At 47.8% G+C, this 144,179-nt stretch overlaps 1 protein-coding gene across 1 annotated transcript; it reads right to left on the bottom strand.

Annotated features, from left to right (window-relative positions):
• Window positions 1–39,213: 39,213 nt before the first annotated feature.
• On the bottom strand, window positions 39,214–142,711 carry c17h14orf132 (chromosome 17 C14orf132 homolog). Its single transcript, XM_043696914.2, has 2 exons — window positions 142,329–142,711; window positions 39,214–48,368 (listed from the first exon to the last, which is right to left on the bottom strand). The coding sequence occupies exons 1-2, from the start codon at window positions 142,353–142,355 to the stop codon at window positions 48,144–48,146; spliced, it is 252 nt and encodes an 83-aa protein (XP_043552849.1). The 5' UTR covers window positions 142,356–142,711; the 3' UTR covers window positions 39,214–48,143.
• Between the last annotated feature and the right edge of the window lie 1,468 nt (window positions 142,712–144,179).

Below are 144,179 nucleotides of genomic sequence, written 5' to 3'. Positions count from 1 at the left end.
TAACTGCCAATCCAAACAACATTGAGGAAATAGTAGGAAAAGAGAGACTGTTTGATTGGGTGGGGCAGTTAGGGGTGAGAGACTATGGTATAAAATCTCCAGGAACACATTGAAACACAATGGGCAACCCTGATGGATGATAAAAGGTTTCTGCTTGATTCTTCATCCCACAGTTTCAGGTCTCGGGTCAAATGGCAGCAAGATTGTCTCAAATATCAATTTCTTCTTTAAAGAATGACCTTTCCCTCCTCACCCTTTCTGCCATCCTTCTGTAATTCCCATAATTCAAAACCAATGTGGAGTCAGACAAAGGTGGGAAAAGGTTGGGAGAATTCTCCCTGCACTTTCCCATCCGCCATTATTTCCATTTTCCAATTCTTTGGATACCACCTCCTCCAGCGCCTCACTCTTTCAACCATTGCTCATCATCTTTGACCTTTAGCCTTTTTTCAGTGGATGTCAATCTTAGGCAAGTGTTCCATTTTGGAGGAACGACCTATGATAGCTTCTGCAGTCACCATCACATGAGCAAGGGCAGGCCCCAGCTCAGTCTTGGCCTCTACCCTTCAGGATAGAGCAGCAAGATATGACCAGGGGTTAGAGAGGTAACTGGGTTGTGTTTTAAGGAGCCATTGAGGGCTTTGGGAAGCTGGGTGGCAGAGGACTGCTCATGTTGGGCTCAGAGAAGAACTACACCTCCTGACTCCACCGAGAATAGTTTCTCCCTGTTTACCAACGACAGCTCTCATCATCCCCATGGCATGGGCTGGCCATCCCACTCTGAGGACTTTATGATGAGAGGAAATGCTCAGTTGGCTGGAGAGCTGCAATGCCAACAGTAGGGTTCGGTTCCCACACCGGCTGAGATTACTGTGAAGGATTCTCCTTCTCAACCTCTCCCCTTGCCCAAGGCGTGGTGACCCTCAGGTAAACCACCACCAGTCGCATCTGTCTAATGAGAGAGCAGTGCTATAGTCCTCTGAGACTGGCGGCTTAAGGTGAAAAGAGTTCGCAGAAACATCAGGAAGTGCAATTTACATTCATTAATGAGCCCCATCCTCCAATAAAACTAATGGTGTTTAAACAGAGACACGAGGGAAAGTAACAGCTCCGTGTCCTTACATGAGTAATGGTGTATTTCCAGCTCAATAACAAACACTTCTTCACAACAGTGCCTACTGTGTTGGCTCCTCACAAACACCCTCCCACTGACTCCCTCTAACCCTGTGAAGAACATACTCTTTCTCCCGTGTGTGTGAGGCGAACTGCCCAGTGAAGTGTCCAATTGATTTGCCTCAATTATTCCACGGAGTAGTGCGTTCCACAATCCACTCTCGGGAAAAGAAGCGTGGTCTAAATTTCTTATTGGAGTTATTCGTGACCATCTTCTATTTGCGGCCCATGGTTTGAGATTGAGAATTACGAATCCAATGTAAATCAAAGAACTGAGGATTTTAGAGATCTGAAACACAAGCATCTGATGGAGAGAAAGCAGAGCTACCAATGAGACTAGTCACCCTTCTTGGTTATGTTTTTGTGACATACCTAATGCTTGCATTATCTTTGTCTCACAAAACTCCATCCAGAGTCTATCTGGATCACCCATACACATTGTTCTTTCAGCTCATATCCCTCTGTGTCAATGTTTATTTCACAGCTATCCCTTTGTCTGCTCCAACAAAATCCATTGTCTGTCCCATCTGTATCCTTCTGTTTATCCCACAAGTATTTTAATGTCTGTTTCCACCAGTATTTGTTCCATTTGTCTGGCATGATCTTTTCCAAAAACATCCCGCGCTGGATGCTGGAGTCAATTATAAAGGATGAAATTACGACACATCTGGATAGCAGTAACAGGATAGGTCAGAGTCAGCATGGATTTATGAAGGGGAAATCATGCTTGACTAATCTTCTGGAATTTTTGAGGATGTAACTCTGAAGATGGACGAGGGAGATCCAGTGGATGTAGTGTACCTGGACTTTCAGAAAGTCTTTGATAAAGTCCCACATAGGAGGTTCGTGAGCAAAATTAGGGCACATGGTATTAGGGGCAAAATACTGACTTGGATTGAAAATTGGTTGGCTGACAGGAAACAAAGAGTAGTGACAAACGGCTCCCTTTCGGAATGCCAGGCGGTGACCAGCGGGGTAGTGCAGGGATCAGTGCTGGGACCACAGCTTTTTACAATATACATTAATGATATAGATGATGGCATTAAAAGTAATATTAGCAAATTTTCTGATGATACTAAGCTGGGTGGCAGAGTGAAATGTGAGGAGGATATTAGGAGATTACAGGGTGACCTGGGCAGGTTAGGTGAGTGGACAGATGCATGGCAGATGCAGTTTAATGTGGATAAATGTGTGGTTATCCACTTTGGTGGAAAGAACAGGAAGGCAGATTACTACCTAAATGGAGTCAAGTTAGGTAAAGGGGCAGTACAGAGAGATCTAGGTGTTCTTGTACATCAGTTAATGAAAGCGAGCATGCAGGTACAGCAGGTAGTGAAGAAGGCTAATAGCATGCTGGCCTTCATAACAAGAGGGATTGAGTATAGAAGCAAAGAGGTTCTTCTGCAGCTGTACAGGGCCCTGGTGAGACCACACCTGGAATATTGCGTGCAGTTTTGGTCTCCAAATTTGAGGAGAGACATTCTGACTATTGAGGGAGTGTAGCGTAGGTTCATGAGGTCAATTCTCGGAATGGCGGGACTATCTTACATTGAAAGATTGGAGTGACTGGGCTTGTATACCCTTGAGTTTAGAAGACTGAGAGGGGATCTGATTGAGACGTATAAGATTATTAAAGGATTGGACAGTCTGGAGGCAGGAAGCATGTTTCCGCTGATGGGTGAGTCCCGAACCAGAGGACACAGTTTAAAAATAAAGGGTAGGCCATTTAGGACAGAGATGAGGAGAAACTTCTTCACCCAGAGAGTGGTGACTGTGTGGAATGCTCTGCCCCAGAGGGCTTTGGAGGCCAGGTCTCTGGATACTTTCAAGAAAGAGTTGGATAGAGCTCTTAAGGATAGTGGAATCAAGGGTTATGGGGATAAGGCAGGAACAGGATACTGACTGAGGATGGTCAGCCATGATCATAATGAATGGTGGTGCTGGCTCGAGGGGCGGAATGGCCTACTCCTGCATCTATTGTCTTTTGTCTATTGTCTATTGTCTGTCCAAGTCCTTGATCTATTCACATCCCACCAGTTGGCTCCTGACCCATATCCCACCTCTCTCCCCCATCGCCTCGATTCGCAACCTGTCCAATTTCAACTCATTGATTGGCCTCTGCTCCAGCATTTTATTCATTTATAAATATAGAGTCTATTCCTATCCTTGTTGCATTCCCAACTCCATCAATGATCAATTATTCCAATGTTGTCACCAGTTCTATTGGTCTATTCCACCCGATTCCCAACGCTGCCTCACCTGTAGCCCAATCCCTCGTCCTATTCCAATCCCACTACCTTCTCCCCGGCCTTACCCACTGTCTGATTCTAGAGCTGGCATCCTCTAGAATGCTAAAGTTCTGGCATTGCAACTATGCCATATGACCCAGTGAGTGCCTCCAAATGCCCCTCTCCCACTCAGTTGAGTCTGAGCCAGGGAAAGTCAGTTTTGTTTTGTTCGGATGGACCCGGGTTATCTTGACCAAGGAGCTAAATGAGGTCTTGGAATTAAACTTGGGAGGCCTGGGCTGGAGATCTAGGAAAAGGAATCGTGTGAGATTTATCTTTCAGACCACTTTCCCGTCAAGGAGAGGATAATCCTGTTGGCTTGATTAACACAAACAGCTGGCTGAATAAATTCTCTCTTTCCAAACAGTTTGTGAACATCACACATTGGACTCTGTCTAAATTGCTAAACTATTCCTAAGTTACATTGGCTCCTTCCTGCTTTGTACAGACATGACACACTCCATAAATCTCTATCTTGCTCAACTCAGTTAGCTTTGAAACAGATTCTAAAGAGCTCTGTGCTCCTGACATTTCTTTATTTGGAGTCTAAGTGCTGGAAAACTGATGCGGTACATGGAAAGAGTTCACTTTTCTAAATCACACCTGACCTTACACTGCTGCAAAATAGGACCGAGACTCATCATAAAGTCATCCTGCTCATTTCAACTGACCCCTTGTTATTTCTACATGAATCTTGTACTCACAGGAATCATCCTGTTTTCTAATGTCCTCACAGTTTTACCAGAATGTACATTAGTCAGATTTGGAAGAGTAAGTTTGGCTTAGCGATCACACAAGTGTGGAGGTTTAAGGATACAATCCTTTAAGCTTGATCTTCGAGTCACACTATCTGATAGTAAACTTGTAATCTCCCGTCAAGTACAGATTCTTAAAACATGCACAATTTACAAAGTACAGTTGAAAAGGTAGAGTAAATGACATTTTTCCAAACAGACTTGGATAATTACTCAAAATAGAAACGATACAGGGAATGGGGTCAGTGGGAGTGAGATTAAGTGGGTAATAGGTTCATGCGCTGGCATGGACACATTGGGCTAATGGTTTCTTGCTGTGATTTTGTAGGCTTGCTTCATTTATCTGTGAGTGTCTGTTTATAAAGGCTTATTCATCCCGGTCATATGTCAAGTGTCGGGATGGAGTCAGAAACTTTCAAAGTTTAAATTGGTTGAAGATCAGTGGATGAAAGATTAAAGTAAGAACTTGCATTGATATAGCATCCTTCCAAATCTCACGATTGTTGTGTGCCTGACATGGTCCAGCATGGATGAAGATTGTCACTTTTTGGGTTTAAATAGAAGATTCTTGTTGAATAACAGAAGGAAGTTTATTGCATTAATGTAATTGTTTACTGATTGGGTGAATATAATGTAAGGTGTCACAGAGACAGTGAAGAAAACGCCAAGGTGCAGGTCTGTTCTCAATAATCTCCTTCTTTACTCTGATCAAGTCCTCATGATGCTGTCATAGATTGTAATGCTTGCTGCACACAATCAGGTATTAATCTTTAGACCCATACAGAGATATCCCAAAGCACTTTTGAAATATAGTCACTGTTGGAACATTAGAAAAAGCAATACATACAGTAGACAGCAAACTCCCACAATGTGATAATGCCGATATAATCTGATTTCCAGGATGTTGGTCAGGGGATAACTGTCAAATCATATCATTCTTTAAATACGAAAATGGCAGGTTAGGTTTAGACTTAAAAATTCTTTAAAAAACCGTGTCCTCTGATCGGGCATGCTTCCCAGTACAATACTGGGAGAATGTGTTCAAGGCTCGAAACTTGGGTTTGAACTGACAACATATTAAGAAGGAGGGAGTGTTGGGTGTCTCGAAAAGCATTAAGTCCCCAGGGCCTAATGGAATCCATCCCAGCATACTGAGGGAGGAGATGGTTGGGGGCTTTGTCAAAGATCTTTGTGATAGCTTTAGCCACAGTTGACGTCCCAGAGATGGATGAATGGCCAACATTATTCAAGAAGGGCATTAGGGATAATCCAAGAATTTATAGGCCAGCGAGCCTTATATAAGCTCTACATCAGCTCGAAATGTTGACTCTCCTGCTCCTCGGATGCTGGCTGGCCAGCTGTGTTTTTGCAGCACCACACTTATTGTCTACACTGACTTTACTAAAGCATTTGACAAGGTCCTTTATGGTTAGTCCAGAACATTAAGTCACATGGGATCCACAATGAGTTGAGAAGTTGCAGACATAATTGGCTTTGTCATAGGAGAGAGGGTAGTTGTGGAGGGGTGTTTTTCTGACTGTGATCAGTGGTGATCTATGAGGATCTGCAGTTTGTATGATATAAAAATTACTTGGATGAAAATGTCGGTGTCCTGATTAGTAAGTTTGCAGATGAAAATTGGGAGAGCTGTGTAAAGACATTCACTCACAACAGTCATCTATGAGTTGGGGGTAAGTGTTTCTAGCATCATGTCGTTATTTTGGAAGTTTGACTCACTTGATCCTACCATTGAAGATGGCCCAGTATGTGGAAAGAATGTGTTATCTCTTTTGGACAAATGACATTAGGATAGATGTAAAGAGTAGTTCTCCAGACAGCTTGTGGACATGTAGCTTTTTAAGTTATTAGGAGCCTGACTTTCCCTGAGGTACCAAATACTGAAACCTTTCAAGAGGTGACGGATTTATTTAAGGAATATTACGACTCCAAACATCCTCTAATTCTGAGATGCTATCGGTTTTACTCAGCAATTCGAGAACCAAGGGAATCCATACCAGGATTTTTGATGAGGTTAAAATAGAGGCATGCAACTTTGGCTTAACCCATAATGTGATGCTAGGAGACTGTTTGGTGGGATTAATGATGTAACCATACAAAAGCACCCAGTAGCTGAAGCCCTACTGGACTTCAAACAGACACCATGGCATTACCATTGGAAACTGCAAGTGGAGCATGTGAGTTTCCAATGTTAAGTGTACACTCTTGCCGGTCTGACTGTTCCCTGGGGGACATATACTGAGCACAGGGACTCTAGGTCAGCCCACGGCAAACCCCAAAACAAAGCCAAGCCTCGGCCAAACGGTTAATATTTTCTTCAAGATCCAGACTAGCACGCCATGATAGTTGCTGCTGGAATGTGGACTCAAGACAGCAAAATAATCCCACTAGACTTAAATGGAGTAAGGGGACTCATAGGACTCAGGAGACTGCACACTGGAAAGCCCACCTACATCTGGTTTGGAACAATTAAGTTGCTTAGTAACACTCAAATCGGAACCAGTCAAAATAAACATCTGGTTAAATGGCCACCTGGTTCTAATGGAGGTCGATACTTGTGGCCGTTTCAATGATTGCAGGAACTGTCTTTAACAAAATTCACTCTGCACTCTAACACTTGGATTTGTGTAAGACCTCTGCCGGACTGAGAACCTATGTTGGGGCAATTTTACACATTAAGGGTTTTGCTTCAGGTTCCAGTCCCTTATGAGAAGCAGCTGGTTCATTTACCACTGTTTGTAGTAAAGCTATTGGGCCCAAGCTTGATGGGGCAAAGCTGATTGGGAAAGGTTCACCTTGATTGGTTCATTGTTTTTCCATTAGAAAATGGCTGCCCGAGTGAAGTCCTAATTAAATATCCAGATGTTTTTCAGGAAGGTCCAGGGACTATCAAAGGAGCCAAGGCCACCATGTTGACCTGACATGTTGACCTTGAATGTTGACCAGGAAGTAATTCCCTGATTCTGCAAGGCCATTTGTCTTATGAACAAAAGTAGAGGCAGAAATCAGGAGGCTGGGAAGTTAAAGGACCATCAAACCTGTCTAGTTTATGGAATGGGCTGCACCGGTCTCACTGATTGTGAAGCCCTACAGGTCGGTGTACCTTTATGGAGATTTTAAACAAATGTTAAACCACTTTTCACAGCTGGATAAATACCCAATCCCTCTCATTGAGGATTTACACCCAGAGCTGGCAGGGGGCTGTCCTTCAGGGAGCTGGATATAAGCCATGTGTTTTTGCAACTGCGGTTAGATGAGGATTCCCAGGAGTATGCTACAGTTAATACCCTAGGGTTTGGACAAAAGACAAGACTTCCATCTGTGGTATCATCAGCCTGTGTCATTTTTCAGTGGACGAGAGAGAACATTTTACAAGGTCTACCCCAGGTTGCCATTTCTTGAGTGAATGTGCTAATGACAGGGAAGAGCTTGGACATAGTGTTCAAATGTTTCCCCAAGGTAGGCATACACCTTAGGAGGGAAAAAGATGTGTGTTCCGGGCACCCTGGGTGACCTTCTTGGGCGACAGAGTGAGCACAGCCTGGTTACACTACTGGAAGATAATGTGAGGGCAAACAAAGATGCCCCAGCTCCCACTAGCTGAGGACTTCCCATGAGCTGGTGAATTATTTTGGAAAGTTCATCTGTAACCTGGCCTCCATCCTGGCACCTTGGCATCAACTTTTACAAAAGGGTCAGCCTTGGAAAGGGTAGCCAAGCCACAACTGGCGTGTCAGAGACTGAGGGGTGGCCTTACAGAGGTTTATAAAATCATGCGGCGCATGGGTAGAGTAACCAAATAACGGCTTTTCCCTTGGGTGCGGGAGTCCAAAACTAGAGGGCATAGGTTTAGGGTGAGAGGGGAAAGGTTTAAAAGGGACCTAAGGGGCAACTTTTTCTTGCAGAGGGTGGTGTATATGGAATGAGCTGCCAGAGGAAGTGGTGGAGGCTGGTACAATTACAACATTTAAGAGGCATCTGGATGGGTATATGAATAGGAAGGGTTTGGAGGGATATGGGCCAAATACTGGCAAATGGGACCAGATTAGGTTAAGATATCTGGTCGGCATGGACGGGTTGAACAAAGGGTCTGTTTCTGTGTTGCACAACCCCATGAACTCTATGATTCTGTTGTCACAAAGCTAGTCCCTCATTTACTAAAAGGTGTTTCTTGGCTCAAGGAGACTCTGTCCTTGATTTGTTTCAGAGGGGCAATAAACTGGGCCAGTCTCCGATCAGTCTGGTTTGGTACAGAGATGAAAAGGATTTTGAGAGGCCTTTTGTTTATATGTAAATAGATGAGACTTCAGGCCAAAGTGGTCATGCTTTGCAAGTGAAAATGTGTTGCTGGAAAAGCGCAGCAGGTCAGGCAGCATCCAAGGAACAGGAGAATCGACGTTTCGGGCATAAGCCCTTCTTCAGGAATGCTTATGCCCGAAACGTCAATTCTCCTGTCCCTTGGATGCTGCCTGACCTGCTGTGCTTTTCCAGCAACACATTTTCAGCTCTGATCTCCAGCATCTGCAGCCCTCACTTTCTCCTCGATGCTTTAGAAGTGACCTGTACAATGAAAGGGGAGTGGTCAGTTCTCTAGCTGAGCAGTTTTAGTTCACTCTTGAACTGGTATGGAGTTCAACAGGGAGCTGTGTGGAAACTCTCTCTCTTTTCTACTCTCCAACTTCAACCTGTAAGCATGTGTTCCATTTATACTGGTTTTTAAAGGGAATTTGCTTATTGGGACTGTTGTGTATGTTTAAGTCTTGTTTGGATAGACTGAGTACTGTAGGGGTTATTTATTCTGTTCTTTGCGTTTCATTGTGTAATTTTGTAAATAAATTTCTGTCTGTTTTAAAACCTACTAGTCAACCTGGCTAACTTCCTCTGGGTAATTTTCACTGTATACTTACTGAAACAAATTGCAGAGTTATGGTCTGAGCTGCCTGCTTAAGAATGTTTTGAGTGGTCTGGCTTAGTCCATGACAGATTGGGGACTCTTTGCAGGATTTTAAACAGTGCGTGGGAGGTGTTAGTGTCTTTATTCTGGGTATTGGTTTGGTTGGGTAGACAAAGTTTGGGATAAGAATGGCTCTTTCAGTCACCAAAAGTTTTCTGGAAGTGAATGCAGTGACTTTGGAAGGTTTTGCAAAAAGTGAATAAGATCAAGCTGCAGGAATTAGCAGAGAAGCTGGAATTGGACCGGCCTGCTTCTGTGAGTAAGGGAGAGATAATTCCAGCAGTAATTCTCAGCATTTAAACTTGCTGGAGAAGCCATCAGAACCTCTCGAGATGGCAAGAATTCAATTGCAAATGAAGCAGCTCAAGTTAGAGGTGAGAGGTATGGAAAGGGCAGTAGAAATGAAACAGTTTGAATTATAACTAGAAACAGCAGAGAGGGGAAAAGAGAGCAGAGAAAGAAAAAGTGAGGGCATTTGAACTTCAAAACCTGACACTTAAAAAGGGAAGTCAGCTGAAAAGGCTGGAGATAAAGGCTGAGGGGAGGCTCAGTGAGGAAGAGAGTGAGGTTGAACAAGCCCCTGGTAATCAGAAGCCTAGTGAGGAACTGTTTAAGTAGGTTCAAGCATTGTCTAAATCGGGTGAGAAGGATGTGGAAAGGTGGCTAAACATTTGAAAGGTCACTAAACAAATGCAGTGGCCAGTGGCAATGTGGGTTTTGTTGCTCCAAATGAAACTTGTAAGTAGGGCTAGTGAGGTATTCGCATCCCTATCAGAGGAGGTATCTGGGGAGTATGAGGGGGTGAAAAAGCCATTTTAATTGCCTATGAACTTGTACCGAAGCCCATAGACAACATTTCAGGAATCTAAGGAGGGACCCAGGCCAAACCTACATTGAGTTTGAAAAGATCCAACAGAGTAATGTTGATTGATGGATAAGAGCTTTAAAAATCGAGCAAACCCTTAGACATGTAATTATTTTGGAGGAATTCAAAAATTCACTGCCTGAAGTAGTGCAAACTCATGTGGAAGAGCAGAGAGTTAAAACAGCGAGGTTAGCAGCTGGAGGGGCTGATGGTTATGAGCAAGTCCATAAAACACGGTTTGGCTTCCAGAATCAATTTGAGTCCATGAGGGATAGAAACTGGGGCAAAGAGATACCCTCACGTGGAAAGGGAAAGGTAGATCTCAGTGAAGATCACAAAGAGAACTTACCACAGGGTGAAAAAGAAACCCCTGAGGGGGACAAAGAAGTTAAAAAGCTCCAGTGTTTCATTGTAATAAAGTGGGCGACACAAAATCACAGTGTTGGTGGGCTAGGAGAAAGGCAGATGTAGGAAAACTGAACAAACCTGGGAGTTTTGTTGGACTAGTAACAAAAAGCACAAGGGAGGTTAGACAACTGCCCCAGAGTGTTCAAGATGATCAGAGATCGATTAAGGAGGAAGTGCCAGATCTGCTTAAAAAAAATACGTGCCAGGGTAAAGTTTATTCACATAGGCCAGGAGTAACAGGTAAAGAGGTTACAGTATTAAAGGGGCACAGGATCCTCTCAGTCTGTATTGCTGAAGGATGAGGAGATATGTACTCCTGAGGGACTACTGCCAGAAAAGATGCTGGTAACAGGAATTCATGATGAGACAAAAAGTGCTCAGTTACATAAAGTGAGGCTGAAGAGTCTAGAGAAGAGTGGGGAATTTGTGGTAGGAGTACTGGACACGGGGCGGCACGGTGGCCCAGTGGTTAGCACTGCTGCCTCACAGCGCCAGAGACCCGGGTTCAATTCCCGCCTCAGGAAACTGTCTGTGTGGAGTTTGCACGTTCTCCCTGGGTCTGCGTGGGTTTCCTCCGGGTGATCCGGTTTCCTCCCACAGTCCAAAGATGTGCAGGTCAGGTGAATTGGCCATGCTAAATTGCCCGTAGTGTTAGGTAAAAGGGGTAAATGTAGGGGCATGGGTGGGTTACGCTTCGGCGGGTCGGTTTCCACACTGTAAGTAATCTAATCTAATCTAATCTAATCACTCTCAGCTCCAGGGCAGACAGAATACAATGTGCCCTTGTAAATGATATAGCTGATTCACCGGTAGGTGTGCTGCCCACTCTAATCGAAAAGCCAATAGAGATACAGGCAACTGAAGAAATCAAGGATCTTTATTCAGGAATTTTCCCTGATTGTGTGATCACAAGATCACAGAGGAACAAGCTGAAGCAGGAGAGATCAAAAGGGACAGATAAGGAAGCTGACATAGTGTTATCCGAGATGTTTTTCAATCAGTTAAGGAACAGAGAAGGAGCAAATAGGTAAACATGCAAACATCTTTAGCTCTGCTAAGCTGATTGAATTACAGCAGAAAGATGAGGAGTTAAGACAGTTATATCAAAAGGCATTTACAAAGAAAGAAAGTGAATGCATCTGTGTGTGTTATTACTTAACAAATGATACCTTAATGAGGAAATGGAGACCATCACATATTGAAGCAGATGAGAAATGGGCAGAGATTCATCAAATTGTTTTGCCAGTAGGGTACAGAAAGGAAGTGGTGCGACTGGTGCATGAGCTACGACTTGGAGGTCATTTAGGGGTGAGGAAAACACAGGCTAAAATATAAAGACATTTTTACTGGCCTGGACTGCACAAAGATGTAGTTGAATTTTGCCAGATATGTCACACATGTCAGCCAATCGGAAAACCACAGGCAGTAATAAAACCTGTACCTTTAATACCTATTCCAGCATTTGAGGAACCTTTCACAAGAGTCTTGAGTGATTTCAAAGGTCCCCTACCTCAAACAAAAAGTGGGAATAAGAATTTATTAACAATAATGGATGGGTCGCCTAGATTTCCAGAGGCAATCCCTTTTCGCAACATCACAGCTAAAAGGGTTTTAGAAGAATTACTTAAATTTTTTACTAGATACAGACTACCAATAGAGATCCAGTCAGATCAAGGATAAAATTTCAAACTATTCAAGGAGGTTATGGATAACTTGGGAATAAAACAATTCAAATCTATGCGTACCATTCGGAATTGCAGGGAGATGGCATCAAACACTAAAGAGCATGTTGAGGGCTTATGGTCAGGATTATCCAGATGATTGGGATAACGGAATTCCATTTGTACATTTTGCGATCAGAGATGCACCAAATGAATTGACCAAATTCAGTCCATTTGAATTAATTTTTGGGCATGTAGTAAGATGTCCGTTAAAACTGATTCAGGAGAAATTAATAAGTCAGAGTTCAGAGACCACCCATTTTGACAATGTGTCACATTTTAGAGAATGATTAAATAGAGCTGGAGAGTTGGCTAGACAGCATACAGTGAAACAGGAAGTGGGTAAGAAATTGCAAATTCACAATTTTGCAATTGGGGATAATGTATTGATGTTACTCCCAATAACAGGTGAGCCTTTAAAAGCAAGGTTAGTGGACCTTATCAAATTGAGAGGAAATTGAGTGAGGTGAACTACTTGATAAGGACTCCAGACAGGAAGAAATCTCACAGAGTGTGTCATGTGAATATGTTCAAAGGGTATTTTGATAGGGAAGGAAAGCAAGAGGAGACGGTGATAATGATTACAGCACAGACGGAAGAACCAAGTTCAGAGGATTCTGAATTGAACATTCCTCAAATCAAATTGGACAATGGGAAAGTTGTCAAAAATTGGGATAAATTGAGTTAGCTTCCATAAAAAATTGAAATGACCTGAAAGAGTTATTATCACATGGGGAGATATTCAGAAATAAACTGGGAATTACTAACCTAATTGTGTATGATGTAGATAGAGGGGATGCTGTTCCAATTAAGCAACATCCTTATAGGCATAACCCTCTAAAGTTGGCACAGGTTCAGTAGGAGATAGAGTGCATGCTCCAAAATGGCATAATCAAAGTGAGTTACAGTGACTGGAAATCACCCATAGTCATGGTGCCAAAGGCAGATGGTACCCGTCTATCGCAAAGTCAACGCCGTTACAAAGACTGATACATATCCAATTCCATGATTGGAGGACTGTGTTGAAAAAGTGGGACAAGCAACTTACATTTCTAAGTTGGACTTGCTCAGAGATGACTTGCATGTATCTCTGTCAGAGAGAGCAAAAGCAATTCCGGCTTTCATAACGACAAATGGACTATATCAGTTCAAAGCCATGCCATTTGGTATGAAAAATGCTCCAGCCACATTTCAGAGACTAATAAGGTCATTGCCAGATTACCCAATTGTGAGGTGTATATTGATGACCTGGTGATTGTTAGTCACTCATGGAAGGAACATTTACAGCATTTATCAAACTTGCTCAATCATCTTCGGAAGGCAGGCTTGGTGGTTAAACTGAGCTAAAAGTGAATTTGTCAAAGCCCAAGTCCCCTTTCTGGGCCATGTTATTGGACATAGACAAGTAGCCCCACGAGATGCAAGAACAAAAGTAATTGGTAAATTTTCCACACCGTCGGCAAAACAAAGCAGTACTCCGGTTCCTGGGGTTGAGTGGATTTTACTGAAAACTTGTACCAAACTTTAGCAGTGTGGCTGCTCCACTCACCAAATTGTTAAAAAAAGGGCAAGAAGTTTCAGTGGACAGCGGACTGTCAAAAGGCATTTGACACTGAACACTGTGTTAACCACTGCCCCAGTATTAGCCACAGCAGATTACACAAAGCCTTTCAAGGTGGCTATCGATGCCAGTGATCTTTGACAAGATTTGCAGCTCAGGTTAAGGTTCTGGATGTAGGTTTGCTCGCTGAGCTGGGAGGTTTTGCCACCCTACTAGGTAACATGTTTAGTGGGCCTCAGGTGAAGCAGTGTCCATGATTCATGGTTCCTATTTATATGCTTGTCCTAAGATGGATGTGTTGTCCCAGTTGAAGTGGTGTCTTTCCTTATCTGTATGTAAGGTGAGAGAGAGAGGGTCACATCGTTTTGTGGCTAGTTGATGTTCATGTATCCTGGTGGCTAGTTTTCTGCCTGTTTGTCCAATGTAGTGTTTATTACAGTTCTTGCACGGTATTTTGTAAATGACATTAGTTTTGCTTGTTGTCTGAATCGGGTCTTTCAAGTTCATTAGCTGCTGTTTTAGTGTGTTGGTGGGTTTGTGGGCTACCATGATGCCAAGGGGTCTGAGTAGTCTGGCAGTCATTTCAGAGATGTCTTTGATGTAGGGGAAAGTGGCTAGGGTTTCTAGATGTGTGTTGTCTACTTGTTTGGGTTTGTTGCTGAGAAATCTGCGGACTGTGTTCATTGGGTACTCGTTCTTTTTGAATATACTATATGGGTGATTTTCCTCTGCTCTGCGTAGTTCCTCTGTGCTGCAGTGTGCGGTGGCTCATTGGAATAATGTTCTGATGCAGCTTCGTTTGTGGATGTTGGGGTGATTGCTTCTGTAGCTGAATATTTGGTCTGTGTGTTTTCTGTAGACGCAGGTTTGAAGTTCCCCATTGGCTGTTCACTCTACTGTGACATCGAGGAATGGCAGTTTGTTGTTGTTTTCCTCCTCTTCAGTAAATTTTATGCCAATAAGAATATTATTGATGGTCTTGAAGATTTCCTCTAATTTGTTTCGGTTAATGATGACAAAAGTGTTATCCACGTAGTGGACCCAAAGTTTGGATTGGATGGTTGGTAGAACTGTTTGTTGGAGTCTCTGCATTACTGTCTCTGCTAAGAACCCTGACATTGGAGATCCCATGGGTGTTCCGTTGGTTTGTCTGTAGGTTTTTGTTGTTGAAGGTGAAGTGGGTGGTAAGGCATAGCTCCACTAGCTTGTCGATACTGTCCTTGTTGACGAAGTTAGTGGTGTTTGGTGTATGTGTCTTTGGGTCTTCTAATAGTGTAGTCAGTGTTTCCTTGGCCAGGTTAATGTTGATTGATGTAAATAGTGCTGTTACATCAAAGGAGACCATTAATTCATCCTCTTCTATCTTTGATGGTCTTTGGGAATTCTTGGATGGAGTAGATGGAGTGGTGTGAGCCTTCTAAAGTGTTTTAGTCTTTGGTGTAGCTCCCTGGCCAGTCGGTAAGTTGGTGTTCCAGGTAGCAAGACTATGGGTTTGAGGGGGGCTCCTGGTTTGTGAATTTTGGGTAATCCGTAGAAGCGTGGTGTGTTGGATCCATCTGGTCATTTTTTGGAAGTTGGTCTTATTTATTTCTCCAGATTTCTGAAGTTTTTTTGAATAGGGCTGTGATTTAGTTCTCTAGTTGTGGGGTTGGGTCTATCACCACTTGTTGCTAAGTGTTGGTATCCGCAAGTAGTGCGTTTACTTTTACAATGTAATCTATTCGATTTAGAATGACTGTCAAGCGTCCTTTGTCTGCAGGGAGGATAACAATGTTTTTATCTTTTTTTAGTCTTTCCAATGCTTTCCTTTCTTGTGTATTGAGTGTTTCTCCTTCCTTTTTTCTGCTTAATGTTGGTGCGACTACCTGTCTGATGGTTTGTTGGGTTTCTTCTATGAGTTGGTTGTCGTTTAGTGTTGTGTCTAATGCTGCTAAGAAATCTTTCTTGTCCACAACCTGGCAGTTGCAATTTAATCCTCCTACTAAGACAGCTTTTTCAGTGTCTGTTAAGGGTTGGTCAGATAAGTTTTATATCCATGCTTCTGTGTTGTCTGTGTTGTTACTTTGTGTAAGTTTGTCTAGTTTTTACTGCAGGTCTAGTTTTTTTTTCCATTTTCTATGTTTGTCGCTGTCTAATATCTGTGGCTTGTTGTACTGTGTCTGTCCATTTATGGTCTGTTGCATGAGTGAGTAAAGATTTTAGATGTAAAATTTCCCAGTTGTATTTACAGAGTCTGTTGTGGGCATCATTAATAATTTCTCTAAGCATTCTGCAGCCGTTTTGCTGTGCTATTCTTGTGGCTAGTGAGGTGTTAAGGGGAGATTTGCCTTGAAGACATTTAGGTAGTACCTGTTTCCTTAGGCATTCATGCAGGAGGTACTGCTGTCATGGGTGGCATTCTGTCAGATGGCATTAGATTCCCATTTTTGGGCCATTTTTAGGGTAATGCGCCCATAAGTCTTAGCAACTCAACAAACACATCGAGTTAGACCCCATTTACCACCCCCTGAGAAAAAGAATAGGAAGTGACTTCATGACTTCATCACAGGAAATAACGTCACCACAGGAAATGACATCACCAACCTAAAGAAACCCACTCATATAAATAGAAAGCAGGAATCACGTACACTACTTTGCCTGAGGCCCACTGAAGATGTTATCCAGTAGGGTGACGAAACGTCTGGAAATGAACCTCCCAGCTCAGCGAGCAAACCCAATCCATGCCAGCGATGTGGGTGTCGATGCAGTGCTCCTGCAGAAGGATGACGAGGGAATAGAAAGGCCCATCAGGTATTTTTCCAGGAAGTTGAATGTTCATCAACAGAAATACTTTACAGTGGAGCAAGAGGCTTTAAGCTTGGTGCTGGCATTACAACATTTCAGTGTTTATATTACCAGCAACGCATCTGAGACAATCGTATACACTGATCACAACCCATTGACATTTGTGGAAAAATTTTAAGGACAAAAAATGCCAGCCTGTTTAGATGGAGCGTGTTGTTACAGCCAGTCAATGTGACAATTGTGCCTGTGGCAGGTCACAAAAACGTGATAGCCGATGCGTTATCGAGACTCGAATGAGATACGGAGGCGTTCGGTGGTCGGTGTACCGTGGCCTGAATTTGCATGTGGTTGTGCATGTTTGCATGTTTATAGTTAGCATAGTGTATCAGTATGTTTAGACTACTAACCGCATTTTGAAGGGTTAAATGTGAAGCCATCTTTTGGTATTGATGATTCACTTTTTAAGGGGGGAGGTGTCACAAAGCTAGTCCCTTTTTATCTAAAAGCTGGTCCTTGGCTCAAGGAGACTCTGTCATTGTTTTTTCTCAGAGGGGAAATAAACTGGGCCGGGCTCTGATCAGTCTGGTTTGGTACAGAGATGAAAAGGATTTTGAGAGGCCTTCTGTTTATATGCAAACAGATGAGACTTCAGGCCAAAGTGGTCATGCTTTAGAAGTGACCTGTATAAAGCAAGGGGAGTGGTCATCTCTCTAGCTGAGCTGAGCTGAGCTGAGCAGATTTTAGTTCAGTCTTGAACTGCGAAGTTCAACAGGGAGCTGTTTGGAAATGCTCTTTTCTGCCCTTCAACTTCAACCTGTAAGCATGTGTTCTATTTATACTGGTTTTTAAAGGGAGTTTGCTAATTGAGACTGTTGTGTGTATTCAGAACAGCATAATTACATTTGGTTTGGATAGACTGAGTTCTGTAGGGGTTATTTATTCTGTTTTTTGTGTTTCATTGTGTAATTTTGTGAATAAAAACCAAATGACATTCAACATATAAGGACAGCTCCATACCATCCATTATCCAATGGTCTGACAGAAAGAGCAGTCCAAACTTTGACGGCAGGCTGAATGAAACAACCGACAGTTTCGCCAGATACCAAATTATCCTGGTTGGTTTTTGATTATACGACCACTCTTCGTGTAATCACTGGGATAAATCCAGCAGAGTTGCTAATGGGGAGAAGACTCTGCACCAGGTTAAGTCTGATCTTCCTGGTCCTGGGTGGGGGTGGTGAAAAGGCATCGGGAACACCAATGCCACTCTCTGCTACGCAAGAGAGACAGTTTACTTCAGGCAATACAGTTCATCATATGAACCATGGGAACGGATTATAATGAAGTCAAGCAGGTAGACCTCAGAGAATACAAGTTCCATAACTGGGGCTGTTAATCTAGTCCAATCAGGATGCCCTGGCTGACAGATAGAAACAGGAGTGTCCACCTTATGTCTTTCACTGTCTCACACCTGCACACACACAACATGGGTACTGGGGAAAATAAGCACTACCGCAGTTAGGTGATAGTGTGGGGATTATGAAAAAGGAAAAAAAGAGAAAAAAATTAACTCTGTGGAGTTACTTCATTGTGGATAGTGAGGAAGGTCATCAAAGGATACAGCAGGATGTAGAGCAGTTGGAAAGTCAGGCAGAGAAATGACAGATGGAGCTTAACCTAGACAAATGTGACATGATGCATTGTGGGAGGTCAAATGCAAGAGGGAAGTGTACAGTAAGTGACAGGACCCTTAGGAACATTGATATACAGAGGGATCTTGGGGTACAAGTCCACAGCTCCCTGAAAGTGGCAACATGAGTGGATAAGGTGGTAAAGAAGGCAAATGGCATGCTTACCTTCATCGGACAGGGCACTGAACGTAAAGGTTGGCAAAGTGATGTTGCAGCTGTATAAGACTTTAGTGAGGCCACATATGGGAATACTGTGTGCAGTTCTGGTCCCAACACTATAGAAAGGACGTGGAGGCTTTGCAGAGGCCACAGAAGAGGTTTATCAGGATTTGCTAGAAGGACAGGTTGGAAATACTTGGATTGCTTTCAAGAGAACATCAGAGGCTGAGGTGCAACCTGATCGAAGTGTATAAAATTATGAGAGGCATAGATAGGGTGGGCTGTCAGAGTCTTTTTCCCGGAGTGGAAATATCAAATACTAGAGGGTATAGACAAACATAGAAATCTGAGGAAGGGTCACTGGACCCGAAACATTAACTCTGATTTCTCTCCATAGATGCTGCCAGACCTGCTGAGCTTTTCCAGCGATTTCTGTTTTTGTCTCTGATTTACAGCATCCGCAGTTCTTTACTAGAGGGCCTCCTTCAGGCCTGAAACATCGATTCTCCTGCTCCTTGGATGCTGCCTGACCTGCTGTGCTTTTCCAGCAACACATTTTCAGCTCTGATCTCCAGCATCTGCAGTCCTCACCTTCTCCATGTATCTACTGCCCTTGTCCTTCTAGATGGAAGTGGTTGTAGGTTTGGAAGATTCTGTCTAAGGATCTTTGGTGAATTTCTGCAGCACATCTTGTAGATGGTACACACTGCTGCTACTGAGTGTCGGTGGTGGAGGGAGTGGGTGTTTGTGAATGTGGTGCCAATCAAACGGCTGCTTTGTCCTGGATGGTGTCAAGCTTCTTGAGTGTTGTTGGAGCTGCCCCCATCCAGGGCAAGTGGGGAGTATTCCATCACACTCCTGACTTGTGTCTTGTAGATGGTGGGCAGGCTTTGGGGAGTCAGGAGGTGAGTTACCCACTGCAGTATCCGTAACCTCTGACCTGATCACATAGCCACTGTGTTTATGTGGATAATCCAGTTCAATTTCTGGTCAATGTTAACTGCCAGGATGGTTATAGTGGAGAATTCAGCAACGATAATGGGGACGCTTAGATTGTCTCTTATTGGAGATGGTCATTGCTTGGCACTTGGGAAATGTATTTGTCACTTGTCAGCCCAAGCCTGGATATTGTCCGGATCCTGTTGCATTTGGACACGGACTGCTTCAGTATCTGAGGAGTCCGAATGGTGCTGAACACTGTGCTGTCATCAGTGAACCTCCCCACTTCTGACCTTATGATGGAGGGAAGGTCATTGATGAAGCAGCTGAAGGTGGTTGGGCTCAGGACACTCCCCTGAGGAACTCCTGCAGAGATGTCCTGGAGCTGAGATAATTGATCTCCAACAACCACAACCATTTTCCTACGTGTCAGGTATGACTCCAACCAGCGGGAGTTTGCCCGCATCCCCCCTGCCCCTGATTCTCAGTTTTGCCAGGGCTCCTTGATGCCACACTCAGTCAAATGCAGCCTTGATGTCAAGGGCTGTCCCTTTCCCCTCCCCTCTGGAATTCCACTCTTTTGTCCATGTTTGAACCAAGGCTGTAATGAGGTCAGGAGCTGAGTGGCCCTGGGGGAACCCAAACTGGGCGTCACTGAGCAGGTTATTGCTGAGCAGGTGCTGCTTGATAGCACTGTTGGTGACACCTTCCATCACTTTACTGATGGTGGAGAGTAGACTGATGGGGGTGTAATTGGCCGGGTTGGAATTGTCCTGCTTTTTGTGTATGGGACATACCTGGGCAATTTCCCACTTTGTCGGGTTGATGCCAGTGTTGTAACTGGAAGAGCTTGGCAAGGGGAGAGGCAAGTTCTGGAGCACAAGTCTTCAGTATGGAATATTGTTGGGGCCCATAAATTTTGCAGTATCCAATGCCTCTAGCTGTTCCTTGCTATCACATGGAGCGAATCGAATTGGCTGGAGCCTGGTATCTGTAACTCTCGGAACCACTGGAGGAGGCCGAGATAGGTCACCCACTCAGCTCTTAGAGTCATGGAGTCATAGAGATGTACAGCACGGAGACACACCCTTCGGTGAGACTCACCCACACCAACCATTCCCAATCTGATCTAGTCCCATTTACCAGCATTTGGCCCATATCTCTCTAAGTTGAAACTTTATTGCTGGAACAGCACAGCAGGTCAGGCAGCATCCAGGGAAGAGGAGATTCGACGTTTCGGGCACAGGCCCTTCTTCAGTCATTCCTGAAGAAGGGCCTGTGCCCGAAACGTCGAATCTCCTGTTCCCTGGATGCTGCCTGACCTGCTGTGCTGTTCCAGCAATAAAGTTTCAACTTTGATCTCCAGCATCTGCAGACCTCACTTTCTCCCCATATCTCTCTAAACCCTTCCTACTTAGATACTTATTCCTGATGCCTTTTAAATGTTGCAACTGTACCAGTCTCCACCACTTCCTCTGACAGCTCAGTCCATACGCACACCACCCTCTGGGTGAAAAAGTTAGCCCTCAGCTCCCTTTTAAATCTTTGCCCTCGCGCCTTAAACCTATTATCTGATTACACTCCAGGTACCCTCATCATCTGTTGCCCTCACTCTCACTCCTCCAGTTGAAGATGGAGGTGAAGCTTGGAGCTTCATCAGGTTGACACCTCATTGTTTCTCAATATACTTGGGGATGCTCCTGGGTTGCTTTCCTGCCCTCCTCATCATGCATTGACATTATGAGTGGATTTGGTCAGCACAACATTGAGGGCTGAAGGGCCTGTACCGCGGTTACAGTTCTACATTGGCATCTCCATGTCATCGGTTCTATCTCCAGTAACAACCTGCGACCTGTGGCCTACAGTGATGTAGTAGTGAGGAAATTACTGCCCTTGGGCAGGCAGATGGCTCATTGCAGAGAAATAATATTTATTTTCCACTGCGCCATAAACTGTCCTCTCTGTGAAATCTCATTTATATTTTATGATGCCATTCCCCTCCGTGCAGTGGGAGTGTGTTTTTTCAAAGGTCAGTTTTAAGAGAATATTTGAAAGTGTAAATAATCATACCGCAGCCATGACATAAGCTCTCAAATATGCCACGCTATTGCTGGTTTGCTTACAAACTCTCTCCCCTCACCCATGGGGGTGAGGGTCTGAAATCTGTTCCTGGGATTGGGCCCAATTAAACAAAATGCTTGATGGACAGTTTTATGAGAACTTACAGAAGTAAGATGATTAGCTTTTGAGCCACTTTGTCTCACTGATGTTTCTGAGACTCTGCAGCATTCGACACACTGTGGTTGGTGTGGCGTTGATGTGATTGACACTGCTCCCTACTCTGGGATCTTTCTTTACTCACCTCACACACAGCAGCTCTGATATTAGCATCCTGCCATCACTCACCTGTCATTGGTCACTCAGTGTGTCTACTTCCCGCACCCCCACCTTCCCCCCCCCCCCCCCCCCCCCACACTTCACCACCTTTTCAAACCAATTGGAAAGCCAATTTTTCATTACCACACTGGATGACAAGGAACATAGGGACAAGAGCATGCTATTCAGCCATCGGGCCTACTCTGTCAGACATCTACTTCAAAGCCACCCTCCTCTGCTATCTTCATATCACTTTATTTTTTTGATTTTGACCTTCATTATTCCACACCATCCCCAATAATTGTTAAATGTCAGCTTTGGTTTTTATCAAGCCTGGTAATCGAGAACCCGCAGGTTCATGTTCCAGGGAAATGGGTTTGATTCCCACCATGGCAGATGCTGGAAGTTGAATTCAATCAAAAAGAAAATTCTGGAATTAAAAGGCCAGGCTTATGGGAACCGTGGAACCATCGCCAATTGTGATATAGACCCATCGGGTTCACTAATGTCCTTCAGGGAAGGAAATCTGCTGTCCCTACCTACTCTGGCCTACTTGTGAGTCCAGACCTCATTGTCTCATTGCTGCCCTCTGAGTAATTAAGGATGGGCAGTAAACATTGGCCCACATCCTGCAAATGAATGAAAAAAGACTCCTAGGCTATTCTGGAGAATTATAAGCCAGCCATTTTCCTAAGTTAATTACTGCTAGGAAAGATTACAGAAGCGCTTCACAGGAGGCTCCCAAGCACTGAGGATGTCACCTAGACAGGGGACGAAACGTCTGCAACACAAATTCCCAGCTCGGCGAACAGAACCACAACAAAAATGAATACAATGTGGGAAAGTGTGAGGTCATGCACTTTGGTAGGAAGAATAGAGGCATGGAGTATTTTCTAAATGGGGAGAAAATTCAGAAGTCTGAAGTGCAAAGAGACTTGGGAGTTCTAGTCCAGGATTCTCTCATGGTAAACTTGCAGGTTGAGTTGGTAATCAGGAAGGCAAATGTAATGCTAGCATTTATTTTGAGAGGAATTGAAAATAAAAGCAGGGACATACTTCTGAGACTCTATAAGGCCCTGGTCAGACCACATTTGAGTATTGTGTGCAGTTTTGGGCCCTATATCTCAGGAAGGATGTACTGGCCCAGGAGTGTGTTCAGAGGTGGTTCACGAGAATGGCCCCAGGAATGAAAAGCTTACTCAATGGGGTGAATGGCCTGGACAGAGTGGATGTTGGGAAGATGTTTCCATTGGTAGGAGAGATTAGGACCCGAGAGCACAGCCTTAGAGTAAAGGGAAGACCTTTTAGAATGGAGAAAAGGAGAAATGTCTTCAGCCAGAGAGTGGGGAATATATGGAATTCATTGCCACCAAAGGCTGTGGAGGCCAGGTCATTGAGTGTATTTAAGACTGAGACAGATAGTTTCTTGAGTATCAAGGAGATCAAGGGTTATGGGGAGACAACAGGAGAATGGGGTTGAGAAACTTATCAGAGCTGAAAATGTGTTGCTGGAAAAGCACAGCCGGTCAGGCAGCATTCAAGGAACAGGAGAATCGACGTTTCGGACATAAGCCCTTCTTCAGGAATGAGGAAAGTGTGCCCAGCAGGCTAAGATAAAAGGTAGGGAGGAGGGACTTGGGGGAGGGGCATTGGAAATGCAACAGATGGAAGGAGGTTAAGGTGAGGGTGATAGGCCGGAGTGGGGGTCGGGGCGGAGAGGTCAGGAAGAAGATTGCAGGTTAGGAAGGCGGTGCTGAATTCGAGGGATTTGACTGAGACAAGGTAGGGGGAGGGGAAATGAGGAAACTGGAGAAATCTGAGTCCATCCCTTGTGGTTGGAGGGTTCCTAGGTGGAAGATGAGGCTCTCTTCCTCAAGCCGTCGTGTTGCTATGGTCTGGCAATGGAGGAGTCCAAGGACCTGCATGTCCTTGGTGGAGTGGGAGGGGGAGTTGAAGTGTTGAGTCACGGGGTGGTTGGGTTGGTTGGTCCGGGTGTCCCAGAGGTGTTCTCTGAAATGTTCCGCAAGTAGGCAGCCTGTCTCCCCAATATAGAGGAGGCCACATCAGGTGCAGCGGATGCAGTAAATGATGTGTGTGGAGGTGCAGGTGAATTTGTGGCGGATATGGAAGGACCCCTTGGGGCCTTGGAGGGAGGTGAGGGGGGAGGTGTGGGCGCAAGTGTTGCACCTCCTGCGGTTGCAGGGGAAGGTGCTGGGAGTGGAGGTTGGGTTGGTGGGGGGTGTGGACCTGACGAGGAAGTCACGGAGGGAGTGGTCTTTTCGGAACGCTGATAGGGGAGGGGAGGGAAATATATCCTTGGTGGTGGGGTCCGTTTGGAGGTGGCGGAAATGACGACGGATGATACGATGTATATAGAGGTTGGTGGGGTAGTAGGTGAGGACCAGTGGGGTTCTGTCCTGGTGGCGGTTGGAGGGGCGGGGCTCAAGGACGGAGGAGCAGGAAGTGGAGGAGATGCGGTGGAGGGCATCGTCGATCACGTCTGGGGGGGAAATTGCGGTCTTTGAAGAAGGAGGCCATCTGGGTTGTACGGTTTTGGAACTGGACCTCCTGGGAGCAGATGCGGCGGAGACGAAGGAATTGGGAATATGGGATGGCGTTTTTACAGGGGGCAGGGTGGGAGGAGGTGTAGTCTAGGTAGCTGTGGGAGTCAACCTCAAATTTACCTGGACCGTCTCAGACCCCTACCTCCTCTTCCTAGACCTCTCCATTTCTATCTCGGGCGACCGAATCAACACGGACATTTACTATAAACCGACTGACTCCCACAGGAGGTGATTGTACACATTGGTACCAACAACGTAGGAAGGGAAAAGGATGAGATTCTGAAGAGAGATTACAGAGAGTTAGGCAGGAGGTCCTCGAGGGTAATAATATCTGGATTACACCCGGTGCTACGAGGGTAGGAGGGTAGGAATAGGAGGATAGAGCAGATGAATGCATGGCTGAGGAGCTGGTGTATGGGAAAAGGGTTCATATTTTTGGATCATTGGAGTCTCTTCTGGGGTAGAAGAAGGACAGATTGCACTTGTATTGGAAGGGAACTAAGAAACTGGCAGGGCTGCTCAGGAGGATTTAAACTAGTAAGGTGGAGGCGGTGTGTGTGTGTGTGTGTGTGTGTGGTGGGACCCAGAGGGATAGTGAAGAAAGAGATCAATCTGAGCCTGGTACACTTGAGAACAGAAGTGAGTCAAACAGTCAGGGCAGGCAGGGATAAAGCAGAGAACAAGGTAGGACTGATAAATTAAACTGCATTTATTTCAATGCAAGAGGTCTAACAGGGAAGGCAGATGAACTCAGGGCGTGGTTAGGAACATGGGACTGGGATATCATAGCAATTACAGAAACGTGGCTCAGGGATGGACAGGATTGGCAGCTTAATGTTCCAGGATACAAATGCTATAGGAAGGATAGAAAGGGAGGCAAGAGAGGAGGGGGAGTGGCATTTTTGATAAGGGATAGCATAAGGGATAGCTGTGCTGAGGGAGGATATTCCCGGAAATACGTCCAAGGAAGTTACTTGGGTGGAACTGAGAAATAAGAAAGGGATGATCACCTTATTGGGATTGTATTATAGACCCCCCCCAATAGTCAGAGGGAAATTGAGAAACAAATTTGTAAGGAGATTTCAGTTACCTGTAAAAATAATAGAGTGGTTATGATAGGGGATTTTAGCTTTCCAAACATATACTAGGACTGCCATAAAGTTAAGGATTCAGATGGAGACGAGTTTGTTAAGTGTGTACAAGACAATTTTCTGATTCAGTATGTGGATGTACCTACTAGAGAAGGTGCAAAACTTGACCCACTCTTGGGAAAGCTGATTGGGGGCAGATGTTCACAGGTAAAGGGATGGCTGGAAAATGAGAAGCCTTTTTTGAAGAAGTAACGAAGAGGATTGATGACGACAGAGCAGTGAACGTGATCTACGTGGACTTAGTAAGGCTTTGACAAGGCTCCTTATGGTAGACTGGTTATGAAGGTTAGATCTCATGGAATACAGGGAGAACGAGCCATTTGAATACAGAACTGGCTCAAAGGTAGAAGATGGAGGGTGGTGATGGAGGGTTGTTTTTCAGATTGGAGGCCTGTGATCTGTGGTGTACCACAGGGTTCAGTGCTGGGTCCACTGCTTTTTGTCATTTACATAAATGATTTGGATGTGAACATAGGAGGTACAGTTAGTAAGTTTGCTGATGACACCAAAATTGGAGGTGTAGTGGACAGCAAAGAAGATTACCTCACAGTACAACGGAGTCTTAATCAGATGGTTAATGGGCTAAGGAGTGGCAGATGGAGTTTAATTCAGATAAATGCGAGGTGCAGCATTTTGGAAAGGCAAATCTTAGCAGGACTTATTCACTTAATGTTAAGGTCCTGGGGAGTGTTGCTGAACAAAGAGACCTTGGAGTGCAGGTTCATAGCTCCTTGAAAGTGGAATTGCTGGTAGATAGGATAGTGAAGAAGGTGTTTGGTAAATTTTCCTTTATTAGTCAGAGTATTGAGTACAGGAGTTATGTTGTGGCTGTACAGGACATTGGTTAGGCTACTGTTGGAATATTGCGTGCAATTCTGGTCTCCTTCCTATCGGAAAGATGTTGTGAAACTTGAAAGGGTTCAGAAATGTTGCCAGGGGCTGTTTTCCCTGGGGCTTCGGAGGTTGAGGGTTGACCTTATAGAGGTTTATAAAATCATGAGGGGCATGGATAGGGTAAAAAGACAAAGATTCTTCCCTGGGGTGGGGGAGTCCAGAACTAGAGGGCATACATTTAAGGTGAGAGAGGAAAAATTTAAAAGGGACCTAAGGGGCAACTTTTTCACACAGAGGGTGGTGCGTGTATGGAATGAGCTGCCAGAGGATGTGGTGGAAGGTAGTACAATTACAACATTTAAAAGGTATCTGGATGGGTATGTGTATAGGAAGCATTTATAGGGAAAGTGCTGGCAAATGGGACTAGATTGCGTTGGGATATCTGCTCGACATGGATGAGTTGGACTGAAGGGTCTGTTTCCCATGCTGTACATCTCTATGAGTCTAAGAAGCATCTGGGTAAGTACTTACAATGCAAGGGCAATTGGCTATGGATCAAATGCTGCTAAATGGATTAGTGTAGTCGGTTAGCATAAACATGGTGGGCCGAAGGGCCTGTTTCTATGCTGTATGACTCTATTACTCTATGAGAAACCAATCTGGACTTGTCACATAAACACAGTGGTTACCAGAGCAGGTCAGAGGCTGGGAATAATGTAGTGAGTAACTCTCCTCCTGACTCCCCAAAGCCTGTCCACCATCTACAAGGCACAGGTCAGGAGTGTGATGGAATACTCCCCACTTGCCGTGGATGGGGGCAGCTCCAACATCACTCAAGAAGCTTGTCACCATCCAGGACAAAGCAGCCGCTTGATTGGCCCCACATCCACAAACACCCACTCCCTCCACCATCAACACTCAGGGTCTACCATCTACAAGATGCACTGCAGAAATTCACCAAAGATTCTCAGACAGCACCTTCCAAGCTTCCAGGCAAAAGTGAGGACTGCAGATGCTGGAAACCAGAGTTTAGATCAGAGTGGTGCTGGAAAAGCACAGCAGGTCAGGCAGCATCCAAGGAGCAGGGAAATCGACGTTTCGGGTAAAAGCACTCCAAACTATCGACAACTTCCATCTAGAAGGATAATGGCAGCAAATACATGGGAACTGCTCACCCTGCAAATTTCCCCATGACCCTTGATTCCTTTATTGATTAAAAATCTGTCTCTCTGGACTCGGCAAGGTGACGGCGTTCTGTAGAACTGCTGTGGACAGCTCTGCCTAACAGCCAAGGCATACTGGTGTTTTTTGGCATCCCTGGCCAACTTATGTGGTGGAATTATTAGTTTAGAACCTTACAGAACACATATTTGTTAATATTTGGGAGTGGGAAGGATGCCAAAGGGAAAAGGATTGAGCAAACAGCAGCAGGGAGGACACTCCCCTGCAGCACCTACCACACCAGAGACTGCAGCAACAGCAGCCTCTCCTGAACCCCCTGGGGACCTGACAGACTCACAGGAATTGGCTGCGGCGATGGAGAGACTTACGTTGAAAGTTGGGGCTGCGATTGGGGAGACCCGTGGGGAGATTCGTGCCCAGGTCCAACCTATCGCATCCATGCTGCAGAAGCACGATCAGGGGATCCAGGGCCTCGGGGAGAGGCTGGAGGAGGTGAAGGGTCGAACTAAGGCCTCGGAAGCTGCGATGGAGTTCTCATCCAGTCGGATCCAGGTGCTGGAGCGAGAGGTGCGGGCCTTGCGAGACCATATCGACAAGCTCGAAAATCGAGGTCAGAGGATAAATCTCCGATTTGTCGGGCTTCCTGAAGGTGAGGAATGTGAGCAGCCAGTCAGCTTCTTTGAAAGCTGGCTGCCGAAGTTTTTGGGCCTTCACATGGAGTCCAGCAGGCTTCAGATTGAAAGGGTTTATCGGGTTACAGTGCACAGGTCAGGCCCGGTGCAGCGCCCCTGCTCTGTCCTAGTGCACTTTCACTCATATAAGGACAAGCAACAAGTCATAGGAGCTTCCAGATCCCTGGGAAAAGATCCGCAGGCACTGCTGTACAAGGGGTCAAAAATCATGTTTTTCCAGGATTTTTCAGCAGCTGTAATCCGAAAGAGGAAGTCCTTCGATGAAGTTAAAAAGAGGCTGAGGAACCTGGGTATCCAATACTCCGTGAGATACCCCGCAGTACTTCGTTCCAGCCACGAGGACTAAGTTTATACATTTGACCCGGCGGATAAGGCTAAAAACTTTGTGGACACTTTAAAATAGACGGATTGGCTTTAAGAATGTGGTTAATGTTTGTGCTCTTTTCTATCTTTTCCCATGTTTTCCCTTCCTTTTTTTTATTCCTTTCTTTCTCCCTAATAATTTCCTTTTTGGAAAGGGGGAAAAAAGACTTTGGAATAAGTTGTTCCTTTTTTTAATAACTGGATTTTCTGACGGGAAATGTTGTGGATGTTCTTTGTTGTCTCTCCCCTTTTTTTTGTTTGTTCTGTTTCTCTTTTAGTCACAAGTCGGGGTGACATGAAGCCAGGGATTGGCAGGGTGCTCATCCTGACTTTGTCTTTTTTTCTGTTGATTTAAGGATCATCTCCTTGTTTTTGTTTTCTGGCCTAAGGCTGGGGCACAGTCCGGGTTTGAAGGAGCTGTGAAGGAGCGGATGGGTGGGGTGAGTGCCCCCTATGGGCAGGGGGAAGAGGCTTCCATTCAAGGTTCTATAGTCGGTTTTCTTTGTAGCTTTTTGGTAGTAATAGTTGTTTATAGTCATGATAGAGTAGTTTTTGTATATATAGTTTTTCAATTCTATGAGTCTTTATTTACTTGTGCTCAGCGCTTTGTAAGCAGGGTTCTCCCTCCCATGGGTTCAAGGGTCTCTGAAAGAGGATATGGCTAAGTGTCTTATTAAATGGTGCACCTGGAACATTAAGGGAAGTCATTCACCTGTTAAAAGGAAAAAAGTGCTTTCTAGCCTTAAGAGGGAAAGGGTTGAGATCGCTTTGTAGCAGGAAACCCATCTTGATGATGGGGAACACCTGAAATTACAACAGGAAGGTTATGACTGGGTATTCTTTTCATCCTTTACTACTAAAAGTAAGGGAATGGTGGTACTCATCCAGAAAAATCTTCTGTTCATATTATTAGAGCAGGTGAAAGATGAGCAGGGACAGTTTGTGATACTTAAAGCCCTGATACATGGGGAGAAATATGGCATTTTAAACATCTACTGTCCTCCGGTGCATCCCCTCAAATTTTTGATTAGTGCTTTCTCTAAGTTGAGTGCTTTTGGAACATGGCACATTATTGTGGGGGGGGGGGGGGATTTTAATTGTCTTTTGGATCCGACAGTGGACAGGATGCCTTGTGGGCCCCTGACTATTTCCTCACAGGCCAAGCAGGTGGTTGACTTATGCGAAGAGTTGGGACTGGTGGATATTTGGAGATGTCTTCGCCTTTTTTTCAAACCCACATAAATGTCACACAAGGATTGACCTCTTTCTGGCTCCCTCAACCGTTCTGGATTCGATTATGGGTTGTAAAATTGGGAATATAGCTATCTCTGATCATGCGGCAGTATATTTGGAGGTTAAGACTAAGAGTGAAGGGCTAGGTTTGCAGCACTGCCATTTGGACCCTTTTCTCCTTAAGGATTCCAAATTTGTGGAATACGTTTTGAAGGAGTTTCAGGAATTCTTGACTATCAACTCAGGCACGGCTAGTAGTCCATCCATGTTATGGGAGACTGCTAAGGCCTTTGCCAGTGGATTAGCTATTTCCTATTCGGCTAGCCAGAAATGACAGAAGGAGGAACAGCAGCGTCTACTTGAGACGCGGTTGAAAGCCGCGGAGGCGGCACATTTTGCGCGGCCTTCGGTGACTAAGCTACAGCGGATCACGGCCCTTCGGGCTGCCTTGAATTCAATACTGACACAAAACGCTAAGAAAGAACTTGCTTTTGCTAGACAGAGGCTGTTCGAATATGGGGATAGGCCAGGGAAGTGTTTAGCATACCTGACTAGGAAAACGCGTGCCCCCCCAACCCATTATTGCAATCAGAGGCAGCGCCAGGGTCCTTACATACGATGCTAAAAAGATTAATGAGGCTTTTTGGAGCTTTTACTCTGAATTGTATCGGTCTGAAGGTTGCGAGGACAGGAGGGCGAAAATGGAGATCTTTTTTAAGAACCTGGACCTCCTAGGGCAACCTTGGAACAGGCCTCTCTCCTTAATGCCCTCTTGACAGTTCAGGAAATACAGGAGGCAGCTAGGCAACTTCAGAGTGGGAAAGCACCTGGCCCTGATGGTCTCCCAGGTGAGTTTTATAAGGAGTTTATAGGGATTCTGTCAGAGCCGATGTTGGAGCTGTACAATCACTCTTATTTACATGAATGCCTACCATCATCTTTGAGAGAAGCTAATATTTCCTTAATTCCTAAGAAGGGGAAGGTTCCTGAGGATTTTGCCTCATACAGGCCCATCTCTCTATTAAATTCAGATTTCAAGATTCTGTCTAAGATCCTGGTGCTGAGATTGGAAAGGGTGTTGCCCCATATTATTAAAGAGGACCAGACAGGCTGTAGGTCCTCCAATAATATTAGAAGGTTGCTGAATGTGGTCCAAGTTTATCAGCAATGATCGATTCAGGGGTTGGTGATTTCCTTAGTTGCAAGGGAAGCATTTGACCGGGTGGAATGGCCGTATCTTTTTTATGTCTTAGAACAGTTCGAGTTGGGTGGGGTTTTTGCGAGGTGGGTAGATGTTTTACATCACCACCCTCTGGCCGCGGTCATCACCAACGGGGTGAAGTCTGGGAATTTTACAATTGGTAGGGGTAGTCGGCAAGACTGCCCCCTCTCACCATTCTTGTTTACGTTGGTAATGGAGCCGCTGGCAGAGGCCAGTCGTCAGAACATCCACATAACCGCTCCGGAAGTGGGATCGAGGGCACATAAGATTTTACTGTATGCAGATGATGTCCTTCTGTTTTTATCAAACCCAATGACCTCCGTACCCCATTTCATACAATGTATCAATTCATTTGGGGCTATTTCAGGATATAAGATTAACTTTGCAAAATCGGAGGCTATGCCTTTGGGGAACCTGAAGGATGTGCCAGAAGTTGAAGGTGGCCCTAAGTTCCCTTTTAAGTGGTCACGGGGAGGGTTCCAATACCTAGGCATTTTTATTACCCCCAAGTTTGATCTGTTATTGCGGACTAATTTTGCTCACTTGCTCGGCAATATTAGGCGAGATCTCCAGAGATGGGAGGCTCTTCCAATTTCGTGGCTGGGCCGAATATCTCTCATTAAGATGAATGTTTTTCCTCGTTTGCTGTATCCCATGCGTATGCTCCCTATAATGTTTCCCAGGTCAATGCTGCGGAAACTTATGGGGTGGTTTGGTTCCTTTGTCTGGCATCGTGGGCGGCCCCTCATCAAACTTACTAAATTGCTGTTGCCTCAAGGAGGGGGAGGAGTTGATTTCCCAGACATCAGGAGGTACAATTGAGTTCCCTGATGTCCTTTGTCTGCGATTGGGTAGGTAACGATCCAAACTCAATATGGCTGGATATTGAAGCCTCCCAAGCAAAGTGCCCTCTTATTAACCTGTTGTTCATGGATAAGATGAGGACAGTTTTGGACCACTGCCGGAACCCCATTGTCATTAGTACAGTCAAGGCATGGAGGGCGATGCATTAGAGTGAGGGTTGTTTATCCAAGACTTCGCCACTTACACCTATAGTTGACATGCCAGGGTTCCCACCAGGGATGATGGACTCAGGGTTCAAACTATGGGCAGCGAGAGGAGTTTCTAGTTTGGGAGACTTGTTTGAGGGGGAGGTTATGATGTCTTTTGAGCAACTGAGCTGCAAATACGCGTTGCCCAGCAGAGATCTTTTCCATTTTTTTCAGGTTAGGGATTTCATCAAGGAGATGACAACACTTCTCACTAAGCCCTATAAGCCCGATACAGAGAGGTTGTTGCTACACTCCACAAGTGGTTAGTGCCCTCTATCGTCTGCTGGGTGGCAGGGCCTGGCAGGATATTAATCGGCTATGTGAGGTCTGGGAGCAAGAGCTGGAAGTGGAGATCTCTTCTGAAACATGGTAGAACATATGGGAGAATACTCGAAAGATCTCAATCTGTAACAGGACATGCACTACGCAGTTGAAAGTTCTGCACAGGGCTCATCTTGCACCAGACCATCTGGTGAAGTTTAAAAAAAGGGCATCTTCAGTGTGTCCCAAATGTAAAATAAGTGTAGGTACTCTTACCCATTGCTTCTGGACATGCCACAGGCTCTGTGTTTACTGGAGCGCTGTGGCAGGAGAGATAGGGAGGGGATTGAGGACTGAAGTCAAAGTAGACCCGATATCTCTCCTCTTAGATCTACCGAATTTACCATCTTTAGACGGGCATGGGAAGAAACTATTTAATATTCTTGCACACTGTGCACGGAAGAATATTCTGATGAACTGGGTGTCTGAGAACCCGCGGGACTTGCTGGGATGGCAGAAATTAATTATGGAGCACATTCCCTTGGACTTTTTTACAAACATGGTGCACCACACAACAGACCGTTTTTATAAGACATGACAGCTCTACTTGAGTTATTTGGAAACAGATTTGTCAGTTGTCTTAACTAGGGCATTTGTTTAACCAGGATGGTTAGATTTGTCAAGCCCTGGGCCCAGGAGGGTGTCTCCTGAGTTAATACAGGTATGTATACAATGCTCCCGTTCCTCTGTTTGGGAGCTTTGCGCCCAGCATAGCTGTTCTGTATTCTGTTTTTTTTGGGTTTTTTTGCTTTTCTTTCTTTTTTTGGTGTTGCTTTGCACAGTGTTAGGGCTTGTTTTGTATTAGAGGGTAGGTTAATAGTTAGACAGTAGTTGTATTGTAATTTGTGCTTCTTTCCTTTTTATTATATTGATATTTGTTATTGATTGTATTTTTAAATAATTTTATATGTTTGTAAAGTTAAAAAAATTTGCTAATAAACATAATTTACAAAAAAAATCTGTCTCTCTCAAACTTGAATATACGGAATGACCCAGCTTCGACAGCCGTCTGTGATAAAGAATTCAACAAATGCATTCCCGCCAAAAGAATTTCCTCCTCATTTCTATGTTAAATGTCCTTTATTCTGAGATTCTGCTGTATGGTGCTAATCTTCCCACAAGGGGAAATAACCCTCCTTTATCTGCCCTGTCAAGTCCTTAAGAATCTTATATGTTTTGATAAGGTCATCTCTCTTCCTTCTAAACTCCAAGGAGTACAGGCCCAACCTACGCAACCTCTCCTCACAAGATAGTCCCTCCATTACTTGGATTAACCGAGTGAATCTCTAAAACCAGTAAATCTTTCTTTGAATAAAGGGGCCAAAGTTGTTCACATATTCCAACTGTTTTCTACTAGTGACTTGTATAGTTTTAGCAAGACTTCCCTAACTTTGTTCTACTCCTTTGAAATAAAGGCCAATATTCCATTTGCCTCTCCGATTACCTGATGAACTTGGATGCTTGCTTCTTGTAATTCGTGAATCAGGACATCCAGATCCCTCTGCGCTGTAACTTTCTGCAGTCTTTCTCCATTTAAACAATATTCAGCTCCTCTATTCTTCCTGCAAAAGTGCATAACCTTATACTTTCTCCACATTATATTCCATTTGGCGTAGTTTAGCCCATTTGTGTAACCTTCGATATCTCTCTGCAGGGACTAGAAGGATTTGGGCGGGTGCGTGTGGGTTAAAGAATCAGATTGGTCTCTGTCTGAGGAAAGGGTCGAATCTGGGGAGAACGGTGGTCAGGGATCTGGGATGGGGGTCAGGGGAAGGTGCATTTGTTGATGGGTCTGTGGTCAGTTTAATAGCTATCCAGTGTTTTGAGTACATTTGTAATCCTCTAACATGTCCTGGGTAACATTAGGTTTGAGTGAGCCCAGAGCCCTCAGAACTGTCGGACTTCCTAATGGATACACAGGAGCTTGCCAGAGGAACATTCACATTCCCAAGCCAGTCCGACACACTCAGTTGTGTCTTGCAATCTGCAGGTCCACGTGGCATAATCCCAGTCTATGGTACTCAGAGCTCGGAATATCAGAACACAACACAGCAGGCAATGATGGTCAGAAACTGAATTGGAATTTTCCAACAGTGCTGCGGAATGAACAGAAACATTAATATTTCATTGCAGACACTTGATGAAGGGGCTTTTGGATGTGGTTTTTGGAGAGCCCTGGGACTGAGAGGTTAGCTGAGGAGGTGGAAGTGATGACATCAGTCAAAGTGGATGCGTTAAGTGGACTTTTCCTGTTGATGAGCATTCTTGCATTCTGAATCATGCATTTTAAAGGACGTTTATTAAATGAAAACAAATTAATTGTTTAAGTTAGCAGCCGATCACCTCATAGTGCTATCACTTGTCAAATGTTGAGCAAGGGTTTTAATAATTTTAGAAATTTTTGAGTCTGTGCAAACTATTTTTATTTCTCTTTGTTGAAATTATGACTCATCAAACTCGTTCTCAATGAATGATCTCAAGCTTAAAGATCATTAGAAATAGGAACGAGAGTAGGCCGTTCGGCCCTCAAGCCTGCTCCGCCATTCAGTAAGATCATGGTTGCTCTTAACATCCCTCATGTCCACTTTCCTGCCTTTTCCCTGTAACCCGTCAATTCCCCAACTGATCAAGGATCTCTATCTCAGCCTTAAATATACACAATGACTGTGCTCCCCATCGGGATGGAGTTTTATAAAGAGAGATTACACCCTCCCACCCCCCCACCCAAATGACACAACCATTAACTCTGTACGGCTTAGACTGGCTCAATGGGAGGAATATTGCCCTCATCGGCTTGCTCAGGGATGTTGTGACACCCCAAGTGGAGCAGGTTGGACTTGAAACCAGACCTCCTGTCTCAGAGGTAGGGGCAATACTGATGTAATGCGAGAGCCCAGTGGGTACACTATACAAACAGGGGCAGCGTTGTCGGAGAGTGTGGGGTTGAGTAGATTGCTGAAGGTTCTGCCTAGTCCAGTGGCTGGTCAGTGCTGAGAGGACCAGGTGGAGCTCTCTGTGCGTGAGCTCTATTCCAGCTGCTCCCAGATACCCCTGCAGCTTACAGGGCCCTGGGCTGTAACTTTGAGTCACAAACCCCTGGGAAAGGGGGCTGTTGGCTGGTCAAAGATGCCTAATGCCTCGAGTCGACCCACCACCAGGAGTGGCCTGACTCCTGTTAACATGATGGTGAATCCTAGAGGATGGATTTCCAGAGTTTGTTCCTGAATCAAAGAGGAGGTTCCAGAGTCCAATCTGGACCAAAGATTTTACATTCAGTCCTGGGTGAAAATTGGGATTCTAGAATTCCATCCTCAATCCAAAGGGGGTTTGAGTGTTCAGGCCGAGATCACAGAAGGCATTCCAGAATTCTTTCCTAGATCAAGTGGGGGAATTTGAGAGTTCAGTGCTGAATGAGAGAGTGATTTTAGAATCTGATCCTGAAGTGGTGGTGAAATTCTGGAAGTCAGTCCAGATCCGGAGACGGGTTTTTGAAATCTTTTAGATCCCAGTCAGATTCAACCAACTCCTGTGATTGAACAGAACGATCCATTAAAACAACAAGCAGCCGATATCAACTGGATGCCTCTCATTTTCACGGAATTTTGAAAACTTTATTGTAAAAAAACTACAGCATTTAAACAAGTACAAGAATGAAACTTTTCATTTCAACAGCGAGAATTATCAAATAACCACGTTGTACAAATACATCGAAAACATGGGGAGATCATTGGTATCTAATACTAAACGGGCAATCATTCGGTGAAATCACTAAATGATCTCTTGACCCTAAACTCTTCAGACAATCAGTCGAGTAATTCAGGTGCTCAAGAGAATGTCGTTCTCTCGGAATAATGTTGCTTCCCTCCACCTAATCCCTAAACTGCCCCTCTCCGATTAAGCAAACTGTGAATTCTCTTGAGTTCCTCCCCTTTCCACCCACTCCCGTACAATTCAGCACACTGCAAATGCAAAAAGAACATTCTAGAAATGGGCAGTTCCCTGCTTCAGGGTTACAGATCTTCAATAGGAGCCGTCTGCGACAGGGAATGCCAAACATTCACAGCTCTCTGACTGATGACATCCTCTATGCCAATCAGGATCCGATTCAAACCCCTGACCCCACAATAGTCACAGATCTGGATTCCTCAGCCTCGGGATACATCCTTCAAGTGTCTACACCATCAAATCCTCAGGGGAGTGGTGTTTCAGTGAGACCACCTCTCATTAACCACATCATTGGGCAGTAAAGATAAAGTCACCAGCGTCTTTCCAGTCTAAGAGCTGCCCTGTCATTAGATATAGGCCAAAACACTCCATGTCTACCTTTGTGTCTGTGGTACTCTCAAGAAACAGAAAGAGATTGAGGCCTTATAATAAACAAGAAGTTACCTCCAACAAAAGATCTTTTTTATTCACTCAGGGGACATGGACACTATTGGTTGGGCCCAGTATTTATTACTCGTCCCTAATTACCTCTTGAGAAGGTGGGGATGATCCAGCTTCTCGAACCGCAACAGTCTATGTGCTGTGGGCTGACTCACAATGCCCTTAGGGAGGGAATTCCAGGATTTTGACCCAGTGACACTGAAGGAATGGTGATATATTTCCAAATCAGGATAGTGAGCTGAGCTCAAGGTCAAGCTCAGACCTTGAAGTTGGGCTGGGGCTGTTTTCCTCAGGGGGAAAGAAGATGGGGGAATTTTCAGTCGGGCTGTACAAGATGATGCCAGGATTGGATCCCATGAAGAAAGAGAAGCTGCTCCCATTTCTATATGGTGCAAGGACTCATGGGACACAGCTTCCAGCGAGGAACATGTTTGTGCTCTGGGTGGTGATGACACGTCCCCTGGAAGTGCTGGACATGGAGCTGCACAATGGTTTCAAAAAGAAATATGAAAGGAACTGAACTTGCAGAGGATTGTATGGGCAGAGTGGGACTGGATCGATGCACAGCGAGCTGATGTGACCACATGGGACAGCTGGCCTGTGTGTGTGTGTGTGTGAGAGAGCGATGTGAATGTGTGTGTGTCTGTGAGTGTGCATGTATTTGTGTGTGTATGTGTTTTTGTGAGTGTGTGTGTCTGTGTCTGTATTTATATGTGTGGAGAGGGGTACGTGCGTCTATGTGTGTGTGTGTGTGTGAGTCTGTAATGATGCTATGAACCTCAGCATGGGTCAGTACACCTTCTAGCCAATCGGGTTTCATTTTATTGAAATGCAGTTCAACACAGGAAATGCTGTTGTCAATGGATGTCCAGCAAAATCCCACAAATGTTAATATGATAAGGAAGAGTGTACACATTCTATGGCGCTGGTTGTGGAGGGATACCCATTGACTCCAGAGACAATGAGAAACCCTCGGTGTTCGTTCAGAGCAACAACACCAGTGAGAACAATAGGGGAACAACAAATGCAGAGTGAGTTACAGAGTAACACAGATTCCCTGAAACAGCTGAAGCAAGTCTGTAAGGGCCAGCAAGTGCAAGGCAGATACAACGAAGGTCTCAGTGACCGTTGTGGAAGTTGGTGGGTACTGTCCAGGGCACTGTTGTTGAAGTACACATAGTTCTGATCTTCTCATTTAAAGAGGGATCTAATTGCAACGGAGGCAATTCAGAGATGGCTGCTGGGATGAAGGAGTTGTCAGAAGAGGATAGGCTGGAGTCTGTGTGAATGAGAGGTGATCTTCCTGAACCAGCTAATGTTCTAAAGGGGATGCTGAGAGAATGACTGCACTCATGGGGAATTGAGAACAAGGAGGCACTGTTTCAGGGTAAAACATTGAACTTCTTCTCTCAGAGAATCAAGAAATTTTGGTCAACTCCAGATGACATCATTGACTGATTATAGCACAGGAAGAAGCCACTAGAGTCTCGCTATACGGTTAGGTCACTGGGTCCCGCTATCATCCCTTTCTCTGCAAGTGATTATCTGTATATTTTTTCAGAAAGTCTCAAAGAATCATACAGTATAAAAGAGACTCTTCAGCCCATCCAGTCTGTCCCACTTAAAAACACTATTACCCACTCCCACCCCACGTTCCCGCATTCGGCCCATAGCCTTGAACTTTACGACATTTCAAATGCTCGTCCAAGTACTTTTTTAAAGGTGTAGGGTTTCCCACCTCAGCTCCCCCTCCCAAACACGGTATTCCTGACCCCCAACGCCCTCTAGGTGCAAAAGGTTTCTCCTCAGATCCCCTCAGAACCTCCTGCGTTTCAATTTAAAATCAATCCCCCCTTGTTATTGTATCAGGGCTGTAGTGACTGAGTTATTGTGTGCATTCAGGGTCAAGATAGGCAGATTTCGGAACCATTGTCAGGGGAGATGGTGGTGATGGGGGATGGTGAGAGGGTGTTGGGGAGGTGAGGGACAGATAGAAAAGTGAGATTGAGGCCAGGATCTGATCAACCATGACCTTATTGAATTGTGCTGGATAGGCTGAATGGCTTAATTCTGTTTCTTCCGGCCTAAGGTTACACAAAGTAAAGGAAATAACACGTTCAGAGTCACTTGAATTCAACAGGTACAGTTCCTGCAGATTAGCTTCAATATAGTGTACATGTGTGTCTGTATGTATGTATATGTGTGTCTATGTCTGTGTGTGCAGTGTGTGTGTATATGCACATATGTGTCCCTGTGTGTCTGTCTGTGTGTGTGTGCATGAGTGTGTGTGCACATGGCATGTGTGTGAGACAGTGTGAGTGTGTGTGATGTGTGTGTGATGTGTGTGTGTGAGTGTGAGTGTGTGTGTGATGAGTTAGTGTGTGTGAGAGAGAGTGCGCGTGTGAGAGTGAGTGAATGTATGCGAGAGAGTGTGTGTGTGCGCGTATATCTGTATGAGAGAGTGTGTGACTGTGTGTCTGTGTGTGAGATTGTGTGTGTGTGACTGAGAGAAAGAGTGTGTGTGTTTGTGTGTGTCTGTGTGAGTGTGTGTGTGTGTGAATGTGTGTGCATGTCATGTCTGTGAGTGTGTGAGAGAGAGTATGTGTGAGTGTGTGTGTTTGTCTGGAGAAACCTGGATTCAGGTTCACACATGCCTGAGTGGATTCCTCCATTGCTCATGATGTTAATAGATTAAAAACCATCGCAATCTGAATACAAATTGCCAAGAGAGAGAACAACGTGATTGAAAACATCTGACTCCAAAGAGGTGTTCCTCAGAACACACTTAATCTGAGTCACATGTAGGTTTTATACTCCTTTGAATTTGTTTGAAAATGATATTTTATAACAACCTTTTCAGACATGTAGGCCTCCTGGCAGAGAGATTGGGCCAAGCCACTGTGCCTCTATCAGCATTCCAGAGACCCAGCACTCTAACAGCTGCCGTTCCTTACCCTGCTTTTGCCACACCCTCAAACCTACTTCCTTTTTCTTGTGTTTCCCTCAGGTTTGTGTTTCCCTCTACACACACCACCCTCTTTTCTCCCTCACTGTGCGTTTGATCTACCTTCCTTTCTGACAGATTATCCCTTCAACTTAAAGCATCCATTTTTGCTTTCAAATCTCTGACTCTCCCACCACTACTATTTCTGTCATCCCCTCCAGCCCCAGACCCCTCTGAGATCTCAGTGTTTCTCTGATCCTGGATTCTTGACCAATCCTGATTTTAATTGCTCTTCTACCCAATTGATGGACTAGGCCTCCCTCCTAAACCTCTCTCCCCTCTGCTTCAAGACAGTTCTCAAAAACTATCCCTTTGACCAAGTCTTCGGTCAATTAATATTGTCTTAACATGTTGCGTTTTGGCTGATAATGTTCCTGTGAAAAGCTTTGAGATATTGTATTGCACTGGAGGTGCTCACTAAATGCAGGTAGTTGTTGCTTCTGTGGCGGCTGGGAGACTGAGAGAGAAGAGAGATTCCTCAGAACCTGCTTCGGATTGCCATCTGCTGACCAAAGCTGGCAATTACAGCTGTGTATTTACTGAGCGAGGAGTGCACTCATTGAACTGTCAGGACTGGAGGAGGTCAAATCAACAGGAGGTTATGAAGATAAACTCTCCATGAGGAACTCTATTGGAAACTTGGGGTGGCTCAGTGGTTAGGAGAAAGTGAGGACTGCAGATGCTGGAGATCAGAGCTGAAAATGTGTTGCTGGAAAAGCGCAGCAGGTCGGGCAGCATCTAGGGAACAGGAGAATCGACGTTTCGGGCATGAGCCCTTCTTCAGGAATGAGGAAAGTGTGTCCAGCAGGCTAAGATAAAAGGTAGGGAGGAGGGACTTGGGGGAGGGGCGTTGGGAATGTGATAGGTGGAAGGAGGTTAAGGTGAGGGTGATAGGCCGGAGTGGGGTGGGGGCGGACAGGTCAGGAAGAAGATTGCAGGTTAGGAAGGCGGTGCTGAGTTCGAGGGATTTGACTGAGACAAGGTGGGGGGAGGGGAAATGAGGAAACTGGAGAAATCTTCCAAGGTGGAAGGTGAGGCGCCCTTCCTCCAACCGTCGTGATGCTATAGTCTGGCGATGGAGGAGTCCAAGGACCTGCATGTCCTTGGTGGAGTGGGAGGGGGAGTTAAAGTGTTGGGCTACGGGGTGGTTGGGTTGGTTGGTCCGGGTGTCCCAGAGGTGTTCTCTGAAATGTTCCGCAAGTAGGCGGCCTGTCTCCCCAATATAGTGGCTCAGCGGTTAGCCCTGATGCCTCATAGAGCCAGGGACATGGGTTCAGTTCCAGCCTCGGGGTGACTGTCTGTGTGGGGTTTGCACATCCTCCCCGTGCCTGCGTGGTTTTCCTCTGGGTGCTCCAGTTTGCTCCCAGCGTGGGAAATGCAGGGTTACAGGGATAAGGCAGTGGGTTGGGTCTGGGTGGGATGCTTTCCAGAGGGTTGCAGTGGACTCAATGGGTCGAATGGTCTGTTTCCACACTGTAGGGATTCTATTCTACGAACTCCCAGTTCACAGGAGGTCTGCACGAGAGCTATTCAGTTAAAGAAATCATTACCCCTTGCAAGAGAGTGGACTGCAGGCATTGACGGGGTGCTAAATGGGTGAATGGTTCGCCTGTCCTCAGTATGTTCCCAGACAGCAGAACCAGAGGTCGCAGTGGAAGAATACAGGGTGGGTCATTTTTTTTTAAGATTACTTACACTGTGGAAACAGGCCCTTCGGCCCAACAAGTCCACACCAATCCTCCGAAGCGCACCCACCCAGACCCATTCCCCTACATTTACCCCTTCACCTAACGCTACGGGTGATTTAGCATGGCCAATTCACCTAACCTGCACATTTTTGGACTGACCGGAGCACTCGGAGGAAACCCACGCAGACACGGGGAGAATGTGCAAACTCCACACAGACAGTCACCCGAGGCGGGAATTGAACCCGGGTCTCTGGCGCTGTGAGGCAGCAGTGCTAACCACTGTGCCACCGTGCCGCCCACTGAGCTGAGGAGAAATGTCTTTGTCCAGTGAGTGGCGAGCCTGTGGGATTCTCTGCCACAGGAAGAGGTTGAGGCCAAACGTTGAATATCCTCAGAGAGGAGTGAGGGGCTAAAGGGAGTAAGTGGGAATAGGGGACTGAGTTGGATGATCAGCCGCGATCATGTTGATTGAAGGAGCCGGTTTGAAGGGCCTGCTCCCAGTTTCTATGAATGGTGTGGGCCAAGTTTGAATCATTAAAGTCCTGTCCCAAGGGAGCACATGAAGGAAGATGGGCCCCACATTAGCGCTGGAGAAGCATGTGAAAAACATCACTCAGCAAAGAGCTGGGACTGAGGGTGAGGAGTGGGTGCACATGACCAGGAAGATTTTCTTACCTGTCTGTGCAGGTTATTTGTTAACTATCTCCAGTTCAACTCTCTCCCCTGACAGCAGAGATCATGTTCACTGTCACACATGAGGTGCTAGTGGAAGGAGGATGAAAGGAACCAGCTGAGGTGTCAGATGCATGTTGGATCCCAGTAGGTAACATCACTGAGTTTCATAGTGATGCTAATCCAGAGAGTGAAAGCTCAGAAACAAGCACAGAGAATGATGGAAAAACTCAGCAGGTCTGGCAGCATCTGCGGAGAGAGAAACAGAGTTAATGAGTCAGGTCCAATGACCTTTCGACAGAACTGGAGTGAAAAGAGTTACAAGGATGTTGAGGGGGTTGGAGGGTTTGAGCTATGGGGAGAGGCTGAATAGGCTTCCATGTTTTCCTTGGAACATCGGAGGCTGAAGGGTGACCTTATCAAGGTTTATAAAATCATGAGGGGCATGGATAGGAGAAATAGACAAGGTTTTTTCCCTGGGGTGAGGGAGTCCAGAACTAGAGGGCATAGATTTAAGGTGATAGGGAAAAGATATAAAAGAGACCTAAGGGGCAACTTTTTCACACAGAGGGTGGTGCATGTCTGGAATGAGCTGCCAAAGGAAGTAGTGGTGGCTGGTACAATTACAGCATTTAAAAGGCATCTGGATGAGTATATAAATAGGAAGGGTTTGGAGGAATATGGGTCAAATACTGGCAAATGGGACTAGATTAAGTTGGGATATCTGGTCAGCATGAACAAGTTAGACCGAAGGGTCTGTTTCCGTGTTGTACCACTCTATGCCTGTGACTCTATGACTCTGCGAGTCTATGAGAGCTCAGGGTCAGCAACAGTTGCAAGACACTGGGTAGCAACCGAATCCTCTGACCCAAAAGGTCTCAGATTCATATCCCATTCCTGACCCTTGAGTCTATAATCTATCTGACCCTCCCAGCGCGGTACTGACAGAGTGCAGCACTGCTCCAGTCCCTGCCTCTCAAACAGAATGGTAACAGGAGCCTGTCAACCTCTTCAGAGAGATGTAAAACATCCCCATTATTTCACAGAGTATTCGCAGGCAAGTTCTTCCCAATGTCCTGGGTCCGTGTATAACCCTCTAGCAGCACCATGAGAAACGGATTATCATGTTGCCTGAACACACGCACCAGCTGTTTATACCTGACTGTTGTTAGAATACTGACTGGACTCACAAACCCTTAACGTTCACCTGTCCCTGTGTTTTTATTTTTGCTGTTTACATGTTATTTACTTATCTATGCTACTTAACTCTGTGATCTGCCCGTATTGCTCACAAAACAAAGCTTTTCACTGTGCCTCGGTACACGGGACAATAAATTCAATTCAATTGAATTCAATTTCAGCAGCTTCATCGAGTGGAAAGTGTTTTGGTATATTCTCAGGCGCAATACAAATCCAAGTTTTTCTTTTAACTACAACAGCAGATTGTGGAATATTATCCACACAGTTTGGCAGAGCAGGGAAGAGAATTCTCAGGAAAGGATTTGTTTAAGGTCACCTCAAGCAGGTGACGGTCTCATGGTATTATTATGGAGCTGCTAATGGAGGCCCAGGTACTGCTCTGATGAAGAATCTCCTGGGAATGAAACGTTAGGCTTGCTCTCTCTCTCTCTCTCTCTCTCCATGGATGCTGTCTGACCCGCTGTGATCTCCAGCATTTGTTGTTTACAGTAATGTCCTGGTCAATTGGGTTTAGATCTTATGTGGGAAATGGTGAAGTTTGAATTCAAAAAGGAAACAGGTTTTTCAGCCAAGTCAGTAAATATGATCCAACAGTCAGCAGTCAATCAGGTTTTTGCCCGAAATGTTGATTTTCCTGCTCCTTGGATGCTGCCTGACCTGCTGTGCTTTTCCAGCACCTCTCTGATCTAGATTCTGATCTCCAGCATCTGCAGTCCTCACCTTCACCTAGTCAACCTCATTGTCAGCTGTTTGGTCTACTTTTGTCTCATCTGCACATTTCCTTAATGATGCCTCCTGTATTGAAGTCTAAGTCATTATAATACATCACAAACAGCAAACACCACAGAAAATATCTGTTTTTTCTCCCCCCGCCCCCACGGTCTGGGTTCTGCCTGTTAACCAGTTCACATTCCAAACCCTATGGTCACTGCCTCACTGTTGCTAACTATTTGCATCAATGATTCAGGAATGTGAATCCGAAATAGCATCTCAAAATTCGCATGTGGAAATGTGCAGGAAAACATCTCTGGGCTTGTAGGCTGGGAATGGTAGATAATCTCTAAAATACTGAGAAATCTCGGTGAGTAAATCCCAGCTGGCATAAAATTCCCCTTGTGTTGAAGTTACTAACCAATGGCAGAAGCCAGGAAACAATGCAGTTTGCCTGGAAACCTGTCACGGTCTGTAGCATGTATCTAAACTGTTCAGCTCCAACAAAACGACACAGTCCTTCATTTAGGATGCTGTCAGGAATGGAGGGGTTGAGTTATCAGGAGAGGCTAGATAGATTAGATTAAATTCCCTACAGTATGGAAACAGGCCCTTCGTCCTAACAAGTCCACACTGACCCTCTGAAGACTAACCCACCCAGACCCATTCCCCTACCCTATATTTACCCCTGAATATTGCACCCAACACTACAGGCAGTCTAGCTCAACCTAACCTGCACATCCTTGGACTGTGGGAAAAAACCCACGCAGACGCAGGCAGAATGTGAAAACTCCACACAGACAGTCACCCGAGGCTGGAATCAAACCCAGGTCCCTGGCACTGTGAGGCAGCACTGAGCCACCATGCCACCCATAGGCTAGAACATTTTCACTGGAGCATAGGAGGTTGAGAAGTGACCTTATAGAAGTTTATAAACTAATGAGGGGCATAGACAAGGCGAATGGTACCTTTCTTCCCCTGGGATGGGAGATTTCAAAACTCGGGAGGCATATTTTTAGGTGAGAGAAGAAAGATTTTAAAAAGACACAAGGGGTCATTTCTTTACACCGAGTGGTTCGTGTGTGGAATGAACAGCCACAGGAAGCAGTGGGTGCGGGTACAGTTATAACATTTAAAAGACGTTTGGATAGGTACACGAGTAGGAAAGGTTTGGAGGGATATGGGCCAGGAGCAGGCAGGTGGGAAGAGTTTTGTTTGGGAACATGGTCGGCATGGACTGGTTGGAGCGAAGGTCGGTTTCCGTGTTGTATGATCCTGTGAGTCAATGATTACGGTTAGATCTGAGCTCACTCCAAACGAAGTGCTGGAAAAGCCATTAACTCATCCCTCCTTGGAACCTATGAGTACAATGAAACTGCTGAGAAAGGGGACAATCGGTCAGTTGGAAAGGAGCTGAAGGTGAGACAGTTTACAAAGCAGTAAAAAGCAGGATAAATACTCAGACTTTCACTGAACAAATGGAAGGAAGATTTTCTTTCCTCCTTTCACACTTTCACATCAGCACGTTGGGATGTATGTTTAATGTTTTTTTTTATCACTGACTGGGCCAGCATTTATTTCCCATCCCTAGATGCCCCTTGAGATAGTGGAGGTGAGCTGCCTTCTTGAACTGCTTTCCTATGCTGTATTTTAAATAGCCCATCTCAGTAGACATTAAAAGTGACCCATTTCCATTGAAGACTCACTAAGCGCTACCTAACCCAAATTTCAAGGTGGTTACCTCATGGGTTTGGCTGTTTGAGAGTTTATTGTTGACATGTTTAAGGGAAAAGTGTTTCTGTCAGAAACTAAGTTTGCAAATGGGCCCTGAGGGTGAAGGATTTGAGAATACCAAGCTGTTTAGTCATTTACATTAGAGACACAAGTCGCTAAAAATAGCAGAGGAGGTTATCAAGGTCATTTTTCAAAAAAAAAAGCAAAACTAATTATTAGGTTCATTAACAGCAGGATGGAAGTGAAGACGTGAGAAGTTATACAACAGATGCTGGCGCGATCTGCCACCAAAACAGAAGGTGCTGGAGAAACTCAGCAGGTCTGGCAGCATCTCTAGAGAGAAAGAAACAGAGTTAACTTTCTTTTCATATTAGAACATAGAACATAGAAACACGTTCAGTGACCTTGCAGAGCTGTGTTGAAGTTGCATTGTTAGCCACACTTAGAGAACTGGACAGTGCCCTGGTCTCTCTAAGCAGGATATGGAGGCATTGGAGCAATACAAGAAACTAGAGCAGAATCAATCTGAGGGGTTACACCAAACAGGGCCAGTGCAGTTGGCTTCTCCAAGAAAGAAGTCTTCAAGATTGTGTAAGTCTTCAGTCTGGGGCAACGTAACACAGTCACTACTAAAGGCAGCAGAGCATTCAGGAGAGAGCAATATTACTCAGAGAGTGGTGAGTAACTCACTACCATAAGTGGTGGCTGAGATAAAATCGGTGTTGGATTAGGAGGAAGTTGGATAAAGGAATAGAAGGAAATGCTGAGGATGTGAGACCAGAGGGTAACAAGGGGCTAGTATGGGGTATTTGAACAGAATGGCCTGTTCTATACTGTAAATGTAAGATTGTTGTAAGAGTAGAAATAGACCATTCAGCCCATCAAGATCTGCTCTGCTGTTGAATGAGATCATAGCTGATCGGATAATTCTCAACTCCACGTCTCGGCCTTTTTCCCATCACCCTCTGTTCTCTTTCTGATTAAAAACCTGACCATCTCAGCCTTGAATGACCCAGCCTTGACAGCCCTCTGTGGTTAAAAAAAAAAATTCCACAGATTTATTCCCCTCTGAAAAGAATTACCTCCTCATCTTTGATTTGAACAGGTGATCAATTCTCTGAGGTGATGCACTCTGATGCTAATCTTTCCTAAAAGGGGAAATAACCCCTCTGCATCTATTCAGTCAACTCCCTAAGAGTCTCATCTGTTTCAATAAGGTCGCCTCACATTTTTCATAACTCCAATGAGTGTCGTCCCCAACCTACTCAAACCCTCCTTGCAAGACAGAAAGCGAATAAGAAATATTTTGCAAGATTATATTTACACTGTTACTTGTTTCTTATTAATTTCACCAGACAAATTTAAAAAAGGCTGCTGATTCCCTATCTAACCCATTTTTAACCCATTGTGTTCCCCGGGCAGTTTTGTCTGTTAAATACATAAATAAACTGCCATTAAAGCACTTGTACTTACAGCTATGAAGAATAGTTTTTACAAATGACAATATTTGAAGTTTCTCACTTATTCATTCCTGCTGGCTATGTCATTTCTTTGGAGTTTTTTTTCACAAATACCCCATATTTTGGACATGACTCACAGAAATTGAAAAATTTTAGTAGTCCACTGTACCAGCATCTGTTGAAGCAGAATTCAGCCACACAACAGGAAGAGGATTTGGAAAGAATGGCACATCGATACTTCCCAGCATGAAACATCCCTGTGTTTTACAGAGATAATCAACGTGACTCAGGGCTAGTGTGTCCCTAAAAACCAGACACCCAAATCCTTGAAACTTCCCTCCCTCCCTCGCCAACCTGACCCTCTTGAGTCTCAACTCGCACAGACAGCGAGGATGAATCTCCTGCAACAACAGCTGAAGAAGATCTCAATAAAAGCCCATCGCCACTACCTGCCCAGGAAGTGACTTCTAACCCATTACATTTCCCTTAAGTCGAGATAACCTGTATTTATAAAAGTATTATATTTCAAAAATAACCCTGACACAGTTTGTATTTAATTCTTAAAGCAAAAACCCAACATTGCCACTAAACTGCATTAACCTATCGGAATGTGCTGAATAATTGGGGTGTGGCGCTGGGCAATTGAAAATTGCACTGCAAATTCCCTCGAAAGAGACTGTGACTGTGTAAATATCGTTGTTGTTAACTTATGCAAGGATCTCGTCATTAAAAGATAGCAGTTTGTGGCTCATTGAATAGGGAATATCAGCTCCCTGTAATTACCAAGTTGAAGAGGCCAATAGGTTTGGAGCCATTGATTGTCCAGTGACCAAAACTGAGTACACATGTGACACAAGGCTACAGGGTACCATTAGAACATGCAGACCCATAAGTGACTGAGTTGGATGACGTATAAAATCCTCCATTGTGGGGACAGACTGTTGGGAGGACAGTCACGTTGAGTTGTCAGGCCCCGAACCACCTAAAAGGTGAACGCATATACAACACCAACCACCACAATGTTCCCAATGGTGGCTATTATCGCAATCCATAACCAGATGGCGTCATTGGAGGAGCGAGCTGGTTCCTCGGGCTGATTTGGGGCTGACAGGGTCTCGTTCATGTTGGTCGATGAGTTGAAGAGTGAGAACTCGGTGTTGCACTCATCGATAGGGGAGTCCATGAAGGCACCCGTCATCACAGGGATCTGTGGGAAAAAGAATAACGTCAAGATATTCAGTGTTACTTTTACAAGTGAGCTCACTCATAACAAACATTGGAACATTGGCATATAAGAAGGACATCCAGGCCTTCCAGCTCGCTCGGCTGTTCAATGACATCGTGCTGGAATTGTCCGGATTCCCACTTAATCTACTTTAGCTGAAAGGACAATCCATGGGTTATAGTACACAACAAGACAGCATCCATCTTAATCTTGAAAATGTCAATTATCCCCCAAAATTCATGACCTTTTAGTGGAGGCAGTTCAGAGAAGGTTCATTAGAATGATCCCTGCTTTGGAGGGATTGCCTTATGAGAAAAGATGAAATAGGTAGGCACTTTGCTCACTAGAGTTGAGAAGAATGAGGGGTGACCTCACTGAACATGTAGGATTCTTAAGGATAAATGCTGAGAGGGGTGTTTCACCTCATGGGAGAGTCTAGGGCCTGAGGCACAGTCTCAGAATAAAGGGGCATCAATTTATGGCTGAGATGAGGAGGAATTTCTTCTCTCAGAGGGTTGTGAGTCTTTGGAATGCCTTGTGGGGGCACAGTCCTTGTGGATAATTAACACTGAGACAGATAGATTCTTGATCAGCCAAGGAAAGGCAGGAAAATAGAAATGAGGAGTGTCAGATTAGTCATGATCCTACTGAAAGATGAAGGGGCTGAATGGCCTACTCCTGTTCCTATTCTGATGGTCTTACGGGGAGCGGTCCAAATTTGTTCTGATTCCCCGCCCCCCCCCATTCAACAGCTTTACGAAGTGGCAGTGCCATTGGGAAGGTAGCACCGGTAACCATGACAACACTCCCCCAAGGCCCAAGGGCCTTGGCCAGAGGCGAGCAATGCAGAGGTCATGGCGATGAGGGTCAGGAGACAAGGGAAGATGCCGGAAAAGGAGAGAGTCAATAAAGTGTGGCTCTGGAAAAGCACAGAGGGTCAGGCAGCATCTGAGGAGCAGGAGAGTCGGCATTTTAGGCTTCTTCATAACCCTTGCTGCCAGGAGAGGAAAACATCTCCTGCTGACCAGGCAGCTCCCACATTGCAAAGTTCAGAATTCTAAAGGAGAATTATACCCAACTTGAAACATTAACTCTGTCTCTCTCTCTCTCTCTCTCTCTCTGTTGCCAGACCTGCTGGGTTTCTCCAGCATTTCTCTGCGTTTATTTCAGATTTCTGGCATCGGCAAGATTTTGCTTTCAGTTCAGACAGAACTTGCATTTCCGTAGCACCGCTCAGGTTGTGTCAAAGGAATGTCTTTTTTGAAATGTTGTCACTGCTCTAAACAACCAATTTACACACAGCAAGCTCACACAAACCCCAGTGAGTTAAAGGATCAGGTTTTGACTGAGAAACACCAGTGGAACTGTCCAGTTCTTTCACAGGTCCAGATGGTGAGTCCATGAAGCAGCTACAACATACAAAACGGAAGCAACAGGAGACCATTCAGCCCCTCCAGCTTGCACCACGGCAGTTCGGATCTGTTTTGAGATCAGCATTCCCCGATAAGCCTTAATTTCTTGACTTAACAATAAACTTACCACCTCTGCCTTAAAAATATTCATTGACCCTGCCTCCATCACCGTCTGAGAAACAGAGCTCCAAAGTCAGACAATCCTTAGTCAGTAACTGGTTCTCCTCATCTCAAAGGATGTCCTAAAGGGGTGACCCTTAATTATTAAGCAATGCCCTCTCGTTCTGGGCCCAGCCACAGCAGGAAACATCCTTTAGACATCCACCTATTCAGAACTGGAATGTCTATACACAGGCATGTTCCCCGTCACTGAGTCACCATTTATTGATACATGGAGAGGCCTTAACGCTGATCTAGCTCCCTCAGAAGCACCTCTTAGAGGAAACAGAAACCTTGACATTTCCGTTTCTGTCTGTCAGCCAGGACTCCCTCATTGGAACAGGTTAACATCCTCAGTCAGGGAGCTCAGATTCGAGGAAGTGCACCTGGCTGACCTTACCACAAGGATCATTCAGGATCTTCTACACTTCAATCAACTCCCCTCTCATTCTTCAGATCTCTCCCTGCCCACTGATCTCCCTGCCCACTGATCTCCCTGCCCACTGATCTCTCTGCCCACTGATCTCCCTGCCCACTGATCTCTCCCTGCCCACTGATCTCTCTCTGCCCACTGACCTCCCTGCCCACTGATCTCTCCCTGCCCACTGATCTCCCTGCCCACTGACCTCCCTGCCCACTGATCCCCCTGCCCACTGATCTCTCTGCCCACTGACCTCCCTGCCCACTGATCTCCCTGCCCACTGATCTCTCCCCGCCCACTGATCTCTCTGCCCACTGATCACCCTGCCCACTGATCTCTCTCTGCCCACTGACCTCCCTGCCCACTGACCTCCCTGCCCACTGATCCCCCTGCCCACTGATCTCCCTGCCCACTGATCCCCCTGCCCACTGACATCCCTGCCCACTGACATCCCTGCCCACTGATCTCTCTGCCCACTGATCTCTCTCTGCCCACTGATCTCTCTGCCCACTGATCTCCCTGCCCACTGATCTCCCTGCCCACTGATCTCTCTGCCCACTGATCTCTCTCTGCCCACTGATCTCTCTGCCCACTGATCTCCCTGCCCACTGACCTCCCTGCCCACTGATCCCCCTGCGCACTGATCCCCCTGCCCACTGATCTCCCTGCCCACTGATGTCTCTGTCTTGATCTCCCTGCCCACTGATCTCTCTGCCCCCTGATCTCTCTGCCCACTGATCCCCCTGCCCACTGATCCCCCTGCCCACTGATCTCCCTACCCACTGATCCCCCTGCCCAGTGATCTCCCTGCCCACTGAACTCCCTGCCCACTGATCTCCCTGCCCACTGATCTCTCTGCCCCCTGATCTCTCTGCCCACTGATCCCCCTGCCCACTGATCCCCCTGCCCAGTGATCTCCCTGCCCACTGATCACCCTGCCCACTGATCCCCCTGCCCACTGATCTCCCTGCCCACTGATCTCCCTGCCCACTGATCCCCCTGCCCACTGATCACCCTGCCCACTGATCACCCTGCCCACTGGCCTCCCTGCCCACTGATCTCCCTGCCCACTGATCCCCCTGCCCACTGATCCCCCTGCCCACTGACCTCCCGGCCCACTGGCCTCCCTGCCCACTGATCTCCCTGCCCACTGATCTCCCTGCCCACTGATCTCTCTGCCTTGATCTCCCTGCCCACTGATCTCTCTGCCCACTGATCTCCCTGCCCACTGATCTCCCTGCCCACTGATCTCTCTGCCCACTGATCTCTCTCTGCCCACTGATCTCTCTGCCCACTGATCTCCCTGCCCACTGACCTCCCTGCCCACTGATCCCCCTGCGCACTGATCCCCCTGCCCACTGATCTCCCTGCCCACTGATGTCTCTGTCTTGATCTCCCTGCCCACTGATCTCTCTGCCCCCTGATCTCTCTACCCACTGATCCCCCTGCCCACTGATCCCCCTGCCCACTGATCTCCCTACCCACTGATCCCCCTGCCCAGTGATCTCCCTGCCCACTGATCTCCCTGCCCACTGATCTCCCTGCCCACTGATCTCTCTGCCCCCTGATCTCTCTGCCCACTGATCCCCCTGCCCACTGATCCCCCTGCCCAGTGATCTCCCTACCCACTGATCACCCTGCCCACTGATCCCCCTGCCCACTGATCTCCCTGCCCACTGATCTCCCTGCCCACTGATCCCCCTGCCCACTGATCACCCTGCCCACTGGCCTCCCTGCCCACTGATCTCCCTGCCCACTGATCCCCCTGCCCACTGATCCCCCTGCCCACTGACCTCCCGGCCCACTGGCCTCCCTGCCCACTGATCTCCCTGCCCACTGATCTCCCTGCCCACTGATCTCTCTGCCTTGATCTCCCTGCCCACTGATCTCCCTGCCCACTGATCTCTCTGCCTTGATCTCCCTGCCCACTGATCCCCCTGCCCACTGATCTTTCTCTGCCCACTGATCTCCCTGCCCACTGATCTCTCTGCCTTGATCTCCCTGCCCACTGATCCCCCTGCCCACTGATCTTTCTCTGCCCACTGATCTCTCTGCCTTGATCTCCCTGCCCACTGATCCCCCTACCCACTGATCTCCCTGCCCACTGATCTTTCTCTGCCCACTGATCTCTCTGCCTTGATCTCCCTGCCCACTGATCCCCCTACCCACTGATCCCCCTGCCCACTGACCTCCCGGCCCACTGATCTCCCTGCCCACTGATCTCCCTGCCCACTGATCTCCCTACCCACTGATCCCCCTGCCCACTGACCTCCCGGCCCACTGATCTCCCTGCCCACTGATCTCCCTGCCCACTGATCTCTCTGCCTTGATCTCCCTGCCCACTGATCTCCCTGCCCACTGATCTCTCTGCCTTGATCTCCCTGCCCACTGATCCCCCTGCCCACTGATCTTTCTCTGCCCACTGATCTCTCTGCCTTGATCTCCCTGCCCACTGATCCCCCTACCCACTGATCTCCCTGCCCACTGATCTCTCTGCCCACTGATCTCTCTCTGCCCACTGATCTCCCTGCCCACTGATCTCTCTGCCTTGATCTCCCTGCCCACTGATCACCCTGCCCACTGATCTCCCTGCCCACTGATCTCCCTGCCCACTGATCTCTCTGCCCACTGATCTCTCTCTGCCCACTGATCTCCCTGCCCACTGATCTCTCTGCCTTGATCTCCCTGCCCACTGATCCCCCTGCCCACTGATCTCTCTGCCCACTGATCTCTCCCTGCCCACTGATCTCTCTGCCCACTGATCTCTCCCTGCCCACTGATCTCTCTGCCCACTGATCCCCCTGCCCACTGATCCCCCTGCCCACTGATCTCCCTGCCCACTGATCTTTCTCTGCCCACTGATCTCTCCCTGCCCACTGATCTCTCTACCTTGATCTCTCTGCCCACTGATCTCTCTGCCCACTGATCTCCCTGCCCACTGATCTCTCTGCCTTGATCTCTCTGCCCACTGATCCCCCTGCCCACTGATCCCCCTGCCCACTGATCTCCCTGCCCACTGATCTCTCTGCCCACTGATCCCCCTGCCCACTGATCTTCCTGCCCACTGATCTCTCTGCCTTGATCTCTCTGCCCACTGATCTCTCTGCCCACTGATCCCCTGCCCACTGATCTCTGTGTCTTGATCTCTCTGCCCACTGATCTCTCTGCCCACTGATCTCTCTGCCCACTGATCTCTCTGCCTTGATCTCCCTGCCCACTGATCTCTCTGCCCACTGATCTCCCTGCCCACTGATCTCCCTGCCTTGATCTCCCTGCCCACTGATCTCTCTGCCCACTGATCCCCCTGCCCACTGATCTCCCTGCCCACTGATCTCCCTGCCCACTGATCTCCCTGCCTTGATCTCTCTGCCCACTGATCTCCCTGCCTTGATCTCTCTGCCCACTGATCTCCCTGCCACTGATCTCTCTGCCTTGATCTCTCAGCCCACTGATCTCCCTGCCTTGATCTCTCTGCCCACTGATCTCCCTGCCCACTGATCTCTCTGCCCACTGATCTCTCTGCCCACTGATCTCCCTGCCCACTGATCTCCCTGCCCACTGATCTCCCTGCCTTGATCTCTCTGCCCACTGATCTCCCTGCCTTGATCTCCCTGCCCACTGATCTCCCTGCCTTGATCTCCCTGCCCACTGATCTCTCTGCCCACTGATCTCCCTGCCCACTGATCTCCCTGCCCACTGATCTCTCTGCCTTGATCTCCCTGCCCACTGATCTCTCTGCCCACTGATCTCCCTGCCCACTGATCTCCCTGCCCACTGATCTCCCTGCCCACTGATCCCCCTGCCCACTGATCTCTCTGCCCACTGATCTCCCTGCCTTGATCTCTCTGCCCACTGATCCCCCTGCCCACTGATCTCCCTGCCCACTGATCTCCCTACCCACTGATCTCTCTGCCCATTGATCTCTCTACCCACTGATCTCTCTGCCCACTGATCTCTCTGCCCACTGATCCTCCTGCCCACTGATCTCTCTACCCACTGATCTCTCTGCCCACTGATCACCCTGCCCACTGATCTCTCTGTCTTGATCTCTCTGCCCACTGATCTCTCTGCCCACTGATCCCCCTGCCCATTGATCTCTCTGCCCACTGATCTCCCTGCCACTGATCTCCCTGCCCACTGATCTCTCTGCCCACTGATCTCTCTGCCCACTGATCTCCCTGCCACTGATCTCCCTGCCCACTGATCTCCCTGCCCACTGATCTCCCTGCCCACTGATCTCTCTGCCCACTGATCTCCCTGCCCACTGATCTCTCTGCCCACTGATCTCCCTGCCCACTGATCTCTCTGCCCACTGATCTCCCTGCCCACTGATCTCTCTGCCTTGATCTCCCTGCCCACTGATCTCTCTGCCCACTGATCTCTCTACCCACTGATCTCCCTGCCCACTGATCTCTCTGCCCACTGATCTCTCGGCCTTGATCTCCCTACCCACTGATCTCTCTGCCCACTGATCTCTCTACCCACTGATCTCCCTGCCCACTGATCTCCCTGCCCACTGATCTCCCTGCCCACTGATCTCCCTGCCTTGATCTCCCTGCCCACTGATCTCTCTGCCCACTGATCTCCCTGCCCACTGATCTCCCTGCCTTGATCTCCCTGCCCACTGATCTCTCTGCCCACTGATCTCTCTGTCTTGATCTCTCTGCCCACTGATCTCCCTGCCCACTGATCTCTCTGCCCACTGATCTCTCTGCCCACTGATCTCTCTGCCTTGATCTCTCTGCCCACTGATCTCCCTGCCCACTGATCTCTCTGCCTTGATTTCCCTGCCCAATGATCTCTCTGCCCAACCCCACAATTCCCAGATCTACCTCCTTCCCAATATCCACAAGCCTGACCACCATGGCCGACCCATTGTCTCAGCATGCTCCTGCCCCACTGAACTCATCTCTACCTACCGCGACACTGTCCTATCTCCCCAGTCCAGGACCTCCCCACATACGTTCGAGACACCACCCACACCCTCCACCTCCTCCAAGACTTCTGTTTCCCCGGCCCCCAACACCTCATGGATATCCAATCCCTCTACACCTCCATCCGCCATGACCAGGGCCTCCAAGCCCTCCGTGTTTTCCTCTCCAGACGTCCCCAACAGTACCCTTCCACCAACACTCTCATTCGTTTGGCCGAACTGGTCCTCACCCTTAACAATTTCTCCTTTGAATACTCCCACTTCCTCCAGACCAAACGGGTAGCCATTGGCACACGTATGGGCCCCAGCTATGCCTGTCTCTTTGTTGGCTACGTAGAGCAGTTGATCTTCTGTAATTACACCGGCACCACTCCCCACCTCTTCCTCCGCTACATTGATGACTGCATTGGCGCCACCTCGTGCTCCCGCGAGGAGGTTGAGCAATTAATCAACTTCACCAACACATTCCACCCTGACCTTAAATTTACCTGGACCATCTCTGACACCTCCCTCCCCTTCCTGGACCTCTCCATCTCCATTAATGACGACCGACTTGACACTGACATTTTTTACAAACCCACCGACTCCCACAGCTACCTGGATTACACCTCTTCCCACCCTATCTCTTGCAAAAATGCCATCCCATATTCCCAATTCCTCCGCCTCCGCCGGATCTGCTCCCAGGAGGACCAGTTCCACCACAGAACACACCAGATGGCCTCCTTCTTTAGAGACCGCAATTTCCCTTCCCACGTGGTTAAAGATGCCCTCCAACGCATCTTATCTACATCCCGCACCTCCGCCCTCAGACCCCACCCCTCCAACCGTAACAAGGACAGAACTCCCCTGGTGCTCACCTTCCACCCTACAAACCTTCGCATAAACCAAATCATCCGCCGACATTTCCGCCACCTCCAAACGGACCCCACCACCAGGGATATATTTCCCTCCCCACCCCTTTCCGCCTTCAGCAAAGACCGTTCCCTCCGTGACTACCTGGTCAGGTCCACGCCCCCCTACAACCCACCCTCCCATCCTGGCACTTTCCCCTGCCACCACAGGAACTGTAAAACCTGCGCCCACTCCTCCTCCCTCACCTCTATACAAGGCCCTAAAGGAGCCTTCCACATCCATCAAAGTTTTACCTGCACATCCACTAATATCATTTATTGTATCCGTTGCTCCCGATGCGGTCTCCTCTACATTGGGGAGACTGGACGCCTCCTCGCAGAGCGCTTTAGGGAACATCTCCGGGATACCCGCACCAATCAACCACACCGCCCTGTGGCCCAACATTTCAACTCCCCCTCCCACTCTGCTGAGGACATGCAAGTCCTGGGCCTCCTTCACCGCCGCTCCCTCACCACCAGACGCCTGGAGGAAGAACGCCTCATCTTCCGCCTCGGAACACTTCAACCCCAGGGCATCAATGTGGACTTCAACAGCTTCCTCATTTCCCCTTCCCCCACCTCACCCTAGTTCTAAACTTCCAGCTCAGCACTGTCCCCATGACTTGTCCGGACTTGTCCTACCTGCCTAGCTCCTTTTCCACCTATCCACTCCACCCTCTCCTCCCTGACCTATCACCTTCATCCCCTCCCCCACTCACCCATTGTACTCTATGCTACTTTCTCCCCATCCCCACCCACCTCTAGTTATCTCTCCACGCTTCAGGCTCTCTGCCTTTATTCCTGATGAAGGGCTTTTGCCCGAAACGTCGATTTCGAAGCTCCTTGGATGCTGCCTGAACTGCTGTGCTCTTCCAGCACCACTAATCCAGAATCTGGTTTCCAGCATCTGCAGTCATTGTTTTTACCACTGATCTCCCTGCCCACTGATCTCCCTGCCCACTGATCTCTCTGCCCACTGATCTCCCTGCCCACTGATCTCTCTGCCCACTGATCTCCCTGCCCACTGATCTCCCTGCCCACTGATCTCTCTGCCCACTGATCTCCCTGCCTTGATCTCCCTGCCCAATGATCTCTCTGCCCACTGATCTCTCTGTCTTGATCTCTCTGCCCACTGATCTCTCTGCCCACTGATCCCCCTGCCCACTGATCTCTCTGCCCACTGATCTCCCTGCCCACTGATCTCCCTGCCCACTGATCTCTCTGCCCACTGATCTCTCTGCCCACTGATCTCTCTGCCCACTGATCTCTCTGTCTTGATCTCTCTGTCTTGATCTCTCTGCCCACTGATCTCCCTGCCCACTGATCTCTCTGCCCACTGATCTCTCTGCCCACTGATCTCTCTGCCTTGATCTCCCTGCCTTGATCTCCCTGCCCACTGATCTCTCTGCCCACTAATCTCTCTGTCTTGATCTCTCTGCCCACTGATCTCTCTGCCCACTGATCCCCCTGCCCATTGATCTCTCTGCCCACTGATCTCCCTGCCCACTGATCTCCCTGCCCACTGATCTCCCTGCCTTGATCTCCCTGCCCACTGATCTCTCTGCCCACTAATCTCTCTGTCTTGATCTCTCTGCCCACTGATCTCTCTGCCTTGATCTCTCTGCCCACTGATCCCATGCCCATTGATCTCTCTGCCCACTGATCTCCCTGCCCACTGATCTCTCTGCCCACTGATCTCTCTGCCTTGATCTCCCTGCCCACTGATCTCTCTGCCCACTGATCTCTCTGCCCACTGATCTCCCTGCCCACTGATCTCTCTGCCTTGATCTCCCTACCCACTGATCTCTCTGCCCACTGATCTCTCTACCCACTGATCTCCCTGCCCACTGATCTCTCTGCCCACTGATCTCTCGGCCTTGATCTCCCTACCCACTGATCTCTCTGCCCACTGATCTCTCTACCCACTGATCTCTCTGCCCTCTGATCTCTCTGCCCACTGATCTCTCTGTCTTGATCTCTCTGCCCACTGATCTCTCTGCCCACTGATCCCCCTGCCCACTGATCTCTCTATCCACTGATCTCTCTGCCCTCTGATCCCCCTGCCCACTGATCTCTCTGCCCACTGATCTCTCTGCCCACTGATCTCCCGGCCCACTGATCCCCCTGCCCACTGATCACCCTGCCCACTGATCTCTCTGCCCACTGATCTCTGTGTCTTGATCTCCCTGCCCACTGATCTCACTACCCACTGATCTCCCTGCCCACTGATCTCCCTGCCCACTGATCTCTGTGTCTTGATCTCTCTGCCCACTGATCCCCCTGCCCACTGATCTCTCTGCCCACTGATCTCTCTGCCTTGTTCTCCCTGCCCACTGATTCCCCCGCCCACTGATGTCTCTGTCTTGATCTCTCTGCCCACTGATCACCCTGCCCACTGATCTCTGTGTCTTGATCTCTCTGCCCACTGATCCCCCTGCCCACTGATCTCTCTGCCTTGATCTCCCTGCCCACTGATCTCTCTGCCCACTGATCCCCCTGCCCACTGATCCCCCTGCCCACTTATCCCCCTGCCCACTGATCTCCCTGCCCACTGATCTCCCTGCCCACTGATCTCTCTGCCTTGATCTCCCTGCCCACTGATCTCTCTGCCCACTGACCTCCCTGCCCACTGATCTCTCTGCCCACTGATCTCTCTGCCTTGATCTCCCTGCCCACTGATCTCTCTGCCCACTGATCTCTCTACCCACTGATCTCCCTGCCCACTGATCTCTCTGCCTTGATCTCCCTGCCCACTGATCTCTCTGCCTTGATCTCCCTACCCACTGATCTCTCTGCCCACTGATCTCTCTGCCCACTGATCTCCCTGCCCACTGATCTCTCTGCCCACTGATCTCCCTGCCCACTGATCTCTCTGCCCACTGATCTCCCTGTCCACTGATCTCTCTGCCTTGATCTCCCTACCCAATGATCTCTCTGCCCACTGATCTCTCTACCCACTGATCTCCCTGCCCACTGATCTCTCTGCCTTGATCTCTCTACCCACTGATCTCCCTGCCCATTGATCTCCCTGCCCACTGATCTCTCTGCCTTGATCTCCCTACCCAATGATCTCTCTGCCCACTGATCTCTCTACCCACTGATCTCCCTGCCCACTGATCTCTCTGCCCACTGATCTCCCTGCCCACTGATCTCTCTGCCTTGATCTCCCTGCCCACTGATCTCTCTGCCCACTGATCTCTCTGCCCACTGATCTCTCTGCCCACTGATCTCTCTGCCCACTGATCTCTCTGCCTTGATCTCCCTACCCACTGATCTCTCTGCCCACTGATCTCTCTACCCACTGATCTCTCTGCCCACTGATCCCCTGCCCACTGATCACCCTGCCCACTGATCACCCTGCCCACTGATCTCTGTGTCTTGATCTCCCTGCCCACTGATGTCTCTGTCTTGATCTCCCTGCCTACTGATCTCACTACCCACTGATCTCTCTGCCCACTGATCTCCCTGCCCACTGATCTCCCTGCCCACTGATCTCTCTGCCCACTGATCGCTCTGCCCACTGATCTCCCTGCCCACTGATCTCCCTACCCACTGATCTCTCTGCCCACTGATCTCTCTGCCTTGATCTCTCTGCCCACTGATCCCCCTGCCCACTGATCTCTCTGCCTTGATCTCCCTGCCCACTGATCTCTCTGCCTTGATCTCTCTGCCCACTGATCTCCCTGCCCACTGATCTCCCTTCCCACTGATCTCCCTGCCCACTGATCTCCCTGCCCACTGATCTCCCTGCCTTGATCTCTCTGCCCACTGATCCCCCTGCCCACTGATCTCTCTGCCTTGATCTCTCTGCCCACTGATCTCTCTGCCCACTGATCTCCCTGCCCACTGATCTCCCTGCCCACTGATCTCTCTGCCCACTGATCTCTCTGCCCACTGATCTCCCTGCCCACTGATCCCCCTGCCCACTGATCTCCCTGCCCTCTGATCTCCCTGCCCTCTGATCTCTCTGCCTTCATCTCCCTGCCCACTGATCTCTCTGCCCACTGATCTCCCTGCCCACTGATCTCCCTGCCCACTGATCTCTCTTCCTTGATCCCCTGCCCACTGATCTCTCTGCCCACTGATCTCTCTGCCCACTGATCTCCCTGCCCACTGATCTCCCTGCCCACTGATCTCTCTTCCTTGATCCCCCTGCCCACTGATCTCTCTGCCCACTGATCCCCCTGCCCACTGATCTCCCTGCCCACTGATCCCCTGCCCACTGATCTCTCTGCCCACTGATCTCTCTGCCCACTGATCCCCTGCCCACTGATCTCTCTACCCACTGATCTCCCTGCCCCCTGATCACCCTGCCCACTGATCCCCCTGCCCACTGATCTCTCTGCCTTGATCTCCCTACCCACTGATCTCCCTACCCACTGATCTCTCTGCCCACTGATCCCCCTGCCCACTGACCTCCCTGCCCACTGACCTCTCTGCCCACTGATCTCCCTGCCCACTGACCTCCCTGCCCACTGACCTCCCTGCCCACTGACCTCCCTGCCCACTGATCTCTCCCCCCACTGATCTCTCTCTGCCCACTGACCTCCCTGCCCACTGACCTCCCTGCCCACTGATCCCCCTGCCCACTGATCCCCCTGCCCACTGATCTCTCTGCCCACTGATCTCTCTGCCTTGATCTCTCTGCCCACTGATCTCCCTGCCCACTGATCTCTCTGCCTTGATTTCCCTGCCCAATGATCTCTCTGCCCAACCCCACAATTCCCAGATCTACCTCCTTCCCAATATCCACAAGCCTGACCACCATGGCCGACCCATTGTCTCAGCATGCTCCTGCCCCACTGAACTCATCTCTACCTACCGCGACACTGTCCTATCTCCCCAGTCCAGGACCTCCCCACATACGTTCGAGACACCACCCACACCCTCCACCTCCTCCAAGACTTCTGTTTCCCCGGCCCCCAACACCTCATGGATATCCAATCCCTCTACACCTCCATCCGCCATGACCAGGGCCTCCAAGCCCTCCGTGTTTTCCTCTCCAGACGTTCCCAACAGTACCCTTCCACCAACACTCTCATTCGTTTGGCCGAACTGGTCCTCACCCTTAACAATTTCTCCTTTGAATACTCCCACTTCCTCCAGACCAAACGGGTAGCCATTGGCACACGTATGGGCCCCAGCTATGCCTGTCTCTTTGTTGGCTACGTAGAGCAGTTGATCTTCTGTAATTACACCGGCACCACTCCCCACCTCTTCCTCCGCTACATTGATGACTGCATTGGCGCCACCTCGTGCTCCCGCGAGGAGGTTGAGCAATTAATCAACTTCACCAACACATTCCACCCTGACCTTAAATTTACCTGGACCATCTCTGACACCTCCCTCCCCTTCCTGGACCTCTCCATCTCCATTAATGACGACCGACTTGACACTGACATTTTTTACAAACCCACCGACTCCCACAGCTACCTGGATTACACCTCTTCCCACTCTATCTCTTGCAAAAATGCCATCCCATATTCCCAATTCCTCCGCCTCCGCCGGATCTGCTCCCAGGAGGACCAGTTCCACCACAGAACACACCAGATGGCCTCCTTCTTTAGAGACCGCAATTTCCCTTCCCACGTGGTTAAAGATGCCCTCCAACGCATCTTATCTACATCCCGCACCTCCGCCCTCAGACTCCACCCCTCCAAGCGTAACAAGGACAGAACGCCCCTGGTGCTCACCTTCCACCCTACAAACCTCCGCATAAACCAAATCATCCGCCGACATTTCCGCCACCTCCAAACAGACCCCACCACCAGGGATATATTTCCCTCCCCACCCCTTTCCGCCTTCAGCAAAGACCGTTCCCTCCGTGACTACCTGGTCAGGTCCACGCCCCCCTACAACCCACCCTCCCATCCTGGCACTTTCCCCTGCCACCACAGGAACTGTAAAACCTGCGCCCACTCCTCCTCCCTCACCTCTATACAAGGCCCTAAAGGAGCCTTCCACATCCATCAAAGTTTTACCTGCACATCCACTAATATCATTTATTGTATCCGTTGCTCCCGATGCGGTCTCCTCTACATTGGGGAGACTGGACGCCTCCTCGCAGAGCGCTTTAGGGAACATCTCCGGGATACCCGCACCAATCAACCACACCGCCCTGTGGCCCAACATTTCAACTCCCCCTCCCACTCTGCTGAGGACATGCAAGTCCTGGGCCTCCTTCACCGCCGCTCCCTCACCACCAGACGCCTGGAGGAAGAACGCCTCATCTTCCGCCTCGGAACACTTCAACCCCAGGGCATCAATGTGGACTTCAACAGCTTCCTCATTTCCCCTTCCCCCACCTCACCCTAGTTCTAAACTTCCAGCTCAGCACTGTCCCCATGACTTGTCCGGACTTGTCCTACCTGCCTAGCTCCTTTTCCACCTATCCACTCCACCCTCTCCTCCCTGACCTATCACCTTCATCCCCTCCCCCACTCACCCATTGTACTCTATGCTACTTTCTCCCCATCCCCACCCTCCTCTAGTTATCTCTCCACGCTTCAGGCTCTCTGCCTTTATTCCTGATGAAGGGCTTTTGCCCGAAACGTCGATTTCGAAGCTCCTTGGATGCTGCCTGAACTGCTGTGCTCTTCCAGCACCACTAATCCAGAATCTGGTTTCCAGCATCTGCAGTCATTGTTTTTACCACTGATCTCCCTGCCCACTGATCTCCCTGCCCACTGATCTCTCTGCCCACTGATCTCCCTGCCCACTGATCTCTCTGCCCACTGATCTCCCTGCCCACTGATCTCCCTGCCCACTGATCTCTCTGCCCACTGATCTCCCTGCCTTGATCTCCCTGCCCAATGATCTCTCTGCCCACTGATCTCTCTGTCTTGATCTCTCTGCCCACTGATCTCTCTGCCCACTGATCCCCCTGCCCACTGATCTCTCTGCCCACTGATCTCCCTGCCCACTGATCTCCCTGCCCACTGATCTCTCTGCCCACTGATCTCTCTGCCCACTGATCTCTCTGCCCACTAATCTCTCTGTCTTGATCTCTCTGTCTTGATCTCTCTGCCCACTGATCTCCCTGCCCACTGATCTCTCTGCCCACTGATCTCTCTGCCCACTGATCTCTCTGCCTTGATCTCCCTGCCTTGATCTCCCTGCCCACTGATCTCTCTGCCCACTAATCTCTCTGTCTTGATCTCTCTGCCCACTGATCTCTCTGCCCACTGATCCCCCTGCCCATTGATCTCTCTGCCCACTGATCTCCCTGCCCACTGATCTCCCTGCCCACTGATCTCCCTGCCTTGATCTCCCTGCCCACTGATCTCTCTGCCCACTAATCTCTCTGTCTTGATCTCTCTGCCCACTGATCTCTCTGCCTTGATCTCTCTGCCCACTGATCCCATGCCCATTGATCTCTCTGCCCACTGATCTCCCTGCCCACTGATCTCTCTGCCCACTGATCTCTCTGCCTTGATCTCCCTGCCCACTGATCTCTCTGCCCACTGATCTCTCTGCCCACTGATCTCCCTGCCCACTGATCTCTCTGCCTTGATCTCCCTACCCACTGATCTCTCTGCCCACTGATCTCTCTACCCACTGATCTCTCTACCCACTGATCTCTCTGCCCACTGATCTCTCGGCCTTGATCTCCCTACCCACTGATCTCTCTGCCCACTGATCTCTCTACCCACTGATCTCTCTGCCCTCTGATCTCTCTGCCCTCTGATCTCTCTGCCCACTGATCTCTCTGTCTTGATCTCTCTGCCCACTGATCTCTCTGCCCACTGATCCCCCTGCCCACTGATCTCTCTATCCACTGATCTCTCTGCCCTCTGATCCCCCTGCCCACTGATCTCTCTGCCCACTGATCTCTCTGCCCACTGATCTCCCGGCCCACTGATCCCCCTGCCCACTGATCACCCTGCCCACTGATCTCTCTGCCCACTGATCTCTGTGTCTTGATCTCCCTGCCCACTGATCTCACTACCCACTGATCTCCCTGCCCACTGATCTCCCTGCCCACTGATCTCTGTGTCTTGATCTCTCTGCCCACTGATCCCCCTGCCCACTGATCTCTCTGCCCACTGATCTCTCTGCCTTGTTCTCCCTGCCCACTGATCCCCCGCCCACTGATGTCTCTGTCTTGATCTCTCTGCCCACTGATCACCCTGCCCACTGATCTCTGTGTCTTGATCTCTCTGCCCACTGATCCCCCTGCCCACTGATCTCTCTGCCTTGATCTCCCTGCCCACTGATCTCTCTGCCCACTGATCCCCCTGCCCACTGATCCCCCTGCCCACTGATCCCCCTGCCCACTGATCTCCCTGCCCACTGATCTCCCTGCCCACTGATCTCTCTGCCTTGATCTCCCTGCCCACTGATCTCTCTGCCCACTGACCTCCCTGCCCACTGATCTCTCTGCCCACTGATCTCTCTGCCTTGATCTCCCTGCCCACTGATCTCTCTGCCCACTGATCTCTCTACCCACTGATCTCCCTGCCCACTGATCTCTCTGCCTTGATCTCCCTGCCCACTGATCTCTCTGCCTTGATCTCCCTACCCACTGATCTCTCTGCCCACTGATCTCTCTGCCCACTGATCTCCCTGCCCACTGATCTCTCTGCCCACTGATCTCCCTGCCCACTGATCTCTCTGCCCACTGATCTCCCTGTCCACTGATCTCTCTGCCTTGATCTCCCTACCCAATGATCTCTCTGCCCACTGATCTCTCTACCCACTGATCTCCCTGCCCACTGATCTCTCTGCCTTGATCTCTCTACCCACTGATCTCCCTGCCCATTGATCTCCCTGCCCACTGATCTCTCTGCCTTGATCTCCCTACCCAATGATCTCTCTGCCCACTGATCTCTCTACCCACTGATCTCCCTGCCCACTGATCTCTCTGCCCACTGATCTCCCTGCCCACTGATCTCTCTGCCTTGATCTCCCTGCCCACTGATCTCTCTGCCCACTGATCTCTCTACCCACTGATCTCTCTGCCCACTGATCTCTCTGCCTTGATCTCCCTACCCACTGATCTCTCTGCCCACTGATCTCTCTACCCACTGATCTCTCTGCCCACTGATCCCCTGCCCACTGATCACCCTGCCCACTGATCACCCTGCCCACTGATCTCTGTGTCTTGATCTCCCTGCCCACTGATGTCTCTGTCTTGATCTCCCTGCCTACTGATCTCACTACCCACTGATCTCTCTGCCCACTGATCTCCCTGCCCACTGATCTCCCTGCCCACTGATCTCTCTGCCCACTGATCGCTCTGCCCACTGATCTCCCTGCCCACTGATCTCCCTACCCACTGATCTCTCTGCCCACTGATCACTCTGCCTTGATCTCTCTGCCCACTGATCCCCCTGCCCACTGATCTCTCTGCCTTGATCTCCCTGCCCACTGATCTCTCTGCCTTGATCTCTCTGCCCACTGATCTCCCTGCCCACTGATCTCCCTTCCCACTGATCTCCCTGCCCACTGATCTCCCTGCCCACTGATCTCCCTGCCTTGATCTCTCTGCCCACTGATCCCCCTGCCCACTGATCTCTCTGCCTTGATCTCTCTGCCCACTGATCTCTCTGCCCACTGATCTCCCTGCCCACTGATCTCCCTGCCCACTGATCTCTCTGCCCACTGATCTCTCTGCCCACTGATCTCCCTGCCCACTGATCCCCCTGCCCACTGATCTCCCTGCCCACTGATCTCCCTGCCCTCTGATCTCTCTGCCTTCATCTCCCTGCCCACTGATCTCTCTGCCCACTGATCTCCCTGCCCACTGATCTCCCTGCCCACTGATCTCTCTTCCTTGATCCCCCTGCCCACTGATCTCTCTGCCCACTGATCTCTCTGCCCACTGATCTCCCTGCCCACTGATCTCCCTGCCCATTGATCTCTCTTCCTTGATCCCCCTGCCCACTGATCTCTCTGCCCACTGATCCCCCTGCCCACTGATCTCCCTGCCCACTGATCCCCTGCCCACTGATCTCTCTGCCCACTGATCTCTCTGCCCACTGATCCCCTGCCCACTGATCTCTCTACCCACTGATCTCCCTGCCCACTGATCACCCTGCCCACTGATCCCCCTGCCCACTGATCTCTCTGCCTTGATCTCCCTACCCACTGATCTCCCTACCCACTGATCTCTCTGCCCACTGATCCCCCTGCCCACTGACCTCCCTGCCCACTGACCTCTCTGCCCACTGATCTCCCTGCCCACTGACCTCCCTGCCCACTGTCCTCCCTGCCCACTGATCTCTCCCCCCACTGATCTCTCTCTGCCCACTGACCTCCCTGCCCACTGACCTCCCTGCCCACTGATCCCCCTGCCCACTGATCCCCCTGCCCACTGATCTCTCTGCCCACTGATCTCTATGCCCACTGATCTCCCTGCCTTGATCTCCCTGCCCACTGATCCCCCTGCCCACTGATCCCCCTGCCCACTGATCTCTCTGCCCACTGATTTCTCTGCCTTGATCTCCCTGCCCACTGATCCCCCTGCCCACTGATCCCCCTGCCCACTGATCTCTCTGCCTTGACCTCTCTGCCCACTGATCTCCCTGCCCACTGATCTCCCTGCCTTGATCTCCCTACCCACTGATCACTCTGCCTTGATCTCCCTGCCCACTGATCTCCCTGCCCACTGATCTCCCTGCCCACTGATCTCTCTGCCCACGGATCTCTCTGCCTTGATTTCCCTGCCCACTGATCTCCCTGCCCACTGATCTCTCTGCCCACTGATCTCCCTGCCTTGATCTCCCTACCCACTGATCACTCTGCCTTGATCTCCCTGCCCACTGATCTCCCTGCCCACTGATCTCCCTGCCCACTGATCTCTCTGCCCACTGATCTCTCTGCCTTGATCTCCCTGCCCACTGATCTCCCTGCCCACTGATCTCCCTGCCCACTGACCTCCCAGCCCACTGACCTCACTGCCCACTGACCTCCCTGCCCACTGACCTCACTGCCCACTGACCTCCCTGCCCACTGACCTCCCTGCCCACTGTCCTCCCTGCCCACCGATCTCTCCCCCCACTGATCTCTCTCTGCCCACTGATCTCTCTCTGCCCACTGATTTCCCTGCTCACTGATCCCCCTGCCCACTGACCTCCCTGCCCACTGTCCTCCCTGCCCACTGATCTCTCCCCCCACTGATCTCTCTCTGCCCACTGATCTCTCTCTGCCCACTGATTTCCCTGCTCACTGATCCCCCTGCCCACTGACCTCCCTGCCCACTGTCCTCCCTGCCCACTGATCTCTCCCCCCACTGATCTCTCTCTGCCCACTGATCTCTCTCTGCCCACTGATCTCTCTGCCCACTGATCTCACTGCCCACTGATCCCCCTGCCCACTGACCTCCCTGCCCACTGACCTCCCTGCCCACTGACCTCCCTGCCCACTGACCTCCCTGCCCACTGATCTCCCTGCCCACTGACCTCCCTGCCCACTGATCTCCCTGCCCACTGACCTCCCTGCGCACTGACCTCCCTGCCCACTGACCTCCCTGCCCACTGATCTCCCTGCCCACTGACCTCCCTGCCCACTGATCTCCCTGCCCACTGACCTCCCTGCCCACTGATCTCCCTGCCCACTGACCTCCCTGCCCACTGATCCCCCTGCCCACTGACCTCCCTGCCCACTGATCCCCCTGCCCACTGAACCCCCTGCCCACTGACCTCCCTGCCCACTGACCTCCCTGCCCACTGACCTCACTGCCCACTGATCTCCCTGCCTATAAACTCTGTGACTGTGTGCTTCTCTCTCACTTCACCTGACGAAGGGGCAGTGCTCTGAAAGATTGTGATTTCATATAAACCTGTTGGACTATAACCTGGCGTAGTGTGACTTCGGACCTTGTCCACATCATTGTTAGCTCCAGTGGAGACAAGTCCAGTCTATTTCACCTTTCCTCATGCGATAACTGACTCACTCCCGGTATTACTCCAGTAAACCCCGCTCTGAACTACATTCAACATATTTACATCCTTTCTTCCAAATAGAAAACCAAACTGCACACAGTACTCAAGATGGGATCTCAAAGAAGCACAATATCCTTACTTTTAGAATATACAACATAGAACATTACAGCACAGTACAGGCCCTTTGGCCCTCAATGTTGTGCTGACCTGTGAAACCAATCTGAATCCAACCTATTCCTTCATATGTCTATCCAATGCCCATTTAAAAACCCTTACATTTGGTGAGTCTCCTCCTGTTGCAGGGAGTGCATTTCACGCTCTTAAGTTCAATTCCTGGTATAATAAATGATAGCAGCACACTAACCTCCTTGGTTATGATCTGTATCTGAATATGAATCTTTTGTGATTCAGACACAAGGATTCCTCATCCAGAATACTCCTGCCAATCTGATTTTTCCCGATTATATGGAGATTAAAGTCACCCATTCCTGCTGCTTCCCTTTATCAGAAGCTCTTAGTATTTTCTCCTGTATATATTGCACCACATTGTAGTTTCTGCACAGGACCCTGCTGGCCACTCTCACCAGAGACTTCTTTTCCTGACTATTCCTTATCTGCAAACCCATTCCACATCCCGATCTCCGGAGCCATGATCATCTCTAACTGCTGCCAGTGTGCACTCTTTGACTGGCAGTGCCACCCTCCACCTTTACCCAGCTTCGTATTCTTCTTCAGTGTCACATATCCATTAACATTCGGCCCTAATCCTAGCCATCCTGCAGCTAGGCCTCTGGAATAGCCACCAGATCATATCCTTTTATTTAACTGTGTCCCATCAATTGGTTTGTGTTTTTGTGAATACTGCACACACTCGGATACAGGGCTTTTCATATTGTCGTTTTGCTATCTTTGTGACATCCGGTCTAAACGATTGGTATATTCTTTAGGTATTTTCCCCCTGCCCTTTCTTTCCATCCTGTTCCTCAATGGCATGGTGGCTCAGTGGTTAGCACTGCTGCCTCACAGCACCAGGGACCCCGGTTCGATTCCGTGCTTTGGTGACTGACTGTGTGGGGTTTGCACATTCTCCCCGTGTCTGCGTGGGTTTCCCCCCACAGTCCAAAGATGTGCAGGTCAGGTAGATTGGCCATGCTAAATTGCCCCTAGTGTAAGATGCATTAGTCAGGGATAAATGTAGTCGGGGAATGGGTCCAGGTGGGTTACTCTTCGGACGGTTGGGCTGAAGGGCCTGTTTCCATACTGTGGGGAATCTAATCTAATCTTCAGTTCCAACATTGCTCGCATCCTTTCTCACTACATCTCTGACATACCACATCCTTCCTTCTTTGATTATGCCTTGCCTCACTCTTCTATTAAAACCCTCTCTACTTTCCGAAATATATCACCTGCACTACGATTCATGTGTAGACCACTCCAATAGTAGTTTCTTTCATACAGGTGTCAGTGACCCACATACCCGGGCCCACTGGCCCAACACCAGTCTCAGAACCATGTAGCGATTTCTCTAAAGTTATATACCCCACCCCAATTTGCACAATCTCAGATAATAATCCAGATTTTGTATCTTTTGAGCTTCCATTCTGTAAGCCAGTGCCTTTCTCCTCATACTCTCTCTGCAGAACCACTTACCTGGTCTATCTGTATCACTGGCATCTACATGGGCAACTGTGTCCTCCCCCTTCCCACTGTAAGAGTTTAACAATTCATTCATTGCTGTCTTGTCCATCCTTAATTGTCCAGGGGACATTCAAGAGTCAACCTCATTGCTGTCGGCCTGGAGTTACATGTAGACCAGACCAGGTAAGGATAGTGAAAGAAAATTAATGAACCAGTCCAGGGTTAGTCAGGCCTGGCCTGGGGTGGACTTGCCTGGTCTGGAAGCCTCAGGTATTAATATACAGGGACTCGTTCTTCCCAGAATCTGGTTTCCAGCATCTGCAGTCAATGCTTTTACCTTATTCTTTGCAGACAGGAAGAACATGTATGTGCACTGCACATGCTTTAACTCAGCAAAATAAGTGACAGCCATTCTCCGATTCATTTCTCAAGGACCAAACGGTCAACTGCCTGGTTAAAAATTTATACAAAAGATTGGCAGTTAACTGTTAGTCCTCATTGACTGTTGCATCCTTGATAGCATTTCCTGAATGAATCACAGTCTGCTTACCACTCAGACAGCACTCTGCTCTCATACAATGTAATTCATCCTACTTTGGAATTCTCTGCCACAGAAAGTAGTTAAGGCCACAACGTTTTAAGAACGATAGATATATTCCTTAGGTCCAAATAGACCAAAGGATATGGGTATGGGAGAAAGTCGGAATGGAGTGCTGAGTTATTGAATTGAATTGAATTGAATTGAACTGAATTTATTGTCCCATGTACCGAGGCACAGTGAAAAGCTTTGTTTTGCGAGCAATACCGGCAGATCACAGTTAAGTAGCGTAGATAGTAAATAATAGGTAAACAGCGTCAAAAACAAAAACACAGGTACGGGCGAATGTTAACTGTTTGTGAGTCCATTCAGTATCTAACAACAGTAGGGTAGAAACTGTTCCGAAACCGGCTGTTGCGTGTGTTCAGGCTTCTGTACCTTCTCCCCGATGGTAGAGGTTGTAGAAAAAAACATTGCCAGGGTGGGATGGATCTTTGAGAATGCTGGCGGTCTTTCCTTGACAGTGGGCCTGGTAGATGGATTCTATAGATGGGAGGTTGACCTTTGTGATTGTCCGGGCCAAGTTCATTGCTCTCTGTAACCGTCTCCAATCTTGAATGGTACAGTTACCATACCAGGTAGTGATACATCCAGACAGAATGCTCTCGGTGCACCTATAAATGTTGGCAAGGGTATTCACCGTCATGCCAAATTTCCTCAGCTGCCTGAGGAAGAAAAGACGTTGCTGGGCCTTTGTAACCAGTGCGTCCACATGAAGAGTCCAAGAAAGCTTGTTGTGGATGAGCACTCCCAGGAGCTTGACACTCTCCACTCGTTCCATCTCTGTGCTGTTAATGTGTAGAGGGGCATGAGTAACATCCCGCCAAAAGTCAATAATGAGGTCTTTGGTTTTGCCAGCATTGAGAGCTAGGTTGTTCTCAGTGCACCATTTTTCCAGGTCTTCCACCTCCCGTCTGTAGTCTGTTTCATCGCCATCTGAGATTCGACCGAGTATGGTGGTGTCATCAGTGAACTTGTAAATGGCATTAGTCTGGTATTTGGCGACACAGTCATGGGTGTACAGTGAGTACAGTAGGGGGCTGAGTACACACCCCTGGGGGGCTCCATGTTGAGTGTTAGTGACGATGAAATATTGTCCCCAATCTTCACTGATTGTGGCCTGTGGGTCAGGAAACTGAGGATCCAGTTGCAGAGAGTGGGGCTTAGTCCGAGATCGCTAAGTTCAGTAATCAGTCTCGAGGGGATAATAGTGTTGAAGGCTGAACTGGAGTCAATGAGTAAGATTCTTACCTAGCTGTTCTTGGTGTCAAGATGTTCTAGGGAGGAGTGAACGGCAAGTGATATGGCATCTGACGTGGATCTGTTGGTCCGATAGGCAAATTAGAGTGGGTCAAGGTTAATGGAGACCTGGAGTTGATTAATGCCATGACCAGCCTTTCAAAGCACTTCATGACCACCGAAGTTAGGGCCACTGGACGGTAGTCATTGAGACATGTTGCATGAGCCTTCTTAGGCACAGGGATGATGATGGCCCTCTTGAAACAGGCAGGGACAGTGGCCTGCTGCAGGGAGAGGTTGAAGGTGTCCGAGAAGACCTCTGCCAGTTGATCTGTGCGTGCCCTGAATGCACGGCTGGTACTCCATCTGTTCCCATCGCTTTCCTTGGATTCACCTGAAGGAAAACTGATCTGACCTCTGATGCAGTGACTGTTGGGATAGGTTCATCAGAATAGGTGTTACCTCTCCACCAAAATTCTGCTCAAAGCGAGCATAGAAGGCGTTGAAATGATCTGGGAGGAATGTGTCATTGTCTGCTATCTTGCTCTGTCTTTTTTTAGAACTTGTGATGTCTTTCAGTCCTTGCCATAATCGCCAGGTGTCTGTTTGGGTTAGATGATCTGCAGTGATCATATTGAATAGTGGAGCAGGTTTGAAGGGCTGAATGGCCTCTTACTTTCTAAGGTTCTATGGATGGGCAGCTTCTAAAGCCTTTCCCATTGGTGTGGACATTCCTGCTGTCTAATGGTAGGTACAGTAGAAAACAAAAACAGAAATTGCTGGAGAAAGTATGGAGGCAAATACGATATTGATGTTTAAGAGACTTTTAGATAAGCACATGAATATGCAACGAATGGAGGAATATGGACCAAGGGCAGGCAGAAGGGATTAGTTTACGTTGGCGTCATGTTTGACACAGCATCATGGGCCGCAGGGCCCGTTCCAGTGCTGTATTGTTCAATGTTCGATGTTCTAACCTCAGCAGGTCTGGCAGCATCTGTGCAGAGAGAAACACAGCTAATATTTTGTGTCCAGTGACCTTTCATCAGAACAGTTTTCTCTCCATAGATACTGCCAGACCTGCCGAGTTTCTCCAACAATTTGTGTTTCTAGTTCAGATCGTCAGCATCTGATGTTTTGATTTATTGTAGTCGTGTGTACCTGAGTACAGTGAAAAGCTTTGTTTTGCGAGCAGTACAGGCAGACCATAGTGAACAAGGACATACAGACCATAGGGTGTTCAAACTGTGCGAGGCGTACAGATGCACAGGAGGGGCTTGGAGCAAGATCAACCTTATTTAAAGTTGGAGAGTCTATCCATCAGTTTAATAGCAGCAGGTAAGAAGCTGTTCCTGAACCTGTTGTAGCGTGTGCTCAAGCTTCTGCATGTTCTACCTGATGGAAGGGGCTGTCAGAGATCATTACCAGGGTGGGAGGGGTCTTTGATGCTGTTGGCAGCCTTTCCATGGCAACGAAAAGTGTAAATGGAGTCCATGGATGGGAGGTTGGCTTCCGGGATGGTCTGGGCTGTGCACACTGCCTTCTGTAGTTCTTACGGCCAGATGGCTGGTTTGCAACGCATTGTGATGCTGATATTGGGGGTTCAATTCCTGCATTGGCTGAGGTCACCATGAAGGCTCCATTTTCTCAGACTTGACCTTTGCTTGAGGTGTGCTGGCCTTTCAAGTTAAATTCACCACCAGTTGCCTCTCTTCAACAAGAGAGCAACGTACAATGAGAGATCAGACAGGGGAAAACACTAGACTTTTTTCACTCACAACTATTTTCAGCCAGAAATATCAAGTGGATGATACCATCCACAATATCAGAATACAGCTGAAGGCTATGGGCCCTGACAACATCCAGACTGCGATATTAATGGCATTGTAGTCCTGAGTCACCCAGACCTAGCCCCATCCCAAGCCACGCTATAATAATATAACTGGAACACCAACATTGATCCAACAATGTGAAAAATTGTCCAGGAATGTTCTGTCCAGAAAAACACAGGGTAAACTCAACCTGGTTAATGACTGTTTGTCAGTCAACCTCGTGACAATCAACAAAGTTACAGAATGGTGTAATTGACAGAATGAACAGCATTTACCGAAAACTCACATTTTGTTGAATAAAGACAAGTGTGAGCAAAGTTTTTCACTTTGCATACATCAGAATGTTTCACAAGTACACAAGCTCAAGGGGAGACACGAGATTTACACTGCATGAGAAAGGAGTGCTGATTTGCGAGCAAATTGACTTTGATTGATAGATGTGTTGCCATGAGACAGCACCAATTCATGCTGATTGACAGATAACAGACAGGCATTGTTCAACCTTAAACCAAGCAGGATGACTCTGACTGATGGCTGGTCAAGGTATTGTCCTAAGGAATGAACCACCAAAATGCTGTTATTTACTCTGTTGAATTGAAACAGGAACTATGTGTACATATTCTTTCTGTCTGAAAAGAATACAGCCTTGTGTGTGGATATGGGGAGCTTCCATACACACGGTGACAACCTGAAATTCGTTATCAGCGTAATTCTTCACACGTTCAGTATTATCCAGTAAATATTGACCAGTTGTAAGATCACATCTCATTGTGGGAACTGTGGTGTGGGGTTTGGAAGTGCAGGCTGTTTAGCTACAATCAGTAACTTGCTTTTTGTGAACAGCCAAAGGGATATATGAAAGGTCAGGTGCTGGAGAAACTCAGCAGGTCTGACAGCATCTGTGGGGAGAACATAGAACATAGAAAAATACAGCGCAGTACAGGCCCTTTGGCCCTCGATGTTGCGCCGATCCAAGCCCACCTAATCTACACTAGCCCACTATCCTCCATATGCCTATCCAATGCCCGTTTAAATGCCCATAAAGAGGGAGAGTCCACCATTGCTACTGGCAGGGCATTCCATGAACTCACGACTCGCTGAGTAAAGAATCTACCCCTAACATCTGTCCTATACCTACCACCCCTTAATTTAAAGAGAGTCTCAAGTCCAATAAGACTCAGGTTGTAAGTTAGCTCGCTGAACTGGTAGGTTTGTTCTCAGATGTTTCGTCACCATGCTGGGTAACATCATCAGTGAGCCTCCGGTGAAACGCTGGTGTTCTGTCCCACTTTCTATTTGTGTGTCTTGGTCTGTTGTGGTGGGTGATATCATTTCCAGTTTTTTTTGAGAGGCTGATAAATGGGGTCCAAATCGATGTGCTTATTGATGGAGTTGTGGCTTGAATGCCAGGCCTCCAGGAATTCCCGTGTGTGTCTCTGTTTAGCCTGGCCAAGAATGGATGGATGTGTTGTCCCAGTCGAACTGTTGTCCCTCTTTGTCTGTGTGTATGGATACTAGTGATAGTTGGTCATGTCGTTTGGTGTTCATGTATCCTGGTGGCTAGTTTCCTGCCCGTCTGTCCGATGCAGTGTTTGTTGCAGTACTTGCTGGGTATTTTGTATATGATGTTCATTCTGCTGGTTGTTGGTACAGGGTCCTTTCGGTTCATCAGGAGCTGTTTCAGTGTGGTGGTAGGTTTGTGGGCTACCATGATGCCTAGGGGCTGCAGTAGTCTGGTCATTATCTCTGTGATGTATTTATGGTATGGCAGGGTGGCTAGAGTCTCTGGGGGTGTTGCGTCTTCTTGTTTTGGTCTGTTGTGTAGGAGAGACTCGCGGTTGGTGTGTTGCCTCCCAGGTGCCAGGGTCCGTGATGTCTCTGATCATGTTTTTGGGATCCTTCAGGGGGAGGGAGAGCAGTCCCAAGTCATGGTCCACATTGACACCAACGACATAGGTCGGAAGAGAGATGGGGATTTAAGGCAGAAATTCAGGGATCTAGGATGGAAGCTTAGAGCGAGGACAAACAGAGTTGTTGTCTCTGGTTTGCTGCCCATGCCATGTGCTAGTGAGGTGAAGAATAGGGAGAGAGAGGAGTTGAACATGTGGCTACAGGGATGGTGCAGGAGTGAGGGTTTTGGGCTTTTGGATAATTGGGGCTCTTTCTGGGGTAGGTGGGACCTCTACAAGCAGGATGGTCTTCATCTAAACCAGAGGGGTACCAATATCCTGGGGGGAAAATTCACTAAAGCTATTAAGGTGGATTTAAACTAATACAGCAGGAGGATGGGAACCAAAATTGTAGGGCAGGTACAGAAGAGGATGAGAGTAGGGAGTTCCCAAATCAAGTATCTGACACTGTCAAGCGAGAACCTGGTTTGAAGTGTGTGTACGTCAACACGAGGAGCATCCGAAATAAAGTGGGTGAACTGGCAGCGTGGGTTGGTACCTGGGACTTCGATGTTGTGGCCATTACGGAGACATGGATAGAGCAGGGACAGGAATGGCTGTTGCAGGTTCTGGGATTCAGATGTTTCAGTAAGAACAGAGAAGATGGTAAAAGAGGTGGGGGTGTGGCATTGTTGGTCAAGGACAGTATTACAGTTGTAGAAAGGATGTTTGGGGACTCGTTAACTGAGGTAGTATGGGCTGAGGTTAGAAACAGGAAAGGAGAAGTCACTATGCTGGGAGTTTTCTATAGGCCACCGAATAGTGCCAGAGATGTAGAGGAAAGGATAGCAAAGATGATTCTCTATAGGAGTGAGAGAGGCAGGATAGTTGTCATGGGGGACTTCAACTATCCAAATATTGACTGGGATCACTACAGTATGAGTACTATAGATAGGTCAGTTTTTGTCCAGTGTGTGCAGGAGGGCTTCCTGACACAGTATGTAGACCGGCCAACAAGGGGCGAGGCCACTTTAGATTTAGTACTGGGTAACGAGCCTGGCCAGGTGTTAGATTTGGAAGTAGGTGAGCACTTTGGAGACAGCGATCCCAATTCTGTCAGGTTTATTTTAGTGATGGAAAGGGATAGGTGTACTCCATCGAGCAAGAGTTACAGCTGGGGGAAGGGAAATTACAATACAATTAGGAAAGATTTAGGAAGCGTAGAATGGGGAAGGAAACTGCAGGGGATGAATACATTAAAAATGTGGAGCTTATTCAAAGAAAAGCTCCTGTGTGTCCTAGATAAGTATGTACCTGTCAGGCAGGGAGGAAGATATAGAACGCGTGAGCTGTGGTTTACTAAGGAAGTGGAATCCCTGGTCAAGAAGAAGAAGGCGGTTTATGTTAGGACAAAATGTGAAAGCTCAGTTAGGGCACTTGAGGGTTACAAGGAAGTCAGGAAAGACCTAAAGAGAGAGCTCAGAAGAGCCAGGAGGAGACATGAGAAGTTGTTGGCGGATAGGATCAGGGTAAACCCTAAGGCTTTCCATAGGTATGTCAGGAATAAAAGAATGACAAGAGTTAAATTAGGGCCAATCAAGGATAATAGTGGGAAGTTGTGTGTGGAGTCAGAGGAGATAGGGGAAGTACTAAATAAATATTTTTCGATAGTGTTCACTATAGAAACTGAAAATTTTGGCGAGGAAGATACAGAGATACTTGCATCTCGACTAGAAGAGGTTCACAAGGAAGAGGTATTAGAAATACTGCAGAGTGTGAAAATAGACAAGTCCCCTGGGCCGGATGGGATCTATCCTAGGATCCTCTGGGAAGCACGGGAAGAGATTGCCGAGCCTTTGGCATTGATCTTCAAATCATCATTGTCTACAGGAACAGTGCCTGAGGACTGGAGGATAGCAAATGTGGTTCCCTTGTTCAAAAAGGGTAGTAGAGACAACCCTGGTAATTATAGACCAGTGAGCCTCACTTCAGTTGTTGGTAAAGTGTTGGAAAAGGTTATAAGAGATAGGATTTATAACCATCTAGAAAAGAATAATCTGATCAAGGACAGTCAGCACGGTTTTGTGAAGGGTGGGTCGTGCCTAACGAATCTTATTGAGTTTTTTGACAAAGTGACCAAACAGGTAGATGAGAGTAAACCGGTTGATGTGGTGTATATGGATTTCAGCAAGGCATTCGATAAGGCTCCCCACAGTAGGCTATTGTACAAAATGCGGAGGAATTGGATTGTGGGAGATATAGCAGCTTGGATCAGTAATTGGCTTGCTGAAAGAAAACAGAGGGTGGTGGTTGATGGGAAATGTTTATCTTGGTGTCCAGTTACTAGCGGCGTACCCGCAAGGGTCGGTATTGGGTCCACTGCTGTCCGTCATTTTTATAAATGACCTGGATGAGGGCTTAGAAGGGTGGGTTAGTAAATTTGTAGACGACACTAAGGTCAGTGGAGTTGTGGATAGTGACGAAGGATGTAGTAGGTTACAGAGAGACATAGGTAGGATGCAGAGCTGGGCTGAGAGGTGGCAAATGGAGTTTAATGCGGACAAGTGTGAGGTGATTCACTTTGGTCGGAGTAATCAGAATGCAAAGTACTGGGCTAATGGTAAGATTCTTGGTAATGTAGATGAGCAGAGAGATCTCGGTGTCCAGGTACACAGATCCCTGAAAGTTGCCACCCAGATTGACAGGGTTGTTAAGAATCTGGATCAATGGTGCTGGAAGAGCACAGCAATTCAGGCAGCATCGAGGAGCTTCAGCAAAATCGACGTTTCGGGCAAAAGCCCTTTTACCAGGGTTGTTAAGAAGGCATACAGTGTTTTAGCTTTTATTGGTAGAGGGATTGAGTTTCGGAGCCATGAGGTTATGCTGCAGCTGTACAAAACTCTAGTGCGGCCGCACTTGGAGTATTGTGTACAGTTCTGGTCACCGCATTATAAGAAGGATGTGGAAGTTTTGGAAAGGGTGCAGAGGAGACTTACTAGGATGTTGCCTGGTATGGAGGGAAGGTCTTACGAGGAAAGGCTGAGGGCCTTGAGGCTGTTCTTGTTAGAGAGAAGAAGGTTAAGAGGTAACTTAATAGAGACACACAAGATAATCAGAGGGTTAGATAAGGTGGACAGGGAGAGCCTTTTTCTAAGTATGGGGATGGCAAGGGGACACAACTTTAAAATGAGGGAAGATAGGTATAAGACAGATGTCAGAGGTAGTTTCTTTACTCAGAGAGTAGTAAGGGTATGGAATGCTTTGCCTGTAATGGTAGGAGATTTGCCAAGTTTAAGTACATTTAAGTCGTCATTGGACAGGCATATGGACGTACATGGAATAGTGTAGGTTAGATGGGCTTCAGATTAGTATGACAGGTCGGCACAACATTGAGGGCCGAAGGGCCTGTACTGTGCTGTAATGTTCTATGTTCTATATTCTAATTGGTGGATTGCGCTTATCGGGTACTCGTTGTTCCTGAATACGTTGTAAAGTGTTTTCCCTCGGCTTCTCATAGTTCCTGGGTGCTGCAGTGTGTAGTGGCTCGTTTAAATAATGTGCTGATGCAGCTCCATTTGTGGGGGTTGGGATGATTGCTCCTGCAGTTGAGTATCTGGTCAGTGTGTGTGGCTCTCCTGTAGACGCTGGTCTGCAGCTCTCCATTGACTTTATATTCCACCATGATGTCCAGGAAGGGGAGTCTGTTATTGTTCTCCTCCTCTTTGGTGAACTGTATGCCGGTAAGGATGTTGTTTATGTGTTTGTGGGTTTCTTCTAATTTGTTGCATCTCGTGATGACAAAGGTGTCATCCACATAGCAGACCCAAAGCTTGAGCTGGATTGTGGGAAGGGCTGTTCATTCTAACCTCTGCATAACTGCTTCTGGTAAGAGTCCTGATTTTGGTGATCCTGTTGATTTGTTTGTAGGTCTTGTTGCACTACAATACGAACCAAGGACACAAACACCAGACAGCACCAACTCCATCAGCAAGGACAGCATCCTCAAACTCGTAGGCCTGTGCCTCACAACCCACTTCACCTTCACCAACAGTTTAGGGAAGGAAACTGCCATCCTTACCTGGTTTGGCCTACATGTGACTCCAGCAATGTGAGTGACTCTTAACTGCCCTCTGAGGAATTAGGGATGGGCAATAAATGCTGGCCTGGTCAGTGACGCCTTCCATCCCATGTATGAATAAATAAATGACAATAATAAATCAAATTGTGTATGGGAGGGGAGAGGGACAGCGTTTGACATCAAGGCTGCATTCAACCAAGTGTAACATCAAGGAGCCCCGGCAAAACTGGAATCTCTGGGCATCAGAGGCCAAACTCTCCACTGGTTGGAGTCATCGCTGGGAGATAGGAAGATGGTTGTGGTTGTGGAGGGTCTGTCACCTCAGCTCCAGGACATCTCTGCAGGAGTTCCTCAGGGTAGTGTCCAACACCCAATCACTTTCAGATGTTTCATCAATTACCTTCCCTCCATCATAATGTTCACCGATGATTGCACAATATTCAGTACCATTCAGATACTGAAGCAGTCCCTGCTCAAATGCAACAAGATCTGGATAATATCCAGGCTGGGGCTGACAAGTGGCAATTAACATGCACGTCACACAAATGCCAGGAAATGACCATCTCCAATAAGAAACAATGTAATCATCACCCCTTGATTACCATCACTGAATCCTCCATTATCATCATCCTGGGGGTTAACCATTGATCAGAAACTCAACTGGACTCAGCACAAAGAATCATAGACTCATAGAGACACACAACATGGAAACAGATCCTCCATGCCGAACAGATATTCCAACCTAATTTGGTCCCGTTTGCCAGCACTTGGCCCATATCTCTCCAAACCCTTCCTATTCATATACCCATCCAGATGCCTTTTAAATGTTGTAATTGTACCAGCCTCCACCACTTCCTCTGGCAGCTCATTCCATACACACACCATCCTCTGTGTGAAATGTTTCTCGTTTAGATCCCAATTAAATCTTTCCCCTCTCACCTTAAAGCTATGCCGTCTAGTTTTAGACAACCCTTCCCTGAGGAAAACACGTTGACTATTTATCCTATCCATGCCCCTCATGATTTTACAAACCTCTATAAGGTCACCCCTCAGACTCTGATGCTCCAGGGAAAACAGCCCCAGACTATTCAACCTCTCCCTGTAGCTCAAACCCCCCCAACCCCGGCAACATCCTTGTAAATCTTTTCTGAACCCTTTCAAATTTCACAACATCTTTCCGATAGGAAGGAAACAGAATTGCATACAATATTCCAAAAGTGGCCTAACCAATGTCCTGTATAGCCACAACATGACCTCCCAATTGAGTACTCCGGTACTCAATACTCTGACCAATAACCCAAGGTCTCTTTGTTCAGCAACACTCCCCAGGACCTTCCCATTAAGTGTATAAGCCCTGACCTGATTTGCCTTTCCAAAATGCAGCACCTCACATTTATCTAGATTAAACTCCATCTGCCACTCCTCGGCCCATTGGCCCATCTGATCAAGATTCTGTTGTAACGTTCTTCGCCATCCACTCACCTCCAATTTTGGTGTCATCTGCAAGCTTACAAGAACAGGTCAGAGGCTGGGAATCCTGCAGCGAGTAACTCCCCTCCTGACTCCCCAAAGCCTGTCCACCATCTCCAAGGCGCAAGTCAGGAGTGTGATGGAATACTCCCCCCTTGCCTGGGTGGGTGTAGCTCCAACAATACACAAGAAGCTCCACATGATCCAGGACAAAGCAGCCATTTGATTGGCACCACATCCACAAACATCCACTCCCTCCGCCACCGACGCTCAGTAGCAGCAGGGTATACCATCTACAAGATGCACTGCAGAAATTCACCAAAGATCATCAGACAGCACCTTCCAAACCCATGGCTCTGCCATCTACAAGGCCAGATACATGGGAACACCACCCCCTACACATTCCCCTCTGGGATATCTTAACTTTAAATTGAATCACCGTACCTTCACCGCTACTCAACTAAAATCCTGCAGATCCTTCCCTCAGGGCGTTGTGGGTCTGCTACACTCTGTGGACTGCAGCGGTTTGAGAAGGCAGCTCAGCCCCACCTTCTGAATGAGCAATTAGGGATGGGCAATAAATGCTTTACCTACAACCGAGAACAGTTAACTAAAAGTGTCGCTCCTAGTTTTTGAATCTCCTACAACCACAAATATCATCTTTACATCTACCCTGGGAAGTCCTTTATCACTTTGAAGAGTGTTCTGCAGCTGCGAGTGAAATCTGAAGGCAGTATAATTAGATCTTAAGTGTGAAACGTTGCCACTGAGTGATGCTGGGGTAGCCAGGATTAGTGCTAGTCCTGACTGATGCCTTGACTGTCAGGGAAACACTGAATGCTGTCATTGTGAATTGGAACATCCTTTAATAAACTTGAACCTTGAAACATCATCGCAAATTAAATTCTTTGTGGTTACAGAGAGAAGGTGTACTTCCATGTCAGAAATGATTTGAGAATTTGGGGTTTGCATTGAATCACATTCTCCCTCAATATCTTGATGACAGATCCCACAAACACCTCGAAGCTATTGTCTGTCAGACTGTATCTCAGCAAACGGAGAGGTGCACAGTGATCTTATTTCGAGTAATCTCTTTACTGGCTTGAAATTATGTTCACTGTTAACGCTCCCAAAGATGGGAGAAGGTTTGTGGAGCGTGGATAACCAGCGGACCGGTTGAGTCAAATGACGTGTTTCTGCATTGAAAACAATCTACATAATCTCCAGAGAGTCAACATTAATAAAGAGAAAATGCGTCTCAAGACTGAAGCAACTGACAATAAAATAGTGATAAAAAAAACTCATTCTTAATGAATAACACAAGCAAACCTTGCAATTGTGGGATAATTTGTTTTGTGTTTGATCATGGGCTCTGGGTGTCACTGGCTGGGCGAGCATTTATTGCCTGTCCCTAATCCCTCTTTGATCTGGGTGGTATAGACCGGAAAGGGGGACAACTGATCATCTTCTCCAAAGGGCATGAGAGAACCCGGTGAGATTCCACAACAAACGACAGATATTAAGGCTAACAATTAATTCTACATTTCTTCCGAATTTCACCATGGATTTGAATCAATGTCCACAAAATGGTAATGTGGGGTTCTGGATCATTATTCCAAAGACATTGCCATGATACTAACACCTTCCTAAATGTAACTTTTGCAGATACACTCCAACAAACTCTGCTGCCTGTATGCTCACTCAAAACAAATCCCAGTCCCGAGTCATCGCCGAGTCACTGGCTAACATTGGCTCCTGCTCAACACCTTAATGGGAAAATTCCCCTCCTCCAGCCCATACACCCCTCCCTCTCTCTCTGTCCCCTCCTCCAGCCTCTACACCCCTCCCTATCTCTGTCACCTCCTCCAGCCCCTATACCCCCTCCCTATTTCTGTAACCTCCTCCAGCCCTATACCACTCCCTATCTCTGTCACCTCCTCCAGCCCCGATACCCCCTCCCTATCTCTGTAACCTCCTCCAGCCCTATACTACTCCCTATCTCTGTAAACTCCTCCAGCCCCTACACCCCCTCCCTATCTCTGTCACCTCCTCCAGCCCCTACAGCCCCTCCCTATCTCTGTCACCTCCTCCAGCCCCTACACCCCCTCCCTATCTCTGTAACCTCCTACAGCCCCTACAGCCCCTCCCTATCTCTGTAACCTCCTCCAGCCCTATACCACTCCCTATCTCTGGCTCCTCCTCCAGCCACTACACCCCTCCCTCTCTCTGTCCCCTCCTCCAGCCTCTTCACCCCTCCCTATCTCTGTCACCTCCTCCAGCCCCTATACCCCCTCCCTATTTCTGTAACCTCCTCCAGCCCTATACCATTCCCTATCTCTGTCACCTCCTCCAGCCCCTACACCCCCTCCCTATCTCTGTAACCCCCTCCAGCCCCTACATCCCCTCCCTATCTCTGTAACCTCCTCCAGCCCCTACACCCCCTCCCTATCTCTGTCCCCTCCTCCAGCCCCTACAGCCCCTCCCTATCTCTGTAACCTCCTCCAGCCCCTACACCCCTCCCTATCTCTGTAACCTCCTCCATCCCTTCCCTATCTCTGTAACCCCCTCCAGCCCCCTCCCTATCTCTGTAACCTCCTCCAGCCCCTACACCCCTCCCTATCTCTGTAACCTCCTCCAGCCCCTCCCTATCTCTGTAACCCCCTCCAGCCCCTCCACCCCCTCCCTATCTCTATAACCTCCTCCAGCCCCTCCACCCCCTCCCTATCTCTGTAACCTCCTCCAGCCCCTCCACCCCCTCCCTATCTCTGTCACCGCCTCTAATCCTAACCTCTTGAACATGCCGAACTGAACCACTCCACCCAGGTGGATCTTGGCACGAAGCTCTGAACTTCTCCCTCAAACCTCTGTCCTTCTCTCTCCCATTCGGCTGTTCCTCAGACACACACCTTATCAGTTAAGCTTCCCATCACTTTAATATCACCTTAGATAGAACATAGAGCATAGAACATAGAGCACGGTACAGGCCCTTCGGATCCCAATGGTGTGCTGACCTTATATCCTACTCTAAGATCAGACTAACCTACATAACCTTCATTTTACTATCATCCATGTGCCCATCCAAGAGTTACTTAAATATCCCTAATGTCTCTGACTCTACTCCCACTGCTGGCAGTGCATTCCACACACCCACCACTGTCTGTGTAAAGAATCTCCCTCTGACATCGCCCCGAAACCTTCCTTCAATCACCTTAAAATTATACCCCCTCATGATAGACATTTCCGCCCTGGGAAAAGGTCTCTGGCTACCCACTCTATCTATGCCTTTCAACATCTCGTACACCTCTATCAAGTCACTTCTCATCCTTCTTCACTCCAATGAGAAAAGCCCTAGCTTCCTCAATCTTTCTTCATTAGACATGCCCTCCAGTCCAGGCAGCATTCTGATAAATCTCCTCTGCACCCTCTCTAAAGCTTCCACATCTTTCTCAAAATGAAGCAACCAGAACTGAACACAATATTCCAAGTGCGGTCTAACCAGGGCTTTATAGAGCTGCAGCATAACCTCATGGAGGTGGACGAGGGGAAAGTGGTAGATGTGGTGTATATGGATTTTAGTAAGGCGTTTGATAAGGTTCCCCATGGTAGACTACTGCAAAAAATAGGGAGATATGGCATTGAGGGTGAGTTGGAGGTTTGGATTAGGAGTTGGCTGGCTGGAAGAAGACAGAGGGTAGTAGTTGATGGTAAAGGTTCATCTTGGAGTGCCGTCACTAGCGGTGTTCCGCAAGGATCTGTTTTGGGACCATTGCTGTTTGTCATTTTTATAAATGACCTGGAGGAGGGGTTAGAAGGTTGGGTGAGCAAGTTTGCGAATGATACGAAAGTCGGACGAGTTGTTGACAGTGAGGAAGGATTTGGCAGGTTACAGCGGGATATAGATAAGCTGCAGAACTGGGCAGAAAGGTGTCAAATGGAGTTCAATGTAGCTAAGTGTGAGGTGATTCACTTTGGTAAGAGTAACAAAAAGATGGGGTACTGGGCTAATGGTCGGATACTTGGTAGTGTGGATGAGCAGAGGGCTCTTGGTGTCCATGTACACAGATCTTTGAAAGTTGCCACCCAGGTAAATAGTGCGGTGAGGAAGGCATATGGCGTACTGGCTTTTATTGGTAGAGGAATTGAGTTCCGGAGTCCTGAGGTCATGTTGCAGTTGTATAAGACTCTGGTACGGCCACATCTGGAGTAATGTGTGCAGTTTTGGTCGCCATACTATAGAAAGGATGTGGAGGCACTGGAACGGGTGCAGAGGAGGTTTACCAGGATGTTGCCTGGTATGGTAGGAAGATCGTATGAGGAAAGGCTGAGGCACTTGGGGTTGTTTTCATTGGAGAAAAGAAGGTTTAGGGGTGACTTGATAGAGGTGTACAAGATGATTAGGGGTTTAGATAGGGTCGACAGTGAGAATCTTTTTCCACGTATGGAGTCAGCTATTACAAGGGGCATAGCTTTAAATTAAGGGGGGGTAGGTATAGGACAGATGTTAGGGGTAGGTTCTTTACTCAGCGAGTCGTGAGTTCATGGAATGCCCTGCCAGTAGCAGTGGTGGACTCTCCCTCTTTATGGGCATTTAAGCGGGCATTGAATAGGCATATGGAGAATAGTGGGTTAGTGTAGTTTAGGTGGGCTTGGATCGGCGCAACATCGAGGGCCGAAGGGCCTGTACTGCGTTGTATTCTTCTATGTTCTATGTTCTAATCTCAATCCCCCTGCTAATGAAAGCCATCATACCACACCCCTTCTTAACAACCCTATCAACCTGGGTGGCAACTTTGAGGGATCTATGGACATGGACCCCAAGATCCCTCGGATCCTCCACACTGCCAAGAATCCTGCCTTTAACCCTGTATTCTGCACTCAAATTTAACCTTCTAAAGTGAATGGCTTCACATGTTTCCAGGTGGAACTCCATCTGCCTGTGTCATTGAGATGTGGTTCTGTGAAGTACTCTGGGGCATTTAATCAGTTTAGGACCTGACATAAACACAAGGTGTTCATTGAGTCATAGTCATAGAGTCATACAGCATGGAAACAGACCCTCAGTCCACACCGACCAGATATCCTAACCTAATCTAGTCCCATTTGCCAGTATTTGGTGCATATCCCTCTAAACCCTTCCTATTCACGTACTCACCCAGATAATGCAATTGTACCAGCATCCACCACTTCCTCTGACAGCTCACTCCACACACGCACCACCCTCTGCGTCAAAAAGTTGCTCCTTAGGTTTGTTTAAACTTTTCCACTCCCAGCTTGGACCTATGCCCTGTAGTTCTGGACTCCCCTACCCTGGGGAAGATACCTGGTTATTCACCCTATCCATGTCCTTCATGATTTTATAAACCTTGCAAGGTCACCCCTCAGCATTGTTATTGGAGCATAAGAGAGTGTGGTGGTCTTATAAATAAATATTTAGTTTCTGTCTTGTTAAAATCAGCAAAGTTAAAAACAAAATCAGAAATTGCCAGAAAAGCTCAGCAGGTCTGGCAGCATCTGTGGAGAGAAACCAGAGTTAACGTTTCAGATCCAGTGACACTTCCACAGAACAGTGAAGTTAGGTTTGGATTTTATGCCTTACAGCAGCCATTGACTCGATGTAACTCTTTCTTCACCATGGCCTAAATTCCAAATCCAGCCCCAAATAGATTCAACCTCCCAGATACATCCATTCTACATCCATTCAACACATCGGGTTAGACACCATCCACCACCCCCTGAGAAAAGGAAGTGACTTCACCACAGGAAGTGACATCACCAACCCAAAGAAACCCAAACATATAAATAAAAAGCAGGAATTTTCAGCATTGCTTTGTCTGAGGCCCACTGAAGATGTTACCCAGTAGGGTGACGAAACGTCTAGAAATGAACCTTCCAGCTCAGTGAGCAAATGTACATCCAGAACCTCAACCTGAGCTACAAATCTTCTCAAAACTCGCTAATATATCTATTCTCTTTATATCCTACAATGTTAGAGTGGTATCACCTCGGTTAGTCAGGAATAGAGATGATCGTTCAGTTAACTAATAGTCGTTAGGCTTCTAACCAGAATGAAACTTCAGCCTTCAAACTGCCTCTTGGGGAAGGGACAGAAAAAGAGAAATCTTCTCTTATCGGGGGTCATGAGGTTTTGGAACTTTCCTTCCCAAAAGGTGCTGGAGTAGAGTGCATGAATATCTTTAAGGCAATGGGGTGTGAAAGGTTGAAACACAAAGAGAAATTGCCGGAAAAACTTCTGAAGGAAGGTCATTGAACTTGAAATGTTAACTCTGTTTCTCTCTCCAAAGATGCTGCCATACCTACTGAGTTTCTCCAGTGATTTCTGATTTTGATTCTGATTTCCAGCATCCACAGTTGCTTGGTTTCCTCGAATATGATCAAGGGTTGGCAGGCCTGGGGAGAGTGAGATGAGCCTGATCCTATTGAATGACAGAGCAGGCACAAAGGGGCTGAACTCTTGCTCCTGTTTTGTATGTTCCTCCACACAAGTCCATGCACCTGCTTCCAACTTCTGGTGAAGTTTTCTAGCCCCAATCCATCACAAGGCTGACGGTACCTTGGAAGATATGAAGCACTTTGGAAATCTGTGTCAATCAGATAACTCCAAACAATGCACCAAATCCGAAGCAAAAGCAGAAATTGCTGGATAAATTCAACAGGTCTGGCAGCATCGGTGGACCGAGATCAGAGGTAAATTTCAGGTCAAGTAACCCTACCTCAGATCTTAGTCATAAAGATGAAGAGCTATCGTTTCCCCTTGAGCTTTTGATTAGAATATGCCCATTGAATGCTGAGTGAGGGATACAATACATTTAAATTCTGGAACAGATTGAATGGAATTGACAAAATAACCAGAGAAGCTAGAAGGAGATTTTTCTAATCTCGGTGAGTTATTACCATTTCCTTTGCATTGTTTGGATAAGTACAGGAAGCAGATTCATAAGGAACTTACAAAAACCAACTGGGTGAATGTTGGAGGAGGAAAAAGACATTGTAGTGCTCTGCAGGAGTGCAAAGCGAGAGGAAAGGCAGCAGAGCTCAAATTGCCTCCCCCTGAGCTCCAGAGATTTACGGGTTAGATCAGGGTGGTTTTTATGGTAATGGTACAGGAACGTTCCCCAAAATCCAACAGGCCATCAAAGAACTTTTTATTTGGTATTTGTTACAGACTCCTCACGATTCACGGCATTTCAACAAATAAGAAGCTCCAATACCTTCATGCAACCACCCACACCCCACCCACACACACCCTCATCCACATACACCCACACCCCACACACACACACAGCCTCATCCATATACACCCACACCCAACACACACCCTCACACACCCCACCCACACACACCCTCATCCACACACACCCTCATCCACACACACCCACACCCCACCCCCACCCACACCCCACCCACACCCCACCCACACACACCCTCATCCACATACACCCACACCCCCCACACACACACCCTCATCCACACACACCCACACCCCACCCCCACCCACACCCCACCCACACCCCACCCACACACACCCTCATCCACATACACCCACACCCCACACACACACACCCTCATCCACATACACCCACACCCCACACTCATCCACATACACCCACACCCCACACTCATCCACATACACCCACACCCCACACTCATCCACATACACCCACACCCCACACACACCCACACACACCCCACCCACACACACCCTCATCCACATACACCCACACCCCACACACCCCACCCACACACACCCTCATCCACATACACCCACACCACACCCCCACCCACACCCCACCCACACACACCCTCATCCACATACACCCACACCCCACCCCCACCCACACCCCACCCACACACACCCTCATCCACATACACCCACACCCCACCCCCACCCACACCCCACCCACACACACCCTCATCCACATACACCCACACACACACACCCTCATCCACATACACCCACACACACCCCCACCCACACCCCACCCACACCCACCCTCATCCACAAACACCCACACCCCACACACACACCCTCATCCACATACACCCACACCCCACACACACCCCACCCACACACACCCCGCCCACACACACCCACACACACCCTCATCCACATACACCCACACCCCACACACACCCACACCCCACCCACACACACCCTCATCCACATACACCCACACCCCACACACACACACCCTCATCCACATACACCCACACCCCACACACACCCACACCCCACACACACCCCACCCACACACACCCTCATCCACATACACCCACACCCCACCCCCACCCACACCCCACCCACACACACCCTCATCCACATACACCCACACCCCACCCACACACACCCTCATCCACATACACCCACACACACCCACACACACCCTCACCCACATACACCCACACCCCACACACACCCCACCCACACACACCCTCATCCACATACACCCACACCCCACCCCCACCCACACCCCACCCACACACACCCTCATCCACATACACCCACACCCCACCCCCACCCACACCCCACCCACACCCCACCCACACACACCCTCATCCACATACACCCTCATCCACATACACCCACACCCCACCCACACACACCCTCATCCACATACACCCACACCCCACCCACACACACCCTCATCCACATACACCCACACACACCCACACACACCCTCATCCACATACACCCACACCCCACACACACCCCACCCACACACACCCTCATCCACATACACCCACACCCCACCCCCACCCACACCCCACCCACACACACCCTCATCCACATACACCCACACCCCACCCCCACCCACACCCCACCCACACCCCACCCCCACCCACACCCCACCCACACACACCCTCATCCACAAACACCCACACCCCACACACACACCCTCATCCACATACACCCACACCCCACACACACCCCACCCACACACACCCCACCCACACACACCCACACACACACACCCCACACACACACCCCACACACACACACCCCACCCACACACACCCCCACCCACCCCCACCCACACCCCACTCACACCCCACCCACACACACCCTCATCCACATACACCCACACCCCACCCACACACACCCTCATCCACATACACCCACACCCCACACTCATCCACATACACCCACACCCCACACACACCCACACACACCCCACCCACACACACCCCCACACCCCACCCACACACACACCCACACCCCACCCACACACACTTACACCCCCACCCACAAACACCCCACCCCCATCCACACACAACCCACCCACATACACCCCCACCCACACACACCCCACCAACACACCACATACACACCCACGCCCACACCCCACACACACACACCCACACCCACACAACCCCACACACCCCACCCACACAAACCCCACCCACACCCACCCCCACCCACACCCGACCCACACCCCACCCACACACATCCACACCCCACCTACACACATCCACACCCCACCCACACACACCCTCATCCACATACACCCACACCCCTTCCCCACCCACACCACACCCACACCCCACCCACACCCACCCTCATCCACATACACCCACACCCCTTCCCCACCCACCCTCATCCACATACACCCACACCCCTTCCCTACCCACACCACACCCACACCCCACCCACACCCACCCTCATCCACATACACCCACACCCCACCCACACCCACCCTCATCCACATACACCCACACCCCACTCACACACACCCTCATCCACATACACCCACACCCCACACACACCCCACCCACACACACCCCACCCCCACCCACACCCCACCCACACCCCACCCACACCCTCATCCACATACACCCACACCCCACACACACCCACACACACCCCACCCACACACACCCTCATCCACATACACCCACACCCCACACACACCCACACCCCACCTACACACATCCACATCCACCCCCACCCACACCCCTACCCACATCCACCCACACCCACCCCCACCCACACACACCCACACACACCCCACCCACACCCCACCCACACAAACCTCACCCACACACATCCCATCCACACACATCCCACCCACACACACCCCACCCACACACACCCTACCCACACACACCACACACACCCCACCCACACACACCCCCACCCACACCCCACCCACACCCCACCCACACACACCCTCATCCACATACACCCACACCCCACACTCATCCACACCCCACCCACATACACCCACACCCCACCCCCACACACCCTCATCCACATACACCCACACCCCACCCCCACCCACACCCCACCCACACACACCCTCATCCACATACACCCACACCCCACCCACACACACCCTCATCCACATACACCCACACCCCACCCACACACACCCTCATCCACATACACCCACACCCCACCCACACACACCCTCATCCACATACACCCACACCCCACACACACACACCCTCATCCACATACACCCACACCCCACACACACCCCACCCACACACACCCTCATCCACATACACCCACACCCCACCCCCACCCACACCCCACCCACACACACCCTCATCCACATACACCCTCATCCACATACACCCACACCCCACACACACCCACACACACCCCACCCACACACACCCCACCCACACACCCACACACACCCCACCCACACACACCCCACCCACACACACCCACACACACCCCACCCACACACACCCCCACCTACACCCCACCCACACACACCCTCATCCACATACACCCACACCCCACACTCATCCACATACACCCACACCCCACACACCCCCACACACACCCCACCCACACACACCCCCACAGACACCCCACCCACACACACCCCCACAGACACCCCACCCACACACACCCCCACACCCCACCCACACACACACCCACACCCCACCCACACACACACCCACACCCCACCCACACACACTTACACCCCCACCCACAAACACCCCACCCCCATCCACACACAACCCACCCACATACACCCCCACCCACACACACCCCACCAACACACCACATACACACCCACGACCACACCTCACACACACACACACCCACACCCACACAACCCCACACACCCCACCCACACAAACCCCACCCACACCCACCCCCACCTACACCCGATCCACACCCCACCTACACACATCCACACCCCACCCACACACACCCTCATCCACATACACCCACACCCCTTCCCCACCCACACCACACCCACACCCACCCTCATCCACATACACCCACACCCCTTCCCCACCCACCCTCATCCACATACACCCACACCCCTTCCCCACCCACACCACACCCACACCCCACCCACACCCACCCTCATCCACATACACCCACACCCCACCCACACCCACCCTCATCCACATACACCCACACCCCACTCACACACACCCTCATCCACATACACCCACACCCCACACACACCCCACCCCCACCCACACCCCACCCACACCCCACCCACACCCTCATCCACATACACCCACACCCCACACACACCCACACACACCCCACCCACACACACCCTCATCCACATACACCCACACCCCACACACACCCACACCCCACCTACACACATCCACATCCACCCCCACCCACACCCCTACCCACATCCACCCACACCCACCCCCACCCACACACACCCACACCCCACCCACACCCCACCCACACAAACCTCACCCACACACATCCCACCCACACACACCCCACCCACACACACCCCACCCACACACACACCCCATCCACACACACACCCCATCCACACACACCCCCACGCACACCCCACCCACACCCCACCCACACACACCCTCATCCACATACACCCACACCCCACACTCATCCACACCCCACCCACACACACCCTCATCCACATACACCCACACCCCACCCCCACCCACACCCCACCCACACACACCCTCATCCACAAACACCCACACCCCACCCCCACCCACACCCCACCCACACGCACCCTCATCCACATACACCCACACCCCACCCACACACACCCTCATCCACAAACACCCACACCCCACCCACACACACCCTCATCCACATACACCCACACCCCACCCACACACACCCTCATCCACATACACCCACACCCCACCCACACACACCCTCATCCACATACACCCACACCCCACACACACACACCCTCATCCACATACACCCACACCCCACACACACCCCACCCACACACACCCCCACACCCCACCCACACACACCCCCACACCCCACCCACACACACACCCACACCCCACCCACACACACACCCACACCCCACCCACACACACTTACACCCCCACCCACAAACACCCCACCCCCATCCACACACAACCCACCCACATACACCCCCACCCACACACACCCCACCAACACACCACATACACACCCACGCCCACACCCCCCACACACACACCCACACCCACACAACCCCACACACCCCACCCACACAAACCCCACCCACACCCACCCCCACCCACACCCGACCCACACCCCACACACACACATCCACACCCCACCTACACACATCCACACCCCACCCACACACACCCTCATCCACATACACCCACACCCCACCCACACCCACCCTCATCCACATACACCCACACCCCTTCCCCACCCACCCTCATCCACATACACCCACACCCCTTCCCCACCCACACCACACCCACACCCCACCCACACCCACCCTCATCCACATACACCCACACCCCACCCACACCACACCCACACCCCACCCACACACACCCTCATCCACATACACCCACACCCCACTCACACACACCCTCATCCACATACACCCACACTCCACACACACCCCACCCACACACACCCCACCCCCACCCACACCCCACCCCCACCCCACCCACACCCTCATCCACATACACCCACACCCCACACACACCCACACACACCCCACCCACACACACCCTCATCCACATACACCCACACCCCACACACACCCACACCCCACCTACACACATCCACATCCACCCCCACCCACACCCCTACCCACATCCACCCACACCCACCCCCACCCACACACACCCACACACACCCCACCCACACCCCACCCACATCCCACCCACACCCCACCCCACCCACACCCCACCCCACCCACACCCCACCCACACACACCCCCACCCACACACACCCCAACACACCACATACACGCCCACGCCCACACCCCCCACACACACACACCCACACCCACACAACCCCACACACCCCACCCACACAAACCCCACCCACACACACCCCACACCCACACACACCCCACCCACACCCACTCACACCCCACCCACACCCCACCCCACACACCCACACCCCACCCACACACCCACCCACACACACCCCACCCACCCACACCCCACCCACACCCCACCCACACCCCACCCACACCCACACACACCCCACCCATACACACCACACACACAACCCACCCACATACACCCCCACCGACACACACCCACACCCACACACACCCACACACAACATACACACCCACACCCCATCCACACATACCCCCACCCACCCACACCCCACCCACACACCCCCACACACCCCACCCCACCCACACACACCCCACCCACACACCCCCACACACCCCACCCAACACCCACCCACACCCCACCCACACCCCACCCACACACCCCCCCACCCACACCCAACCCACCCACATACACCCCCACCCCCACACACTCACCATACCTACACTCACCTCCACTCACACACACTCCCCACACCCACACACACACCCACACACACACCCACACGCGCCCCCCACGCCCACACACCCCACATACACACACACCCCATATCCACATACACACCCACCCACACACACACCCCACACCCACACACACCCCACACCCACAAACACCTCCACCCACACACATCACCACACCTACACATTCCCCATACCCACACACACACCCCATACTCACACACACACCTCATACCCACATCCCACACCCACACACACACACCCACCTACATGCCACACCCACACATACACCCCCAAACACACCCCACACCAACACACATCCACCAACTCACAGCCCACACCCACCTACACCCCACACCCACACCCACACACCCCACACCCACACCCCATATCCACACCCACACCCCATACCCACAGACACCCATCCACACACATCCCCACGCCCACACACAGCCCCACACCATCCACTCAGACACACTCCACACCCACACATACCCCACACCCACACACACAACACACAGTCATAACCCCCACCCCCACCCACCTACACCCCACACCCAAACACACCCCACACCCACACACTCCCCCACACATACCCCATACCCATACACAACCCCCCACACACACCCTACACCCACACACAACCCCCACACACACCCCACACCCACACACAACCCCTACACACACCCCACACCCACAAACACCCCCCACACCCACAAACACCCCCCACACCCACCCCACACCCACAAACAACCCCCACACACACCCCACACCCACACACAACCCCCACACACACACAACCCCCACACCCACCCCACACCCACAAACACCCCCCACACCCACCCCACACCCACAAACACCCCCCACACCCACCCCACACCCACAAACACCCCCCAAACCCACCCCACACCCACAAACACCCCCCACACCCACAAACACCCCTCACACCCACACATACCCCCACCAACACACACCCCACACCCACTGCATAACCACACACACCCCATACTCACACACACCCAAACCCACACACACACCCCTTACCCACACACATTAAATCCACACACACCAACACACAGCCCACACCCACACCCCCACCCACACGCCACACCCATACACTCCCCCACCCACACACCCACCAACACACAGCCCACACCCACACCCACACCCACCCACACATCCACCCAAACACACCCCACACCCAAACACACCCCACACCGACATACACCCACGCTCACACACTCCCCACTCTGCTGTGATAGAGGGAGATCAGTAATTCTCTAAGCAAGACTGACCGTATCAGTGACTGAAACACTATGCTCTCCCCCCACCCCACCTCATGGAAACTTGGAGAATGAGTGCATCTCTATTCTTTGTTATTGCTTCCTGTCCCATTCCTTTGACCGTTGGGTGCTCCATGGTCTTTAATTATAATGTTTAGGGATTTCACAGCTTGAAAAGAAGCCCTTCAGCCCATCATGCTATCACAGTAGCAATGTCCACTGCTGCTTGAGATTGTGTGTGTGTGTGTGTGTGAGTGTGAGAAAGAGAGAGAGAGAGTCAGACAGACAGAGAACCCCATAATTATGGCCTTTTCATACTGATCCAGGTACACCTCATTCTTAAACATTTCTAACTCAGTCATCGCACATTCGGTTGAGAGCAGACTCCAGTTTTGTTTCAGATGTCGATCAGGTGTCATTACACCGCGTCTAATGAGCTCCAGGTGGCAGGTGCAAACTGTTAAACTTCTCTAACTGTCACCCATCACGCTGCCGGACTGGAGTGATTGGAAATCTGTTCTCACATTCAGTCATCCAAACAAAGATGGCACCTCTCAGGTGGAACCCTCCAATGATCACAACTCACCACAGCAAGAACCAGGGCTCCCATCAGCAACATACCAAGCGATGTGGAACATGCTGAACGTGAGCAATGAAATATTGTGAATGACACATTCCAAACTGTTGAGGAAAACAAACACTCGAACTGTGCTTACAACCATTGTGTGTTAGACAGGGTGGGGAATTCGTGTGACAGCTGATGTTTGTTAACCACAGTGTTATCACTGAAATATCACACAAATAAATGTGTTTGAAGGGATGGGGGGCTAGGTTGTGGGTGGGGGGAGTGTGTCGGTTGGGGTGTGTGTGGGTGGGTGTGAATGGGTGGCAGTGTGTGTGGGTGGGGGAGTATGTGTGGGTGGGTTTGTGTGTGGGTGGGTGTGTGTGGGTGGGTGTGTGTGGGTAGGGGAGTGTGTGTGTGGGTAGGGGAGTGTGTGTGGGTGGGTGGGGGGAGAGTGTGTGTGGGTGGGGGGGAGTGTGTGTGGGGAGGGGTCACACAAAATGTGAAACTGGAAGGGTCCTGTGTGTAGTGGGACTCCTCCCATCTGGTAAGTTAAGCACAACACCTTCCCAATGACACCTGATATCACCTGGTTCAACTCCTTGAAATGTGTTGTTCACACTTCAGTCATTACACACCAGATCTTTATCATTGATTGCTCACTGTGGATAGGATAAGATATCTCTTGCCATGAAAGGAGACATAAATGTGAGGTGCTGCGTTTTGGGAAAGGCAAATCTTAGCAGGACTTATACACTTAATGGGAAGGTCCTGGGGAGTGTTGCTGAACAAAGAGACCTTGGAGTGCAGGTTCATCCTCCTTGAAAGTGGAGTCACAGGTAGACAGGATAGTGAAGAAGGCGTTTGGTATGCTTTCCCTTATTTACAGCATTTAAAAGGCATCTGGATGGGTATGTGAATAGGAAGGATTTGGAGGGATATGGGCCAAGTGCTGGCAAATGGGACGAGATTAATTTAGGATATCTGGTCAGCATGGACGATTTGGACCAAAGCGTATGTTTCCATCCTGTACATCTGAATCTAAGACTTTGTGAGCGAAATGTGATGAAGGAGAGACATGGCATCAGGAAGCAGAATTGTCCTTTCATCCTGCCTACATGTGTCCTTGAGCAGGCAGAGCCAATATCTAATGACACAGTGTTATAATTAACCTTGCAGATATTTAATTTGGATCAAAAATCATCTCTTCATTACTGTGTACAGCCACAATGATGAATATGAGATATGAGAGCCATTGACTCTTGTCTGGCCTGACAGAGGTGACCCTTCCCAATCAGCTCAGCTAATACAACGTGGCATTCCTCCAGGAGTCCCATTAGGAATGAGCTCTGACTGACAAACAGACACACTGGTGATGTATCTCCATCATGTGCCAGATCCAAACAACAGAAGGTTTGATCCACTAATCATTAACTCTTCCGTCACATTAGAACTGAAGACCGGTGCTCTAGAACTTGCCGCAGAGCTACAACACTGACATCCACCTTGCAGTATGGAAAATGGCACAGGAATTTCCTGCCCCCCACAGTAACCTGGCCAATTGCCACCCCATCAGTCTATACTAGATCAGCAGCAAAGTGGCAGAGGAGGTGTTGTTAAACAGTACTCGCGAAAAAATGGCCTCTTTACCAACACTCAGTTTGGGATCCACCAACCAGCTCCTGACCTCATTACAGCCTTGGTTCCAACAAGGACAAAAGAGCTGAATTCCAGAGGGGAGGGGAGAGGGACAGCCCTTGACATCAAGGCCGCATTTGACTGGGTGTGGCATCAAGGAGCCCTGGCAAAACTGGAATCACTGGGTATCAGGGGGCAAACTCCCCATTGGTTGGAGTCATACCTGGCATATAGGAATGTGGTTGCGGGGACTGGAGATATATCACCTCAATATCAAGAAAGGAGGTCTTCAGGGTAGTGTCCTCACCCTTGATATTCCCATTGCTGAATCCTTAACATTGAGGGCATTACCTTCGTTAAGAAACTGAATTAGACTAGCCATAGAAATACAGTGGCTACAACAGCAGGTCAGAGGCTGGGAATCCCGAATCAAGTCACTTACCTCCTGATTTTACAACTGAATACTCCCCACTTGCCCTGGATGGGGGCAGCTCCAACAATACTCAAGAAGCTTGACACCATCCAGAACAAAGCAGCCATTTGATTGGCACCACATCCACAAACACCCACTCCCTCCCCCACCGATGCTCAGTAGCAGCAGTGTGTACCATCTACAAGATGCACTGCAGACATTCACCAGAGATCCTCAGGCAGCACCTTCCAAACCCATGACCACTTCCATCTCGAAGGACAAGGGCAGCAGGTACGTGGGAACACCACCCCCTGCAAGTTCCCCTCTGTGACCCTCACCATCCTGACATGGACATACAATGCCATTTCTTCAGTGTCACTGGGACAAAATCCTGGAATTCCCTCTCTAAGGGCACCATGGGTCAAACCACAAAAACAGGTGACTGCAGCGGTTCAAGAAGGCAGCTCACCCCCACCTTCTGAAAGGTCTTCAGGGTTGGGTTAAAAATGCTGACCCCAAGCATTTCATCCCGTGAATGAAAACATTTTACTTTTAAAAATCACTAAATAAATTGCTGAAGGGATATCTGGGAGAGCTGACACAGGCATGTTGGGACAAATGGCCTCCTTAGGACCTTATAATAAGGCTTGGATGTCCAGTAACAGTGGGACCTGATGAGCAAACTTCTCACTCTGTATAGTAAACAGTAGGAGAATCTGAGCCAAGTGGTGAGGGTGTGTGACTCTCCCAGACAGGCCTTATTCAGTGAGGACATGAAACTGCAGCCCCTGGGTTGCAGTGATACTTGCCACAGTGCTCTTTAGATGCAAAGCCTTCCCTGGTTTCCAAATCCAACGTGAACACCTCCATCAACAGACCGTTCAATCGTTTATCTCAATGTTCCCCCGGGATCTTGCTGTGCATAATCTAGTGCTTCGTTTCTCTGTATTATAATCTCTTTGCAAAGTGTGTTGCGGGGCACTGAGTGTGGTAGAAACCCTCTCTCTGGAGGGATTGATCCCAGTCATCCTTCTGACCTCTTCTCCCGTTTAGCTAATAAAACTGCAACAGCGTAACTTGTTTTGTACTCATTTGTGGGAGTTCTCTGGCTAGGCCAACGTTTAATGCCCGTCCCTAATTGCCCAGGGTCAATCACATTGCTATGGGTCTGGAGTCACATGTAGGCCAAACCAGGTAAGGATGGCAGATTTCCTTCCCTGAAGGACATTAGTGACCCAGATGGGTTTTCCTGATAATGGCTGCTAGACCTTTTTGGTCATGATAGGATTTGAACCCAGATCTCCGGAACATTAGCTGGATTGACCTGGATTAATAGTCCAGTGATAATTGGACTAGACCATTGCCTCTACTGATTGTCTTTATTGATAATGATGGCAAGCCATGACTGAGGCTAGAGAGATCTGTTTCCACGGCATTACCAAGTTGCCTCTTGGTGACGTAATCACGGTCTTGGTGAGTCAGACACTTTGTTCAGTTTAGAGATTTTGCGACCCAGTGAACCGTCGGTGAGATTGCTAAAGGCTCTGTACAAATCTAATATAGCGCGCCTCATCAGTGACTGGTTACCACAGCAACAAGATAGAAACCAGAGGAAAAAGTAACCTAACTTCATCAGAGAGAGAGAGACAGACAGACAGACAGAGAGAGAGTGAGAGAGTGAGAAGGGGGGGGGAGAGAGAGAGAGAGAGAGAGAGAGACAGAGACAGACAGACAGACAGACAGATAGAGAGAGAGAGAGAGAGGGGGAGAGAGAGGGAGAAGGAAAATCAAGTTTCAGGGCCAGGTTAATTGCCTGACAATGGCAGTGAAATACAACAAATGGAAATGATTGCATTTACAAAACAGATCATTATTTTGACCTGCACCAACCCCGGGTAAAAAGCACTTAAACAAATTTAATAATCAGCATGACACGGTGGTATTGCTGACCATATCTGGAGGGCCGCCTGACCCTCCTCACAGACTTCACTTGTGCACCAAGGAAAAGAGGAGACTTCACTTCGATAGCACTTCTCAGGGCTTGGGACACCCTGAAACACTTTACAGCCAATCAAGTACTTCTTCAAAATGTATTTGTTCATGGCATGTTGGCATTGCTGTCTGGACCAGTACTTACTGCCCATCCTGAATTGGATTTTACTGTGGGTCGAGAGTCACATGTAGGCTAGACCAGGTAAGGATTGTACATTTCCATCCATACGGTGGCTCAGTGGTTAGCACTGCTGCCTCACAGCACCATGGACCCGGGTTCGATTCCAGCCTCGGGTGACTGTCTCAACGTATGTGTGTGTGAGTTTCCTCCGAGTGGTCCCATTTCCTCCCACAGTTTAAAGACGTGTAGGTTCGGGTGGATTGGCCACGTTAAACTTCCATTAATGTCTGGTGGTGTGTAAAATTAGGTGGATTAGCAATGGGAAATGCAGAATTACAGGGATGGGATAGATCAGGGCGGGATGCTCTTTGGCAGGTCAGTATGGGCTGAATGGCCTGCTCCCACACTGTAGGGATCCTATGATCATGAAGGACAATGGTTGGGGTTTTTCTCAACAATCGTACACAGCAAGCTCCCACAAGCAACAACGAGATAATGGATATGTGACTGTGTCAGTGACAGGAGGGGCCATTGAGCAGACAGCTTCTAATACCTTTAGGAACAGGTGGGCATTGCAGGGGGAGTGTGGGAAAGTAGAGTGCTTTATTTCCCCCTCCAACTCTATTTTGATTTGATCCCGACCCTCCCCCTTACTTTTTCTTCCACACAGGCATTGCCTCTACTGCACTCTGCATGAGGAGAAAGTGAGGACTGCAGATGCTGGAGATCAGAGCTGAAAATGTGTTGCTGGAAAAGCGCAGCAGGTCAGGCAGCATCTAGGGAACAGGAGAATCAACGTTTCGGGCATAAGCCCTTCTTCAGGGCTTATGCCCGAAACGTCGATTCTCCTGTTCCCTGGATGCTGCCTGACCTGCTGCGCTTTTCCAACAACACATTTTCAGCTCTGCACTCTGCATGACACTGGTTCCCTGGCCACATGGGTGTTTTCTCTGGTGGTGGAATATTAAATAAAATTGTTTACAAAGTGATGTTTTCACTGGGCGTTGCACTGGCCCACACACAGCACAGGACTATGGGTAAAAATGAGCATGACCTCTGCAGGGTATAGCATTAGTGTAGGAGTGAAAAGAAAAAGGAGACAGCTTCCATATGTGTCTCCAAACAACTAACAGGGAGATATTTGACTAACTGAGGAAGTATGTGGTGTCTTATCCAAAAGATGCAGCTACCAACAGCTCAGCATTCCCTCAGTACTGCCTCCAATGGCTGGGAGGACCAAGTGCAATCCATTCATGACAGGGTCAGATCGATCAGTAGAAAGCCCCAATGGAGGATCAATGAGCAGGGGAGGGAGACGATGCTGCAATTGGAGGATTGGGGAGTGGTCTGGGACTGAGATGGCACCCCTTTAGTAGGTCCCTGAATTCTTCACTCGCATGGCATGGTGGATTTCTACTCTGGATCTGAACAGCTAGACCCATGTGTACACAAGACAGCGTTTTCACAAAAATATATTAAAAACTCATTCATATACATCTTCATATACTTAATGTGCCATGCATTAATCCTTAATGTGTGAACATTAACAATGATAGATATTTTCCCAATCAACCTGTTCAGGACTTGAAGCCAGGCCTCCAGGGCCAAAGGAAGGGACACTAACACCAGGGCCCCATTAACTCAAATTTCATCAGTGACCACAGTGAGGTTTGAAACCATATCTCCAATTAGTAGTTCAGAGTCATTACCACTCCATCACCTTCTCCCCATTCTTAACCTTTCCATATTGAAGGTTACTGTCCTGTTGGTGCATGGGGTCATATCAAGTTTGAAAAATGGGGGTCACAGTGGGAAAAGAGTTTGGGGATCACTGGACTAATGAAGAAGGACGGGGAAATGTGGAATCAAGAGACAGAATGGATTGCTTACTGAATGCGAGGCAGAGTGTAAATGGGAATTACTCAGAACGGCACTCTGTGGGAAGTGGAGCTCCACGAGGATTGGTGCTTGCATCACTGCTGGTCACAATTTTCATGAAAAACTTTGACATTGCAATCAAAAATATGATTTCTCTAACTGTTTGGCTAACACCAGGTTGAGAGGATAATCAGTTCAGAGAACGATTGCGACAAACTGCAGGAGGACATCGAGAAGTTTACAGAACGAACAAATGACTGCGATGGTCTATCAGCGGAGAGAAATGGGATAAGGTTCATGATGTTAAGAAATAAATCTGGGAAAATAGCAATCTCAGCTCCTGACCTCATTCCTGTTTGCTGCAATTGTACAGAGCATTGGTGAGATCGCACTTGGCGTAATGTGCTGCAGTTTTGGGGTCTCCTTATCTGAGGATGGATATTCTGGTGAAGGAGGGAGTGTAGCAAAGATTTACCAAACTGATTCCTGGGATGGCAGGACAGACATTAGAAGAGAGACTGAATTAGCTAGGAATATATTCACTGGAGTTTAAAAGAACAAAGCAGGGTCTCATATAAACCTATACAATTCTAACAGGACTAGTCATGTAAACGTGGTATACTTCCAATAACTAGGGAGTCCAGAACTAAGGGATACAAGGTGGGCCATTGAGGACTGAGATGAGAAGAGATATCTCCATCCACAGGGAGGGGAGCCTGTGGTATTCTTTGCTTCAGAGAGCAGTTGAGGCCAAAACATTGAATGTTTCCAAGAAGGAGTTAGGTATAGATCCTAGAGGTAAATGGATCAAAGAGTATGGGGAGAAAGGGAAACAGGGGACTGAGTTGGATGCAAAAACAGAAGTTGCTGAAGAAACTCAGCAGGCCTGACAGCATCTGTGGAGAGAAATCAGAGTTAACGTTTCGGGTTCAGTCACCCTTCCTCAATCCTGAAGAAGGGCTTATGCCCGAAACGTCGATTTTCCTGTTCCCTGGATGCTGCCTGACCTGCTGCGCGTTTCCAGCAACACATTTTCAGCTCTGATCTCCAGCATCTGCAGACCTCACTCTCTCCTCAATCCTGAGATAACAAACACTACCTTGGACAAACAGGCAGAAAACTAGCCACCAGGAGACAGGAACACCAACTAGCCACAAAAAGACATGACCCTCTCTCACTAGTATCCTTACATACGGGTGAGGAAGGACACCACTTCGATTGGGACAACACATCTATCCTCGGACAAGTCAAACAAAGACACACGCGAGAATTCCTAGAAGCATGGCATTCCAACCGGAACTCTATCAACAAACACATTGATTTGGATCCGATTTACCATCTCTAAGAAAAAGAACAGGAAATACCATCACCATAGGAAATGACGTCACCAACCTAGGGAAACCTAAGCACATAAATAAAGAGCGGGCCATACCACTAGTGCTTCACCGGAGGCTCACTGATGATGTTACCTCGTATGATAACTAAACATCTGAAAACAAACCTTCCAGCTCAGCGAGCAAACTTACAACCTGAACCTCAAAATGAGCTACAAATCTTCTCAAAACTGTTTTTGTTTCTGATTTACAGCATCCATGGTCATGTTGAATGACAACAGACCAAATAACTTACTCCTGCTCTTATGTTGTTATGTTTCTATTCCAGCTTTGGTTCATTGTGGGCGGCACGGTGGCACAGTGGTTAGCACTGCTGCCTCACAGCGCCAGAGACCCGGGTTCAATTCCCGCTTCAGGCGACTGACTGTGTGGAGTTTGCACGTTCTCCCCGTGTCTGCGTGGGTTTCCTCCGGGTCCTCCGGTTTCCTCCCACAGTCCAAAGATGTGCAGGTTAGGTGAATTGGCCATGCTAAATTGCCTGTAGTGTTAGGTATAGGGGTAAATGTAGGGGTATGGGTGGGTTGCGCTTCGGCGGGTCGGTGTGGACTTGTTGGGCTGAAGGGCCTGTTTCCATACTGTAATGTAATCTAATCTAATCTAATTATTTCCCTAGACCAGAGAAAGCCCCATGTAAACATGGCCTGCTATAATGACATCCTGCTGCCAGAGGTGGTGTTTCAGTGAGTCCACTCAGGGAGGGGTGTGACCAGTTTACATTTGAAATTCCTATTATAACCGCGAATGGAGGAATTTAAAATGAAAAAAAAAACAGAAAGTGCACGCAACTATAGAATTTTATTACATTAATTATGGAGTAGGTTTTAGATGTTTCATTTAGCAATAAATATTTCAGTGATAAATCTATCACCGATGTCCATATGAATTTATTGCTGAGCTATTTGTATTCGCAAGACAGTAATGTCAATGATAACTGTCTCAAGGTGACTGCCTGGCCTCAGGTCGTCTTTTGCAATACCCTCAGCCATACCTTTTCCAGCACCAAATTCCAGTCTCCCACCTACTATCCGAGCTAAGCTTCAGTCCATTTAACCATGAGCAGCCCAATACCTAAATCCCAAGTCCTGTCTGCCCATCACACCTTTGCCACTCATATACATTAAGAACACAAGGAATAGGAGCATCAGTAGACCATTCGGCCCCTTTAGCCTAACCCATCACTCAACAAGATCAACTGCAAGTCTCAGAACCTCTAATCTCTCAACTCCTCAGTATTTTAAAAAATCTATCTACCTCCCCTTTAAGTAGTTTAATTGATCTAGCCTCTGTGGGAAGAGAATTCCAGACCTCCACTAGCTCTGAGAGATGTTCCTTCACATCTCAGTTATAAATGTTTGTCTTTATTCTGTAACAATATCCACTTGTTTGAGAATCCCTCATTAGTTGAAGCATCATTTGAAAAAATCTCCTTGTCAAGGTCCTTCTGAATTGTGCATGTTTAAATAAATATTCTGACCATCACATCTTTAAAAAAGCAATAGAAACACTGCAGAGGTGGATTTTGTTCTTAACCATAATCAAAGCATGATTCAGAAGATGATAAAAATTGAATGGAGCAGGCCATAGTCATAGAGTCATGGAGATGTACAGCATGGAAACAGACCCTTCAGTCCAACCCGTCCATGCCGACCAGATATCCCAACCCAATCTAGTCCCACCTGCCAGCACCCGGCCCATATTCCTCCAAACCCTTCCTATTCATATACCCATCTAGATGCCTTTTAAATGTTGTAATTGTACCGGCCTCCACCACTTCCTCTGGCAGCTCATTCCATACACGTACCACCCTCTGTGTGAAAAAGCTGCCCTTTGGGTCTCTTTTATATCTTTCCCCTCTCACCCTATACCTATGTCCTCCAGTTCTGGACTCTCCCATTCCAGGGTAAAGACTTTGTCTATTTATCCTATCCATGCCCCTCATAATTTTGTAAACCTCTATAAGGTCACCCCTCAGCCTCTGACACTCCAGGAAAAACAGCCTCAACCTATACAACCTCTCCCCATAGCTCAAATCCTCCAACCCTGGCAACATCCTTGTTCATCTTTTCTAAACCCTTTCAAGTTTCACAACATCTTTCCGATAGGAAGGAGACCAGAATTGCACACATTATTCCAACAGTGCCCTAACCAGTGTCCTGTACAGCTGCAACATGACCTCCCAACTCCAGTACTCAATACTCTGACCAATAAAGGAAAGCATACCAAACGCCTTCTTCACTATCCTATCTACCTGCGACTCCACTTTCAAGGAGCTATGAACCTGCACTCCAAGGTCTCTTTGTTCAGCAACACTCCCTAAGCCCTTACCATTAAGTGTATAAGATTTGCTTTCCCAAAATGCAGCACCTCATATTTATCTAAATTAAACTCCTTCTGCCACTTCTCAGCCCATTGGCCCATCTGGTCCAGATCCTGTTGTAATCTGAGGTAACCGTCTTCGCTGTCCACTACACCTCCAATTTTGGTGTCATCTGCAGACTTACTAACTGTACCTCTTATGCTCACATCCAAATCATTTATGTAAATGACAAAAAGTAGAGGGCCCAGCACTGATCCTTGTGGCACTCCACTGGTCACAGGTCTCCAGTCTGAAAAACAACTCTCCACCACCACCCTCTGTCTTCTACCTTTGAGCCAGTTCTGTATCTAAATGGCTAGTTCTCCCTGTATTCCATGAGATCTAACCTTGTTAACCAGTCTCTCATGGGGAACCTTACTCAAGTCCACATAGATCACATCTACTGCTCTGCCCTCACCAATCCTCCTTGTTACTTCTTAAAATAACTCAATCAAGTTTGTGAGACATGATTTCCCACGCACAAAGCCATGTTGACTATCCCTAATCAGTCCTTGCCTTTCCAAATACATGTACATCCTGTCCCTCAGGATTCCCTCCAACAACTTGCCCACATCAGGCTCATTGGTCTATAGATCCCTGGTTTGTCCTTACTATCCTTCTTAAACAGTGGCACCACGTTAGCCAACCTCCAGTCTTCCGGAACCTCCCCTGTGACTGTCAGTGATACAAATATCTCAGCAAGAGGCCCAGCAATCACTTCCCTGCTTTCCACAGAGTTCTGGGGTACACCTGATCAGGTCCTGGGAATTTATCCACTTTTACGCGTTTCAAGACATCCAGCAGTTCCTACTACAGACATTTTTCAAGATGTCACCATTTATTTCCCTACAGTCTATACCTTCCATGTCCTTTTCTACAGTAAATACTGATGCAAAAAACTCATTTATTATCTCCGCCATCTCTTGCAGCTCCACACAAAGGCCGCCTTGCTGATCTTTGAGGGGCCCTATTCTCTCCCTAGTTATCCTTTTGTCCTTAATGTATTTGTAAAGACCCTTTTGATTCTCCTTAATTCTATTTGCCAAAGCTATCTCATGTCCCCGTTTTGCCCTCCTGATTTCCCTCTTAAGTATACTCCTACTTCCTTTATACTCTTCCAAGGGTTCACAAGATCTATCCTGTCTATACCGGACATATGCTTCCTTCTTTTTCTTAACCAAACCCTCAATTTCTTTAGTCATCCAGCATTCCCTATACCTACCAGCCTTCCCTTTCACCCTGACAGGAATATACTTTCTCTGGATTCTCGTTATCTTATTTCTGAAGGCTTCCCATTTTCCAGCTGTCCCTTTACCTGTGAACATCTGCCCCCAATCAGATTTTGGAAGTACTTGCCTAATACCGTCAAAATTGATCTTTCTCCAGTTTAGAACTTCAACTTTTAGATCAGGTCTATCCTTTCCATCACTATTTTAAATCTGATAGAATTATGGTCACTGGCCCCAAAGTGCTCGCCCACTGACACCTGGCCTGCCTTATTTCCCAAGAGTAGATCAAGTTTTGCACCTTCCCTCGTAGGTACATTCAAAGGCTCAGAATCCAGCAGTGAGTAACTCACCTCCTGACTCCTGACTTGGGGAGACTGGACGTCTTCTCGAAAAGCACTTTAGAGAACACCTCCGGGACACCCGCACCAATATTCCCCACCACCTCGTAACCAAACATTTCAATTTCCCCTCTCACTCTACCAAGGACATGCAGGTCCTGGGCCTCCTCCATCGCCACTTCCTCACCACCAGACGCCTGGAGGAAGAACGCCTCATCTTCCGCCTCAGGACCCTTCAACCCCAGGGCATCAATGTGGACTTCACCAGTTTCCTCATTTCCCCTTCCCCCACCTCACCCCAGTTCCAACCTTCCAGCTCAGCACTGCCCTCATGACCTGTCCCACCTGTCCAACTTCCTTCCCACCTATCCACTCCACCCTCCTCTCCGACCTATCACCTTTTCTCCCAGCTCCATCCACCTATTGCACTCTTAGCTACCTTCTCCCCAACCCCCCCCCCCCCTTCCCATTTATCTCTCCACCCCCAGGGTTCCCAGCCTCATTCCTGATGAAGGGCTCCAGCCAAAATGTTGATTCTCCTGCTCCTTGGATGTTGCCTGACCCACTGTGTTTTTCCAGCAACACACTCTCAACTCTGATCTCCAGCATCTGCAGACCTCACTGTCTCCTGACTCCCAAAGCCTGTTCACCATCTACAAGGCACAAGTCAGGAGTGTGATGGAATACACCCCACTTGCCTGAAGGGTGCACCCCCCAACAGCACTCAAGAAGCTGGAGGGGAGGTGAAAGCCTTGTTGTATTATCACTGTCCTCTTAATCCAGAGAGGAGACAGTAAGGACTGCAGATGTTGGAGATCAGAGTCAAGAGTGTGGTGCCGGAAAAGCACAGCAGGTCAGGCAGCATCCGAGGAGCGGGAGAATTGATGTTTCGGGCAAAAGCCCTTCATCATCCTTCCTTATGAAAGGCTTATGCCCGAAATGTCGATTCTCCTGCTCCTCGGATGCTGCCTGACCTGCTGTGCTTTTCCAGCACCACTCTCTTAACTGTTAGTCCAGTTACCCAGGGCATGTTCTGGGGACCCAGGTTTGAATCCTGCCATGGCAGATGGTGGAATTTGAATTAAATTATAAATCTGGAATTAACAATCTAATGATGACCACGAATCCATTGTCAATTGTTGGAAGAACCCATCTGGTTCATTAATGTCCTTCAGGGAAGAAAGCTACCAATGTCACCTGGTCTGCTCTACATGTGACTCCAGACCCACAGCAATATGGCTGACTCTCACCTGCCCTCTGGGCAAGTTAGGGATGAGCAATAAATGCTGGCCCAGCCAGCATTGCCCTCATTCCATAAATGAATTAAAAGTAACATCCAGGGCAAAGCAATCCACTTGATTGGCACCACATCCACTCCCTCCACCACCGGCGCTCAGTAGCAGCAGTGTGTACCATCTACAAGTTGCACTGCAGAAACTCACCAAAAATCCTCAGATAACACCTTCTGAACCCACAACCACTTCCATCTGGAAGGACAAGGGCAGCAGATACACGGGAACACCACCCCCTGCAAGTTCCCCTCCAAGCCCCTCACCATCCTGACTTGGAAATATATCAGAGCTGAAAATGTGTTGCTGGAAAAGCGCAGCAGGTCAGGCAGCATCCAGGGAACATGAGAATCGACGTTTCGGGCATAAGCCCTTCTTCAGGAGAAGGGCTTATGCCCGAAACGTCAATTCTCCTGTTCCCTGGATGCTGCCTGACCTGCTGCGCTTTTCCAGCAACACATTTTCAGCTCTGATCTCCAGCATCTGCAGACCTCACTTTCTCCTTGGAAATATATCACCATTCCTTCAGTGTCGCTGGATCAGAATCCTGGAATTCCCTCCCTCGATGCATTGTGGGTCAACCCACAGCACATGGGCTGCAGCGGTTCAAGAAGGCAGCTCACCCCCGCCTTCTCAAGGGGCACCTTTTAAGGTCCAAGCTTTCTTGGACTCTTCATGTGGACGCACTGGTTACAAAGGCCCAACAACGTCTCTTCTCCCTCATGCAGCTGAGGAAATTTGGCATGACGGTGAATACCCTTGCCAACTTTTATAGGTGCGCCATCGAGAGCATTCTGTCTGGGTGTATCACTACCTGGTATGGCAACTGTACCATTCAAGATTGGAGACGGTTACAGAGAGTGGTGAACTCGGCTCAGACAATCACAAAGGCCAACCTCCCATCTATACAATCCATCTACCAGGGCCACTGTCAAGGAAAGGCCGCCAGCATTCTCAACGATCCATCCCACCCTGGCAATGTTTTTCTACAACCTCTACCATCGGGGAGAAGGTACAGAAGCCTGAATACACGCACCAGCCGGTTTTGTAACAGTTTCTACCCGACTGTTGTTAGATACTGAATGGACTCACAAACTCTTAACATTCGCCTGTACCTGTGTTTTTGTTTTTGCCGCTGTTTACCTATTATTTACTTATCTCTGCTACTTAACTCTAGGATCTGCCTGTATTGCTTGCAAAACAATGCTTTTCACTGTGCCTAGGTACAGAGGACAATAAATTCACCTCAGCTGGGGATGGGTAATATGCTGGGCCGAGCCAGTGTAACCCACATTGCAAAAAAAAGGTTCTTTTTGAAAAAAAATTGAAAGGTGTCTCAGTTGAGCTCTTTAAGATTAGGAAACAGTTTAACAAAAGGTATTCTGACTTATTTGTGACACCAGAAGTAGGATCATAAAAATAAGGAAGTCACCAATGAAAAATGGAATTGTGAATTCCGGAAAAAACAGCCGATGAGTTTTTAAAAAAATTCTATGATGGGATGTGGGCATTGCTGGCAAAGCCAACACGTTTTTGCATCCAAGTCTCATTAGCCCTTGAACTGAATTGTGTACTCAGCCATTTCAGAGGGCATTGAGAGTGAACCACATTGCTGTGGGTCTGGAGTCACATGGAGGCCAGACCAGGTAAGGATGGCAGATACCTCTCCCTAACGGATGTTAGTGAACTGGGTGAGATTTTCCGGCAATTAGAGTCATAGAGTCATGGAGATGTATAGCATGGAAACAGATCCTTCGGTCCAACCCGTCCATGCCGACCAGATATCCCAACCCAATCTAGTCCCACCTGCCCGGCCCATATCCCTCCAAACCCTTCCTATTCATATACCCATCCAAATGCCTCTTAAATGTTGCATTTGTACCAGTCTCCACCACATCCTCTGGCAGCTCATTCCATACCCGTACCACCCTCTGCGTGAAAAGGTTGCTCCTTTGGTCTCTTTCATACCTTTCCCCTCTCACCCTAAACCTACGCCCTCTAATTCTGGACTCCCCAACCCCAGGGAAAAGACCTTGCCTATTTACCCTATCCATGCCCCTCATAATTTTGTAAACCTCTATAAGATCACCCCTCAGCCTCCGACGCTCCAGGGAAAACAGCCCCAGCCTGCGCAGCCTCTCCCTGTAGCTCAAATCCTCCAAACCTGGCAACATCCTTGTAAATCTTTTCTGAACCCTTTCAAGTTTCACAACATTTTTCCGATAGGAAGGAGACCAGAATTGCACGCAATATTCCAACAGTGGCCTAACCAATGTCCTGTACATCCACAACATGACCTCCCAACTCCAGTACTCAATACTCTGACCAACAAAGGAAAGCATACCAAACGCCTTCTTCACTATCCTATCTACTTGCGACTCCACTTTCAAGGAGCTATGAATCTGCACTCCAAGGTCTCTTTGTTCACCACTCTCCCTAGGACCTTACCATTAAGTGTATAAGTACTGCTAAGATTTGCTTCCCCAAAATGCAGCACCTCGCATTTATCTGAATTAAACTCCATCTGCCAGTTCTCAGCCCATTGGCCCATCTGGTCAAGATCCTGTTGTAATCTGAGGTAACCATCTTCGCTGTCCACTACACCTCCAATTTTGGTGTCATCTGCAAACTTACTAACTGTACCTCTTATGCTCACATCCAAATCATTTATATAAATGATGAAAAGTAGAGGGCCCAGCACCAATCCTTGTGGCACTCCACTGGTCACAGGCCTCCAGTCTGAAAAACAACCCTCCACCACCACTCTCTGTCTTCTACCTTTGAGTCAGTTCTGTATCAAAATGGTTAGTTCTCCCTGTATTCTGTGAGACCTAACCTTGCTAATCAGTCTCTCACGGGGAACCTTGTCGAACACCTTACTGAAGTCCATATGGATCACATCTACCACTCTGCCCTCATCAATCCTCTTTGTTACTTCCTCGAAAAACTCAATCAAGTTTGTGAGACATGATTTCCCACGCACAAAGCCATGTTGACTATCCTTAATCAGTCCTTACCTTTCCAAATTGACGATAGTATTCAACTCCACATTCTATGAATGGAATTTAAATTCCACCAGTGACCCTGGTGTGATTTCAACCAATGTCCCAGCCTGGACCTCTGGATTATTGATCCAATGACTAATGGTGGCGAATCTCAAACTCAGCAAGGGGTATAGGTGTAAAAGGATGTTGTGAAACTTGAAAGGGTTCAGAAAAGATTTACAAAAATATTTCCATGGTTGGAGGATTTGGGTTACAGGGAGAAACTGAATAGGCTGGGACTGTTTTCCCTGGAGCATCGGAGGCTGAGAGGTGACCTTATAGACGTTTATAAAATCATGAGGGGCAAAGATAGCATAAATAGACAAGGTCTTTTCCCCATGGTAGGGAGAAATAGATGATTGAAGCTTCAGGTGAGATTGGAAAAGTTTAAAAGGGACCTAAAGTGTAACTTTTTCACACACAGGGTGTGTATGGAATTAGCTGCCAGAGGAATGGTGGAGGCTGGTACAATTAAAGCATTTAAAAGGCATTTGGATGGGTATATGAATAGGAAAGGTTGAGAAGGATAAGGGCCAAGTTCTGGCAAATGGGACTAGATTAATTTAGAATATCTGGTCAGCATGGATGAGTTGGACTAAATTGCTGTACACCTACAGGAGTCTGTGACTGTATGCCAAGAGAGGGTTAGGTATTTTCTAATCAACCTGTTCAGAGATGTTTTGACCCCTCTGCAGAACGTGGAATGTGAACCCAGACCTCTTGTCTCTGAGGTAGGGGCACTGCCACTGCACCGAAGGGCCCTAAGAGAAGTGATATTAGCATGTGAGGGGGAAAGGAAGTGAAGGTGTACTGATAGGGTGAGGTAGTGCCTGGTGGAAACATTGTCTGCAGCGTACACACTGGCACCAATCTGTGAGAGCAATTGGTTTGTGCATGGACTGTAACATCAGCTAAATAACGGCTTCCCAGCCTTCTTGGGTTCAAAGAGCAGTAACAAGGAAGAGAAAGTTCCAGAGTGTGCATGCAGTTGTGTTACAAATTGCTATAGGAATGCAAGGGTTAATCAGCAGAGACCTGATGGAAGGGCAGTTCACATTAAGTCCTGGTCCACTTACAAGAAACAATAGACAATAGACAATAGGTACAGAAATAGGCCATTCTGCCCTTCGAGCCTGCACCGCCATTCAATATGATCATGGCTGATCATCCTTAATCAGTATCCTGTTCCTGCCTTATCTCCATAACCCTTGATTCCACTATCTTTTTCCAAACTCTTTCTTAAATGAATCCAGAGACTGGGCCTCCACTGCCCTCTGGGGCAGAGCATTCCACACAGCCACCACTCTCTGGGTGAAGAAGTTTCTCCTCATCTCTGTCCTAAATGGTCTACCCTGTATTTTTAAGCTGTGTCCTCTGGTTCAGCACTCACCCATCAGCGGAAACATGTTTCCTGCCTCCAGAGTGTCCAACCCTTTAATAATCTTATATGTCTCTATCAGATCCCCTCTCAGTCTTCTAAACTCAAGGGTATACAAGTCCAGTCCCTCCAGTCTTTCAGTGTAAGGTAATCATGCCATTCCAGGAATTGACCTCGTGAACCTACGCTGCACTCCCTCAATAGCCAGAATGTCTTTCCTCAAATTTGGAGACCAGAACTGCACACAGTACTCCAGGTGTGGTCTCACCAGGGCCCTGTACAGCTGCCGAAGAACCTCTTTGCTTCTATACTCAATCCCTCTTCTTAGGAAGGCCAGCCTGCTATTAGCTTTCTTCACTACCTGCTGTACCTGCATGCTTACCTTCAGATCTCTTTGTACTGCCCCTTTACCTAAATTGATTTCATTTAGGTAGTAATCTGCCTTCCTGTTCTTGCCACCAAAGTGGATAACCATACATTTATCCACATTAAACTGCATCTGCCATGCATCTGACCACTCACCTAGCCTGTCCAGGTCACCCTGTAATCTCCTAACATCCTCCTCACATTTCACCCTGCCACCCAGCTTTGTATCATCAGCAAATTTGATAACGTTATTACTAATACCATCTTCTATATCATTAACATATATTATAAAAAGCTGCGGTCCCAGCACTGATCCCTGCGGTACCCCACTGGTCACTGCCTGCCATTCCGAAATGGAGCTGTTTATCACTACTCTTTGTTTCCTATCAGCCAACCAATTTTCAATCCAATCTGGTACTTTGCCCCCAATACCATGCGCCCTAATTTTGCTCACTAACCTCCTATGTGGGACTTTATCAAAAGCTTTCTGAAAGTCCAGGTACACTACATCTATTGGATCTCCCTCGTTCATCTTCAGAGTTACATCCTCAAAAAATTCCAGAAGACTAGTCAAGCATGATTTCCCCTTCATAAATCCATGCTGACTCTGACCTATCCTGTTACTACTATCCAGATGTGTCGTAATTCCATCCTTTATAATAGACTCCAGCATCTTTCCCACCACTGAAGTCAGACTAACTGATCTATAATTTCCTGCTTTCTCTCTCCCACCTTTCTTTAAAAAGTGGTACAACATTAGCCACCCTCCAATCCGCAGGAACTGATCCCGAATCTATCGAACTCTGAAAAATAATCACCTAGGCATCCATAATTTCTCGAGCCACCTCCTTCAGTACCCTGGGATGTAGACCATCAGGCCCCGGGGACTTATCAACCTTCAGACCTAATAGTCTCTCCAACACCAATTCCTGGCAAATATAAATTCCCTTCAGTTCAGGTCCTTCAGCCAATGTTACCTCCGGGAGATTGCTTGTGTCTTCCCCAGTGAACACAGATCTGAAGTACCAATTCAATTCTTCTGCCATTTCTTTGTTCCCTGTAATATATTCCCCGTTTCTGTCTTCAAGGGCCCAATTTTAGTCTTAAGCATTTTTTTCCCTTTCCCATACCTGAAAAAGCTTTTACTATCCTCCTTTATATTATTGGCCAGTTTACCTTCGTACCTCATTTTTTCTCTGCGTATTTCCTTCTTAGTAATCCTCTGTTGTTGTTTAAAAGCTTCCCAGTCCTCCGTTTTCCCACTTATCTTTGCTATATTATACTTTTTCTCTTTTAACTTTATATGTTTCTTAACTTCCCTTGTCAGCCACGGCCACCCATGGCTCTTCCTAGGATCTTTCTTCCTTTTTGGAATGAACTGATCCTGCATCTTCTGCATTATACCCAGAAATATCTGCCATTGTTCCTCCACTGTCATCCCTGCTAAGGTATTGCACCATTGAACTTTGGCCAGCTCCTCCCTCATAGCTCCATAGTTCCCTTTATTCAACTGAAATATTGTCATTACCGATTGTACCCTCTCCCTTTCAAATTGCAGATTGAAGCTTATTGTATTATGGTCATTACCTCCCAATGGCTCCTTCACTTTGAGGTCCCTGACCAATTCTGGTTCGGTGCACAATACCAGATCCAGAATTGCCTTCTCCCTGGTCGGCTCCAGCACCAGCTGTTCTAAGAATCCATCGCGGAGGCACTCCATAAAGTCTCTTTCTTGAGGTCAATACCATCCTGATTCTCACAGTCTACCTGCATGTTGAAATCCCCCATAACAATTGTCGTAACATCTTTGCGACAGGCCAATTCCAGCTCCTGATTCAACTTACATCCGACATCCAGACTACTATTTGGGGGCCAGTAGATAACTCCCAAGAGGGTCTTTTTACCCTAAGTATTTCTCAGCTCTATCCACACTGACTCTACATCCCCTGACTCTCGGTTCCCCCCCGCGCGAGGGACTGAATATCATCCCTTACCAACATGGCCACCCCACCCCCTCTGCCCGTCAGTCTGTCCTTACGATAGCACATATAGCCTTGAATATTCATTTCCCAGGCCCTGTCCACTTGAAGCCACGTCTCAGTTATCCCCACAATATCATATCTGCCAATTTCCAAAAGAGCCTCAAGCTCATCATTCCCCACTCTGTCAAAGACCAGAATACTTGGATCAAAGTTACTTTGGTGAAATTGTTTATCTCCAATGTAAAGGTAAATCCTTCCTTTCCAAACTATCCTCTCCTCAAGACAGTGAGCAGGTTACAGTCAGGAAACAAAACAAGAGAATGGGAAGTAATTTACATGGAATATAAACACCAGCATTGCCGTGCTGGGCTGAATGGCCAGCCTCCCGGGATAATGGGGATACGATAGTGGAGTGGGAACTTGACCTGGTCACTCTGAGGCCAATGGTTACTCAAAGTTACCCAGAATTTCAATTGCTTTGGAAGCACCCGTGGATCCTTACTGAATATCCAGGACCCTTACTGAATATCCAGGACCCTTACTGAATACCCAGGACCCTTACTGAATATCCAGGACCCTTACTGAATATCCAGGATCCTTACTGAATATCCAGGACCCTTACTGAATATCCAGGATCCTTACTGAATATCCAGGACCCTTACTGAATATCCAGGATCCCTTACTGAATATCCAGGACCCTTACTGAATATCCAGGATCCCTTACTGAATATCCAGGGACCATTACTGAATATCCAGGATCCTTACTGAATATCCAGGGACCATTACTGAATATCCAGGATCCCTTACTGAATACCCAGGACCCTTACTGAATATCCAGGGACCATTACTGAATATCCAGGATCCCTTACTGAATATCCAGGACCCTTACTGAATATCCAGGATCCCTTACTGAATATCCAGGGACCATTACTGAATATCCAGGATCCTTACTGAATACCCAGGATCCTTACTGAATATCCAGGATCCTTACTGAATATCCAGGACCCTTACTGAATATTCAAGGACCCTGACTGAATATCCAGGATCCTTACTGAATATCCAGGATCCTTACTGAATACCCAGGATCCTTACTGAATATCCAGGACCCTTACTGAATATCCAGGGACCCTTACTGAATATACAGGATCCTTACTGAATATCCAGGGACCCTTACTGAATATCCAGGATCCGTACTGAATATCCAGGACCCTTACTGAATATCCAGGACCCTTACTGAATATCCAGGATCCTTACTGAATACCCAGGGACCCTTACTGAATACCCAGGACCCTTACTGAATATCCAGGGATCCTTACTGAATATCCAGGATCCTTACTGAATATCCAGGACCCTTATTGAATATCCAGGACCCTTACTGAATATCCAGGACCCTTACTGAATATCCAGGATCCTTACTGAATATCCAGGACCCTTATTGAATATCCAGGATCCTTACTGAATATCCAGGATCCTTACTGAATATCCAGGACCCTTATTGAATATCCAGGACCCTTACTGAATATCCAGGACCCTTACTGAATACCCAGGGACCCTTACTGAAAATCCAGGGACCCTTACTGAATATCCAGGACCCTTACTGAATATCCAGGGACCCTTACTGAATATCCAGGACCCTTATTGAATATCCAGGACCCTTACTGAATACCCAGCGATCCTTGCTGAATACCCAGGGACCCTTACTGAATACCCACGGATCCTTACTAAATACCCAGGGACCCTTACTGAATACCCACGGATCCTTACTAAATACACAGGGAACCTTACTGAATACCCAGGGACCCATACTGAATATCCAGGATCCTTACTGAATATCCAGGACCCTTATTGAATATCCAGGACCCTTACTGAATATCCAGGACCCTTACTGAATACCCAGGGACCCTTACTGAATATCCAGGACCCTTACTGAATATCCAGGGACCCTGACTGAATATCCAGGACCCTTATTGAATATCCAGGACCCTTACTGAATACCCAGCGATCCTTACTAAATACCCAGGGACCCTTACTGAATATCCAGGGACCCTTACTGAATACCCACGGCTCCTTACTAAATACACAGGGAACCTTACTGAATACCCAGGGACCCATACTGAATATCCAGGATCCTTACTGAATATCTAGGGTACCTTACTGAATACCCAGGGACCCTTACTGAATATCCAGGACCCTTACTGAATATCCAGGATCCTTACTGAATATCCAGGGACCCTTACTGAATATCCAGGGACCCTTACTGAATATGCACGATCCTTACTGAATATCCAGGGTTCCTTACTGAATATCCAGGACCCTTACTGAATATCCAGGGATCCTTACTGAATATCCAGGGACCCTTACTGATACCCAGGGACCCTAACTGAATATCCAGGGACCCTTACTGAATATCCAGGGTTCCTTACTGAATACCCAGGACCCTTACTGAATACCCAGGGATCCTTACTAAATACCCAGGGACCCTTACTGAATACCCACGGATCCTTACTGAATACACAGGGAACCTTACTGAATACCCAGGGACCCATACTGAATATCCAGGATCCTTACTGAATATCTAGGGAACCTTACTGAATACCCAGGGACCCTTACTGAATATCCAGGACCCTTACTGAATATCCAGGATCCTTACTGAATATCCAGGACCCTTACTGAATATCAGGGACCCTTACTGAATATCCAGGGACCCTTACTGAATATGCACGATCCTTACTGAATATGCACGATCCTTACTGAATATCCAGGGTTCCTTACTGAATATCCACGACCCTTACTGAATATCCAGGGATCCTTACTGAATATCCAGGGACCCTTACTGAATATCCAGGGACCCTTACTGAATATCCAGGACCCTTACTGACTATCCAGGGATCCTTACTGAATATCCTGAATCCTTACTGAATATCCAGGACCCTTACTGAATATCCAGGACCCTTACTGAATATCCTGAATCCTTACTGAATATCCAGGACCCTTACTAAATATCCAGGGATCCTTACTGAATATCCAGGATCCTTACTGAATATCCAGGACCCTTACTGAATATCCTGAATCCTTACTGAATATCCAGGACCCTTACTAAATATCCAAGGATCCTTACTGAATATCCAGGATCCTTACTGAATATCTAGGGAACCTTACTGAATACCCAGGACCATTACTGAATATCCAGGATCCTCACTGAATATCCAGGGATCCTTACTAAATACCCAGGGACCCTTACAGAATATCCAGGATCCTTACTGAATATCCAGGTATCCTTACTGAATATCCAGGGACCCTTACTGAATACCCAGGATCCTTACTGAATATCCAGGAACCCTTACTGAATATCCAGGACCCTTACTGAATATCCAGGGATCCTTACAGAATATCCAGAGACCCTTACTGAATATCCAGGATCCTTACTGAATATCCAGGGATCCTTACTGAATATCCAGGATCCTTACTGAATATCCAGGATCCTTACTGAATATCCAGGAACCCATACTGAATAACCAGGACCCTTACTGAATTTCCAGGGATCCTTACAGAATATCCAGAGACACTTAGTGAATATCCAGGATCCTTACTGAATATCCAGGATCCTTACTGAATATCCATGAACCCTTACTGAATATCCTGGGATCCTTATTGAATATCCAGGGACCCTTACTGAATACCCAGGACCCTTAGTGAATATCCAGGACCCTTACTGAATACCCAGGGACCCTTACTTAATACCCAGGATCCTTATTGAATATCCAGGACCCTTACTGAATATCCAGGACCCTTACTGAATACCCAGGGATCCTTACTGAATACCCAGGGACCCTTACTGAATACCCAGGGACACTTACTTAATACCTAGGATCCTTATTGAATATCCAGGATCCTTACTGAATATCCAGGACCCTTAATGAATACCCAGGGATCCTTACTGAATACCCAGGGACCCTTACTGAAATACCCAGGGATCCTTACTGAATACCCAGGGATCCTTACTGAATACCCAGGAATCCTTACTGAATATCCAGGACCTTTACTGAATATCCAGGGATCCTTACTGAATATCCAGGACGCTTACTGAATATTCAAGGACCCTTACTGAATATCCAGGGATCCTTACTGAATATCCAGGGATCCTTACTGAATATCCAGGGACCCTTACAGAATATCCAGGATCCTTACTGAATACCCAGGATCCTTACTGAATACCCTGGATCCTTACTGAATATCCAGGATCCTTACTGAATATCCTGGATCCTTACTGAATATCCAGGATCCTTACTGAATACCCAGGATCCTTGCTGAATATCCATGAACCCTGACTGAATATCCACGATCCTTCCTGAATATCCAGGGATCCTTACAGAATATCCAGAGACCCTTACTGAATATCCAGGATCCTTACTGAATATCCAGGATCCTTACTGAATACCCAGAGACCCTTACTGAATACCCAGGACCCTTACTGAATATCCAGGATCCTTACTGAATACCCAGGGACCCTTACTGAATATCCAGGGATCCTTACTGAATGTCCAGGATCCTTACTGAATATCCAGGACCCTTATTGAATATCCAGGACCCTTACTGAATATCCAGGATCCTTACTGAATATCCAGGACCCTTATTGAATATCCAGGATCCTTACTGAATATCCAGGATCCTTACTGAATATCCAGGACCCTTATTGAATATCCAGGACCCTTATTGAATATCCAGGACCCTTACTGAATACCCAGGGACCCTTACTGAATATCCAGGGACCCTTACTGAATATCCAGGACCCTTATTGAATATCCAGGACCCTTACTGAATACCCAGCGATCCTTGCTGAATACCCATGGATCCTTACTAAATACCCAGGGACCCTTACTGAATACCCACGGATCCTTACTAAATACACAGGGAACCTTACTGAATACCCAGGGACCCATACTGAATATCCAGGATCCTTACTGAATATCCAGGACCCTTATTGAATATCCAGGACCCTTATTGAATATTCAGGACCCTTACTGAATATCCAGGACCCTTACTGAATACCCAGGGACCCTTACTGAATATCCAGGACCCTTACTGAATATCCAGGGACCCTTACTGAATATCCAGGACCCTTATTGAATATCCAGGACCCTTACTGAATACCCAGCGATCCTTGATGAATACCCAGGGATCCTTACTAAATACCCAGGGACCCTTACTGAATACCCACGGATCCTTACTAAATACACAGGGAACCTGACTGAATACCCAGGGACCCATAGTGAATATCCAGGACCCTTACTGAATATCCTGAATCATTACTGAATATCCAGGACCCTTACTAAATATCCAGGGATCATTACTGAATATCCAGGATCCTTACTGAATATCCAGGACCCTTACTGAATATCCTGAATCCTTACTGAATACCCAGGACCATTACAGAATATCCAGGATCCTCACTGAATATCCAGGGATCCTGACTAAATACCCAGGGACCCTTACAGAATATCCAGGATCCTTACTGAATATCCAGGTATCCTTACTGAATACCCAGGAACCCTTACTGAATATCCAGGACCCTTACTGAATATCCAGGGATCCTTACAGAATATCCAGAGACCCTTACTGAATATCCAGGATCCTTACTGAATATCCAGGGATCCTTACTGAATATCCAGGACCCTTACTGAATATCCAGGATCCTTACTGAATATCCAGGATCCTTACTGAATACCCAGGAACCCTTACTGAATATCCATGAACCCCTACTGAATATCCTGGGATCCTTACAGAATATCCAGGGACCCTTACTGAATACCCAGGACCCTTAGTGAATATCCAGGACCCTTACTGAATACCCAGGGACACTTACTTAATACCCAGGATCCTTATTGAATATCCAGGACCCTTACTGAATATCCAGGACCCTTAATGAATACCCAGGGATCCTTACTGAATACCCAGGGACCCTTACTGAATACCCAGGGACACTTACTTAATACCTAGGATCCTTATTGAATATCCAGGACCCTTACTGAATATCCAGGACCCTTAATGAATACCCAGGGATCCTTACTGAATACCCAGGGACCCTTACTGAATACCCAGGGATCCTTACTGAATACCCAGGAATCCTTACTGAATATCCAGGACCTTTACTGAATATCCAGGGATCCTTACTGAATATCCAGGACGCTTACTGAATATTCAAGGACCCTTACTGAATATCCAGGGATCCTTACTGAATATTCAGGGACCCTTACAGAATATCCAGGGACCCTTACAGAATATCCAGGGACCCTTACAGAATATCCAGGATCCTTACTGAATACCCAGGATCCTTACTGAATACCCTGGATCCTTACTGAATACCCTGGATCCTTACTGAATATCCAGGGATACTTACTGAATATCCAGGATCCTTACTGAATACCCTGGATCCTTACTGAATACCCTGGATCCTTACTGAATATCCAGGATCCTTACTGAATACCCAGGATCCTTGCTGAATATCCATGAACCCTTACTGAATATCCAGGATCCTTCCTGAATATCCAGGGATCCTTACAGAATATCCAGAGACCCTTACTGAATATCCAGGATCCTTACTGAATATCCAGGATCCTTACTGAATACCCAGAGACCCTTACTGAATACCCAGGACCCTTACTGAATATCCAGGATCCTTACTGAATACCCAGAGACCCTTACTGAATACCCAGGACCCTTACTGAATATCCAGGGATCCTTACTGAATATCCAGGATCCTTACTGAATATCCAGGACCCTTACTGAATATCCAGGATCCTTACTGAATATCCAGGACCCTTACTGAATACCCAGGACCCTTACTGAATATCCAGGGATCCTTACTGAATATCCAGGATCCTTACTGAATATCCAGGACCCTTACTGAATATCCAGGACCCTTACTGAATATCCAGGATCCTTACTGAATATCCAGGACCCTTATTGAATATCCAGGATCCTTACTGAATATCCAGGATCCTTACTGAATATCCAGGACCCTTATTGAATATCCAGGACCCTTATTGAATATCCAGGACCCTTACTGAATACCCAGGGACCCTTACTGAATACCCATGGATCCTTACTAAATACCCAGGGACCCTTACTGAATACCCACGGATCCTTACTAAATACACAGGGAACCTTACTGAATACCCAGGGACCCATACTGAATATCCAGGATCCTTACTGAATATCCAGGATCCTTACTGAATATCTAGGGTACCTTACTGAATACCCAGGGACCCTTACTGAATATCCAGGACCCTTACTGAATATCCAGGATCCTTACTGAATATCCAGGACCCTTACTGAATATCCAGGGACCCTTACTGAATATCCAGGGACCCTTACTGAATATGCACGATCCTTACTGAATATCCAGGGATCCTTACTGAATATCCAGGACCCTTACTGAATATCCAGGGATCCTTACTGAATATCCAGGGACCCTTACTGATACCCAGGGACCCTTACTGAATATCCAGGGACCCTTACTGAATATCCAGGGATCCTTACTGAATATCCTGAATCCTTACTGAATATCCAGGACCCTTACTGAATATCCAGGGATACTTACTGAATATCCAGGATCCTTACTGAATACCCTGGATCCTTACTGAATACCCTGGATCCTTACTGAATATCCAGGATCCTTACTGAATACCCAGGATCCTTGCTGAATATCCATGAACCCTTACTGAATATCCAGGATCCTTCCTGAATATCCAGGGATCCTTACAGAATATCCAGAGACCCTTACTGAATATCCAGGATCCTTACTGAATATCCAGGATCCTTACTGAATACCCAGAGACCCTTACTGAATACCCAGGACCCTTACTGAATATCCAGGATCCTTACTGAATAGCCAGAGACCCTTACTGAATACCCAGGACCCTTACTGAATATCCAGGGATACTTACTGAATATCCAGGATCCTTACTGAATATCCAGGACCCTTATTGAATATCCAGGACCCTTACTGAATATCCAGGACCCTTACTGAATATCCAGGATCCTTACTGAATATCCAGGACCCTTATTGAATATCCAGGATCCTTACTGAATATCCAGGACCCTTACTGAATATCCAGGACCCTTACTGAATATCCAGGACCCTTACTGAATACCCAGGGACCCTTACTGAAAATCCAGGGACCCTTACTGAAAATCCAGGGACCCTTACTGAATATCCAGGACCCTTACTGAATATCCAGGGACCCTTACTGAATATCCAGGACCCTTATTGAATATCCAGGACCCTTACTGAATACCCAGCGATCCTTGCTGAATACCCATGGATCCTTACTAAATACCCAGGGACCCTTACTGAATACCCACGGATCCTTACTAAATACACAGGGAACCTTACTGAATACCCAGGGACCCATACTGAATATCCAGGATCCTTACTGAATATCCAGGACCCTTATTGAATATCCAGGACCCTTATTGAATATCCAGGACCCTTACTGAATATCCAGGACCCTTACTGAATACCCAGGGACCCTTACTGAATATCCAGGACCCTTACTGAATATCCAGGGACCCTTACTGAATATCCAGGATCCTTACTGAATATCTAGGGAACCTTACTGAATACCCAGGGACCATTACTGAATATCCAGGACCCTTACTGAATATCCAGGATCCTTACTGAATATCCAGGGACCCTTACTGAATATCCAGGGACCCTTACTGAATATGCACGATCCTTACTGAATATCCAGGGTTCCTTACTGAATATCCAGGATCCTTACTGAATATCCAGGGATCCTTACTGAATATCCAGGGACCCTTACTGATACCCAGGGACCCTTACTGAATATCTAGGGACCCTTACTGAATATCCAGGGATCCTTACTGAATATCCTGAATCCTTACTGAATATCCAGGACCCTTGCTGAATATCCAGGACCCTTACTGAATATCCTGAATCATTACTGAATATCCAGGACCCTTACTAAATATCCAGGGATCCTTACTGAATATCCAGGATCCTTACTGAATATCCAGGACCCTTACTGAATATCCTGAATCCTTACTGAATATCCAGGACCCTTACTAAATATCCAGGGATCCTTACTGAATATCCAGGACCCTTACTGAATATCCAGGACCCTTACTGAATATCCTGAATCATTACTGAATACCCAGGACCATTACTGAATATCCAGGATCCTCACTGAATATCCAGGGATCCTTACTAAATACCCAGGGACCCTTACTGAATATCCAGGATCCTTACTGAATACCCAGGGAGCCTTACTGAATATCCAGGACCCTTACTGAATATCCAGGATCCTTACTGAATATCCAGGGATCCTTACTGAATATCCAGGGACCCTTACTGAATACCCAGGACCATTACTGAATATCCAGGATCCTCACTGAATATCCAGGGATCCTTACTAAATACCCAGGGATCCTTACTGAATATCCAGGGATCCTTACTGAATAACCAGGACCCTTACTGAATAACCAGGGATCCTTACTGAATATCCAGGACCCTTACTGAATATCCAGGGATTCTTACTGAATATCCAGGACCCTTACTGAATATCCAGGGATTCTTACTGAATATCCAGGATCCTTACTGAATATCTAGGGAACCTTACTGAATACCCAGGGATCCTTACTGAATACCCAGGGACCCTTACTGAAAATCCAGGGACCCTTACTGAATATCCAGGACCCTTACTGAATATCCAGGGATCCTTACTGAATATCCAGGACCCTTACTGAATATCCAGGACCCTTACTGAATATCCTGAATCCTTACTGAATATCCAGGACCCTTACTAGATATCCAGGGATACTTACTGAATATCCAGGATCCTTACTGAATATCTAGGGAACCTTACTGAATACCCAGGACCCTTACTGATTATCCAGGACCCTTACTGAATACCCAGGATCCTTACTGAATACCCAGGACCCTTACTGAATATCCAGGGATACTTACTGAATATCCAGGGACCCTTACTGAATATCCAGGGATCCTTACTGAATATCCTGAATCCTTACTGAATATCCAGGACCCTTACTGAATATCCTGAATCCTTACTGAATATCCAGGACCCTTACTAGATATCCAGGGATACTTACTGAATATCCAGGATCCTTACTGAATACCCTGGATCCTTACTAAATACCCTGGATCCTTACTGAATATCCAGGATCCTTACTGAATACCCAGGATCCTTGCTGAATATCCATGAACCCTTACTGAATATCCAGGATCCTTCCTGAATATCCAGGGATCCTTACAGAATATCCAGAGACCCTTACTGAATATCCAGGATCCTTACTGAATATCCAGGATCCTTACTGAATACCCAGAGACCCTTACTGAATACCCAGGACCCTTACTGAATACCCAGGATCCTTACTGAATAGCCAGAGACCCTTACTGAATACCCAGGACCCTTACTGAATATCCAGGGATCCTTACTGAATATCCAGGATCCTTACTGAATATCCAGGCCCCTTATTGAATATCCAGGACCCTTACTGAATATCCAGGACCCTTACTGAATATCCAGGACCCTTATTGAATATCCAGGATCCTTACTGAATATCCAGGATCCTTACTGAATATCCAGGACCCTTATTGAATATCCAGGACCCTTACTGAATATCCAGGACCCTTACTGAATACCCAGGGACCCTTACTGAAAATCCAGGGACCCTTACTGAATATCCAGGACCCTTACTGAATATCCAGGGACCCTTACTGAATATCCAGGACCCTTATTGAATATCCAGGACCCTTACTGAATACCCAGCGATCCTTGCTGAATACCCATGGATCCTTACTAAATACCCAGGGACCCTTACTGAATACCCACGGATCCTTACTAAATACACAGGGAACCTTACTGAATACCCAGGGACCCATACTGAATATCCAGGATCCTTACTGAATATCCAGGACCCTTATTGAATATCCAGGACCCTTACTGAATATCCAGGACCCTTACTGAATACTCAGGGACCCTTACTGAATATCCAGGACCCTTACTGAATATCCAGGGACCCTTACTGAATATCCAGGAACCTTACTGAATATCTAGGGAACCTTACTGAATACCCAGGGACCCTTACTGAATATCCAGGACCCTTACTGAATATCCAGGATCCTTACTGAATATCCAGGGACCCTTACTGAATATCCAGGGACCCTTACTGAATATGCACGATCCTTACTGAATATCCAGGGTTCCTTACTGAATATCCAGGACCCTTACTGAATATCCAGGGATCCTTACTGAATATCCAGGGACCCTTACTGATACCCAGGGACCCTTACTGAATATCCAGGGACCCTTACTGAATATCCAGGGATCCTTACTGAATATCCTGAATCCTTACTGAATATCCAGGACCCTTACTGAATATCCAGGACCCTTACTGAATATCCTGAATCATTACTGAATATCCAGGACCCTTACTAAATATCCAGGGATCCTTACTGAATATCCAGGATCCTTACTGAATATCCAGGACCCTTACTGAATATCCTGAATCCTTACTGAATATCCAGGACCCTTACTAAATATCCAGGGATCCTTACTGAATATCCAGGACCCTTACTGAATATCCAGGACCCTTACTGAATATCCTGAATCATTACTGAATACCCAGGACCATTACTGAATATCCAGGATCCTCACTGAATATCCAGGGATCCTTACTAAATACCCAGGGACCCTTACTGAATATCCAGGATCCTTACTGAATACCCAGGGAGCCTTACTGAATATCCAGGACCCTTACTGAATATCCAGGATCCTTACTAAATATCCAGGGATCCTTACTGAATATCCAGGGACCCTTACTGAATACCCAGGACCATTACTGAATACCCAGGACCATTACTGAATATCCAGGATCCTCACTGAATATCCAGGGATCCTTACTAAATACCCAGGGATCCTTACTGAATATCCAGGGATCCTTACTGAATAACCAGGACCCTTACTGAATATCCAGGGATCCTTACTAAATACCCAGGGACCCTTACTGAATATCCAGGATCCTTACTGAATACCCAGGGAGCCTTACTGAATATCCAGGATCCTTACTGAATATCCAGGATCCTTACTGAATATCCAGGGACCCTTACTGAATATCCAGGGACCCTTACTGAATACCCAGGACCATTACTGAATATCCAGGATCCTCACTGAATATCCAGGGATCCTTACTAAATACCCAGGGATCCTTACTGAATATCCAGGGATCCTTACTGAATAACCAGGACCCTTACTGAATAACCAGGGATCCTTACTGAATATCCAGGACCCTTACTGAATATCCAGGGATTCTTACTGAATATCCAGGACCCTTACTGAATATCCAGGGATTCTTACTGAATATCCAGGATCCTTACTGAATATCCAGGATCCTTACTGAATATCTAGGGAACCTTACTGAATACCCAGGGATCCTTACTGAATACCCAGGGACCCTTACTGAAAATCCAGGGACCCTTACTGAATATCCAGGACCCTTACTGAATATCCAGGGATCCTTACTGAATATCCAGGACCCTTACTGAATATCCAGGACCCTTACTGAATATCCTGAATCCTTACTGAATATCCAGGACCCTTACTAGATATCCAGGGATACTTACTGAATATCCAGGATCCTTACTGAATATCTAGGGAACCTTACTGAATACCCAGGACCCTTACTGATTATCCAGGACCCTTACTGAATACCCAGGATCCTTACTGAATACCCAGGACCCTTACTGAATATCCAGGGATACTTACTGAATATCCAGGGACCCTTACTGAATATCCAGGGATCCTTACTGAATATCCTGAATCCTTACTGAATATCCAGGACCCTTACTGAATATCCAGGGATACTTACTGAATATCCAGGATCCTTACTGAATACCCTGGATCCTTACTGAATACCCTGGATCCTTACTGAATACCCAGGATCCTTGCTGAATATCCATGAACCCTTACTGAATATCCAGGACCCTTACTGAATATCCAGGATCCTTACTGAATATCCAGGACCCTTATTGAATATCCAGGATCCTTACTGAATATCCAGGACCCTTACTGAATATCCAGGACCCTTACTGAATATCCAGGACCCTTACTGAATACCCAGGGACCCTTACTGAAAATCCAGGGACCCTTACTGAAAATCCAGGGACCCTTACTGAATATCCAGGACCCTTACTGAATATCCAGGGACCCTTACTGAATATCCAGGACCCTTATTGAATATCCAGGACCCTTACTGAATACCCAGCGATCCTTGCTGAATACCCATGGATCCTTACTAAATACCCAGGGACCCTTACTGAATACCCACGGATCCTTACTAAATACACAGGGAACCTTACTGAATACCCAGGGACCCATACTGAATATCCAGGATCCTTACTGAATATCCAGGACCCTTATTGAATATCCAGGACCCTTATTGAATATCCAGGACCCTTACTGAATATCCAGGACCCTTACTGAATACCCAGGGACCCTTACTGAATATCCAGGACCCTTACTGAATATCCAGGGACCCTTACTGAATATCCAGGATCCTTACTGAATATCTAGGGAACCTTACTGAATACCCAGGGACCATTACTGAATATCCAGGACCCTTACTGAATATCCAGGATCCTTACTGAATATCCAGGGACCCTTACTGAATATCCAGGGACCCTTACTGAATATGCACGATCCTTACTGAATATCCAGGGTTCCTTACTGAATATCCAGGATCCTTACTGAATATCCAGGGATCCTTACTGAATATCCAGGGACCCTTACTGATACCCAGGGACCCTTACTGAATATCTAGGGACCCTTACTGAATATCCAGGGATCCTTACTGAATATCCTGAATCCTTACTGAATATCCAGGACCCTTGCTGAATATCCAGGACCCTTACTGAATATCCTGAATCATTACTGAATATCCAGGACCCTTACTAAATATCCAGGGATCCTTACTGAATATCCAGGATCCTTACTGAATATCCAGGACCCTTACTGAATATCCTGAATCCTTACTGAATATCCAGGACCCTTACTAAATATCCAGGGATCCTTACTGAATATCCAGGACCCTTACTGAATATCCAGGACCCTTACTGAATATCCTGAATCATTACTGAATACCCAGGACCATTACTGAATATCCAGGATCCTCACTGAATATCCAGGGATCCTTACTAAATACCCAGGGACCCTTACTGAATATCCAGGATCCTTACTGAATACCCAGGGAGCCTTACTGAATATCCAGGACCCTTACTGAATATCCAGGATCCTTACTGAATATCCAGGGATCCTTACTGAATATCCAGGGACCCTTACTGAATACCCAGGACCATTACTGAATATCCAGGATCCTCACTGAATATCCAGGGATCCTTACTAAATACCCAGGGATCCTTACTGAATATCCAGGGATCCTTACTGAATAACCAGGACCCTTACTGAATAACCAGGGATCCTTACTGAATATCCAGGACCCTTACTGAATATCCAGGGATTCTTACTGAATATCCAGGACCCTTACTGAATATCCAGGGATTCTTACTGAATATCCAGGATCCTTACTGAATATCTAGGGAACCTTACTGAATACCCAGGGATCCTTACTGAATACCCAGGGACCCTTACTGAAAATCCAGGGACCCTTACTGAATATCCAGGACCCTTACTGAATATCCAGGGATCCTTACTGAATATCCAGGACCCTTACTGAATATCCAGGACCCTTACTGAATATCCTGAATCCTTACTGAATATCCAGGACCCTTACTAGATATCCAGGGATACTTACTGAATATCCAGGATCCTTACTGAATATCTAGGGAACCTTACTGAATACCCAGGACCCTTACTGATTATCCAGGACCCTTACTGAATACCCAGGATCCTTACTGAATACCCAGGACCCTTACTGAATATCCAGGGATACTTACTGAATATCCAGGGACCCTTACTGAATATCCAGGGATCCTTACTGAATATCCTGAATCCTTACTGAATATCCAGGACCCTTACTGAATATCCTGAATCCTTACTGAATATCCAGGACCCTTACTAGATATCCAGGGATACTTACTGAATATCCAGGATCCTTACTGAATACCCTGGATCCTTACTAAATACCCTGGATCCTTACTGAATATCCAGGATCCTTACTGAATACCCAGGATCCTTGCTGAATATCCATGAACCCTTACTGAATATCCAGGATCCTTCCTGAATATCCAGGGATCCTTACAGAATATCCAGAGACCCTTACTGAATATCCAGGATCCTTACTGAATATCCAGGATCCTTACTGAATACCCAGAGACCCTTACTGAATACCCAGGACCCTTACTGAATACCCAGGATCCTTACTGAATAGCCAGAGACCCTTACTGAATACCCAGGACCCTTACTGAATATCCAGGGATCCTTACTGAATATCCAGGATCCTTACTGAATATCCAGGCCCCTTATTGAATATCCAGGACCCTTACTGAATATCCAGGACCCTTACTGAATATCCAGGACCCTTATTGAATATCCAGGATCCTTACTGAATATCCAGGATCCTTACTGAATATCCAGGACCCTTATTGAATATCCAGGACCCTTACTGAATATCCAGGACCCTTACTGAATACCCAGGGACCCTTACTGAAAATCCAGGGACCCTTACTGAATATCCAGGACCCTTACTGAATATCCAGGGACCCTTACTGAATATCCAGGACCCTTATTGAATATCCAGGACCCTTACTGAATACCCAGCGATCCTTGCTGAATACCCATGGATCCTTACTAAATACCCAGGGACCCTTACTGAATACCCACGGATCCTTACTAAATACACAGGGAACCTTACTGAATACCCAGGGACCCATACTGAATATCCAGGATCCTTACTGAATATCCAGGACCCTTATTGAATATCCAGGACCCTTACTGAATATCCAGGACCCTTACTGAATACTCAGGGACCCTTACTGAATATCCAGGACCCTTACTGAATATCCAGGGACCCTTACTGAATATCCAGGAACCTTACTGAATATCTAGGGAACCTTACTGAATACCCAGGGACCCTTACTGAATATCCAGGACCCTTACTGAATATCCAGGATCCTTACTGAATATCCAGGGACCCTTACTGAATATCCAGGGACCCTTACTGAATATGCACGATCCTTACTGAATATCCAGGGTTCCTTACTGAATATCCAGGACCCTTACTGAATATCCAGGGATCCTTACTGAATATCCAGGGACCCTTACTGATACCCAGGGACCCTTACTGAATATCCAGGGACCCTTACTGAATATCCAGGGATCCTTACTGAATATCCTGAATCCTTACTGAATATCCAGGACCCTTACTGAATATCCAGGACCCTTACTGAATATCCTGAATCATTACTGAATATCCAGGACCCTTACTAAATATCCAGGGATCCTTACTGAATATCCAGGATCCTTACTGAATATCCAGGACCCTTACTGAATATCCTGAATCCTTACTGAATATCCAGGACCCTTACTAAATATCCAGGGATCCTTACTGAATATCCAGGACCCTTACTGAATATCCAGGACCCTTACTGAATATCCTGAATCATTACTGAATACCCAGGACCATTACTGAATATCCAGGATCCTCACTGAATATCCAGGGATCCTTACTAAATACCCAGGGACCCTTACTGAATATCCAGGATCCTTACTGAATACCCAGGGAGCCTTACTGAATATCCAGGACCCTTACTGAATATCCAGGATCCTTACTGAATATCCAGGGATCCTTACTGAATATCCAGGGACCCTTACTGAATACCCAGGACCATTACTGAATACCCAGGACCATTACTGAATATCCAGGATCCTCACTGAATATCCAGGGATCCTTACTAAATACCCAGGGATCCTTACTGAATATCCAGGGATCCTTACTGAATAACCAGGACCCTTACTGAATATCCAGGGATCCTTACTAAATACCCAGGGACCCTTACTGAATATCCAGGATCCTTACTGAATACCCAGGGAGCCTTACTGAATATCCAGGATCCTTACTGAATATCCAGGATCCTTACTGAATATCCAGGGACCCTTACTGAATATCCAGGGACCCTTACTGAATACCCAGGACCATTACTGAATATCCAGGATCCTCACTGAATATCCAGGGATCCTTACTAAATACCCAGGGATCCTTACTGAATATCCAGGGATCCTTACTGAATAACCAGGACCCTTACTGAATAACCAGGGATCCTTACTGAATATCCAGGACCCTTACTGAATATCCAGGGATTCTTACTGAATATCCAGGACCCTTACTGAATATCCAGGGATTCTTACTGAATATCCAGGATCCTTACTGAATATCCAGGATCCTTACTGAATATCTAGGGAACCTTACTGAATACCCAGGGATCCTTACTGAATACCCAGGGACCCTTACTGAAAATCCAGGGACCCTTACTGAATATCCAGGGACCCTTACTGAATATCCAGGGATCCTTACTGAATATCCAGGACCCTTACTGAATATCCAGGACCCTTACTGAATATCCTGAATCCTTACTGAATATCCAGGACCCTTACTAGATATCCAGGGATACTTACTGAATATCCAGGATCCTTACTGAATATCTAGGGAACCTTACTGAATACCCAGGACCCTTACTGATTATCCAGGACCCTTACTGAATACCCAGGATCCTTACTGAATACCCAGGACCCTTACTGAATATCCAGGGATACTTACTGAATATCCAGGGACCCTTACTGAATATCCAGGGATCCTTACTGAATATCCTGAATCCTTACTGAATATCCAGGACCCTTACTGAATATCCAGGGATACTTACTGAATATCCAGGATCCTTACTGAATACCCTGGATCCTTACTGAATACCCTGGATCCTTACTGAATACCCAGGATCCTTGCTGAATATCCATGAACCCTTACTGAATATCCAGGATCCTTCCTGAATATCCAGGGATCCTTACAGAATATCCAGAGACCCTTACTGAATATCCAGGATCCTTACTGAATATCCAGGATCCTTACTGAATACCCAGAGACCCTTACTGAATACCCAGGACCCTTACAGAATATCCAGGATCCTTACTGAATAGCCAGAGACCCTTACTGAATACCCAGGACCCTTACTGAATATCCAGGGATCCTTACTGAATATCCAGGATCCTTACTGAATATCCAGGACCCTTATTGAATATCCAGGACCCTTACTGAATATCCAGGACCCTTATTGAATATCCAGGATCCTTACTGAATATCCAGGATCCTTACTGAATATCCAGGACCCTTATTGAATATCCAGGACCCTTACTGAATATCCAGGACCCTTACTGAATACCCAGGGACCCTTACTGAAAATCCAGGGACCCTTACTGAATATCCAGGACCCTTACTGAATATCCAGGGACCCTTACTGAATATCCAGGACCCTTATTGAATATCCAGGACCCTTACTGAATACCCAGCGATCCTTGCTGAATACCCATGGATCCTTACTAAATACCCAGGGACCCTTACTGAATACCCACGGATCCTTACTAAATACACAGGGAACCTTACTGAATACCCAGGGACCCATACTGAATATCCAGGATCCTTACTGAATATCCAGGACCCTTATTGAATATCCAGGACCCTTACTGAATATCCAGGACCCTTACTGAATACCCAGGGACCCTTACTGAATATCCAGGACCCTTACTGAATATCCAGGGACCCTTACTGAATATCCAGGATCCTTACTGAATATCTAGGGAACCTTACTGAATACCCAGGGACCCTTACTGAATATCCAGGACCCTTACTGAATATCCAGGATCCTTACTGAATATCCAGGGACCCTTACTGAATATCCAGGGACCCTTACTGAATATCCAGGGACCCTTACTGAATATGCACGATCCTTACTGAATATCCAGGGTTCCTTACTGAATATCCAGGGATCCTTACTGAATATCCTGAATCCTTACTGAATATCCAGGACCCTTACTGAATATCCAGGGATACTTACTGAATATCCAGGATCCTTACTGAATACCCTGGATCCTTACTAAATACCCTGGATCCTTACTGAATATCCAGGATCCTTACTGAATACCCAGGATCCTTGCTGAATATCCATGAACCCTTACTGAATATCCAGGATCCTTCCTGAATATCCAGGGATCCTTACAGAATATCCAGAGACCCTTACTGAATATCCAGGATCCTTACTGAATATCCAGGGACCCTTACTGATACCCAGGGACCCTTACTGAATATCCAGGGACCCTTACTGAATATCCAGGGATCCTTACTGAATATCCTGAATCCTTACTGAATATCCAGGACCCTTACTGAATATCCAGGACCCTTACTGAATATCCTGAATCATTACTGAATATCCAGGACCCTTACTAAATATCCAGGGATCCTTACTGAATATCCAGGATCCTTACTGAATATCCAGGACCCTTACTGAATATCCTGAATCCTTACTGAATATCCAGGACCCTTACTAAATATCCAGGGATCCTTACTGAATATCCAGGACCCTTACTGAATATCCAGGACCCTTACTGAATATCCTGAATCATTACTGAATACCCAGGACCATTACTGAATATCCAGGATCCTCACTGAATATCCAGGGATCCTTACTAAATACCCAGGGACCCTTACTGAATATCCAGGATCCTTACTGAATACCCAGGGAGCCTTACTGAATATCCAGGACCCTTACTGAATATCCAGGATCCTTACTGAATATCCAGGGATCCTTACTGAATATCCAGGGACCCTTACTGAATACCCAGGACCATTACTGAATATCCAGGATCCTCACTGAATATCCAGGGATCCTTACTAAATACCCAGGGATCCTTACTGAATATCCAGGGATCCTTACTGAATAACCAGGACCCTTACTGAATAACCAGGGATCCTTACTGAATATCCAGGACCCTTACTGAATATCCAGGGATTCTTACTGAATATCCAGGACCCTTACTGAATATCCAGGGATTCTTACTGAATATCCAGGATCCTTACTGAATATCTAGGGAACCTTACTGAATACCCAGGGATCCTTACTGAATACCCAGGGACCCTTACTGAAAATCCAGGGACCCTTACTGAAAATCCAGGGACCCTTACTGAATATCCAGGACCCTTACTGAATATCCAGGGATCCTTACTGAATATCCAGGACCCTTACTGAATATCCAGGACCCTTACTGAATATCCTGAATCCTTACTGAATATCCAGGACCCTTACTAGATATCCAGGGATACTTACTGAATATCCAGGATCCTTACTGAATATCTAGGGAACCTTACTGAATACCCAGGACCCTTACTGATTATCCAGGACCCTTACTGAATACCCAGGATCCTTACTGAATACCCAGGACCCTTACTGAATATCCAGGGATACTTACTGAATATCCAGGGACCCTTGCTGAATATCCAGGATCCTTACTGAATATCCAGGGACCCTTACTGAATATCCAGGAATCCTTACTGAATATCCAGGATCCTTACTGAATATCCAGGATACTTACTGAATATCCAGGAACCCTTACTGAATATCCAGGATCCTTACTGAATATCCTGAATCCTTACTGAATATCCAGGACCCTTACTGAATACCCAGGACCCTTACTGAATATCCAGGGATCCTTACTGAATATCCAGGATCCTTACTGAATATTCAGGATACTTACTGAATATCCAGGGATCCTTACTGAATATCCAGGATCCTTACTGAATACCCAGGGATACTTACTGAATATCCAGGGATCCTTACTGAATATCCAGGATCCTTACTGAATATCCAGGGATACTTACTGAATATCCAGGGATCCTTACTGAATATCCAGGACCCTTACTGAATACCCAGGGATCCTTATTGAATATCCAGGGACCGTTACTGAATATCCAGGATCCTTACTGAATATCCAGGATCCTTACAGAATATCCAGGACCCTTACTGAATATCTATGACCCTTCCTGAATATCCAGGATCCTTCCTGAATATCCAGGATCCTTACTTATATCCAGGACCCTTACTGAATATCCAGGACCCTTACTGAATACCCAGGGACCCTTACTGAATATCCAGGACCCTTACTGAATATCCAGGGACCCTTACTGAATACCCAGGGATCCTTACTGAATATCCAGGATCCCTACTGAATATCCAGGACCCTTACTGAATACCCAGGATCCTTACTGAATATCCAGGTCCCTTACTGAATATCCAGGATCCTTACTGAATATCCAGGACCCTTACTGAATACCCAGGGATCCTTACTGAATACCCAGGGACCCTTACTGAATATCCAGGACCCTTACTGAATATCCAGGATCCTTACTGAATATCCAGGGACCCTTACTGAATATCCAGGGATCCTTACTGAATATCCAGGATCCTTACTGAATATCCAGGGACCCTTACTGAATATCCAGGGATCCTTACTGAATATCCAGGGACCCATACTGAATACCCAGGATCCTTACTGAATATCCAGGTCCCTTACTGAATATCCAGGATCCTTACTGAATACCCAGGGATCCTTACTGAATACCCAGGGACCCTTACTGAATATCCAGGACCCTTACTGAATATCCAGGATCCTTACTGAATATCCAGGGACCCTTACTGAATATCCAGGGATCCTTACTGAATATCCAGGACCCTTACTGAATATCCAGGACCCTTAATGAATATCCAGGACCCTTACTGAATATCCAGGATCCTTACAGAATATCCAGGACCCTTACTGAATATCTAGGACCCTTACTGAATATCCAGGACCCTTACTGAATATCCAGGGATCCTTACTGAATATCCAGGATCCTTACTGAATACCCAGGGACCCTTACTGAATACCCAGGATCCTTACTGAATATCCAGGATCCCTACTGAATATCCAGGGATCCTTACAGAATATCCAGGACCCTTACTGAATATCTAGGACCCTTACTGAATATCCAGGACCCTTACTGAATATCCAGGGATCCTTACTGAATATCCAGGATCCTTACTGAATACCCAGGATCCTTACTGAATATCCAGGGACCCTTACTGAATACCCAGGATCCTTACTGAATATCCAGGATCCCTACTGAATATCCAGGGATCCTTACAGAATATCCAGGACCCTTACTGAATATCCAGGGATCCTTACTGAATATCCAGGATCCTTACTGAATACCCAGGATCCTTACTGAATATCCAGGGACCCTTACTGAATACCCAGGATCCTTACTGAATATCCAGGATCCTTACTGAATATCCAGGGATACTTACTGAATATCCAGGGATCCTTACTGAATATCCAGGGATACTTACTGAATATCCAGGATCCTTACTGAATATCCAGGATCCTTACTGAATATCCAGGGATCCTTACTGAATATCCAGGCATACTTACTGTATACCATGGAGATTCAAATTCAAATTCTACCACAGACCTTTCTTAAATAGTTCTGGAACAATCCGGTAACAGTAATGATGATGTGTAGGAATGTGGTAAAAACCCATTCTGATTCACCAATGGCCCCACAAGGAGAAACCCTCTTGACCTTAGTCAGCCTGGCCTGTGGATGGATTTATAAACACAGCCATGTTACTGATCTTTAATTAACTTTGAAGTGGCCAAGCAAGGGACTCAATTAGCTCCACCACCCCTCTTGAGGGCAATTAGGGACAAACAACAAACTCTGGCTGTGCCAGTTGATGCCAACGTCTCATGGTTGAGGAAGCTTCCTGACAACTATCACTTGGAATTTCAAGGATTTCCCGAATTGATCAAGGAATTCTGGGGAGTGATGGGAATTCTGTTCAATGATAACAACTCTGTTCCCCTGCCCTGTCCCCTCTCCCCCAATACCACTCCCCACACCCTCCACTCTTCTCAGTCCCATTCCCCTACTCCCTCCCCCTCACTAACCCCACTCCCCTTCCCCCTCCTCACTCCCTAACCCCATTCCCCTTCCCTCTCCCTAACCCCACTTCCCTTCCCTCTCCCTAAGCACACTCCCCTTCCCCCTCCCCTCTCCCTAACCCAACCCCTTTCCCCCCCTCCACCCTCCCTAACCCCACTCCCCTTCCTACCTCCCCCCTCTCCCTTACTCCACTCCCCTTTTCTTTCTCCCTAACCCCAGTGCCCTGTCCCTTTCCCTTTTCACCAAAACCCACTCCCTCCCCTTCGCCCTCCCTAACCCCACACCCTCCCCTCTCCCCAATCCCACTCCCCTCTCCCATCCCTCTCCCCTAACCCCACTCCCCTCATCTTCCCCTCCCCCCTAACCCGACTCCCCTCCCCTTCCCCTCTCCCCTAACCCCACTCCCCTCCCTTTCTCCCCTCCCCTAACCCCACTCCTTCCCCTTCCCATCTCCCTAACCCCACTCCCTTCCCTTTCTCCCCTCCCCTAACCCCACTCCCCTCCCCTTCCCATCTCCCTAACCCCACTCCCCTCCCCATCTCCCTAACCCCACTCCCTTCCCCTTCCCCACCCCACTAACCCTACTCCCCTCCCCTTCCCCTCCCCCCTAACCCCACTCCACTCCCCTTCCCATCTCCCTAACCCCACTCCCCTCCCCCTCTTCCGTAACCCCACTCCCCTCCCCTTCCCCTCTTCCCTAACCCCACTCCCCTCGCCTTCCCCTCTTCCCTAACCCCACTCCCCTTCCCCTTTCCCTCTCCCCTAACCCCACTCCCCTCCCCTTCCCCTCTCCCCTAACCCCACTCCCCTCCCTTTCTCCTCTCCCCTAACCCCACTCCACTTCCCTTCCCATCTCCCTAACCCCACTCCCCTCCCCCTCTTCCGTAACCCCACTCCCCTCCCCTTCCCCTCTTCCCTAACCCCACTCCCATCGCCTTCCCCTCTCCCCTAACCCCACTCCCCTTCCCCTTCCCCTTTCCCTCTCCCCTAACCCCACTGCCCTCCCCTTCCCCTCTCCCCTAACCCCACTCCCTTCGCCTTCCCCTCTCCCCTCGCCATCCCCTCTCCCTAAACCCACTCCCCTTGCCTTCCCCTCTCCCTAATCCCACTGCTCTTCCCCTTTCCTCTCCTTAACCCCACTCAACCCCCCCCCCTTTCCCCTCTACCATAACCTGTCTGCCCAGCCCCTCCCCTAACCCCCTCACCTCATCCTCACCCTCCTACTTCCCTGCCATACTCCCCTCCCTCCACACCATCATTTCAGGCACGAGATGGGACTCGTCCCTCCCAGTGAGGGTACCCACACCCAACGAGGGCTCAGTTTCTCTTGCAGTTGACATTTCAATACTGTGCAATGGAGAAAGAAATCCTTAAAACAAAAACAGTGACCTCCTTGGTGTTCTTTGTGCCGTTAGTTCCAGGGATGTGGATTGGGAAAGTTCAGATTCATTCTGGTAAATAATGGACAGGCTGTAGGGCGGGGAACCACGAGGACTGACCAATGGCATCGTGTCGGCATGGTGGGGGATGGGGAGGTTGCAGGTCATGTGGGGACACAGTTGACCCTTCCAACCTGACCTCCATTCCCAGTCTCCATAGCAACAAGCCTGTTCCCTCAACCAGAAAGGTGAGAGGTCAGCAGATTGCTATAATCATGGCCTGATTTGCTCGCGAGCGTTTTTATGATTGATGAAGCAACAAATTACAAAACAATCATATTCACTTTATCACATTTGTTGAGAACAAATAATGAAAAATATCAGTGTGATTGATTGAGAGAATGAGCACAAGGCAGAGACACCAAAGCAGCTCAATAAGCCAAGTGCACAGTCTTCAGACAGACCCCTCCCTATTGCACTTCAAACTCTTCGGACCCATGCACTTTACGGATGTGACCAGCCCCTCCCTCACCCCAGGCACTTATTGATCCCACACGTGACATTATTTGAAGGATGTAGAGGACGAAAGGGATGGGACTTCATACAGAACCCACTGCTTCCCTCCTGCAGCCTTCTCAAACCTATAACCCCAGTATGTTGGTATCGATAAGGCTTCAGAGGGGGAGGGGAAACTGAAGTGGCTATCACCCTTTCCAGAACCATTACCGATATGTGGGACTGCCTATCTTCACATGGCAAAGCCATTGCTAACACTACCATCAAAACAGTCATCACTTCCATCGCCATTACCACCAGTGCCACCATTACTACCAAGACCACCATTATCACCATCACCTCCATGAACAACTCCACTGACATCACCATCACCATCAGCACCACCAGCACGGTCACTGCCAACACTATCACCTTCACCACCAGCACCACAATCACCGAGATGACTACATGACATCACAATATTATCAATCCCTTATCGCCACCATCACTATCATGACCATCACCACCCACAAGACTGGAAAATAACATAGGGAGAAAATCAATTCTGGGATCATCCATCTTTCCTGGCCTCACATCCCAGGAATGCCTCTCTTTCTCAGACCCACATCCTGGGAATATTTGTCTTTCCTAGACCCACATCCAGGGAGTGTCCATCTTTCCCAGTCCCACACCCTGGGAGTCTGCCTTTCTCAGCCCCATATCCAGGGACTGTCTGTCTTTCCCAGCCCCACATCTAGGGACCATCCCTCTTTTCCGACTCGCCATCCCAGTCAATGCACTGCCCAGTGGGTTTCACTGTGTCCTTAAGCCCCATTGGCCCCTTTCACAGAGTCCCCTTTGCCAAGTACGGAGTGTTGGGATTGTACCTTTCCCCGGGTCTTCTCTCCCCAAATACAGTCGGCCCACAAACCCCCTGCCTCACCCTCCCTTTCTCACACCCTGGACATCAACAAGAGGGAGATAGGAAGCGACTGGATGGGGTGCGGTGGGGTGGGGTGGGGGGGCAGTGCCAATGAGTCCAACCCCTCAGACGAATATCTGAAGACACTGGTCAGTGGAGGAGAAAGAGGGAGAGGAAATTTAAGGTGTAAGGTTCATAACCAGAGGCTGCAGAAAGAAATCATTTTGTGAGAAATATAAGGGAGCCGGTGGGTGGGGGTGGGGAGGAGGTAACAGAAAGGTCTGAAATAGCAAACTGAAAAACTCAACAAAGCTCTGGTTGAGGACCATGCCCTACTTCATTTAGCTTGAAGAGTGAGGCAAGGCACTAGGGTTTTAATATACAACAGTATCAATCATTACCGCCAGCCGACAGAAACTGTCTTTAATATTCACAGGGAGAGCAGTGAAAGAAACCCTTTGTTTTTTGCAGTGAATTACAATCATTCAACAAATGGCCTGGATTTCAAAATCTATCCCCTTGCTTCCTCGCCAGGAAACCATTGTTTTTCTGTTGGTTGCTTGACACTTCCAATAAAAAAAAACGTTAAAGGTAGGGGCAAAGATAATCACGCTCGAATCTTATCTTTAGGAGGTAATTTCATTTTGTTTGTTAAAGGCTTTACCTGTGCAGCCATGAACGAGAGATCCATGGTGGGTTACTGGAGTGCTCCACTATCCGAAAGTTGACAGTCGCAGGCTCTGATCAATCGCGTTTCCCTGGCAGTCTCTCTGTTTCAGCACCAACGGCTCTCTGACAGCATCCCTTTGTCTCTCTCTCTGTCTCTCTGTCTCTCTCTCTCTCTCACACACACACTCGCCCACTCAGTAGCAAGTGACTCCCTCCCCTTATGGACAGCTCCCAGCCGGGATGGGTTTCCGAATGCAGCTGCTTTCTGCACTGAGCTGTCTGCCAAGGTTCCTGGACCAAGCTTTAGGGACAGCTTTGTTCCTCCAGCACGAATCTCTAAATAACCCTTCCCATTCTGAGCAGACTGAGAGAGACCATGGCAGGCAGCAATCATGTGGTGCTGTTTTCATCTGCTCAAGCTGTCATGAGTCTTGTATTTAGTTACCAGGGCAACACTCCCTTAGCAACAAAGGGCCTATAAACCAGGACATAAACTAGTTTCTGTTTCTTAAAGGGGTCCTCTGTATGCCTCACCCTTGGAAATCAGATTCACCCTCATTGAGAAACAGAAAATAAAATAATGTAAGTTGCCAGAAATCTCAATTAACAACAGAAGATGCTGGAAGCATACAGAAAATATATTCTTGTCATCCCAGTCTCAGTTGCTTTTTGCTTTTATATTAACATTTAAAACACGACCATCTCTCCTTCAAAAATATCTAATATTCATCTCGACTCCAAACGTTAGCTGGCTTGCTCTCCATGGGTACTGCCTGACCAGCTGCGATCTCCAGCATTTTGATGTTATCACACCCAGAGTTCTCTTTGTCCCTTTGAATTTCTGCCAATCTTGTCCAATTCTCAACAACAACCTGAATTTAAATAGCAACTTCAACACCCTCAAGGTTGTTCACCATCCGACAAAAGTTGACAGCGAGACACACACAAGAGCAGGTCAGAGGCTGGGAATACTGCGGCAAGTAACTTACTTCCTGACTCCCAAAGCCTGTCCCACCATCTACAAGGCACAAGCCAGGAGTGTGATGGAATACTCCCCACTTGCCTGGAGCGGGGCAGCTCCAACAACACTCAAGAAGCTTGACACCATCCAGGACAAAGCAGCAGTTTGACTGCCACCACATCTACAAACATCCATTTCCTCCACTACCGACGCTCAGTAGCAGCAGTGTGTACTATCTACAAGATGCACTCCAGAAGTTCACCAAAGATTCCTCAGACAGCACCTTCCAAACCCATAACCACTTCCATCTAGAAGGACAAGGGCAGCAGATACATGGGAACACCACCCCCTGCAAGTTCCCCTCCGAGCCACTTACCATCCTGACTTGGAAATATATCGCCGTTCCTTCACTGTCACTGGGTCAGAATCCTGGAATTCCCTCCCTAAGGGACATTGTGATCTACCTACAGAACATGGACTGCAGCAGTTCAAGAAGGCAGCTCACCCCCACCTTCTCAAGGGGCAACTAGGGATGAGTAATAAATGCTGGCCCAGCCCCTACCCCATGAATGAATAGAATTTTTAAAAGTTGCAACAGGTAACCAAACATTTGAATAGCCAATGTTGGTCCTTTCTTTAAGAAGAGCAACAGGGATAATCGAGGAAGTGACAGCCAGCAAGCCTTAGATCATGGCTCAGAAATTCAGAGAAGATTCTTTGGGACAGGAATTTACTTACATTTGGAAAAATATATTAACTACAGGCCACATGGGGCTTTGTGCAGGGAAGGTCAAGTCTCACAAATGTGATTGAGCTTTATGTGGAAGTGGATGAAGATGATTGATGAGGGTAGTGCTGTGGATGTTGTCCATATGGACTTTAGCA

Source organism: Chiloscyllium plagiosum, unplaced genomic scaffold (assembly GCF_037043375.1).
Source record: "Chiloscyllium plagiosum isolate Xiang-an unplaced genomic scaffold, Cpla_swu_hap1 HiC_scaffold_8, whole genome shotgun sequence".
NCBI classification, from domain to species: domain Eukaryota; kingdom Metazoa; phylum Chordata; class Chondrichthyes; order Orectolobiformes; family Hemiscylliidae; genus Chiloscyllium; species Chiloscyllium plagiosum.
This window is presented reverse-complemented; position numbering and strand designations above follow the sequence as displayed.

What these genes read in the sequence shown, in the direction of transcription:
- c17h14orf132 (XM_043696914.2), bottom strand. Translation starts at nt 142,355, where the DNA reads ATGGATCTCTCGTTCATGGCTGCACAG. An exon ending in TCTCGTTCATGGCTGCACAG is followed by an intron (nt 48,369 to 142,328) that starts GTAAAGCCTTTA and finishes TTTTTCCCACAG; the next exon opens with ATCCCTGTGATGACGGGTGC.